General features: G+C 44.0%; 4 protein-coding genes and 1 non-coding gene across 19 annotated transcripts; all 5 read right to left on the reverse strand.

Moving 5' to 3' along the window:
- Positions 1 to 9,892: 9,892 nt before the first annotated feature.
- Positions 9,893 to 24,690, reverse strand: NOC4L (nucleolar complex associated 4 homolog). The gene is made up of 15 exons (XM_068157366.1): positions 24,595 to 24,690; positions 24,337 to 24,457; positions 24,151 to 24,257; positions 23,622 to 23,729; positions 22,944 to 23,093; positions 22,270 to 22,369; positions 21,420 to 21,454; positions 21,263 to 21,313; positions 20,282 to 20,393; positions 19,611 to 19,671; positions 18,333 to 18,443; positions 13,236 to 13,399; positions 12,354 to 12,436; positions 11,341 to 11,454; positions 9,893 to 11,037 (listed from the first exon to the last, which is right to left on the reverse strand). Exons 1-15 carry the CDS (start codon positions 24,688 to 24,690, stop codon positions 10,921 to 10,923), a joined length of 1,530 nt encoding a protein of 509 aa, XP_068013467.1. The 3' UTR covers positions 9,893 to 10,920.
- A 185-nt stretch (positions 24,691 to 24,875) lies between these two features.
- On the reverse strand, positions 24,876 to 79,782 carry EP400 (E1A binding protein p400). 9 transcript variants are annotated; one of them, XM_068157376.1, is made up of 55 exons: positions 79,677 to 79,782; positions 76,324 to 77,677; positions 74,103 to 74,213; positions 70,110 to 70,197; positions 69,570 to 69,677; positions 68,475 to 68,854; positions 67,787 to 68,095; positions 66,851 to 67,036; positions 64,734 to 64,874; positions 64,548 to 64,626; positions 64,179 to 64,231; positions 63,050 to 63,107; positions 62,277 to 62,366; positions 60,980 to 61,087; positions 60,190 to 60,383; positions 59,845 to 60,022; positions 59,045 to 59,181; positions 58,501 to 58,670; positions 57,855 to 58,029; positions 56,905 to 57,041; positions 56,092 to 56,278; positions 54,979 to 55,145; positions 54,016 to 54,170; positions 53,257 to 53,493; positions 52,024 to 52,188; positions 51,065 to 51,232; positions 49,020 to 49,111; positions 47,302 to 47,600; positions 46,369 to 46,571; positions 46,098 to 46,267; positions 45,687 to 45,883; positions 45,104 to 45,215; positions 44,268 to 44,411; positions 43,801 to 43,959; positions 43,460 to 43,543; positions 42,646 to 42,777; positions 42,481 to 42,525; positions 42,220 to 42,373; positions 40,977 to 41,218; positions 40,271 to 40,444; positions 39,913 to 39,960; positions 38,726 to 38,862; positions 37,572 to 37,628; positions 37,366 to 37,444; positions 36,599 to 36,799; positions 35,547 to 35,592; positions 35,350 to 35,459; positions 34,383 to 34,587; positions 33,539 to 33,702; positions 32,962 to 33,168; positions 32,477 to 32,672; positions 31,761 to 31,891; positions 30,308 to 30,469; positions 29,279 to 29,356; positions 24,876 to 27,591 (listed from the first exon to the last, which is right to left on the reverse strand). In XM_068157376.1, the coding sequence occupies exons 2-55, from the start codon at positions 77,644 to 77,646 to the stop codon at positions 27,319 to 27,321; spliced, it is 9,405 nt and encodes a 3,134-aa protein (XP_068013477.1). In that variant the 5' UTR covers positions 77,647 to 77,677; positions 79,677 to 79,782; the 3' UTR covers positions 24,876 to 27,318. The 9 variants fall into 9 exon arrangements, with proteins under 9 accessions (XP_068013477.1, XP_068013473.1, XP_068013471.1 ...); XM_068157372.1 differs by lacking the exon at positions 74,103 to 74,213 and having other exon boundaries at positions 36,665 to 36,799; positions 79,677 to 79,781; XM_068157370.1 differs by lacking the exon at positions 74,103 to 74,213 and having other exon boundaries at positions 32,477 to 32,651; positions 79,677 to 79,781.
- A 211-nt stretch (positions 79,783 to 79,993) lies between these two features.
- LOC137450613 (E1A-binding protein p400-like) lies at positions 79,994 to 108,791 on the reverse strand. 5 transcript variants are annotated; one of them, XM_068157380.1, is made up of 30 exons: positions 108,343 to 108,791; positions 106,872 to 107,042; positions 106,455 to 106,595; positions 105,443 to 105,521; positions 104,633 to 104,971; positions 104,242 to 104,378; positions 103,300 to 103,469; positions 102,977 to 103,142; positions 102,750 to 102,886; positions 100,844 to 101,030; positions 99,659 to 99,822; positions 97,872 to 98,041; positions 96,621 to 96,782; positions 96,358 to 96,419; positions 95,003 to 95,298; positions 94,252 to 94,445; positions 93,991 to 94,163; positions 92,805 to 93,001; positions 91,418 to 91,529; positions 90,882 to 91,028; positions 86,869 to 86,952; positions 86,371 to 86,502; positions 85,382 to 85,426; positions 84,657 to 84,810; positions 83,610 to 83,851; positions 83,285 to 83,446; positions 82,534 to 82,670; positions 82,030 to 82,087; positions 81,260 to 81,379; positions 79,994 to 80,174 (listed from the first exon to the last, which is right to left on the reverse strand). In XM_068157380.1, the coding sequence occupies exons 1-29, from the start codon at positions 108,496 to 108,498 to the stop codon at positions 81,290 to 81,292; spliced, it is 4,464 nt and encodes a 1,487-aa protein (XP_068013481.1). In that variant the 5' UTR covers positions 108,499 to 108,791; the 3' UTR covers positions 79,994 to 80,174; positions 81,260 to 81,289. The 5 variants fall into 5 exon arrangements, with proteins under 5 accessions (XP_068013481.1, XP_068013479.1, XP_068013482.1 ...); XM_068157378.1 differs by having other exon boundaries at positions 86,371 to 86,499; positions 106,857 to 107,042; XM_068157381.1 differs by having other exon boundaries at positions 83,610 to 83,779; positions 106,857 to 107,042.
- On the reverse strand, positions 93,482 to 93,620 carry LOC137450642 (small nucleolar RNA SNORA49). The gene has a single exon (XR_010989613.1). It is a non-coding gene; the product is annotated as a small nucleolar RNA SNORA49 (small nucleolar RNA).
- A 2,122-nt stretch (positions 108,792 to 110,913) lies between the features above and the next one.
- On the reverse strand, positions 110,914 to 119,273 carry PUS1 (pseudouridine synthase 1). Of its 3 annotated transcripts, none has more exons than XM_068157384.1 (6): positions 119,210 to 119,273; positions 118,436 to 118,663; positions 116,921 to 117,058; positions 116,137 to 116,239; positions 115,178 to 115,875; positions 110,914 to 112,795 (listed from the first exon to the last, which is right to left on the reverse strand). In XM_068157384.1, exons 2-6 carry the CDS (start codon positions 118,652 to 118,654, stop codon positions 112,745 to 112,747), a joined length of 1,209 nt encoding a protein of 402 aa, XP_068013485.1. In that variant the 5' UTR covers positions 118,655 to 118,663; positions 119,210 to 119,273; the 3' UTR covers positions 110,914 to 112,744. The 3 variants fall into 3 exon arrangements, with proteins under 3 accessions (XP_068013485.1, XP_068013486.1, XP_068013484.1); XM_068157385.1 differs by lacking the exon at positions 119,210 to 119,273 and adding an exon at positions 119,109 to 119,191; XM_068157383.1 differs by lacking the exon at positions 119,210 to 119,273 and adding an exon at positions 119,027 to 119,164.
- Positions 119,274 to 125,487: the final 6,214 nt, after the last annotated feature.

The following is a 125,487-nucleotide window of genomic DNA, read 5'->3' on the forward strand; positions in this document are numbered from 1 at the left end:
GGGGGATGTGGATGTTCTGCTGAGGAAAAGCATTTGACCACTGTGCATTACCCCCATCTACCTGACCCATGAGACTGATAGACAGCTCTGTCAGTCAGTCTGCCCATCACTGATGCAGGGCTTTTAAGAACAGCCCCAACACCTATCACATCCATCCCAAAGAATCAGTCAGTGCTCTGCAGTGGTGCAAAACAGAGGGGGGAAAAGTTCAACTCGATGACACTCAATGAATCCAAAGCTCTGCCTCTGACATGCCGACAGAGCCCTTCTGGTGGGACAGACTCCTACCTCTGCACAGGTGGAGAAAAGCCCCTTTGTGAGCCAGCACTGTGTAACCTCTCACTGTAGGTAAGAGGTTATTTTTAATACTCAATTAGCAGAGTGATTAATAAAATATTAACAATTTTGTTAATCATAAAAATCCCACAGAAAGTATTAAATCAAACCTATTTACAGGTTCGAGGTGTTGGGTCATGGAACAGATGCCTCATCAGCAGGGACAAGTAACAATTTAACCAATGTGTACAAAAATCCAGAATCAACAAACAGCACTTGAAACTGTAAGGGCACATCGGCAACAGAGCTGGCGATCGCCCACCAAAGGGGGGAACTCCAGAATTCCCTAGGGCAGCAGACCTTCAATAGATGCTTATCAAAATCAGGTGTTGTAATTCCTCACTGATCCTGACACCTCGTGGCACACGTTAGGATTTAAACAAAACCAAAGTTGGCGAGGGGCTTGGAACACAAGCCCTGTGAGGAGAGGCTGAGGGAGCTGGGGCTGCTTAGCCTGGAGAAGAGGAGATTCAGGGGTGACCTTATTGCTGTCTACAACTACCTGAAGGGGGGTTGTAGACAGGCAGAGGTTGGTCTCTTCTCCCAGGCAGCCAGCACCAGAACAAGAGGACACAGTCTCAGGCTGCACCAGGGGAGGTTCAGGCTGGAGGTCAGGAGGAAGTTTTACACAGAGAGAGTGATTGCCCATTGGAATGGACTGCCCGGGGAGGTGGTGGAGTCACCATCACTGGAGGTGTTCAGGAGACTTGACAGGGTGCTTGGTTGCATGGGTTAGTTGATTAGGTGGTGTTGGATGATAGGTTGGACACGATGATCTTGAAGGTCTCTTCCAACCTGGTCTGGTCTATTCTATTCTATTCTATTCTATTCTATTCTATTCTATTCTATTCTATTCTATGGCATCAACCATGTGGAGGCTGCAGGAGCACGGTTTCACTTTCTGTTGGTGTCTGCAGCGTATTGCTGAGGCAGGATTTACTCTCAAAGGATTTGTAGCTGAAAGCTTTGTAGAAAAGAGGTTCCTCTGCTGCAATCCTTCCACAGTGGTGCTCGCTCCTTGCTCCAGTCAAAGGAAACCATCCTGGGGACTCAGCTCCTCTGGGGTTTCGCCTCTCAGCCCAGCAAGACGTGTCTATCTGCTTCTGGGCTTTACACCGCTAAAATAGCGAGGGGTCTTTGCTGTCTTGTCTGGGTAAACTGAAACACAGTTCGGCTTCCAAGTGAAGCTTATGGTTCCTTCCAGAACGTGGAAAATTGCAAGGCAAGGCTCTGTCTCTTTGGGCTGGTACTTAAAGATCTCCTGAAACAATACTGGCCAGTGACAACACAGATCGAGGGAATAAAACCCTGATATTGCAACCTATAGAAAGCCTTCTTTCCAAACGTGGCCAAAAGCACGCCCACCTGGCTCATTGTCTGGTTCAGAGCATTTTTGAGGCTTTTTGTCCCTTTGGGACACACTGCAGGCTCGTCTTCCTTCCCTGCCAACCCTGCTGAGGTCTGCAAAAGTCTCTCTCCTCTACAACTCTCAGGTTTCTGTGCTGGGCCTCAAGGAACATGCAGTGGATACCACTGGAAGGGTTTCATCTTGTAGAGCAAAACCTCCAGCAACAAGAAGACTGCCATGGACCCAGGCTGAGGTGGGTCCCTGGCTGGATCACATTGCTAAATAATTTCTAATTTTTCTTTTAAAAGAAGCCTGCTCCAGCAATCTTCTTCCCCTGCCTACCCCCAAGGCTGCTCCACGAGATGCTCATTGGCAAGGAGGGCACAAGGCTCCGATATCATTGCGGAAACGTTTGAGGGCTTCACAATAGTTTTACAATATCTTGCAGCAAAGTGGCAGATGGGATTCTGGACTGATCAATACACTAAGCAGAGCCAAGTGCCAGATCACAGATCTGCACTGAAAGAATAAACAGTAGATCAAAAGAATACAGAAGTACCATCAGCTCTACAAAGCGAGAAGATCTGTAACTTGTTCTGCCAGCAATTTGGTTTCCAGACTTACAAGCCTGTCCTGTGGGGTCAGCATGATGGAAGGAGAAGTCATTTCCTCCAGCAGCAGATGCTGAGCCCAAGGAGGAACCACAGCCCTGATTATCACAGCCATAGCTCTTGCTTAGGGTAAGGCAACCTGAGCCCAGTGAAGGGCTTGGGCAGCTCTCCTCAGCAGAGGTCCCAACTTTGTGTTCACCTTCCATGGCCTGATTCTGCCCTTCATGAGCCAAACCCACATGATGTTACATGAGAAATGCTGGGTGCAAGCAGCAGCCTAAGTTCCTTGCAGCTGCCTGGTGCCTCACTTCAAAAGCAGCTCCACAGCTTCCTCAGGAAGCAGAACTTGCCAGCAGACACAAAGCAGATTTCTCCAGCAATTAGGAAATGAGGCTGAGATGATTCCCAGCACTCAAGTGCCATCAGAGCCATGAGAAGGCCTCAACCAAAAGCCAAGGGCCACATTGTCATTGCTGGCAGATGGGAACCAGTGGCCAGGAGGCTGATGGAGCCATTAGGCAACTTGCCATCAGGGAAGGAGTGATGGGCTGCCTGGCTGTAAAACCTGCGAGACACAGCTCCATGTGGGGCGGAGGCAGCCAAGGGGAGGCCAGCAGCCTTGGTGTTCAGCACCTAAAGCCCTGGCCACTCAGAGTGCCCTGTGAGCCCCACTTCTATCACCCTTACAGCTACAGTCATAAATCAGGACTTGCAAGGATACCACATTGAAACAATGCAACCAAAGAGCTCCCAGTAGTAGAAAGAATCTGTCCTTCCTGTTTCCCTCCTGTGCTAAGTCAACACCCAGCACCTAAAAAACAATTTACCTTTTTTCCCCCCCACACTATATGGAGATTATAAAAGCCAAGCAAAAGACATGCAACAAATTATGAATTCAAAGGAGATATTTCTAGATGCCAAAATGCAGCTGCATTGTAGTCATAGTTATTACACAGAAGCAGGCATCAAGTTATAATGTGGATCAACACATTTTTATCACAATCATTCAACAAAAGACTGAGTCCAAGCAGCTTAGCTATTGCCCTTCTACAGCTCTGAAAGATTTACCATAGTTTCAGCTTAACCTGGAATTTTATTATGTAGTTAGTTTAATCTCACATTATTTTATCACTGCTTGGAGTCCTGTTAGCAAAGTAAGGTCATGTACAGACACAGCAATGATGAACAGTACTAGAAACAGCTAAAACAGAATCAGAATCCAGCTCTGATTTGCTGCACTCAGGAGAAAATCATCAAGAGAGCCTTTATGATGCATTATAGAGTGATAAAGGAGTAGTTCCTACTGGGTGGCTGGGGTGAGTGTTTAATTGGATGCTTCTCTCCCCTCATTTTTCATCTGTATGAGCATCCCTCACCCATCATCAGACTGAAAACAAGAAGAGACCATGAGTCTGTCTTCTCTGAGCCCAGGACTGAGTATCTGGCACCAGCCTGATTTTCACATATTATGTTCAGGTAGAAGTACAACCCTGCAGCAGAAGATCCCTCTCCCCTCACTTTTCCTGTCACACACACACACAGTAAGGCTGTGACTATTCAGCTGCAGCCAGCGACTCTTGGTGATGATCCTGAGAATATGACTTCCACAAAAGGTAAGAGATTGACAGCATGGAAGACTAACCATACTCTGTGCTTGGAGCTGACCATGTAGGGAAGGTCCCAACATGCCAAAACCAGCCCTGTCCCCAGGGACTGCTCTGGGAACAGAAGAGTGCTCAGGCACATTCTCCCTGCCTTCAAGCACAGCCTCTCCTGCAGGTTTCCTGCATGGTCAGACTGAGTGCTTTGTCTTGCTATAAGGATTTTTGCAGATGGAATTTGTTTAGGCTGAGAGGACCTCTGAGATCAAGCCTGGCACTTGGGGCTGCTGTCTTTGTCCTGTTGGTGTTTCATTCAGACATCTGCTGGATGTTTGCCACCCCGGTTCCTCAGTACAGAATTGAGGGGAGCATTAAAGACAGTCAAGGGCTCCAAGCACAAAAGCACATCTCATCTGCCATGACATGTAAGGCACGTATGTTAATGCCATCATGAATCCTAACGGTTTCCTAAAGGGGGACTGGAAGTCATTAGGACACACTTTAAAGACACAAGGATGAAATGCCACACGTGGCTCCTTCGGGAAGAACCAGGAGAAGGCTGCTCTTGCAGCAGAGTGAAGCAGCATCAGCAAAGCATTTGCTGACACGGGCTCGGTCATTATAACCGGTGACACACGAGCGACTGGGACCAAAGGAGGGATGGAGTGCACCACATCACAGCCTGACACTGCGGTGCTGGGAGGAGAGATAGGCGCTGCTCGTTCCCAGCAGGGTCATCTCTTTCCCTACCGCACACCCCCTGCCGAGGCACCTGTGAGACACCCCCAGCGCCAGACAGGGAGGACACCGCTCCACACCACCAAGATGCAGCTCTCTGAACCCCACCCCCCGCCCCAGCAAAGCGCAGTCCAGCACTCTGTGCCTCCTCTTTCTCCCTTCTCTCTTCAGCATCCTCAGTCCCGCAAAGCCCCTGCACAGCACAGCGGGACCACGGCGGAGCAGTTCCACCACAGGTCCCACCCGCACACACGTCTCTTCAGTTTGCTGGGGGATTTACATATCGCCCACTCCGGCAGTGATGCTCCAGCCCGGGTGGACACTCCGATCCCAGGGGAGCTGCAAGAACCGGGGGCTCCCGCCGCCGTGGACTGCTCTCCCTCCTTCCCCAGCCCCGCACCGCCCGGCCCTGGCCGCGGTCTGAGCGGAGCCGGGCCCGGTCTGCACCGTCCTCTAGTGGCCACCAGCTCCGCTTCACCATCGCGGTCCCGGCCCGCCGAGCAGGGAGATAAGGCAGAGCCCCCGGGCAGCTCGGGCTCAGCCCCTGCGCCCCCGCGGCCCTCTCTTTCTGCTCCCACCGCACCGAGGGGGTCCCTCTCCTCCAAGCCTGGCCTGGCCTCCTGCAGGTCTCACGCCGACCACGCTTAGGGCTCTGGTTTCACGCCTCTTCGGACGCTGCTTCTTCCTCGCTTTTCAAGGCTGAGCTCCACCCCAGCAGCCAGCCAGCCCCGCAGAGCAGGAACGGGGTGCTCAGATCTGGGGGGACCTGTTTGGGAAAAGCCTCTACGACAGCAATGAAGGTCCTGGGCCAGTCCTGAGCATGCTGCTCTGGTCTTTGTGACCTGATAACCTGATAGAGAATCATGGAATGGCTTGGGTTGGAAGGAACCCTAAAGATCACCTAGTCCAACCCCCCTGCAGTGAGCAGGGACACCTTTCATTAGACCAGGTTTCTCAGAGCCCCATCCAACTAGGCCTTGAACACTTAGAGGTTGTGGTTGCCCTATCCCTCCCTGTTCCAGAGCTTCACCATCCTCACAGTAAAGAACTTCCATCTCATCAGATCTACCCCAGGAGGGAGAATCCAGCCTCCCACTCTTGACTGCAGGAAACTGGGAGGATTTTTGCTGGGAAAACAACACCTGCTGCCAAGGATGAAATAAAGAGAAAGTGTGAAGTAATCAGGCCATAAATCTCTTGATAAGCTGGAAGAGAATAAAAGCTGCCATCAATATCCATATTCAGCTCCTTAAAGATAACAGGAGTCCATTTACTAAATATCTTTGATAAATTGAGCCTTTGGGCAGACATGGTCCAGAGAAAACATTCCAGTGAGGCAGGATGCTTCAGGAGTCATCCTAATGAGGAAAAGCTTCACAGGAGAGACCTGGATCTGTGGAAGGAACCATATGCTATACCTTTAGACACCATGCACAGAGTACAGGAAGACGAGCCCTGGGACAGGATGTAAAAGTGGATCTGTTCCAGCTCCTTTTGGCTCCATTGAGGCTTAGAGCCATCCCGTAGAGTGCACGAGGCTGATGAGTATTCAGACACCTTCCAGGCACACATCAGACAAGATCACCACATGCTGGCCCACAGATCTGGCCAAGCACACAGCTAATTGGAGCTGCTCTGCTGGGCTCCAAGGCAGAGCCCCATGGTGCAAACTGGGCTCAGCAGCACCAGCAGACATCCCTGCTGCCTGCCCAGGGCAGGCACAGTGGTAGGGTTTCACTTACTGCCAGCATCCCTCACCCTGTCCTCCCCCTGTAAGGCTACCTGGGTGACACAGCAGCAAAGTTCACCTGCAGCTTCTCTCAAAGCTTACTCAACTCCAAGAGCTATTGCTCAAGTTGCAGGAGGACCTTATCTAGGCAGAGCAGCACACCCAGCAGAGAAACCTGTCTCTTCATCAGCTGATGAGACTGAAGGCCTTCCACTTGGGAACCACAGACAGCTCTTGATCATCAACCCTGTGTTTCCAATACCACAGCACATGGTATCTCCTGTCTCCAGCTGAGATAACAAAAACATAAATCCTCCCTCTCCCAGCCTGCAGGAAACTGATGTAGGCAAAAGGATGTGATGATTCACTTTGCAGCTCAAAGCCCAACACTCTTTCCCCAAGGAGCAGCACAAGAATGCACTTTGCCACCCACCTAAATATTTGATAGAAGTTAAAAACAGCCACCTGTGATTGATCCTGCTCCTCACATAAGCTATCCAGCCCCAGCTTGGGTAATGCATGGCTTTAATAAAGCATCAATTTTCTTTAGAAGGAGCAGGACTGCAGTCTGCTCAGTTTGATAAGGTTTGCTCCATTTGGTTATCAACACAATGGGGATACCAGCAGGCCATGGTGTGTGCAGGTTTAACTCTCTTAGGATGGAACTGAGGTTCACATCCTCCATGTGTGCAGCATCCTGGTTGTTGGGATTAGGAAGGTTGGCACTGCAGCCTGTGAAGAACTAGTGGTGATTGCTGGCAGATATCCTCCAGCTATACAAATGTGGGGTGAGCTCTCTGGGCTCCAGTGGGGTTCTCATGCCTGACTGACAGTGCTCTTGCACCAGCCCAGCAAAGTGGCCAGGGCTCAGGCTTGTTGCTGCTGTGCCCAGACAGCTCATTTTGCTCCTCTCAGGTCCATGCAGGATGGCAGCTTAGAAAATTACAGACCAAAACAGTTATGAAGCTGGCCATACCCTAGCCCTGCCACAGGTGCCTTCCCCCAACTCTGAAGTTTCCCTCTGTTTTTATGTCTTTTGGCTCTAGCCACATGCTCCAGTTCTCTCTTAGAGGTGCAAGCACAGCCCAGGGCAGGGCTGAGACAGTGCAGAAAAGCATTTATTTTTATTAACTTACCTAAGATTTCCTTCATAAACTGCAGTAAGATGGACTCTTGGCTTATTAATAGCAGTAAATCTCCAAGTCCAATAGACTTCAGTTAATGAATATTGATTATGATAGTGCTGGAGAAGGCTGCTGTCAGTTGAATTGAGATCCTGTAGCACTCTTTGCCTGAGCAGGGCTGTAAATTACCTGAGAGCTCACTTGTTTTCTTCTGAACTAGGTAGGGGAAAATGCAAGGGTTATGGCTGCACTGCACCTTTCCCTAGGTCAGGGCTGAGAAACCACCTCAGTGCTAACAGCAGCTGGTCAGTGGGGCTAAGCATTTTTTAACTTGTTTTTCAAGCACTTTGTTGCCTGTGGATATAGTCCCTTTGGAGCTAAGACAGGATGAACCAGCTCACTCAAGTGTCCAGCTTCGGTATGCTGAAAGGAGTTTACACACAGTCCAGAGGAGCAGAGGTGGACTCTAAATTGGTTAAGAGAACAAGCAGGGGATGGTTGTTAGGCACTTCCCAATAACCCCTTGAGATAGCTGAATGCATGCTGTGAAGTGTTAGTTACTCTAAACACAAGTCTCGTTTCTTGGAGGACCGCTGCCAGCCTGCATCCAAGCATTCTGATGCCCCACTGTGGTGGATGAGGATGGGCACTGACTGCCCTGGAGCAGAGATCCCTTTACTTGGGGCATGCCTGCCCCAGGGCTCTCAACAGCATTTGCACTTTTCCTTCTGCTTACGGATGTGAATGTACACTTCCTTCTATCCCTCGAAGAATACCTTAGAAGAAGGATCTAAGCTGATTAACACAAACACCATGGTCACTGGGACCTTTGACTCACAAGATAAATCTCATCATGCTCTTGATGAGCAACTCTATCTTCTACTCTCAGGCTGGGCTGACTTTGAACAGCCTTCAGATGAATGAAAGCAGAGGAAAATGAACCAAGGGCAGTCCGCAGTAACTGGAGACCTTATCACCTATCCTGCAGTGGGGGAATGAGGCAGTGACGGCTGGGGAGGCTGAGGGACTGTGGCCCCATTTCCATAAAACTAGCTTTTATGCTCACTGAAATAACCCAACAACTACAACCACCCCCAGAACAGCCCTCTCCCTGCTCCCCACATCTGATAACAATCAAATAATAACAGGAGTGACTTATGCACTCTCTGCCTGCTACTTCCATCTGGCCTTCCAGTTAATACACACGCTGATTAAAGCATCTATAATCTGTGGTCTGTGGAGACCTGTAGAGCAGGAGCAGGAGCGGCTGTGCAGCCTGATAAGGCTTGTTCACTCAGTGCAGATGAAACTTTTAATATTTATAACTGCTGATTTTTTTTTTTAATAATTTTTTTCCCCTGATGCCTCCTGTTGAGGGGAGGAAGGTGAAAGTTTAAAGATAAAAGCTTGATGAAAAGACCAGGTGGAATCTTTTCCCACGGACAGGCAGAGGCTTAAAGATATCTCGCCACCTAAGAGATGGTTTAGGAACGTTGCTAAGGGAAGCACAGCACCAGAGATGGGGGAGATCAAGTCTCTGGAAGACTTTCAAGGCTGGTCTGAAGTGCATCCACACTCTAAATGCCTCTGAGCTGTCTGTGGTCTGTCTTCTCTGCACCAAGCACAGTGGGGCACCACCACAAAATCCTCCAGTCACACCAGGCCAGCTGCACATACTTAAGTCTGTTGCTAACAGCATTTCCAGCTCAGCACTGAGATACACCCAGAGAGCTGAAAACACACTGCAAGCTTGACCTTCTGTCTAGTGCCAGTGGCAGCTGCAGCAGTCAGCACACAGAACCACAAATATAGATTGCATCTTGCCCCAGTCAAGTCACCATTAATTGCAGTGCAGCACTTAGGATCCATGGAAGATGCTGGTGGCCTCACAGTCCTAGAACAGTTTCATGTTGACAGGAAGACTCTACTTGCCTTCTGGCCAGACAGAATTATCTCCCTCAACACCACGAGACCCTAACTTGCCCCATGTCCAAATGGTTTAATATTTATGCATTAACAGTGAATTCTAACACTCCTGTCAATATTATGAAAGATATGAATGAGGCTGCCCATATCTCAGATATAACTGGGCAAGCCTGAGTAAAGGGAAAAGCTGCAGAGACAGGTATTCAATACATACACATTCAACACTCACCACCCTTCTCTCCACGAGGACCCCCACATCCCTTTGCCCTGAGCTGCTCTCCAGAAGGTCAGTCCCCAGCCTGCACTGGTCCTTGGGGTTGTTCTTCCCCAGATGCAAGATTCTGCACTTATCCTTGTTGGATTCCATTCCATTTCTCCCCACCCAACTCTCACAGACTTGTCTGACAGAAATTTCTTGGCCTCCACTGTGACTGCATTTTCTCCTCCACAAAATATGGTTTCAAAACATGAAGGCAGACTTAAAGTCTAATGAGATAAGTGTTGAAAATGATTAATGGAAAAAAAAGAGTCCTGAGTTTATCTGCATTCCTAATGGGGAGTTTATCTCCAATTTAAAACCTTAGGGGAGGCAAAAAAAACCAACGAAAAAGCCTATCAGAAGGAATTTCTGCATGACTTCTGGAACTACATGAAAAATCCAAATGAACAAAATCACCTGGTGTCACTGAACTAGTTAAAACTTCATCAGCACCTGGGTACACACTGGGCAGAGCTCCCCCAACACTTGCAGGCTGCAAGCAAAACTACATGAAGCTGCTTATCACTCTGGAGCAAAAATCAAGGATTAGACACCTCAGTTGGCCTCCCCGGCTACAGCAGTCGCCAGGATTATGCTGACTGCCAAAGCTCATGAGCATTCTGAATTAAGCAACCTTCCAGCGAGAGAGGGATGTACATGAAGGAACATCAGCAACACTTCACAGATGGAATTGCTGAGAATCACTCTATAAGCTGGTTTTGACAAACCAGAGCTTTCAGTGCCTCAAATGTGGGAGTGTTAAGCACATAGGAAGCTAAACATCCCTTTGAAGATGTGAGTTTCAAAGCAGCTGTGAAAAAAATATAATTAGAATATCATTGTTTACAGCTATGTATTGAAGCCACTAGGTACAAACAGGCTGTCAGCTCAAGTATAAAAGGCACACAACTGAAAAACAAGGACAGTAGCCAGAGATCACAGTTCCCCTCTGTCCCATTGAATGGCAGCAAGACAGTCCGTGGATGCAGTCACCCATCACAGCCAGCACCAGCGGGCTTGGAGAAAAGGCTTGGAATCCCAGCAGTGAACAAGTCCAGAAAACATTGCTCTGAGGAAAAATCCTTCCCAAATATCAGGTGGCAGCATGTGAGCACGAGGAACAAAGGCAAGTCCATCCATGGGCAGTGGCAAGGGTCGCTGAAGAAGGCTGCACCTTCCTCCAGCAGTCCAGCTCTCAGCTGTTTCCAAGAGCAGCCAGTGGTGCAGATGTGTTTGCAAGAGATCACATCAAGCTAAAGTGAAGTGCTCTGCAAAAATATCATTTTTCTTCCCAAATAAACCTCGGACTTGTTCGAATTCCAGGGGCACATCAGTAGCCTTTTTCTTTACTTCTTTATCAAAAAGCTATAAAGGAGGATGGGGAGGGGGAAAAGGAAGATATTAGCAAAACTTGGTCCAAGCTCTTCACCCTGGCTGGCACCACTGCTCCCTCTAGCCTCTGAAAAGATCCGGCAAATAAACTTTTTATGTAAAAGCCACCCCTGCCAGCCTGCTCTGCTATTTAACAGACATTTTCCTGGTTTTCACTGGCTCTGGGTAACCAAGTCAGTCAGCTCCCCCACCCAGCAGCACAGTTGGTGAGCATGACACAGGAACCAGTCTCCTCTCCTTTGGTTCTGACCATTCACAAAGGCACAGCTATGTTACCTCATAAGCTGAGAGCTCCAGGAGCCCTGAGATGTCATCCTCCATTTCAGACAGTGACTGGTTCAGGACAGCAGCTGCCTTAGCCACATCTGGGTGATAATGGTTTTGTAGAGCCTGCAGAAGCAAAACAAGTAGGAGATGGTCTAATAAGTACAGGCTAACACACACCCATCTGGATTCCCACACAGGTATCCGTCCCTCTGATGGTCAGATCTTCAGTAAGCATCCAATTCTGGCAGAGGCAAGTTTGCTGTACTGTGCTACTACAGAGCTTCCAGCAACCCCAATTTCAGCAACATATCAAAGGTCCCTCTCACCTGACTCACAGCCAGCCCAAGACAGACCGACTCCTCCATGGGCAATGCCTACAATGCATAACCCCATTCTATTACCTCACATAGCCCTGATGCCACATCCAAGCTTCTGCTCTGGGCTTCCTGTTTCTGCACAACATTCTTCTTGCTGCTTCAGACCCTTACAGAAAAGCCTTGCAGCGTTTAAATGGAAAGTGATAGTCCTGGCATTAAGGTTTTAAAACCATTAGGAGTAATTTAACCAATTTCAACCTTCATACACCATCCTACAAATGACTCAGGTGAAAGGTGAACCTTACAATCTTCTCCAGCAATTTTAAACCCATTTCTACAGGATGACCTGGCTGTACCCAATTAATTTCCATCAGTGCTCAGCAAGTTCTCTCTCACCTCCAAAGCAAATAAAAGACCTCACACATTTGCAGCTATTTAGTCTGTTTCAGCTGTTAACTGACACTTCTGAGCTGCACGGTCAGATGTGTGCTCACAAGTCACCTACTAATCAGCATGTACGATTTCTCCAGCTCATGGAATCTTTTGCCTCTTATGCTGGGATAGAAAAGGATGCAGAGTAAATGATCAGCCAGAAACTCATCTCATATGTCAGCAGGTTCTTGTAAGTGGGACTGTTCACTGCCAACATGTGCCAAGGATGCAGCAAGGGTGGGAGAAACCCGTGTTCCTTTCTGGTTGACAGACCTGAATCTCCCAGAGACAGCTTTGCAAAGCCCTGCTTTCAGATGGCTCCTCCTCCTCCATAAGATACAGATCTTCTGACATATCTAAAGGAACAGAGATACAAGGCTAATACCCTTTACATGATGTATGTACCCCCAAATGGAAAACAGCACCCAGAACAGCACTGCAGCCAGTTACTCCTTCCGAGGCACTTAGGGTCCAGGAACAAGCTTACTCATCCCACCATGACCAAGTCCCTGTTGGCTGCACTAGAGAATTATATTACTGCTACAAATCACAGGATGTAGGGCACAAAGAACTGGAAGAGGAATCTCAGGAAACTTTGAATGGTCACTACCAATGCCCAACACTGGTCAGTTAAGTCAGAGACAGATAAAGAGAATCAGAGAATTGTTAGGGTTGGAAGGGACCTCAAGGATCATCTAGTTCCAAACCTCCTGCCATGGTCAGGGTCACCTCACACTAGATACCAGGTTGCTCAGAAACACATCCAGCCTGGCCTTAAAAACCTCCAGGGATGGGGCTTCTACCACAACACGGGAGACTGCTGAGGCCCTAATAGGGCCACCTATTCACAAACACTACAGACAGAAATTGAGGTCTTTGATTTATGACTTGGTTTCTTTTTTCTTTACAGTCTTGAGTTGAACAAGAGGAGCCAATTGTGAGGCCAATGTCAGACAGGAGGCAATGCATACAGGTCTTCAGCATTAGAGAACTGGCAGGAGCAGCCTGTTGGCATTCCATAAGTTCGAGGGACAGAGGGATTCTCCTAAACCTCAGGACTGGCACTGAGACCTCCCCTCCTCCTTCATAGGAATCCTCCTCTTCATGTTGTCTAAAGGCACAACACAAAACTGCCCTGCCCACACTCCCTCTTACCCTCTGGCCCATTGGGTCTGTGCACCAGCACCCTGCAGGCAGGGTGCCTCCGGAAGAGATTGCAGATGAAGGGAATGACCATGAGGAGAGCCTCGGGAGGAGCGGTCAGGGCCAGCCGGGCCAGCCGCTTTATGAACGCCGCCACCAGGTATGCAGGCAAGTGACTGTGGGCAAGGAGACAGCAGAAACCAGAGGGTCAAAGTCTAGCAAGTCAGCCAGCAGCCTCACCAAGCCAAACTGCAGCTCAGGATAAACATCAGTGAGGTTTCTTCAGACTGGTTTTCTAGCTAATGCAGTGAAAAGAAGCTGAATGAATCCTGGTTTCAAGCAGCAATATGGGGTTGCTCTCTGGAACAAATCTGGGGGTATTTCCACTCCATGTGTGAATGATCTCAAATCAGCCGGTGAGCTGTGGAATGGCTTGGCTTGGAAGGGACCTCAGAGATCATCTACTCCATCCTCCTCACCAGGGATGCCTCTCATCCACACTCAACTGCTCAAGGCCTCATCCAGCCTGGCCTTGAACACCTCCAGGGAGGAGGCATCTAGGACCATTGTACTGAAGAATGACTTCCTAAGATCCAGTCTAAATCTACTCTCCCTCAGATTAAAACCGTTCCCCCTTGTCCTATTCCTAGACACCCTTATGGAAAAGTCACTCTCCAGCCTTCCTGTAGGATCCCTTCAGCTATTGGAAGGCAGCTCTAAGGTTCCCCCCAAATCTTCTCTTCTCCAGGCTGAACAACCCCAGCTGCCTCAGTGTATCCTCATAGCAGAGGTGCTCCAGCCCCTGGATCATCCTTTTGGCCCTCCTCTGGACCTTTATCCACCAGCTCAGTGTCCTTCTTATAATGGGGACACCAGAACTGGATGCAGTATTCACATCAGGGTTTCATCAGAGTAAAGGGGCAGAATCCCCTGTCTTGCCCTGCTGGCTACACTCCTCTTGATGCAGCCCAGCACATGATTTGCCTTCTGGGCTGCATGAATGCACAGCCAGCTCATGGTGAGCTTCTCATCAATCAATACACCCAAATCTCCTTCTTCAGAGCTATTCTCAACCTCCTCTCAGCACTTTCCCAGCACATCTCTTCTACCTGGTCATTCACACTGCAGCTGTTACTCAGTCCTTTTAGAAACTTCTGAATACTTGGCCAGGCAACCTCAAATATATTCTTCAAGGTTGTTTTGTGGGTTTCATTAATACACAGGCCACGGTGTTAAGATTTATGCCATACCTCCAGGACTAAAGCAAGTACTGCAGCTGTTAATGGGAACATAAAGCTGCTGTAATGTAAATGTGCAGGACAGTTCTGTTTGTTTGTTTGCTTTATGGTAGAAATGCAAATTTCTAACAGCAATCAGCTCATTTAGGCACTTTACCCAGGTCAGAATAGAAGAGAATAGAATAAACCAGGTTGGAAGAGACCTTCAAGATCATCGCATCCAACGTAACATCCAACATCACCCAACCAACTAAACCATGCAACCAAGCACCCTGTCAAGTCTCCACCACCTCCCCGGGCAGCCCATTCCAATGGGCAATCACTCTCTCTGTGTAAAACTTCCTCCTGATCTCCAGCCTGAACCTCCCCTGGCGCAGCCTGAGACTGTGTCCTCTTGTTCTGGTGCTGGTTGCCTGGGAGAAGAGACCAACCCTTCAGGTAGTTGTAGAGAGCAATAAGGTCACCCCTGAGTCTCCTCTTCTCCAGGCTAAGCAACCCCAGCTCCCTCAGCCTCTCCTCATAGGGCTTGTGTTCCAAGCCCCTCACCAACTTTGTTGCTCTTCTCTGGACTTGTTCCAGCAAGTCAACCTCCTTCCTAAACTGAGGGGCCCAGAACTGGACACAGGACTCGAGGCGCAGCCTAACCAGTGCAGTGTACAGGGGCAGAATGACCTCCCTGCTCCTGCTGGCCACACTGTTCCTGATGCAGGCCAGGATGCCATTGGCCCTCCTGGCCACCTGGGCACACTGCAGGCTCATGTTCAGCCTACCATCAACCAGCACCCCCAGGTCCCTTTCTGCCTGACTGCTCTCCAACCACTCTGACCCCAGCCTGTAGCACTGCATGGGGTTGTTGTGGCCAATGTGCAGAACCCGGCACTTGGATGTGTTAATCTCTTGCCCTTGGACTCTGCCCATCTGTCCAGCCTGTCGAGGTCCCTCTGCAGAGCCTCTCTACGCTCCAGCAGATCAACTCCTGCCCCCAGCTTGGTGTCATCCGCAAATTTACTGATGATTGACTCAATGCCCTCATCCAGATCATCAATAAAGATGTTAAAGAGCACAGAGCCCAGCACTGATCCCTGGGGGACCCCAGTAGTGACTGGCCGCCAGCTGGATGTGGCGCCACTCCCCACCACTCTCTGGGCTCGGCCCAGAAGAGCCAGGATGAAAGATGACAATTTTCAGCCACAGCCTTCAGCCCTAGGGCTTGCTACACCTGCAAGGCTCAGCAATGCCACCCCACAGGACACCATCTGTCAGATCCTGTTACTCTCTCCAAAGCACACTGTGAACACGAGGGTTTGATATTTGGTGCCTCGTGGTGAACTGTAAAGCGTTACTCTTGCCTTATTTTATACTGTATGATGGCAACTCTACAAGCAGCTGCTTATCTAGCTCCTTCCCTGTGTACAATGGGTTGGCAGCACCAACACAGGCTGCCAAGCGTTTTATATGTGGCTGTTAGGCACCAGCAAAAGGTCATCAATTTATCAACACTTTTATGAGCTATAAAAAGCCTGCAAATGCTATTTTTCCATATTCATAAAGACAGGGGGGGGGGAAAAAATCACCACTTTCAGCCAGAATGGAATACAGCTCAAACTACAGCCATTAGCACTAATTGCATGGCTTTTTGCTTTCTTAAACTAGATGGCTGGGTGGCAAAGCCTCCAAAAGAGCAAAATGTACATGAAACATGAAATAAAATTCAAGATAAAAAATGAATTAAAAGAAAAATAAAGTAAAACATGGATACAAATTTAAAAATGAATTAAAATAAAAAGTAAAAAATGAATTAAAAAGTAAAACATGAATTAAAAAGTAAAACATGAATTAAAAAGTAAAACATGAATTAAAAAGTAAAACATGAATAAAAATGGAAAGTAAAATATGAGTAAAAATATTACATAAAAATAGACTTTAAATAATATGAATTAAGATTCGAATAAAATAAAATAGGAATTAAAATACAAAGTAAAAAATGAATAAAATAGAAAATAAGCATGAATTTTATAATATTAAATAAAAATAAAATAAAATATGCATTAAAATAAAAATAAAGTAAAAAAAAGAATGAAAATAAAAATTAAAGTATGAATCAAATGTAAAGCAGAATATGAATAAAAATATAAAATAAAATATTAATAAAATATAAAGTTAAAAAGGAATTTAAATAAAAATAAAATATGCATGAAAATAAAGTAAAAAATTAATTAAAATAAAAAGTAAAATATTACTTAAAATATAAAAATATTAATATTAATTATGAATATCAATAAAAATATTAAATAAATATTCGTAAAATATAAAGTAAAAATTAATGAAAATAGAGTAAAATATTACTTAAAATATAAAAATGTTAATATTAATTATGAATATAAATAAAATCTAAAATAAAATATTAATAAATTATGAAGTAAAAAAGTAATTTAAATAAAAATAAAATATGCATTAAAATAAAGTAAAAATTAATTTAAATAAAAAGTATAATATGACTAAAAAGATCAAAAAATTAATGTAAGTAAAAAATAAAGTATTACTCACAATGAAAACAAAATATGCATTAAAATAGAAATAAAGTAAAAAAGTAATTAAAATACAAAGTAAAATCTGAATAAAAATGGAAAGTAAAATATGAATAAAAGATAGAACATACGATGGGGTATATGGGGTATTGATCGACAGCTGCCTGAATATGAGCCAGCAGTATGCCCAGGTGGCCAAGAAGGCCAATGGCATCCTGGCCTGCATTAGGAATAGTGTGGCCAGCAGGAGCAGGGAAGTCATTGTGCCCCTGTACTATGTATTGGTTAGGCCACACCTTGAGTCCTGTGTGCAGTTCTGGGCCCCTCAGTTTAAGAAGGACATCGAAACACTTGAACGTGTCCAGAGAAGGGCAACAAGGCCGGGGAGAGGCCTTGAGCACAGCCCTATGAGGCTGAGGGAGCTGGGATTGTTTAGCCTGGAGAAGAGGAGGCTCAGGGGTGACCTCATTGCCTTCTACAACTACCTGAAAGGCAGTTGTAGCCAGGAAGGGGTTGGCCTCTTCTCCCAGGCAACCAGCACCAGAACAAGAGGACACAGTCTCAAGCTGCGCCAGGGGAGGTTTAGACTCGAGGTGAGGAGAAAGTTCTCCACCAAGCGAGTTGTTCGTCATTGGAATGGGCTGCCCAGGGAGGTGGTTGAGTCATCGACCCTGGAGGCGTTCAAGAGGAGATTGGACGTGGCACTTGGTGCCATGGTTTAGTCCTGAGGTCTGTGTTGATAGGTTGGACTCGATGATCCTTGAGGTCTCTTCCAACCTTAGTGATACTGTGATACTGTAATAAAAATCTTTTAAAATATGACTAAAAATATCAAATTAAAAATTAATTCAACTAAAAAATAAAATATTACTTACAACAAAAATAAAATCTGCATTAAAATGAAAATAAAATTAAAAAGGCATCACAAGTGAAAGTAAAGTATGAATAAAAATGTAAAGTAAAATATTAATCAAAATGTAAAATAAAAAAGGCATTACAAGTAAAATAGGAATAAAAATATCAAGTAAAATATTAATTACAATGTAAAGTGAAGCAGTAATAAAAATGTAAAGTGGAATATGAATAAAAATAAAATAAAATATGCATGAAAATAAAATACAAAGATAACATAACATAAAACAGAAGTCACACACCACTGCAACAACACTCCTGGGTTCAGTGTTCTTGGTCGAAATGAATCTAATGCAGCAGGCCCACTGAATACATTATATATCCAGTCACGTGGGGGACTGTTTAAGAACAGTGTCTGGACAACAGAAAAGGAGGAGGCAAATATGTGAACACATACACACACACACACACACACTGAAGATGCTACTTACGAAGAAGACAGAAAAAGGTCAAGCAAGTGGAAGAAGCGAGCTCGGTACTTCACGTGATATATGGAAGGGTCTAGCAGATTGTACAGCTTTTTGTAGAAGTCAGGGTATTCCCTGTTTAAAAAAAAAAAAGGCGGGGAAAGAAACATCCATTAGTGATCATAGAACTGTTAGGGTTGGAAGGGACCTCAAGAATCATCTAGTTCCAACCCCCCTGCCGTGGGCAGGGATACCTCACACTACACCAGGTTGCTCACAGTCACATCCAATCTGGCCATAAAAATGTCCAGGGATGAGGCTTCCACCTCCCTGAGCAACCTGTGCCAGTGTCTCACCACCCCTCCTGGTGAAGAGTTTCTTCCCAACATCCAATCTGAACCTACCCATTTCTAGTTTTGTTCCATTCCCCCTAGTCCTATCATTACCTGACACTCTAAAAAGTCCCTCACCAGCTTTCTTTAGGCCTTCTCAAGATACTAGAGGGCTGCAATTAGGTCTCCTTGGAGCCTTCTCTTCTCCAGACTGAACAGCCAAACTCCCTCAGTCTGTCTTCATAGAAGTGCTCCAGCCCTCTGCTCATCCTCATGGCCCTTCTCTAGACATGTTCCAGCACCTCCAGATCCTTCCTGTAATAGCGGCTCCAGAACTGGACACAGTACTCCAGGTAGGGTCTCACCAGAGCAGAGTAGAGGGGAAGAATCACATCCCTCAACCAGCTGGCTATGCATCTCTTTCTGGGCTGCAAGTGCATACTGCTGGCTCATGTACATCATAATGATGTACAATGGGACTACTCTGCATCTAAAATGTTTCTATGCTGTTGTTACAGATTAGCTCAGACCACTGCTGTGCTCTGCGTAGCTTTCTTAGGCTTCTCTCTGCAGCCACTGCTCGAAAACAAGCTGTAAGGTGGAATTTATGACTCTTGCAGTGCCCAGCCATTCTCAGGATGTGAAACTATGTCCATTGACTGCAAATGGTACAGGATCCAGCGATAGGCACACCAAAGACTATGACTTCACTATGTAATCAGATCAATGGAAATCGATTTTCAAGCGCTGAGCAACCACAGGCTGGAGAAAAGGATATTTAGGCTCAGCTGAAAAAAGGGTCAGACTATCAAAAAGAGCTCAGCATGCTGAGCCTGCTCTGCAAGAGTTTGTCTTTCCCTGTGGGGAATTTTTAAGTCTGAAGATGTATAGAATCCATTTCACATTGTTTCTATAAAGATATGAATGCAAAAAATCATGTTCCTTTAAGCAAGGTGTTCTCTTCACTTACAGATTGTGTTGATGAATCAGAATAAATAAGCCATTCAAAGCCAGAAGACTGATTGCTCCACCTGTAAGAAAGCAGGCAGGTATCAACACAGTAAGAACATAAATACCAGCTTCAGCTTGTGTCTGTTATAAAACCTTCCCACAAGGAACACAAAACTGAGTGCCTGAGATTAGAGCCAGCACAATGGCTGCAAGGAAACACCACTTCATCTAAAACCATGCAGAGGCTCCTAGGCTCAAGATTAAGCTGTAGTTTAGAAGAACAGGCTTTGAGAGACTTGAGAGATACAAACATGCTTCTCTAATCCCCCAAGAAAGCCATGCTGGGGAGGCAAAGGCCTCCTCAGAAAGGACATTTCTGTAGGTATCTGCACATCCTGCATCCAGATGCAGCACTGCTGCCTGAACTCTGTATTTGAAAGGAATCACTCCAGTATTTCACTCTCCCAAAACCTTCCTCACATACAAGGAGCAAGGACACTTGACAACACAGGTAAAAAGTGTCTCACTTTCAGGGACAATGGAGTTCACAGTAGTTCCTTAGCTTCATCCCAACCACAAATGCATCCATTTCATCACCTGGGTGATGGTGTTGTATCCAGCAGCCTTTCCAAGTCCATCTGTACCATGCTGCAGAGCCTCACAAAGGACAGAAAGCCTGTTCACACTCACCTATGCCATAGGCCACTGTCAAGAAGTCTATCATGAGAGTGGGCTCATTCATGTAAGGCAGGATGGAGTCATGCAGAATGACCAGAACTTTTTTGTAAAGGCCAGTGGGTAGCTGGGAAGAACAAAACAATACAGTAAAACAACCACTGGAAGGAGGACTCCAAGAACAACAGCAATCCATGGCTCGAGAAAAAAACAACACACAAGCAAAAGGGAATGTGCCAGGACAATACCGGATGGCTTGCAGCAACAGGTCCCAAACCTGAGAGCTTCCAAGTGACATCTGACAGTTAAATTCAGGCAATGAAACAGATGTTCACAACTACAAGTGTCATCACAGCTCAGAGGGGAAAGTCATTGGCAGAAAGGCTTGGGAACCTTCAACATGTCCACACCAATACCTGAGGGATCCTACAGGAAGGCTGCAAAGGGGCTTTTCATAAGGGTGTCTAGCAACAGGACAAGGGGGAATGGTTTTAAGCTGAGGGAGAGTAGGTTTAGACTGGCTCTTAGGAAGAAGTTCTTCAGTACGAGGGTGCTGAAACTCTGGAATGAGACTCTGCTGAGAGTCTGGAACCTTGTCCAAGTAGCTTGTGGATGCCTCCCTGGGGATGTTCAAGGCCAGGTTGGATGAGGCCTTGAGCAGCTGAGTCTAGCTGAGGTGTGCCCCTGCTCTTGGCAGAGAGGTTGGAGTAGGTGATCTCTGAGGTACCTTCCATTCTAGGATAACTCAGGCTGTTGTGCCACAGAGCATTCCATGTTTGAGGCAGGAAACAAAAGGCTGAGAGGAAGAAGCAGCAGACCATACACAAGGTCATGTTTACTGGCAGGAGAACAAACCAACAGAAATGGCAACCTGGCTGTTCTCATCTGGCATTGAAAGCACAGTGGGGTCCCACCAAGAGCTGCATGCAAGGACAGAGAGCCTCTAACAATGAGCAACTGGAAAACAACCCAGATCAGCGCAGGAGTCCCACTCACCTTGTGCTTCAAAAAACTGAGCCACATGTTTTGAAACGCCTGCTTGTGAGCCTTCAAAGAGAATTACAAGCAGTGAGTTAAAGATACTGGTGCAGATAAAGCTTCATTTTAAGCAGACACCATTTCAGCTCTGAGCACCAAATGAACAGTCAGTTACCTGCAGCTTTGACACTTTCAATTCCTTCCAGTGATCTAAGAAGAGAAAGAGATATTTAACTTGAAATAGATGTTTAAATAAACCAAGATGACCCTTTGTTTTACTTTAGTCATTTGAAAGCCTTAACATCTGTGCTGAAGTTGTTATCTTGACACAAGACCATGACAGACCCCACTGCAGGCTGAGGAATGTGGATTTTGCAATACTGTGTAGAAAGTCATTGTGCCTTGTACTCAGCACTGGTTAGGCCACACCTTGAGTACTGTGTCCAGTTCTGGGCCCCTCAATTGAAGAAGGACATTGAGACTCTTGAACGTGACCAGAGAAGGGCAACAAGGCTGGGGAGAGGCCTCGAGCACAAGCCTTCTTTACCCTGGAGAAGAGGAGGCTCAGGGGAGACCTCATTGCTCTCTACAACTACCTGAAGGGTGGCTGTAGCCAGGAGGCGGTTGGTCTCTTCTCCCAGGCAACCAGTACCAGAACAAGAGGACACAGTCTCAAGCTGCACCAGGGGAAGTTTAGGCTCAAGGTGAGGAGAAAGTTCTTCACTGAGAGAGTTGTTAGCTGTTGGAATGGGCTGCCCAGGGAGGTCATGGAGTCACCGTCCCTTGAGGTGTTCAAGAAGGGATTGGACATGGCACTTGGTGCCATGGTCTAGTAGTCATGAAGTCTTGGGTGACAGGTTGGACTCAATGATCTTTGAGGTCTTTTCCAACCTTGTTGATGCTATGAATCACCGAGATTACAGAAGCAGGCAGTTTCCAGAAGCAAACGCTAAGAGATTCTTCACACCATTAACATCTGAACTTTGATTTTCTTTGTCAGACACAGTTCAGTGGAGCTTACTAACCTTGCTTCACCATATATTTGACCATGTCAGACTCTTTGTTGGGCATGATCATGGGTGAAATGAGGGAGAACACATTCTGCTGGTAAAACGGCAGCGGCCTCTGAGACAAAAAAACACCCAAACAACATAAGATCAAAGATGAAACAAGTTCCACAACAGATGGCAAGATGCTCGACTTCAACACTGCCCTAGCTCCTAAGCCCTGCATACATGTAAGAGACAAAAAGGAAAAATGCAGACAGCTTAGCTAGGTACTGATAGATTCTCTCTTGCTGCATCACCCTGGAGTATTACTCGTTTGCCTAACACAAAACCTATCTCTGGTTTACCAGAGCTGGTGGATCCAGTAGGGAAAACAGACTTTTCTTTCCCATCAGAGAGAGAACAGTGAAAAGTTCTGTGTGCCACCTGCGCTGCAGAGATTTGGGTAGGATAGAAGCTAGACCCTGGACCACATTTTGTGTCTTGAACTATTTCCAGTTTCAGGATGGAGATGCTCTTTGCTCAAAACATGGCAGTTCTGCTAAGAAAAACACAACTGATGTAATGATGCTGTCAGGTGAGCACACTCACTTCTCTTGCTTCTAAAGTCTTTCCATATACCACTAGTCCCTCCTTGATACACATCTCACAACAATTTACCCATCCCCACCTCAACAGTAACAGCTCCTTACCTCTTTTGTCTTTTGCATGACTTGTGCAATACTCTCAGTGACGGCCTTCATGACGAAGTACCGAACGTCATCATACTCCAGATACTCTTGAAAGCGAGAGATGAGGAGCGAAGCATCCTCACCCAAGGGCAGTAAGCCATCAACAACCACCTAACAAAAGGTTTGTAGAGGAAGGCAACAAGTCAGTCCCGTACAGACCTAGAACAGACAGCAAGCTGAGGGCACCCTCCCGACTCTCACAAAGGCAGCTACCATGGCTGCGTGCTGCTTGCTGGAGAGCATCACTCACGAGACATTTTGACAAGTCCTCCTGACCTCTGAGATGGGCCCCTTCTAGCAAAGACAAAGTCATTTATAAATGAGATGGTAGCTGCACCGAGGGCAGTATCTTTCATCTCATCTCCCAGTCTTTGCAACTGAGGCCAGGGGCTCAAAAACAACCCCCCCAGAACTGGTATCTCATAAGCACTCACTCAGCAATCCAGCTGGAGCCTGTGCACCAGCTCCCATCAACAGGAACAGCAGCTCTAGGTCTTCACACTTGCTTCAGAGATACCACCCTTCCCTTGCACTAAAGACATCCTAACTTCAAATTTTATTCCTAGAGAAGGTGAGCACATGAGGTTATGTGTTCCATCCAGTAACTGACAGGAGGACCTCTTCAGTTCTGCAACTTACCTTAAGAAGTTCACGAGGAAAAGTCAAAGCGCCCTTCCACTCTACTTTGATCAATGGGTAACGTGCCTCCAACTCGACAAACTTCATGAGGGTGCAGAGTGCCAATTCCTTCAATAAAGTAAACACAAAATGCCCACCTCAACAGTGACACCAAGGGTCAGACTGAAAGGAGTCAATTTCTGAAGGAGGCAGAATCCCATACTGGTGAATCCTGGAAGGCTCCTCTAGAGATCACCTAGTTCAATTCCCCTGCTAAAGCAGGTTTGCCTAGCTCAGGTTGCACAGGAACACATCCAGACAGGGTCTGAAAGTCTCCAGAGGAGACTCCACAACCTCTCTGGGCAGAATGAGCTAAGATGTTCCTCACCGAGCAATCTGTGTACTTGCTAAAGGCAGGCTAGCGAGCAGAGGTGAGCCAGAGCACCAGCAGGGTCTTACAGGACTGCCTGCTCTCCCACACCGAACTTCAGAGCGATAGTTCTGCACCAGAGGGACCCTCCGCGCGAACCCGTCTCGGGAGCAGACCTACCTTGACCTGGAAGGAGTCGTGCCCCATCAGCTCGGCCAAGGAATCCACGCAGTCGTTGTAGCGGTGCCTCATCCATATCTTGTACTTGTCCTCGGCGCTGTAGTTATCTGAAACAGACCAGCCGTGAAAGCCACAGGCTCCGGGCCCTGCCTCCCCCGGGACCCCCACCCCCAGCTTTCGACTCACCGGCGAGAGAGGCTTCCTCAGCGGGCAGCTGGCCTACGAACAGCTCCCTCCGCTCCAGCAGTGCCCCGAAGAGCCGGCTGCAGCTCCTGGCAGCGCAGAGGACATCTTCCTCCTCCTGGCCCTGGGGCAGAGCGTGGCTCTGAGCACAGGGAGCGAAGCGCCGTGCGGCGCGGTCCCCGGCCCCCAGCCCCCAGTGCCGACCCGCCAGCCGCCCCACCCCTGTCCCCCGCTCCCCCTCCCTCCCGGCCCGCAGCGCACCGGTAGCAGCTCCAGGATCTCGAAGACGCGGTTGGCATTGCCGCGGCTGCCCAGCACGGCCTCCACAGCCTGGGCGAGCGCGGCGGCCCGAGCCATGCTGCCGGCGGAAGCAGGAGGAGAAGGAGGAGGTGGAGCCGGCGGCTGCTCCGCCCCCAGGGCGGGGTCGGGATGCGGAGCTCAGAGTTTGGAGCCCGGTGCTGCCTGCCAACCCCCAAACCCGCAGGAAAAAATTGCCCGAGCCCCTCCTCCCCGCGCGTTACAAAAGGCACAGCAAGGCGGCGTTATAAAAATGTACACTTTATTACACCTTCAGGTAGGATACATCACTATTCCTTATAATCCTACTGGATCAAGTACAAATGCTTATGTTCAGCAGGTATTTACAGGTTGACTTCCTAACACACTCCGGAAGAAAGACACATCAAAAAAGAAGAAAGAAATGACAAAAAAAAAAGGGGGGGGAGGAAGGGGGGAGGAAAAAATGTTGTATTGTTGTTGTTTTTTTTTAAAGCAGCTGATTTTTACCTTCATTAACTGACCTAAGCAAGAAACAATTGCCTCTTTAAACACCAAATCAGACCAGCACAATGATGCAGTCAACAGCTTTCCCACTGCTGGAAGTGTTACCCCACTCTCCCCCCCCACCCCCCAACACGACTTTCATGCACGTAATAAGAGCTAAACATTTAAAAATAAACCTGGGTCTAACTAAGCAATCTTTTTGGATGAGCAACACTACACTGTACACAGTGTCAGCTCTCCCTTACCAGGGCATTTTAAGCTACACCGCTGACAGCAGTGCCAGCCCGGCAGCTGGTAAGGAAGGTCAGGTAATGGCACCAACGAATGGTTCAGCAGGGTCAGGGGAACACTACTGCATGCACAAACAGCTTTAAAAAAAAGAAAAACAAAACAAACAAACAATGCCCCTGTATTTGCAGACCTGAGGGTCCAAGGTAAAGAGGATGCAGGAGAAAAGAGGTATAAAATACAAAAAAGAACATCAGGAACGCCGCCTGACCCAGTGTTTACATTCGTGACCTTAACAGAACAGGCTGCTCCCGTCCTGCTGAACCAGAGCAGCTGGCTGGGTATTCCTTCTTGTTTAAGCCATGTGGATTGCTAGGTACCAACAGGTGTGAACGTACAGAGAAAAGAACAAAAGGTATGTTCTCCTTGCCTTTAAACAGGCTCCCCTCCTAAAAGAGTAAAAAGGATCACAGAATGGGAAAAGGAAAGTTAAAATGCTCTCAGAAAAGGAATGTTTTCGGTTTGTCTGAATTTTAGACGTCGTGCAGTTTTCTGGCCGAAGTCAAATGAATCCATTCAAGCCACCAAGGGCTTTTTTTGTTTTCCTCAGTGCTGTTTGCAAACAGTCTGTTGTCCGCTTTACACAAGAAAAGTAAAGAAACCCCCCGCAGTTCTATGCAGCTTTTTGCTTCTCTTCTTTTGTTTTGTTTTTTTTTGTTTTTCCTAACAATAAGGCAAACTGATTTGGAGGAAGAGGCCACGCTCTATTCACATCCAAAATACCCACCTGAAGATACATTCATCATTAGCTTTAGTAAAAGAATAGTACAAAAGTTAGATCTTATTCTTTACAGAGTTGAAGAATTAAGTCTTAGATTTCATTTCACTAGTCTTCCCTCCCCCACCCCCTGCTGCCCTCCACCCCCACCCCACCCCCCAAGCTGAAAGCTGAGTAGAAAGTACTGAACATTTAAACATGTTGCAAGAGCAGAACGAAAACAGAGAGATTAAGTTTTAGCAGGTGGAGATTTCCCTTGACAGAAGTCCCTTGAGAAACAGCTACAGACCATTTCTTTAGCTGTATCCACTGGGCAATTCTTTTACCACAAAAGAACAAAGAAAGAAAGAAAGAAAGAAAGAAATGGGCTACACTTTAATACACATCTACTATCAACACAGTATTTACTCAGTTCATGCCTAAAATATTCATTATCTTAAAGTGAAATATGAGAATGAGGGCACAGGTTGGGTGATTCAGTAAACTGTACACAAAACCTACTAACAAACATTTAAAAAGACTTACAAAAATGGAGAATGAATCTTTTTTTTTCTCACCTTTTTTTTTTGTTTGTTTTTTAACCTTTTTAATTACATATACTTACAGGTTTTTCACATTTATTGGCTGAATTTTGCAGGGAGCACTTCAAAGCACGTTAGACCTTTCCAGAGGCGTTTTACCTCTGGAGGAGGACAACACGCAGCTTCTACACAGATGGAAAACACTTTACTGTATTAGCCACACGGGGTTCGTTGAATGGCTTTGTGGTGGATATGGATCACACAGCCAAACCAGAGCAAACAACTGCATATTCCCACGGGAAGTCTGTGGTGTGCTAACACAGATGAGTTTTACTGACATTTATGGCATATTACCATTTACTTTTGTGAAGCTGGGCAGAATCTAAGTGGAAGCAGTGTTTGCTTTATCTGGTTTGAATGAGCAAAGAGAACACTGGCAGAATGCATCTTGTACAGATTTTAAGTGCTAAACAGCTGCTAATACACTGAAGTTACGTGAGAGTTCCCATGTTTAGATGTTCTTCCATGTTTAGATGTTCACCAGCAAAAAAACCTTCTGCTGAAATGAAAAACAAGAGGCAGTTTGTCTTCATTTGGATGCCTGGAGTTGCCTCCCACTTGGCTTAGCAAACAAGCAATGCAATGTTCCCCTGTTATTGCATTTTAATCATTAGTTCAGCTTGGTTTAGTAGGTGCCTTTAATCTGACAGTAGGTGTTCTCATCTGTACTTTTGCTTGCTGATTCTGGGCTTCAGAGGTTGTGGGTGTCTGGGCTGGATTCTGTACACCTGGAGCCTGAATCTGGGGAGATGCTGTTGTCACGACTTGCTGCTGTATCAGCTTCTGCTGGACGACCTGAGCAGTGGCAGTTGTTGCAGGGATCACCTGAACCTGCTGCTGACCTGCTGTTGTCTGAGAAAGCGTCACAGTTTGGGGCTGAGCTTGCACCTAGAAGTTAGGACAAGAAGACAATTACAAAGGAATAGTTTGGGATAAAAATGAGCATGCTCTCCAGAAGGTATCTCACTGATACAGGTGTTTGCTCTCCTGGCTGCCAAGAATCTCTGACAAAGCAGGAAGGCTGGGGGGGCGGCTCTGTGGTTTCATTGAGAAACATTCTGTCACATCTTCTAGAGCCTTATAAATCAGAACTGAGAGCCAAGATGCTGGTACTTAAGATTTCTGCAGTGCCAATCAAAGGAAACTCCCCCAGATCATTTACAGAAAATGGATGAAAGGTAAATAAATCCACTGGATAAACAGGAAAATTCCTGGAGTGCAGGAGAAGAGAAGGAGCGGGAGAAACAACAGAGGGACGGACAAGAGGATCAAAGAAAGAGAAATGCCAACTCTGCACCCATATTGTGACAATAAATGCAGCCACCACAGCTTCCTACCAGTCTCAGAACACAGCTGCCAGGCTCTATTGCCAATTCAGGGTAGAAGAGTTTGAATTCCATCCAGAAATCTAATTTTTGCAGCTCTGCTCAGGGCAAGAGGAAATTTGAATGCCTCCACGTTCAGAGGACAAGGTAATGAAAACTGAGCAGCTTCAGCTGCCTTTGTCAGAGGCATAAGGCAGATGAAGCTTCAAGGGCTTCTCCAGGGGAAAATGAATTCTCGATCCATCCAAGAGGAATCCCCTGGGAAGCACTATAAATGCAGGTAACAAGAATGTCACACAGACATCGAGACCAGAGCTTTAAAAAGCCTTAGCACAGCCTGATCTTACTGCCACCATTGTGACTGGCGTGTGAGGCAAGTTGTTGATTTGTCTTTTTATCATGGAATTCCACAGTCCCAGAGTCATGCCAGCATCAGTGCCTTTGGAAAATCTAGTTTTTAATGTACCTTGTAAAATTATCTAGGAGCTCTAACTGACTCTAGAGGACATCTTGTGTTGACTGATGAGGTTTCTATTCCTTGCTGTCTACCTTGCCCTTGAAGCATTCACATCTGCCGTGGTTATCAGTCATCTTACACCACTTCATCATCATTTTAAGATAACAGTCACAGATTTCATACTGCACTAAAGCACTGCACTATAAACTGTGACAGATTAAGAGCTGATTGACTCAGAGTTCTGTGCACTGAAGGCACTAACTTCATCCACTGTCCTAAGTTAAATCATTCCTGCCAACCAACTGCCTAAGTTATGCTTTTTGCTAATGCTCTGGACAACATTGTTCTAAGTAGTGTAAATAAATTCCCTGGGAGTTAGGGAAGACCAAGCTGTTTGACCTTCTCTTGCCCTAGTCCTGTCTCTTATCAAGCCACACGTAGAAGAGATACCACAGCACTTCTAAGAGCACTTGAGCTTTATGAACTAGAACAAGATAATTTGTTCCAAATGTTACGGAACAAACTCAGATAGCACTCATTATCTGCCATCTTCACTAGGCACCACAACAACCCAATGTTTAAGTTCCTTCAGCTCTAGAAAACATTTTTAAAACCTATTTTGCATCTTATCTGCCTCAAGTTAGAGAGCAGAGGATATACAACAGCTGACCCAGTATTCACATGATTCAATTTTATAGAAGGCACCATGCTGTTATCCTTCAAAGCCACTGCCTATGCCACACATAAGGGGAAAAATACACATACTCCAAATGAGTGAGCTTCCAAAACCTACCTGTTGGGAAACTGAAACCATCTGCTGAATGTTGGCAACAGCAGCCTGTTGCTGGACCACTTGTGGAAGCTTTGCAACCTGTAGTGCCGTGAAATACAGAAACATTTGGTCAAAGGACAAACTGCTAATAGCTGCAACACACCTTGCCTGGCAAAACTGCTACCAAAGTGAAAGCCTTTCCAAAGCCCTGGTCATGCGAAGTTGCAGCTTGGCATTTACAGTGGTGCTGAATGTTTCTAGGGGGAGGGGGAGGGGGAGGGGGAGGGGGAGGGGGAGGGGGAGGGGGAGGGGGAGGGGGAGGGGGAGGGGGAGGGGGAGGGGGAGGGGGAGGGGGAGGGGGAGGGGGAGGGGGAGGGGGAGGGGGAGGGGGGAGGGGGAGGGGGAGGGGGAGGGGGAGGGGGAGGGGGAGGGGGAGAGGGAGGGGGAGAGGGAGAGGGAGAGGGAGAGGGAGAGGGAGAGGGAGAGGGAGAGGGAGAGGGAGAGGGAGAGGGAGAGGGAGAGGGAGAGGGAGAGGGAGAGGGAGCATTCTCTATTTTAGCTGCAATATATATATTTTCTCCTAAATATATTTAAAATTGAAGAAGGCACAGAAGTTCAAATGGCCTAAATAAACTTTTGAAAGAGCAAGGCTTCCAATTCTCTCTCTCTTCCTATATCTTGGTTAGACTGATGTAGTTAACCAGAAAAGAAGGTAACTGCCAGCTGCTCTTGGCTGCCAGAGGTTAGGTAGCTCCAGGAAGCAGGAAGAACTCTAACTGCATTTTCCTCAGCAAATCCCTTGCTTAATAAAAATGAGTGACCATGTATTTCTGTCAAAGAGGAAAGGGGAGCTCATGGCTTAGATAGCTCCTCTGACCTGCTACCAGGCTGCATATTCAGCAGCAATCTTATTGTGAAGTGAGTTTAAACAATTGTGTGACTAGAATGAAAGAGTAGATGCCAAAATGCTACATCACCTGTTACCTTTACAATTCTCCAGTCACTGTAGAGTTTAAATGTGTAAACCTGTGTTACCTGTGTTACCTGTACCTGAATCTGGGCCTGCACTTGCTGGGTTCCACCTGGTTTCTGGGTTTGGGAAATTGGAGTTGTTAAGAACTGTGTTTTAATGGCAGGCTGTGTAGTGTAAGTTACTTTTTGTTGTTGTGACGTCTGCTGTTGGGCTTGGACTGTAACCTGTTGAGCATTTAGCTGCAGAAGAGAATAGAAGCATCAGTAAATACAAAATATAGGGGTGTTTTAAAGAACAAGTACTTAGCTACCAAGATTCATTAAATTCAATTATTGATACAAAATGCTCCCAGGATTAACAACAGCAAAAGGAACATTAGCAGCATGTTTTCATGCACTTACACAAATACTCTGAATCACTTGAAGTATTTACTGAAATGGTTCTCTCAGACACACACACCCCACCCCCCATGCAGTAATACACTTCCAAAATAGCATACTGGTGGCTGCATGACTGCAAAGCCCATGAGAAGATGACATTTCAGGGTAAAGCCTATTTTTCACCATTTATATTGTAAACAGTGAGAATCTTTAGGATTATTCCACATCTGTTTATATTAGAAGTGGCTAAAAAGAACCTTCATTATAGAATAGAATAAGAACAGGATAGAATAAGAACAGGATAGAATAGAATAGAATAGAATAGAATAGAATAGAATAGAATAGAATAGAATAGAATAGAATAGAATAGAATAGAATAGAATAGAATAGAATAGAATAGAATAGACCAGACCAGACCAGACCAGACCAGGTTGGAAAAGACCTTTGAGATCATTGAGTCCAACCTATCACCCAACACCATCTAATCAACTAAACCATGGCACCAAGCACCCCATCCAGTCTCTTCCTGAACACCTCCAGTGATGGTGACTCCTAGGAGTGACTTCTAGGACTTCTAGGAGAATCCTATAATGGCTTAGGTGGGAAGGGATCTCAGAGATCATCACCTACCTGCCATAGGCAGGGACACCTCAACTAGACTCAGCTGCTCAAGGCCTCAGCCAACCTTGCCTTGAACATCCCCAGGGAGGAGGCAGCCACCACTTCCTTGGGCAGCCTATTCCAGAGTCTCAGCACCCTTGTACTAAAGAACTTCTTCCCAAGATCCAGCCTGAACCTACTCTCCCTCAGCTGCAAACCATTCCCCCTTGTCCTGTTGCTAGACACCCTTATGGAAAAGTGCCTTCCTGTAGGATCCCTTCAGGTACTGGAAGGCAGTTATTCAAAACAGGAAAACAACAGAACTCAGTTTGGAACATGAGAAATCAGTGCAAACAAGTCTCATTGAAAAACACTCCTAAGCACTTGACAAGGCACATGAGAAACTGTTCACTCAAGACATACCTAAGATCCATCCCTAGAAATCCTGACTGACCTCCCCCTCCCCAGGAGTGTCCTCAGTAATTCAGAGCTGCAGCTTTGCAACCACAGAGGCATTCCATAACTTAGTGGGACAGGAAACAGCAAGTACCTTCTGCTGCACAGTAGCTTGACCCTGTGCAACCTGAGGCTGGATAGCTTTCTGTTGCTGTGCTGCTTGATGATGCTTGAGTTTCAGAAGCTGCTGGACGTGCAGTGGCTGCGCAACTACCGTCTGGCCCCCTGGAAATTACAAAAATAATTACAGCTCCAAGAGTCTTCATTTTATTGCTTTGTCCCAGTAATCACAGCTTGCAAACACAGACTGTGCTTTTTATAGACCCAGGCATCTGCATAGCTTCAAGCACTAATATCCCACTGATTTTAATGGGAATAAGACATATGATTTTGACAATGGAGGGGGAAAAAAAGCAACATTCTGTTGTTCTAACAATAATCATCCTACAGGAACCATTCTGCCCATGGCACAGGAAACATGTTACAAAATACAACTTTTCCTATTTTCATTTTACATTTTGTTTTAAATGCTATCATTGCTACACCTCTATCTGTAAAATCTGCTCACCTACTCTCATGCACAGATTAAACAAGCACCCACAAACCAAACCAACCACATCTGGCTAAGGAATCATGCACCCCCCCCCCCAGATTAAATGGAATAAGCTCAATTCTCTTACCTCATTTTAGAAATCAGCTGGAATTCAACCTTTATCACTTTAGGGTTTTAAAAGTGCCATTATTTGAAACATCTGACCTTTCAAACAAAGCAGGATTTAACATCTGATCATGGCAAGTCTGCTGACATACCTGCTGCTTTCTGTGGCTGCCCAATGGCAACACTAATGCCTGCAACAGTAACAGGGAGCGTAGTGACTCCTGCAGATGACACAACAGCAGCTGGAACAGACACCACTGGAGGCTTTGCCAAAGCAACCTGGGCTGCTTGTGGAGTTTGGGCCTGGATCTGTCCTTGTGCTTGAAGCTGGGAAGCAGGAACACGAGTCTAAGCAGTAAGGAATGAAGATTACTGTACTGGCACAAAAATATTTGCTGCATATAACAAGTGAGAGTTGTAAGTGTTTCTACACAGAACTGCTCCTTCACAGTAATACAACTCAGAGCTGGTATCAGCAAGTGCAATCTAAAGCTATTTATGTTACAGCTGTATCTTTTGTACTGCCTAAGGAATGCACAGAGCACTTTGTGCTCAAGTGACTGGTATCTAGTTCATTTAAGTCAGTGAAGAGAGCAAGGTGTTGAAGATTGGTTTTGCCAAGTCAAAGACAACTTACAAGACGGGCAACTTGCAGGTTTGTCACAGTAGTGCCTGTGAGAACTGTGCCAGGACGAGGTGCTGTAACAGCAGTGAGTTGTTGAGTTTGCTGTTGCTGTTGCACTTGTACTTGTGCTGTTTGCTGCTGCGCCCCTTGCTGGGTCTGCTGTGCTGCCTGCTGCTGGGGAAGCTGCAGCTTCTGCTTCTGCAACTTGATCAGCTGCTCCTGCACAAATCAAACACTTCCATCATTTCCAGTCTTTTACAGGACTACAGGGATAAAATGGAGATGTATCTGGAGCTCTAAAGAAGAAACATCCTGTGGAAGATTTTAGTTAAGACCAAAGAGCTAACAATGCAAATTTTTTATGCAATGGGTTGCCACTACTTTATGTCTTGACCTACTGTGACAGTGGTCTGTTTGGAATGAATACCACCAGACTAGTGGCCTGCATAACATTTTAGCAGAATCCAATTTAAGAAGGAGCTACATTTCCCTCTAGCCCAAGAAAACAGTGTACAACACACAATGTTAATGATGCTTATAATGAACAGTTAGAGTAACACACTGCACGACTTCAGAAGCATTTCCTTACCTGTGACAATTTCCCCACAGTTTTTATTTGAGCTGGAGACTGGGCTTGTGCCTGAGCCTGGATCTGTGGGACCTGCACCTGAGCAGCCTGCTGCTGCTGCTGCCTCAGAAGCTGGAAGTGAGCAGGGGTGATTGTTTTGCCAGACAGCTGGACTGTTGGTGTAGCTGTGAATAAAGGAAAAAACAAAACATTCTGAAAAATGTTTTTTAACATTCAGTTTGATTCATTGATTTCACCTGGCAAGCCAAGATGTGAAATGAGTGGTATTCTCCTCCAGCACAGTTTGTGGACTAACTACAAATAAGAATAAGCAGAGTAAATAACAAAACACATGGCTCTTTTCTTCACAATGGGTTGGAGTCAAGACAGTCAGTTCTGGTATATATAGATTATTAATAGTCTTTTTTTTAGCTGTAATGCCTAAATGTCAAGTAGCTCTCTACTGCAACCCTTATCCAGAAATACCAGAGAAAAATGTGACCTGAGCACCAGTTAACAAAGCACGTTTAACTGCGCTGCCAACAAACCCAGACTTCTAATGTGCTGGGGCTATGGTGGTCAAGCAACCTGGATGGATGTTAGGAAGAAGTTCTTCACGGAAAGAGTGATTGAGCATTGGAATGGGCTGCCCAGGGAGGTGGTGGAGTCACCATCACTGGAGGTGTTTAAAAAGAGACTGGATGGGGTGCTTGGTGCTATTGTTTAGTTGATTAGATACTGTTGGAGTCAATGATCTCCAAGGTTTTTTCCAACCTGGTTAATTCTATTCTATTCTATTCTACAGAAATTCTGGGGCCTTATACATACCCTCAGAAAAACAAATCCCTAAACACATGATTATTACCTGGTGTAACTTGAGTCACCAAAGACCTGGTCTGGGATTGCACAGGTGTTAAGTTTGTCGTTACTACTGCTGATGCTGTCACCGACGTAACTGCACGAACCCCCTGGGTAGATGCTATGGTCACCAGCTCTGTGGAAGCGGTAGGTGCTGCCGCCGTTCGCTGCTGGGTATGGACCACCTGTGCGGTTGCAGTGCCTCCCGATGTCTGGAAAGAAAGGAACACAGTCATTACTTCTCACAGCTTCCATCCCTCATACAAAGCTATGGAACCTTCTGGAAATGGTCTAAGCAATTGCAGAAACAGAGTAAAAATGCAGAAGCAAAGGAGGTCCAACTCTGGATAAGTCTCAGCATCCAGTTAAATCTCTCTTCAAATGGGCAGATCACCTCACCCTTAACTATATCAGAGTATCAGTCAGGGTTGGAAGGGACCACAAGGATCATCTAGTTCCAACCCCCCTGCCATGGGCAGGGACACCCCACACTAGATCAGCCTGGCCAGAGCCTCATCCAGCCTGGGCTTAAACACCTCCAGGGACAGCGCCCCAACCACCTCCCTGGACAACCCATTCCAGGGCTTCACCACTCTCATGGTGAAGAACTTCCTCCTCACCTCCAGCCTGAATCTCACAGACATTTCATTTTACTGCCTTGCCATTTTTTTGCTTAATCTCCCACAGCCTTAAACTATTAAAATAATAATAAATATCATAATTAACAACAAAAAAAAGGTCTCTGAACTACTTCTAACAGCAGTATCTCTTAGGAAATGTTCTGATAAACTGTTGCAATATCAGATATTTTGGTAAGTGAGAGAGGTTTGATACAAGATCAACATGATGCACACGAAATTTGCAAGAAGCAGAGTTTCTGGTAACATGGAAAGCCAAAGAAGAAAACAGATATGCTGATAAGACACACAACCAAGATCAGTCTAGGCACACAACTAATGACATGATCTACTCACAGTCAGGGTCCCAGGTATAACAGGGGAAGCCAGACGTTTGTTGATGGGCTGAAAGGTAGCAGCAGGAACTCCAGCAACAGTATTCACTATGACATTTCCACTCACTGTAGCTGAAAGCAAGCCAGGATTAAATGTCAGATGCTACAAGTGAAAATTCGAATGTCCTATCATCCCCAATCATTAGAAAGTCTCCTCACCAGTCTGTATGCTTGTCCCAGTGACTGCTGTTTTGATTGCGCCTGCCTGTTTGGAAGACAATTAAGGGAACAGTTCAGAAAAACACTAAAGGAAAACTGAAGATAGCTCTTACTTCACTATGCAACACAAATGCTGTATTCCAGAAGGGACAACATTATAAAAATGCAGTAGAATGCACAGGTACTTCTGCATTTGTTCTACGATGTATATATTAGGATTCTGTCACACTAATGAGCAACTGGAGACCAGTCAAATGTTTGGTAAATAGTGAACATTTGACACCCTTGTTGGCAGAAGGGAGCAGTATCTTACTCTGGCACACCACAGCCACCCACTCACAGATGACCATCACTAAGCAGCAGGTACACAGCAATATTTATGGGTCAGAACCCACCCTCTGCCTCTTCCTGTAACAGCTGAAGTACTCTTGCCCCTCCGCAGGCAAAATCAAATCACCACTGCCTGCAAGCATTAGTATACAAACTGGATTGGCTCTAAAAACAAAATCCTCAGACCTGTCATCAGTTCCACTGCAAGAGACTCTAGATGAAAATTTTGCACAGGTTTGCAATAAACTAACCCCATGGTAGGTCCTGGAGGATGCAACACTTCACTTGCCTCTCAAAGGTTCATAAAGCTTGGGTTTTGAAGTTACTTTAACAGAGCAGCTCTTAGAGCTACATTCTCTTTATTCTCCAAGCCTTCTGTATAAACACTGCTCATTGACTGTGTAAATCTAATTGCTCAGACTTGATTAAATTAATTTAAAAGTCTAAACTGAAAAAGGCCAAAAATATTTGCAAAGGCTATAGTGGTTTTCTGCCTCGGAATGTCAAGACCTATTGCTAGAATGGTACAAACACAGTGTTAATGAGGAAAAAGGAGGATACCCAGCACAGTCAGGAAAAAGAACAAAAAGAAAGGAATAGTTTGAATCTCATCATACTGACCTAAAATTCTCACTTTCCAGAGAAGAAAAGACAGGCAAATATGGTACACACAGAAGAACTGAAGTTACTACATCAGAGGCACCAAGCTCTCCCTTTCTTACCAATACTGCTGTGTTGGCCACAGTAGTTACTGCAGTCTGCACTACTGCCTGAGGCTGCTGAACTACCTGTGCCTGAGCCTGCGGCTGAGGTTGAGCTTGTGCTTGCTGTACAGCTGGTTGCTGAGCTTGCTGCTGGCCAGCTTGCTGCTGCTGAGGCTGTGGACCTGTCTGCTGCTGGGCCCTCTGCTGTTCAGCCAAAGCCTAGGAAATCAAAGTGTAAGCTTCACAGTCTTCAAAACATGGAACAATCAGGATGTATTTGTAAAACAACAAAAGACAAAATCCTTTTATTTCTAGGCACGTGTTATATACATGTGTGCAGAGACAGCAAGACATCTGTCTTCACAGTTAACTCCCTAACTCCCACTTACATGGCCTAATTAGTTTCCAACTACAAGCTGCATTCATGGTTATATGGCTTAGAGCACAGCACAACAAACAATTCGCTATCAACAAGGACAAGCAACTCCTTCTGAATAATATAAGAAAGGAAGCTACAGAATGGCCAAGAATAAAGCAAAATTTTTAGATCTTTTGCATATATTGTCCAAAAAGATGCTTCTAAATGAGCACGAGTGTGACATATAGGTCCAAGGAAAGGTCTCGCTTTGGACCTTGGATATCTAAATCCTAGTACATGAACAATCTGCAGCTGCTCATAACATCTATTGCAGCACCAAACTTCTCCCAGAAGCCAACTTTGCTCTTACTTCCTCTGCTCTCTAATTTTTTAATTACTGCACCCACAGCTGGGATGGAGACCATACCTTCTTCTCTTTTGCAATACGTTCCGCTCGAAGGGATGCTACTTGAATTGGTGGAAGAGGCTTATCATAGTTGATTCCACTAGAAACAATGATAAGACAAAGCACACAACCATCACAAATAAATAACTGGAAGTTAAAATGGGGGGTGGGGGGGGAAAAGGCACTTCTACACAATTTGTCACTCCTTTAAGACAGAGACTGCCCACCTTTCTGCAAGCACTGATGCATGCTTTGGATTCTTCTGGAAAGGATTCATGCCAAGTCTGAAATTGAGCAAAACTCCATTAGTGGAAATAGGGAAAAAACCAACAACTTTAAACCAATTATTTAATTTCACATGTTTGAGCAGGTAGCACTGCAGTTTTGGTTTTTCATTATATTCTGTTCAGTACTGGAGCCTGCATGGAAAAAGACATTTCAGAAAGACTCAGAGTAAATATTACATGAATACAGAAAAGGATTACACTGACAAAACAATGTACTACTAAACAGCACAGACATCAAAATGTTGCCAGTTCAGGCAAATGGAAAGTGTAGTTTACAAAGTACATTAAAAAAAAACACCACAAAACAAACCTAAACAAAAAAAGCAGAGTCCTCTTCTGCTCTTAATCACACAAAACAAACTCATACAGCAAGTACAAGCTAACCCAAACACATGAAATGTGAGGGTGTTCCACTAACACAAACCCAAGATGCAAGGGAAGAGATGAAAAACACAGAACCAAACCAGCAGTTTGCAATGGGGTGTAAAACAACTCTTGGCTCTGCAGGAGAATAGAATAGAATAGAATAGAATAGAATAGAATAGAATAGAATAGAATAGAATAGAATAGAATAGAATAGAATAGAATAGAATAGAATAGAATAGAATATAGAATAGAATAGAGAAAATAGAATAGAATATAGAATAGAATATAGAATAGAATAGAATAGAACAGAACTGAACTTTAAAGATCATCGCGTCCAACCCATCAGCCAATCCAACCCACCAAAACAACTAAACCATGGCACCAAGCACCCCATCAAGTCTCCTCCTGAACACCTCCAGTGATGGTGACTCCACCACCTCCCCAGACAGCCCATTCCAATGAGCAATCACTCTCTCTGTATAGAACCTCTTCCCAACATCCAGCCTAAACCTCCCCTGGCACAGCCTGAGACTGTGTCCTCTTGTTCTGGTGCTGGCTGCCTGGGAGAAGAGACCAACATGCACCTGTCTACAACCCCCCTTAAGGTAGTTGTAGAGAGCAATAAGGTCACCCCGAGGCCCCTCCTCTCCAGGCTAAGCAACCCCAGCTCCCTAGTTGCCAGGGGGTCTGTGATCAGAGAGAGACTGAATGATCCCAGTTGAACTTACAGAGGTTTGCTAGGTGGGCTTCTTTTCCCCGCTATCAGCTTCATCATCTCAAAATGATTGGTGTAAAGCTGCGTGTGGGTCGCGCCTTCGTCCTGAGCGTAGATCTGATTGGTACGAAGCGGGCGACTGTTTTTAGTCTAAGCAAAAAACGAGAACAAAGCAACTTTCAATCGCAAACAAACCCCTGGGGGCCTTCTGTCTACGCAATAAACACACGGTGCACACTTGTAGTTTATTTAAAAACGGCCTCCAACAAATCTACCACAGACTGGCTTCTGCCTCCTGTCATAACTTACTGTTACACAAAACTCTACGGGAAATGTATAAAGTACAAAAAAAAGCGAAAACAAAGGAGCAGTTCTCACGGTCACACTGGCATCAGCACTTGGGGGACATACAAAATGGCAAACTCTAACTTGGAAAAGAATTTTTGCTTTAGTTTAGACTTTGTGAGTTCAATTCAGTACCCAAACCAAAAGCCCATTAGTTTATAGTTATGCCTGGCGCACACATAAAGAACAAAAACCAGCGCTGCACTGCTCTCCCAACAAAGCTATGTTAACATCCAACACACCATGCCACTCTAATGTTTGGCTTCTCCTAAGTAGAAACTACCAGTCAGGGACAAATCTGCTTCTCAGTCAGAGAGTGGGACTACAGCCAGAGGTTCTAGATTCTCTCCCCAGTTCTGTCACTAAATTGCTGTGTGGTTTGGAAGAAGCTCTGTGTGTGATCACGAATTTAGTTGTTTCTGTAGAGTACTAACATCCTCATTTACTAAAAGGTGGCTTCAGACGTTAAATTCACTATGTGATTTGTAATCCACTTAGACTCTAGCATGAAGTGCATTCTTACAGATCTTAAGTACCATCACAAAAAACCAGGGTAAGTTACATGGTGGTTGTTAGGTGGAAAAAGAAAAAACCAAACAAAACAGCCACTACACTTTAAGTGAAATCACAAACTTCTTGCATGTTTTCAAATTTATCTATCAAATCCAAAAGCTGAAGTCTGGTGTCAATCCACTGTATCACCAAAGAAAGGAAAAAACAAATTTGGGATTTGAATTGATGTTTGAGAACTCAAGTAACACTCAACATGGATCTCATAGGAATTATCTGCCCACCTCCATTGCTGCTAAATACCACAGTGTCTAGATTTGATTTTGAAAGAATACCAATGCACACCTTATAAATACTTTTTGTCTTCTTTTTAGGATTAGCTTCGTACATTAGCTGTAAAATAAGAAGGAAAGTTAGATGATCTTTTGTGGAAGATTTTGTTCAGGTGCTTTTTTTTATTTTTTTTTTTTCTTTTCAAAGAAATGACATAAAATAAGTGGAAATCCTGATGAGGATCATTTTATAATCTTTTAAAAGGGTTTGGTTTCTATTTACACTGTCGAAACATTTAACAACATAACAACAACAAAAAAAAAACCAAAACCAAGTGTTTATGGAGATAAGGGAAAACCAAAAAAAAAACCAAACAAACAGCTCTACAAACTTAAGGTAAAAAGAGATGCATCACTCTCTGTGAACTCACCTTTCCTTCTTCCCTTGGAATTATGACATTTTCGTATCTGTTTCGGCACTGTTTGGGCGAGCGATAGACTCTGCTGCAGGAGTTAACAACATCACTAACCAGGTCCCAATTGGGAGTGTGGGCTGGCGATACAACAGCAAGATTTAAAGGAAGCTCCAGCAGCTGCTTCACTGCCTGCAACAGATAAAGGGACAGAGGCTTGAGATGACAAATCACTGCAATCATCCAAACCTACCCTTATCAGTGCGTGTCCACACGCTGTTACCATAACGGTACAGAGAGCTTAGGGCTCAGGCTATGGGTTCACCTAGGTTCACAGAGAATAAACAACCAGAAAATGCTGTTATGTACAAGAAAACACTTGGAGATTGGCATAAGAGGAGCACAGAGCTGCCATTCAAGTGCTGCTCTCTTCACAAAGGTGAGGAGGACCTTAGCTGCATTAGCTGTCCAGCCAGCAAAACTAATCTGGAAGTAAGTGGTCTCTACAACAAAAACAGGGCTTAATTGTGTGTTCTGTAGTTTAATTTTGAATGGATCCTTAGAGGAACACAAATGATAGGCAATCTGTTCTGAGTTGTGTCAGCAAAATGCCAGACTAGCCATTAAGAAATAGAAAGTGATGAAGTGCAGAAAGAGCTACTCCTGAAGCTAGAAGCAAATACACAATTGATAATAACAGCACCAGGTGTTGGTATCATCTGACCTGCAGAAGTGCCCAGTCTTCACTGATCAACCACTCTGGATTATCCTGTCCTGCCTCAGCAGCTGGTTTGACTAGAGTTGGCAAAGGCTTTGCAAACTGTGTTTGTTGCTTCAACAAGATGTTTTTCTTTTGCTCTTTGCCCTCTCGGCGCATTTTCAGCATTCCCGGTGTTGCTCGATCAAAAAGCGAACGAGGTGGAATAACAGCCTCTCCATGCCGCTGCTTTTTCTTCCTACCTGCAGCTAAGGCAAAAAGAAAGAAAAAAAAAAAAGAAAAGAAAAATTTGATCCAGACCATGCTTGGTAAATAGTTCATAAAACCATGGAATGGCTTAGGTTGGAAGGGACCTCAGACATCATCTACTCCAACCTCCCCGCCATGGGCAGCAACACCGCTTGACTAGACTCAGATGCTCAAGGCCTCATCCAACCTGACCTTAAACATCTCCAGGGAGGAGGCATCCACAACCTCTCTGGGCAGCCTATTCCGAAGTCTCATCACCCTCATACTGAAGAGCTTCTTTCTAAGACCTAGTATAAACTTACTCCCCCCTAGCTTAAAACCATTCCCCCTTGTCCTAATGCCAGACACCCTCACAAAAAGTCTCTCTCCAGTCTTCCTGTAGGATCCATTCAGATACTAGAAAGCAGTTATAAGGTGCCATGAGGAGTCTTCTCTAGGAAGAAGCTCCCTCCTTCTGAGGGAGCTGAACAACCCCAGCTCCCTCAGCCTATCATCATAGCAGAGGTGTTCCCACCCTTGGATCATCCTTGTGGCCCTCCACTGCACTCACTCCAACAGCTCTGCATTCTTCTTATGATGGGGACATCAGAACTGGACACAGTATCTCTACCATTCTCTAATTCCTCTGCTACTTATAGCTGCAAAATGCCCCTATAGGCATACAGTGTAGTCCCTCTGCCTCTTAAAACCATATTGCCAGTACCTCAGCAGAATCTAGCATAAAATAAGACCAGCCTTGCCCTAACTCACACAGTAGAGCACTTGTTTTCTAAAATTACCCTTTTTAAAACTCCTGTATACCTAAGTAGAAAGACACAGTGTTGGAACTGGAACTTCCACTGATTCTATTGCTTCAAGACTGTGGTGAGACTAGAATTTTATCTTTTTGGACCTGCAAATTTGATCTTTTTTGGACCAGACACGTAGGAGGTATGGAAACTTCCCTGATTTCTTTACCTTTCAGCAATCAATCTCAGAACAGTCTTGAACAAACACGTACCAGATGGATCTGTTTTGTGGCGCTTACGCTCCTTCCTGACATAGACGGGAGGCAACTTTGATTCTGGAATAGGGGTGGTGTCATACATCAGGCACATAACAGAATCTATGTAGATGTCATTGTCATCCTGAGGTGGAGTGGGAGGTGTCCAGAGCTGCATGAACCAAAATTTGTAGTTACTGCAGTATTAAATCTCCAGTGACCTTTCTGTTTCAAGAAATAAAAAGCCTGCTGAGGCTGCCTGGTGTTACTGTTACTTACCGGCATTATTTCAGTTTGTCCATCTGGACCCTCATAGACATACTCCTACACAACAAAAAGAGAACATAATTCAAATGATCCAACTGAACCCTGAAGGAAAACCTACTCTCAGAATAACTGTTAAGAAAAACACTCTTCAGAAAAAGAAGACTAATCAGGAATTACTTTGTTGTATGCATCCTCCCGAGTGTAGGTTAAAAGTTCCTCTTCATCCTCCCAAAGCATTTTCTGCTCTTTTTCCTTTAACTCCTTCATATGCTGGACTTCCCATGCTTTTTTTGCAGTCTTCACTTCCATCTAGGTGAAAATCAGACTACTTACAAACTTTGCATAGGAAAAGACACCGTATTAAAATTTAGCAGCTTGTATTTTTACAGGCAAACTCCTTGAACTTTGACATTTTTAAGAACTGACATCTTGTAACAATTTCTTAACACAAATGTTTGTACTTGCACAAATATTTAGAATAGATTTTTTGGGCCTTTGTTTGAGGTTTTCTAAATCCTTAAAATAGAGCAAACTCAGAATCTGTTTCATCGATTCATAGAATGGTTTAGGTTGGAATAGACCTTAAAGATTGTCTGGTTCCAGTCTGCCTGCCATGGGCTGGGGCACCCTCCAGTAGACCAGGTCGCTCAAGACAACCAGAACACAGCTCCAAAACAAGCAAGCTCACTGGAATTAATGAAATGTTATCTTCTGCTGCCAATGGAGTAGAATTTTCTGAGCTCTGCTCAGCAATGCTATTCCCACTTTATAAAAAGGAAATTAAGAACTGGCATCTGCTTAAGCTAAGAGACAAAATAAAAAGCTCTCTGCAAGGCATTTCAATGTTCATAAAGTACACCAAGAGAAGATTACAGAATTTCCTACCATATATTCCATGTGATGGGAGAAAGTTCTACCTCACACTGAAAATATAACCCTGCTTGCACATACTGTGACAGAACAAGATGAAAAAGAAGTATTGTTGTTTTACCTCATTCAGCCGTGGCTCATTCTCATCAGCTGAAACGTGGAAGAGCTCTAAATAATTCAAAGCATACTTCTCAATTGGAGTCAGCTAAGAGAAGGTATCAAGCAAAACAAAGTTAGTATTGAGAATAATAGAAGAAATGTTAACTGAAGTAGAGTGTAGCAACGACCTCTTCAAAACTAATCATCCTCTCCTAACATCGTAAGTCAGCAGGAGATTCCCCATCCATTTAATAAAAGTATCAAACCCATTGACAAAGTTGCTTTAAGGCCAAACAGCAAAGAAATTAAGTATTTGAAATAAGCATTACTTTTGAACCACACAGCCAAGGAAAGTCACAGTACCTGATCCACAACAGCAACTAACTCCTGTAGCTGTGAGGGCTCTTCGTTGTATTTTGTCTCGCAGAGCTCTGTGATCAAAGGTTCGATACTTGACTCGGAACCTATTTCTTGTACACAATCATTTGACTCCTCATCCTCTTGCTCAATACTGTTGAGGGCCTTTCAGAAAGATATATTTGAAACATAATGAAGACTTCAAAAGTATGGAAAGAAGCCTCCTAAGAAGTTCACCAAAATTCAACACAAATGTCTGGAATAATTCTCTGCTCGGGCAAGAGAGACAGTCCCCAGAAAGCATACAACTCAACTGTGGGCTTCTGGAAGTATTATTACAAGGGAAATGACAGAACAACATAAAACCGGAAGAAAAAGAGATTGACAGAACTTACCCAAATAAAAAATGATAAGGCAGCTGTTTAATACTGATGTTGCACAGCTGTATTTCTAATTCCTATGTTAATAATTACCTCTATGAACGGTCTTGCAACTTTAGGTGAAATATTTTCTGCGGGAGATGGCTCTTGAGAAAGTACTACGAATTCTTCTGCTTTCACTCTAAACCCAGAATCCTCCATAGGAGAATGAACCTCAAACAATTCCTGAATCGTTTGCTTGTTAAGTAGAAGGAAAAAAAAAAAAGGAAGGGAAAAAAAAAAAGGAAATAAATTGAGCTTTAGGAACCACTCTCCTTTTTCTATAACTTTGAATTAGCTCAGGTTTAAGGTACTTTACAAACCATGGACTGACTTAAGGAAAAATAAACATCTATCATTTCTGGAAAATTGACCATTTTCTCTTCTCTAACTTTCTCCTGTAGCACTGCAGAGTACAATGAAGTATTAGCAATTCATTTATAGTGAAGTCAAAAATGTCATATCCTGCACCACCACACTGGGCATGCCAGAAGGGGATGGACTACCCTTACCAGTGCACTCAATGTCTTCTGCATCTTCAGGGCAGCAAGTGAGAACCCACCTCACCAAATACTCATACTTCCTATTTCACATTTTTGAAGTTGTAGAAAGCTTCATCATTACAAAGCCCTGCAGAATTTTGCAGCAAGGTGCAAGAAAACAGAATATATTATGCCACATAGCTGATGCCTGTGCATCACCACGCAAGTAAGGGAATAAAAGCAGAAAGAATGTGGCCCTAACACCTAGAGTTCAAGCAGTGATGAAATCTAACATGCTTACCTATCAGTTCTAGCCCAAAGAGATTTTTAGCAAGCTGTTATTAAAACACCTGAATTTTTTAAACACTCCAACATAGGTATTTGAAAGTATTTTGAATATTAACTTACCTGTGTTAAAAAGGCCATTGAATAGTCGTTTCCCTGAGCAGCTACTTCTCTGATCAAGTCCTTTGTGCCATTTTTCAAAAGCTTCTCTTCTACAGAATTACCACTGACAAGCCTTAACAAAAAAAAATAAAGGAGAAGTAAGAGGACTCTGATAAGTACCTTCCAAAACAGCTTTCAGAAACAAGAAGAAAAATTGCCCTTAGTGAATACCGTGGAACTCTTAAAATGTGGTGCTTTGTGTTTTGTTTTCAGCTGTTACAGGCCCAGCAGAAAGCCCATACTGCCACCTCTACTTTAAAGCTTCCTTTGTACAATTACTGTAATTTTTTGGTAAAGACTAATCAAACACACCTCACTTAAACAAAAATCCATGGAAATTAGCAGATGAAAACCATGAAGGTATGATGAATTCATTACACTTCAAAAAGACCACATTTTGATATGATAACCTGGCATCTATTTGACTGAAGTGAGATGAAGTTTTCAGCACTGCTTCCACTTTATTTCAGACCACACAGAAGAGTACTATCTGGAGTAACATTAAATGCACATTAAAGAGCAGTCACTGGTCTGTAACCATCACCTGTATATATGAATATCTTTACATCTCCCAATTCTGTCACACCATTCCTGAGCTTTTGCATCCATCACTGGGTTTAGATCATTGTCATAGAACACAACAGTGTCTGCCTCAACAAGATTGACTCCAGTGGAACGACTGTGAGAGGAAAGGATGGCACAGAAAATGCGCTTGTCTCTGTTGAAGATTTTCATCAGCTCCTACAGAAAAGGAATAAAAGCAGAGAGCAAATAAATCATACAGGGCACACTGAAGTACTAAACCAAACTCACCACAGCCCATTTAAAAACCAGACAAAAAACAAGTACTTCAATATGAGTAAGAAACAAGGCAAGTTTCTCTCCCCTGCTGTACATATTAAAGCCTGAGCAGCACATGGTGTTGTACCAGTGGACAACTGTAGGGCAGACTTACCTGCCGTTGTTCATGGTTGGCATATTCATCAATCCTCACAAAGGTGAGGAAATGGAAGTTCAGGAACAATTCCAGTATGTCCAGCATCAGAATCATCTGTGACAGAATCAGCACACGGCGCCCTTCTGATTTCAACTTTTGAAGCAAGACAGCAAGAGCTTCTAATTTTCCTGCATTTCACACAAGAAAACCAGTAATGTTTTTACACAGAAATCCCATTGCTGTGGAACAGGAAATCACTGAAATTCTATCACCAAAAGTCCTCCTTTACCTGAGTCATACTGCACCAGCCGGAGGTCAGGGAACTGTAGCAAGTGAGGAGTTGTAATCTGCTGCAACTGGTGCAAGTGTGGAGCTGCCTTCTGCTTAAGGCTGTGCTTAAGGAGTTTCAATCTGTGACTATATGAAGGGGGAGGATTTGCTACATATAAACATGGGGGAGCAGCGACTGCAGCTGGCAATACAAAGAGAGCCCTGTGAAAAGCACCAAAACATGGGAATACCAGTTTAGAAAGTTCCATACACAATTATCATTTGCAGCAGTTATTTTCTGTCAACCATGTAATTTTATGCTGCTATCTAACCACTTTGTTACAGTGACTCACTAAGTGCTGCACACCTTCAACACATTAATATTCTCTATCTCCCTTTATCTTTTTGAATTGTTTTGTCTGCTTTAATGACAGCTTCTCTTAAGGTGTTTGCACTGTGACCACTGGGGCTCAAACACAAGAAACACCCATCACACTACACTTACTAAAAGCAATTAAAAAATGTTGGGAGCTCTTCTAATTGCATTTAGTGTTTCTGGAAAACTGCAGCTATTGCTCTGCAACACAATCCACTAAAGCCCAGCTTCAGCTAAATGAGCTTGTACCTACAGCTCTGTGTCTTAACCCTCATTGGCTGGCTCCAAGAGCAGCCATCTTACTCAGAAGTAAATCCAAAGGATAGGAATGTAAGTTGAAATACGGTCAGCTGACTTTCAGCTTAAAATAAGGAATCTTTTATTCTAAAGATTCTAAAAGAAACAGAAGCAACTGTTACTTTTACATTCATGCTGCACATAATTTACTGATACATAAATTAGTCTAAACCAAAAAAGCTCCTGAATAGAACCAAGGTTTTAAAGCTTTTCAGAAAAGATGTGTTTAAGAAGCAACTAGAGGTGGTAAAAAGTTAAAAAGGCTGATTCACACATTACCTGTTAACAACATCCTTCAGAGATTCCTGTTGCTGACCCAAAGTCAGGATCATTTCTTGCAATGGACTACTTGGGCCTCCAGAGGCACTTGAAGAAAGGCAACAGTTCACAAAGCCAGCCCACCTCCAACTGTTGCCATGGCTGGAAGACAGCTGTGAGGGCTTTCTTTCACCAGTCAAAGAACAAACACTCAGCAAGTCTTGGCCGTACATGGGGGCCCGTGAACAGCGCCGTTCATTGCCTGAGAAGATTCTGTCCAGGCGCTCCTTCAGAAGCCGGTTCTTCTCTTCATAGGTTTCCTTTACCAAGAGAAGTTGAAAAGAACATTTGCTGCTCATCACAACCACTTAGGAATTCCTTTAGAATGAAACTATCAGGATCAGAGTACTGTATGCTTTACATATCCTTTAGCACCTCAGCCACAAGAACAGGCTGAGGAAGCTGAGTGTGTTCAGCCTGGAATAGAGGAGGCTCCAGGGAGACCTGATAGCAGCCTTCCAGTACCTGAAGGGGGTCTACAGGATGGATGGGGAGAGATTGTTTACAAAGGCCTGCAGTGACAGGGCAAGGAGCAATGACTTCAAACTAGAGAAGGGCAGATTTAGATTGGATATCAGGAAGAATACAATGAGGACGGTGAAACACTGGAACAGGTTGCCCAGGGAGGTGTTTGAGGCCCCTTCACTGGAAATATTCAAGGTGAGGCTCAACGAGGCATTGGGCAACCTGATCTAGTTGGGGATACCCCTGCTGACTGTGGGGAGGTCAAACTAGATGATCTTTGGAGTTTCCTTCCAGCCTGGACCATTCTATGATTCTATGGTATCACCAGCATCCAAGATAACAACTACTTAGACCAACCACAAAAGGTGAAATATGAAGACTACAGCTAAATTCAGTTCATATCAAGCAGTCAATTCTATTTAGTTTAGTATCTTCTTGCCTTAAGCACACAGTTTTTGTAGCACTATGAAAATAAGCCAAAAATGAATCATTTATTATTGGGACACTACAATTAAAAAATTCCTACTGCTAAGGTGCAGGTTTTCACACATTTTAACATATAGTTCTTATTTTCCTATGCCTTAAAGGTTGCTTGAGTATCTTTTCTAAATATTTGTTAAGATTAGAAATCTACTAAAATTTACTCAATTTCCTGTGTGCTCAAAACACACAGAAAGTCTCCATGATTCTTTTATTTATGCATTAATATATCATATGATCACAGAATAGATTCAGTTGGAAGATCATCTACTCCAATCTTTCAACTAGACTCAGCTGCTCAAGGCCTCATCCAACCTGGCCTTGAACACCCCTAGAGAGGAGGTATCCACAACCTCCCTGGGCAGCCTATTCCAGAGTCTTACCATCCTTGTACTGAAGAACTTCTTCATAAGATCCAGTATAACCCTACTCTCCATCTTAAAACCATTCCTCCTTGTCCTGTTACAGTTGTAAGAAGCTGTCTGCTATCAGAGCAGCACAAAGCTGTTAGCTGCTTTTATACACCAGAATTTATTTTAAGCTATGGATTACAGAAACAAAAAGGCATCAGATCTGTAAAGCTGAAACACTGATAGAAGTTAGGTTTTTTAGCTACTCTGCAATCAAAGTTCCTAATTAGTTCCAGCTTTGTAAATGATAGCTTCCAACTATTATATGGACTTAGTAGCAGTCCTGAAAAGCTGTGTTTCCACACAAGAAGAGACATGAAGTACCTGCGACTGTCCATGGGTGGGTGCTGGTTTTAATGCTGCTCCCATGTCGCCAGCTGACAAATTACCAACTGCAGTTCTACCTGGAATACAAACTGAGGATAAACCTTGCGTTTATATATTTGTTTTTCTGGAGACTGGTTTCATTTCATTTTGTCAATAAGTTGTCATTTCATAGCTCTAACACATCATAACTGCAGACAAATGTCTATTCTGCATGTCCTTTGGGTACTGCAAATCTGCACACTGTTACACATCAGCTATCTGACAGATATTTACAGTGTTTTTCCCAAAGACCCAAGGCAGATCAGTGGAATTTTACTTTGCTTTGCATTCATAGCTCACACACAATGTCATGTATAGTGCAATAGGTGTTAACACTTAGAAGCTATACTCTAGGATCAGGAAAAAATGGTTCTAATTTTTACTAAAGAAATCTAGGATTTTTCAGAGAACACATGAATTCAGTGTATCTTGAAACTGATGGAACTCTATAAGGAAATCTCACAGTAGCATTTTTGTGAGTTCAACTAGCAGATGTCTTCCCAGACCATTAACTGAACTGTAAGAACATCACTCACAAGTAAACTAATCAAAACTACAGGAATACCCTTCATGTACCAACAAGGCTACAGACACTGTAGCAGTTATTTTCCTGATAGGATAACTAGGTTTCTGTCTCAGCCAGGATGCAGTGCTTATCAGCACTGATTACTTGTACCAGAAAGGCTGCATGACCCTCCACCAGTCACTGTGAAACTGTGGTTAGTGGCAAGTCAGTACACCCATGAAAAACTGCATTCAAGCTAACAAGCAGGTGCCAGCCTTTGCATTAAGAGGAGACTCCAAGGAGTAGGTTTAAGCTTTTCCTTTCTGCATTTTGATTACAAATGAGCTAAGAGATAGCAGTGTAAATTCACTTTCAGCCCACAGCTGCATGTGAGCTTCACAATTACAGCTCACAATCACCTAAAGCTATGGAATTTATTTGGCAATTTATCCAAAAATTCAGAAAGTCAAAACAGGTATTTTCAATGTGCTCTTGATGAACATCCCAAGAAATGTTTTGTCAGTTGGAAAAAGTATTTTAGTTATTATTGTTCTTAACAGAGCTGCTACTCACGAGAGTAGTAAGATGTGTGAGGTTTTGTAGAAATCCTACATCAATTTTTATTCTGAACTGTGGCCATGAGTACCTGTAATGTAATCAGAGCTGGAGGATGAAACATTTGAGCCACAGATCTCCCAAACTATGACAGAAATCCTCTACCCCCCAAAAACTGGGAGGCTGTTGAAGCTTACTCTCCCCTTTTCATAATGAGATGTTCATTCTTCACAAAGTCAAAATATGAACTCCAAGGGCACATTAATACACCAAAAAGAAGCAGGGAAAAGTATGTTTTATGGGAACAGTTTATATCCAGAGAAAATTACAGCAGATGGCCATTTCCAGGGAAGAAACTCCTAGCATTGAATCTATCATCATTTAACAATGTGCTGGTTTGCTGTAAATGCATCCTAGGCAGCAATTCCTCTATGCTTTTTTGAACAACATCTTGATTGTATTTTTAAATAAGGAACTGATTACATTTGCAGCCAGGCACCAAACACCTAAGCTGCATTTGTAGATACAAAATAGGAACAAAATCTTGATTACACAGAGAAGCAAAGAAAATTAGACAAAAGCAAAAGTAATGTGGAAAAATGCTGTACATTCCATGTCAGCATAAAAATAATCCCTCTGCTCTTTCTCTGAAAAGAAAAAATAACAAAGTATTTAAAATTCATTTCTTCCCAGGAAAATCTGAGCTAAGATTCAACTGGTTAAAAAAACAAAAGCCTATATATTCAACACAGCACAGGCTCTCCCAAGTTTGTACTAAAAACTTAACTGAGACTCCAATACCTGTCTAGCACAAAGGTAGTTAACCTGGCTCCTGAACTCAACCTGCAGAATTACAGTCTAGAAGAACCTGGAGTTCTCTATCAATGTGATTTTAATCATTGACTGTTTAGACAGAGACATTTCTTCAGGCTACAGAACCTACCCTGCTGTGTCACCGCTGTGGAAGTTGGGACACCTGCTTGGTGCTGATTTCCTAAAGCATTCAGAGCGTTCTGAACACTTCCAGCTTGGGAAACCGTCTGCATGACAACTGGGCCCTGAGGTCTCAAATACTGCTGACCAGGTGCTGAAACAATCTGAAGAACACTTCCTGAAATGAAGAATTATAAAAAAATTAGGCTGGATAGAGTGGAAAAGAATAGAGTTGTCTACTATCGTTACAAAGTGATCTTTGCTGTTTCAAACTACCTCAGATGTGTTCAATCTGATGTAAAATTACATACTATCCAATAGAAGGGGAACACTCAAGTCTTTACTGATAAAGAGGAGTTGCATATCACAGAGGTATCATTCTAAATACAGCTACTTTATACAGAATTTGGACAAAATCCAACCCACAAAAACATCTTCACTTAGCATTCCTCCTATTTATTTTGTCGGCCAGAAAGAATCACAATTTCCAGGTTCTCCTGAATTTGGCAACACACGTACCACCAAAGAGAAATTTGAGGGCAAAAGATATTGTAGGTAGAACATCCAGGTTAGGATAAGAGATGGGTCAAAATTCACAAGCACATCAGTCTTGAAGCATTATTTACCCCATGTCAGAACAAACCAAGAATGTCCTCGGTTTCTCCTTACCAGGGAGTTTATCTAAAATAATGCCTCACATTGCTTTAGCTGTACTGCATACACATGAAAACAATCTTGGAACACAACACCCAAAAAGAAAGCACCTGTGCCTTTCATTTGATAGGGATTTATTTTTCAAAACAGAGCTGCCTTCTTATCCCTTTCTCACACAGAAAACAGGTAGAGCAAAACAGTACAAGCAGTGAGGATAGAAAAACCTCCTTGCCATACAGCAAGAAGGGATATGCTGCCCATATCAAAACCCAAGCATTCTGCACACTGGAAGATTTCCTGGTTTAAGTTAAGTACCTTGTAACTGCAAGGGCTGCCCTGCAGTGAGCTGGCGAAGTTGACTGTGTGACAAAGTGAACTTGTTCCCTTGGAACTGCAGTGTTACAGGGGTCTCTGGCTGAGCGATTCTGCCTTGTGCTCCTGCTATAGAAGCCAGCTGGGCTATTTTTACTACCTCACCACCTGTTAAGGAGGAAAGCAAGCATTAAAAAAAAACAAATCACAAGGTGGGAGGCAGGTTGTTCAATATTCACAATTCTAAGTTTTGGTTAGTAAACTGGTGCTGAAGCGCCTTCCATGCATAATTATACTTAGTGCATCAAAAGTGTCATATAGAAGTTAAGCAGGTATTGCTTTCTAGATTTGTTGGACAAACTGGAAAAAAGCTGATTGTTTAAAGGGTAAGAACATCAACATCTTAGAAGTTATCACTTTCATTAGCAAAAAAATTAAGAGCTACCTGAAAACTCATGTGACACTTTGTAACAGAAGGAGTATAGACATTAAAGTGATTTTCACTGCCTTTTCAAGAGCACAAAGGAAGATTTAAGGAAAGACAAAAATATCCATGTGTGACACTGTAAATACACATTGGAAATGGCCTGAAATTTGCTGATGAAACATGATTTAGATTAAGCAATCTGCACTTACACAAACCAAAAAGCTTTTAAGTGACAAGGACCAAGCTTTTTGTGATTTAAATGCAGAAAGGTTAGAGGCACTTAAGCATTCAGTTTTATGATCCTGAGAAAATACTGTTGTGAAAATTTAGCTTTTGTAAAGGCAGTGGCATTACCCCAGATATAAAATTAATACATCAGTGCTCAGTACTCTATACACATGCTAATAGGCAGTGCACATACAACCTTAAAGCAAAGCCTCATCATTTTTCTCTGCCTAACAGTTGCAACGCTCCCCTCTGTGAGAGAGGCCTTTAGCAGATGGATTAGTGTTTAATATGAAAGGAATAATTAGGATAGAGCTAAAACATTTGGTCTGAAGGAAGTCTTGCCAGCAGAAGAAACATGCAGAAATAGGAGATTAAGTTGACACCGCTAATGTATGTCCACAGCAATTCTATTGTTTCTTATCCAATTTTCGATTTTCCTTGGTCACAAGCAACGTACTGAGCAAGGCTAATCAGAAGAGTGAAAAAAAAACAACGATTCTGTACACATTTTAGGGTGCCTAGTAACTTAACCTCGTTGTAGTACAAAGGTGGGAGAAACCTTGAAAGGGGAGGCCACTTACTAGGCAACCGTGCCTGGGCCTGAGAGGTCAGAACGAGCCTCTGAGGCAGCACACTCTGTTGGATGGTGTGCGAGGGGGGCTGTGGCTGGGCCTGGCCTAGCTGGGAGGCCTGCGCAGAGGTCTGGCCCCGCGGTTTCACAGGGTTGGCTGTGCTAGTTGCTGTGGTGAAGGTCGCTGCGGGCTGGTGTCTTGGAGCACTGGTGGAAGCCTGAGTTGTCTGAAACTGTGCTGCTGCGGCTGCAATCAATAAGGGTTGTTTGTGCAAGCTGTTAGAGGTTTTAACTCCACTCTTTTAAACAACCTGCATTAAAAAGAAACCTTCCAACAGGATATTAAAATGGCTACAGGAATGGTTTGTCCTTACAGACTGGGATTTCTATCCACACCTTTTACTCCATCCTATTTTTACAACATTATATATTTGGAGAGCATTGTTTAAAGGTTAAATAAATACACAAAAGCACTGTAAATTCCCATCTTTGACAGAACATTACACCTGATCAGGGTTTAAACACCAACTGTGCCATATTTACTTCATATGCTAACAATTAGGCTACACGAAGCTTAGTTTTGCATTACACTGGCAGATCATACTGTAGAAACTAGTGGGGAAATTCACTGGCAATTAGTCTCTTGGTATTTTTAAGCCATTAGTATTATAGACCATTAAGCTAGAGGGAAAAGGAGTTCTATTAACAGCCTAACTTGAATCCATCTATGCAGAGGTTCAGGTAGCCAACCTAGCACCAGCTCCCTTACCTTGATTTGAAGACACCGTAGCTATGGGTGATCTCCCTCGGACTTGTCCCTGTTGAGTTACCGTCGCTGTGGTCACTGTGCGTTGTACTTGAGTGCTTGGGAAAACTACAGTCCTGCCCTCAGGTTTCTGACCATACTGAACGGGTTGAAACAACCTGAAAAGGATATGAAGTAAAAGCCTACAGGAAGATCACTGTTTGGCTTTTAAATTAAACTCTGTCAGCCAAAGAAAGTATAAAGTGATCACAGTAGACGTTAATCTCTTTCTCGCAGATGGCTGAAGCTGGCAAGACTTCAGCAGACTTCATGTGTGGGCACTTTATAGTCATTTTGCCAAGTCCAAGAAAGTAGGAAACTTTCATTGCCATACATCCACCTTAACGCAGCATGCATCAAAACTACAGCAAACAGCTTACAGAGTCTAGCCTGGTATCTGGAAAAAGAACTGAGCTCTCATATAATTTCCCAGAAGGACAGCAACATGTTGGCAGGTCATCAGGCAGCTTCTTTGCACCAGAAAAAATGGTTCCAGATAATGCTGAAATCACTGCTTCACTAGGAAAGGAATACTCTTTAAAAAGTTCACTGCTATAAAACTTCATATGTCCCTTTATAACACTGCAGCTAACCCTGCAGGCCCAGCTCAGTCTTGAATTATCTCCATGCTAATTTTGCAAATCAATACTCACTTGTCATAAACAAGGGCCTCAGGAATAAAATTCATCTGCCAGTGAAGGAATAACTACAGGCAATCTATAAACACGAGGCATACAGAGAATTGTATGCCTCAAAAACCATTAAAATAGAATCCCTGTTTTCAAGGGTAAACAAGAAAGCAACAATGCGAACTCAAGCCTGAGGTTTCATGTGAATCACAGAGGCAGACAGAAGTCTGTGAACGTAACAACAGAACTTCATTTTCCTCCTGTAATTCCAGCTTAAAAGAAGGGCAGTTGTGCTTACCTGCTTGGTTTGAGCTTCACTGGGTTTGGCCTAGCTGGTGGTGGAGGGGAGCTGTAGATTTCTTCAATTAACTTTCTAGTCACCTTTTGTTTTGGCAATATTTGTGCTTCATAATGAGTCATTTTGTTTTCCATTCCAATGAGATCAAAGAGAGACAGGTCTGATTCCTAGGGATATTGTAAAACAAGGTTGATTTTCTGCGATGACCCAAACAGTTAAATCCTCCTTATGTTCTATGCTGAATTCACTTTCTGTATTTTTAACTTGAAGTAAGTGCTCTGAGTTTAAAAGCAAGACCTTAACTATTAGGCAAAACTGTCTAGAAGCCTTGGAAATTTATCTTAAACTGACAGTCCTGTTTTAAGCATCAGAAGAAAAACAGAATTGAAATAATTAGCCAGTCATGGAAATCAAAGCAAGGTGCATTTACCAATTCTTCATACATCATCATTTCCAAAGAATTAAGCAGCACTCTTAGAAGGTGCCTGTGAACTGTGGAACCCAAATGCCAAACCATGAGGGCATGCATACAATTTAGAAATAGAAAAACAGGAAGAATGGAAAGAAGATCAACCAAAAAGATCATCTCATCTATTCCACTACTCATACTTCCAATGCAGTTATTGTCTTTGATGATTTGGAACAGAGGCATAACTAGTGCCTCCTCAAATGGGCTGACAGAAGTGTACTCCTTCAGTCACTGAACCAAGAGTGTCTTATTTACTGCTCTTAAGAGCCATTCTTGCTTTCCTTGGGCTATTGGAAGCAGAAAGAAAATTACAGAATGTCATAAATAAGCACTGTACTACCCAGAGCTCTTTCAGTGTTGGAGAATTCCTGCAAGCAGAAGTAAGCTGGAAATAAAGCTAGTTTTAATTTGACCAAGTGGTTCATTGATTCAAACATTGATTACAAATCATTTGAAATGCTCAAACTACTACTCCAAAAAAGAGGTGCAGCAAGTACTCACTTAGTAGGAATCATTATGGAATGATTAATTCCTTTTATTTGTAAACTTCTGATATACTTTTGATGTATAAAAACCCCCAAAACTAAGTATGACATTCTACCAGGAGACTAAGGAGGAGGAAAAATAGTTTACTTTTCACTCACCTTCCAAATATCCCTTTCTAGGGCACGCAGTACCAGAGACGCAGTTCTGTATTCCAGTGTTTCTGATACATATGAGGTACTTGAAAGTCTGGGGTTTATCAGGTCAGGATGATTACAAATCCGTTGCAGCTGCATCAGCACGTGCAGGACACTGATGAAGTGTCCACTTTTGAGGGCTTCTTGAGTTCTACCAAATGATTTGCACAGAAATGCATTAATTTAAGCACAGCTTTCATGGAAGTGTCCCTAAAATCAGTGAGCTGAGAATGTGTTATGCAGAGGTCTAAAATAAGCTTCAATTTTACCTAGATCCTTCTAGAGCAAGTAGCGTTGTACCAAGATAAATTTGGAAACATGGAACTTAAGGACTAGTTCTACCTTAGTCAAATATGACCTAAGCAGCTCTCTATCCTCTACCTGCTTTGCTTCTATTTCATTTCTATTCTATTCTATTTCTGTTTCATTCTATTTCATTCCTACACCAATCAAAAACCACTTGATGCCACAGCACAGGTAAATGGCTGAGTATGAGGAGAAACATTCGGGGCTTTAGGAAATGAAGAACCACTCATTAGAAACAAATCTTAAAACAAAATAACAGCAAACCAGACCATCAGAACTTTAGGCTGCAGAGGTAAATGCACTTTTTTCATTAGGCCCACAGCATCACTCGCCTGTCGTTATAGCTTTCAATGTAATCACATTCTATTCACTGGTCATAATGGCAAATTCCAGAAAACCTCTGTAAAACACTTCCTACCATAACAATCATCTTGCTTAAGCACCAGAAGTGATTTAGTTTGGAGTCCTTACCCTGGTTGTAATATGACATCTTCATACATAGCTTTTTGTCGACTAGAAAGACGACACTTGAGCACGTGTTCGTATTTCTTTGTGAGCTGCTTCTCGACGTCCCTCTTTGATCTCCGCAGAATAAATGGCTGAATCATCTGAAACATTTTGTAATTGAGAGGGGGGGAAAGAAAGAAAACATTTTCTCACTTCAAAGACAGTGTTACAACAGGAATCTAAATCTACTCAAACCTAAGACAGCTGATGTGATAAACTTTCTATGCCATATGGCTGTGCAGACAAAGGTATCAGCGTTAGGTTGCTCTTTGATTTCTGCATAGTAGGCTTCAAAATCTGAGCTTGCTATGACTTTTTTTTTTTTAATAAATCCTGCTAATAGAATAGAATAGACCAGCATAGAATAGAATAGAATAGAATAGACCAGAATAGAATAGAATAGAATAGACCAGAATAGAATAGAATAGAATACACGAGACCAGGTTGGACGAGACCTTCAAGATGATCGTGTCCAATCTATCATCCAACACCACCCAACCAACTAAACAATGCAACCAAGCACCCTGTCAAGTCTCCTCCTGAATACCTCCAGTGATGGTAACTCCACCATCTCCTCGGGCAGCCCATTCCAATGGGCAATCACGCTCTCTGTGTAAAACTTTCTCCTAACCTCCAGCCTAAACCTCCCCTGGCACAGCCTGAGACTGTGTTCTCTTGTTCTGGTACTGGTTGCCTGGGAGAAGAGACCAACCTCTGCCTGTCTACAACCCCCCTTCAGGTAGTTGTAGACAGCAATAAGGTCACCCCTGAGTCTCCTCCTACTTTCAAGCAGGATTTTCTATCTGAACTGAACAAAGTGTTAAGAAAGGCCAGAAATCTCAAGCTGAACCACATCTTTTCATTTCTTCCCCCTTCACCAACGGGGAGAACACACAGAAACAATGGCAACATACTCTGTGTAGCCTGATGACCAGTTTATGGCAATAATCCTGGTTCTCCTCATTAGCTGCTTTGACTGGAAAATCCAGGTAAGGTCTGGAAATTCCCGGAATCAGAAAATGTACCATGGTCCACAACTCCATCAATGTGTTATGCAAAGGAGTGTCTATCAGAAGCAAACGATGCTGGCTGTGAACAATGAAAAGAAGATTTATTTTTTTTGACCTGGTAAGACATTGTTGTGAGAAAGACACCAAGGTTCAAACATTGCTTACTGCACTGCTTTAGGTTTCTCAGATACACAGAAGCAGTAAGTAGTGCAAATAAAATTAGATAGAGCATTAATTGTCTTTTAAATCCTGAATATACCACCAAATGAGCTTCCTCACTGCAGAGGATCAGAACATGTAAGGGGATCTGTCTGGGAGCACAGAGTATCATAAAGAATAATTAATTATGGTGTTATGACAATGGCAACTGAAAGATCCCGAGCATGTCACTACATTGCTAATTGTTTTCACCTAAAGGCAATTCTGCAGGTGCATGTTGGCCAGGAATTTGGGCAGACCAACCCAAAAGGTTTTCTATTAAGAAGGTAACAGTGTGACATGAAAAGAGAAAACCTCACTGCCAGCAGGAAAACTATTCTCTGCTCCATACCTGCGGAGACTGAAAAGTGCCTCCCAGTGTTTCTCAGTCATGTTCTTTATTTGTTGCATCTCATCTACTATTAAGTACTTCCATCGCATTTTCATAAATGCTGGGTGGCCTTTGAACAGCTGTTTGTAGGAAGTGATACACACATTGAACCTGTTGGGTTCTGTCCATTCCTACACAAAAGGAAAGAGAAAATGAAACAGGAAAAGTTAAGGCAGAACTCTCAAGTATCTTCGACCCACCTCCTCCTTTCAGTAAGCATACAAAAGATGCCATGACCCAAAGCATTCTAAAGGCAGTCTTGGTCTCTGAATTGTAGTCACATCAGAAAGCAAGTTTAGCATTGTAAGTATAGCTCAATGCCAAGAGTTCCAAAAATACCTTGGAAAATCTGATAACTGTTGGGTCTTTGTAAACAAACCAGCAGTGTTAAAAACTTTTCATATCCCATCAGGATGTAAGGAACACACAGAAAAATGCAGATTGTTAAAGGTCTTGACATCTAAAATGTTAAATACCACAGTGTAAGAGCTGCAAAATACAGTACCTGTCTTTTTGCCCTAAGTTCCCTTTGGCTGCCAAAGTAGAGAAGGATTTTCAACCCTGGGCACCAGCGTTTCAATTCCAGCTCCCATTTCAATATGTTACAGCTCCGCACAACAACAAGGTGAGGGCCCCAGTTACCTACAGCAAGGGAGGCAGAGCAGTTAACAGTAGAAAAAGATTCCTGAAGCTTACGTTCTGTTTGTTTTTAATGCACTGCACTGAATTAATCATTAAAAGTGAGACCAAATAACAACAAAGGTGTTTTAATGACTATTCTTTATGATTTTTCAGACCTCAGGTACCTCTTGTGTACCTAGCATCTATTTTTCCCTCAACCACATAAAATGCTTGAATAAGAGATGCTGCCTCCAAAACAAGCTTTGCCTTACCTATTCTCAGTACAACACCAATATTAGTAATACCTGAGATGATAAAAACATTCTCAGTGCAGCACCACTATTAGTAATAGCTGAGATGATATACAAGACACCCTTGTCCAGTTATTCTTATTTACTCCTTGAATTTAATTATCTGTGGCCACCTGGTCATTAAACTGTTTGCAAAGCTTTTTCATACTGACAAACTATGCTTTGGAAGCTTTTGTCAGTGAGAAGGTAACAGTATATTGATCAAGCTGTGTACTTATAAGAAGGCACCTCTATGTCACACGATCTAGGAAAGTGTTTCTGACACAATCTCACTCCATGCATTAAACTGATGTCTGAGATGGCTCAGCAGAATAAAACTTGCCCTTAGACAATTCACAGTACCTGTCTCGTACTGTTAGGCAAAAGAACTTACCTTCATTACAAGCCAAGTGGGCAAAAAAGGCAATAATTTGCACTGTTTTGCCAAGCCCAGCCTCATCTGCCAGAATGCCATTGAGATTCTTCCTGTACAGCTTTGCTAACCAATCCAGCCCAATCTTTTGATACTCTCTGAGAGGCCCATACAGCAGCGCTGGAGTGTTGTATTTTACCTGCAATGGCAATGATTTTCATTTTTCTGAGTGAAATTCACGGGCTGTGTCATAAAGCACAATCCTTCTATGGTTCAATAACCAGAAAATGTTTGCTAAGTCTGTGAAATCATGACAAAAGCATTTCTCCAAGTCAGCAGATTCAGAGCAAGAACCAGGAGCCTTACCGCTGTCGTTATCCTAGAGCTGCCTTTAGGTAACAGCATTTCTGCTGCAGCAGCGACCTCGGCAATGTCTCGCATGTGCTTCTTTGGGGGACTTGATCTGTCTATACACTTGTACTGATCAATGCTGAGAAGGGAGTCTATGAGGACAACTTCTTTCTGAGGACTTTCCCTATCAGAGACATGGTCTTCCATTTCTATGAGAGAGACAAATGACAATGGTATTTAAAAGAAACTGAAGTAGCAGTTACACAGAGGAACCGAGGTGGCAAGAATTCAGACAGGAGACTTCCAAAAACAATTCTGTGATTTTCAAGCTAGTCAAGCTAAAATGAAAATAACCTAAGCTCAGGATCACATATGTGTTCTGGATATTTATACTGGTTAGGCTATTGTGACCATTAGCTTTTCACAACTTCTACAGAGGTCCCCTCATACTACTTAAAACTCATCCTCAAATACATAATTCTATCACCACGTTAGTACAGAGCAGATGGCAACCGTGTAATAATAGCTAGCTGTGAAGTGTATTGCTTTCTTTGACTCCCTATTATTCCTGAGATCTCATACAGCCTGACTTTAAAACAGGCAAACAATATCCTCTTTTCATAAACTGAGAAATGAAAAACCATTATCTTCTTCACTTAGAAAACAAAAATACATTTTAAATGTGATTCATTCATTACCTGTTTTCCCCTAATCCAAAATGTCTTTTAACAGAGAGCTGAAACACCAAGCAACTTCTTTCACCTTGTACATCTTAACAACAACTTCTAAACGTGAAATAATTTACCTTCTTCACTGCTGTCCTCTTCACTGTCAGGCTTTGGCTGGGGCCAGTGAAAATTTTCTGCAAAGGCACCTTCATACATCTTTAGTAAATCTTCCAGAGGCAATTCAGCTGCAGGTCATTAAAGGATGTTAAGTTTAAAAATACCCAAACTGGTAACAATCAATACCATTGGTTTTAATCTCCCTACATTCTCCAGAGTTATACAAAACCAGATCTCTAATCAGAAGTCAGCTGGAGAGGTAATTATGAGATAGCTGATGGCAGTATTTTTTTAATGACCTTGATTACAGAGAACATTTGGCATTACACCAAGCGGTTTGCTCACCAGCTTGCTTTTTGTTATATCACAAACCCACCACAAAAACGGACAGGAAATTATGGGTTGGGGAACAAAGGGCATCAAATGCAGCCCAGTAGCTGGAAGACAATTCAAGACTTTGAAGTTTCAGAACTGAGCTGTATCTCAACCTTGCTAAACAGTATCTCCACAATCCCTTGTCTGATCTGTTGAAGCAGGAATGTGTCTGCTGGCTGCGACCAATCCATCAGAAACATCCTCGTTAGGAACTTGGCTGACTGGCCAAGAATTATAATCCCTCCAACTGGCCACCTGGCTGCAGTCACTAAGCTCCCAAACAGACCAAACAAATGGACCTGGAAACTGTGTATTAACTGCCAGGCTTAACGGGAAGCTCGCCTCACAAAATCAGCAAGGTTTCTGCCATGAGAAGTGGTCCTTAGAGGATATGTTGCATCCATCAAGCTCAGCATAGCAGTTATTGTCATGTTGATAACAAAAGAGAGTTGCTAGCCAAAGCATTGTTCCAAAAAAGCCCCTCATCTTCAAGTACTTCTACCCCACTTCAAGATCAGGACTTCAGGACCCTTTCAGATGGGTCACAAAACCCTTCTGAGCCACTCAAGACAGTTGATGATAAAATGGTCATGCTCAGTCTGACACACTTTTGGTTTTAAGTATCTATCATGCATTGAGAGTATTTTTGTATGAGGTTTTAAGAAACATATTCTTCAGCAGAGAAATTTTCTCCAGCTACCTTGTGTGATAACTTGTTAAGTATATGGACTGCTTCATAAAGTACAGATGTCCACCACCATCCCATAAAGTAACCACTACAGCTTTCCAAAGAGAAGCAGTAAGTATGGATTACATATGGCCAAACACGTCAAGGCATTCAACTTCTCATCTATAACCCTATTGACAAATACCATAACTGCTGCATGTTTTCCCCTGTTGTTTCAGTGCCCACCACAGAGAAGAATCAAACTAAATGCCTACCTTCTTTGGCTAGATTAGATAATTCAGTTTGATGGTTTATGTTTCCTTCTTTCGCTTCTTGCTCTTCAATTGTGTCTTCCTCATCTTCAACTACGAGAAAAATGGATGCTGATCTTGGCATTCAAATCACACAATAGTTCAGGAAACTTGCAACTGTATGCCCCTGAAGTTTACTAGCACAGACTATTGTAAGCCAGCAGGGTTCAAAAAGCAGGAGATGTGTATGGAAAAACAAGGATATCCAAAAGGAACTATATGTAGAACTGGAAAGGTAAGTGAAAATGAAGGCAGCATTTCTGCCTCAGTACACAAGGCAGTATTGATTGTGAAGTGTTGGCTGGCAGTGGTCACCACTGATAGGTTAACCTCTAGCTTTAAACTGGGGTTTTCTTTGCCAGAAAACATGACTAAGATGTGATTACAGGAAAGATACTAAAGTAGATGGGTTATTCAGTCTAAAATCCTCAAAAGAAGTGTAAAACTACTAGTAAGGCTTGACAAATGAAGGAATGAGGGCAGAAAGAGTTAAAATCCACCAATAACGACGACAGGATGTTTTGAGGGAAAATTGTATTTTCAGTGTTTCTCTGATGCTATTTAAAGGGAAAAATTACTGTCTGGTTGACTGTCTTGGGAAATAGATGAAGGCTGGTGTCCTGCTTGTGAAATGCACTCCATCCATGTAGTAACAGATTAAAAAACTGTAGTTTCAGGGCTTTAATATCCCATTTAGGTCCTGTGCTGCACATGCACAATCTTGAAAAGTGACTTACCTTCCTCATCAGTCAAAGAAGTGCTTGCCTTTCTTTTCCTTCCAGATGATGAAGAACCCTAGCATTAAATAATTAAAATCATAGAAAACAAGTCAGGGAGGGGTTTTGTTTGCCTTTTTAAAGAATGTAAAACGTGCCTTGCAATCACAGCAGCATTTGCTAACAGACATTTCACACCTATTAGCACTTCCCTGGTCGGGCAAAAACAGACTCTCTGCTTCTGTGTTGAAGGCAGCACACAATCAGCCATTTCAAGTGTGTGTGGTTCAAATGACTCAGGTCCAGCCGCAGCACAGAGACACAGTACACTCTTTCCCTTAAAGGCATTATTAAGGCACACCACTTTCACCCAGGTTGGAATCAAGGACCAAGTTTTCACCAGTCAAAAAAGGGATATGGCACAAGGCTACAACTGCTCACCCTCAGCTGCCCTGCATACTCTTTGGCTTGGTTCAGTCTGTGCACATTAACACTCACAGACAATGCTAGGCCTCAGTTTGGCTGGTAACACATGCTAAAGTTTGTTCCTAGCAGGAAATTCAGATGCAGGCTTTCTGCTTGGTGAAAGGAGAGCATTTCCGAGGGTGGACATCAGCTGCGCCATGCCAGATGGCTCAGGGCTTCAGAACAATCCCTCATCCATTTTTTTCCAATTGCACAGATGTAGCCATAGACTCCTAGCATACATTTTGTCAGGAGGGAAAGATATTTCTGCTTCATTCGGTTTGATCCATTTTGCAACATATACCTACATCTCTCAGAAGATAAACCATCATTGAACAGCTGAAAAAAATTCTTTCATGCCCCACCCAGTTTACCCTCAGTTACAACAGGTGAAATTCCTGCCCAAAATGAAGTCAGGTGATTAATCTGTATACTAAAGTATGAATTCTTCCATTAAAAGACATGCATCAACTGCAATCCACCTCCCTGTATAAAGTTGTTGTTTGTAACCAGAAAAATGTGTATTGGTGCTATGGACTGGTTCAGCTGCCAGGAACTACACACAAACCTGCTTATCACTACCAAGTACTTAAGGAAAGCATTCCACCTTTACTAAAACCTTCTCACACAGGTACTCATCTTCAAATTCATTTGATAGGTTTTTGAAAGAAACAGAAACACTTACCAGTTCACTTTCTTTTTCCAACAAAAGGTCTTCTGCAGGTTTTGTATCCTTACCTGGAAAATTATTACACTCGATGTGTGCAACAGTCTCTCAGCCATTTTATGTTTCTTACCTGAACTTTTAAAAGCATTCAACATAAAACATTCAACATAAAACTCCAGCATTCAACATAAAACTCCAGCTACTTTAACAAACTCCAGCATAACAATGCAAATAAATCCCCGAAATCCATAGCTCGGATCTGCTCACAACCTATTATGGCCACCTGACAATTCTGGCACCAAGAAGATTAAACGTCACTGAGTGAAATCATGTAAAAGCATGGATCAGAATCGATGCTGAATTCCTTATGAAATGCCATACAATTACCTCTCCTTGAAATTCTCTTTAAATTCAAAGCTTTCCTCCTTTTCTCTTGAAATTCAATTTGCAGTTTTATTTCAACAACCTGAAACGTAAAACAAGTCTCATAAAGCACTTCCATTTTATAAAGAAATTACTGAAGATGAAGCAAACAGTGTGGCTTGCACAAGCATTCCTCAGTCAGTATTTCACCTGTTCAATGTTAGACCAGAAGTATTCTATTTCTCTAGCAATTGATGCAGCGATTCGCCTCAGTTTGTTTTGTTCTTCCCTTTTAGCTCGCTCTTCGTTGAGTTTCTTTTCTTCATGATAACGAGCCACAGTTCTTACCATCTGAAACACCATGAGAAGCACTGAATTAGGTTCCTATTTTTTAAGATTGTAGTGGTTAGCAGCAGCCAGATGTCAATCAGGGCTCTACATGCATAGCACTTACCTTCAATATTTCTAATTCTTGCCGTGTCAGTAAAACAACAGACATGAATCTCAATGGAAAGGGAAGAGAAAAGGGGAAGAGGGAAGAGAAAAGGGGAAGAGGGAAGAGAAAAGGGGAAGAGGGAAGAGAAAAGGGGAAGAGGGAAGAGAAAAGGGGAAGAGGGAAGAGAAAAGGGGAAGAGGGAAGAGAAAAGGGGAAGAGGGAAGAGAAAAGGGGAAGAGGGAAGAGAAAAGGGGAAGAGGGAAGAGAAAAGGGGAAGAGGGAAGAGAAAAGGGGAAGAGGGAAGAGAAAAGGGGAAGAGGGAAGAGAAAAGGGGAAGAGGGAAGAGAAAAGGGGAAGAGGGAAGAGAAAAGGGGAAGAGGGAAGAGAAAAGGGGAAGAGGGAAGAGAAAAGGGGAAGAGGGAAGAGAAAAGGGGAAGAGGGAAGAGAAAAGGGGAAGAGGGAAGAGAAAAGGGGAAGAGGGAAGAGAAAAGGGGAAGAGGGAAGAGAAAAGGGGAAGAGGGAAGAGAAAAGGGGAAGAGGGAAGAGAGAAAAAAGAAAAGAAGAGAAAAAAAGAAAAGATAAAAAAAAGAAAATAAGAGAAAAAAAGAAAATAAGAGGAAAAAAGAAATACAACTAAACAATCAAGGAAGAAGCTCTTAATTCCTCACTCTGTACAAAAAGTAGAAAAAAAAAATCTACTGAAATTAGCAGCAATCACACAAAATGAAACTTTTTTGTCAGACAATACACATGAGTCACAGAAAACTTCTCCACAAAACGTCAGAGCCCAAATGTAAAATGAGTTCAAACGTGTGTACATACACGAGTGAAACTTCAGTCAATGGCTGTTAAAGATGGACTTGCTTGCAACCTTTAGCTGAGGAGGCCCCTGAAACACTGACCTCCAGAAGTCTGAAGCATACTGCCAGGGAAGGGATCATTTCCTATCTGCCCTTCATCTTTCCCCTATTCTTAAAAACTTATCATGGGTCACAAATGGAGGAAGTGCTTCAAAGCCACATTTCAGTTATACTCAAAGTGCAAATCTCCTTTTTACAAAATGATACACCTGGTTTAATACTTTGCACATAAGGAAGAAAGTTCTGAGTTTCCATCATTTCAGAATACACAAGAGAAAACAAGATGGCAATTTAAACCTTCATTACCCCAGACTAGTCATAAATGCATCAGAAGAAGATGCAGCATTGCTGGAATCTGTAGAAAATTCTTGCTTATTGTAAATAAAGAGATTTTTTTCACAGTTCATCTCACAGCAGCCCAATTTTCGTTCCATCACTGACTTAATCATTCCCACTGTGCTGCTCTCTTCCCCTACAGAAACAGCTCTCTACCATGTTTCCACTGTGATCCTTCCAACACCATGGTTTCTCCTTCACCTTCTTCTGAGTTTAAGAAAGAAGAATTAAACTGACAATGACACCCAAAGGAAGTTACTTACAAGAATCTGCATTTACTCTCAGTTGAGGTGCACAGCTCATGAGCTGTACTTTTCAAAGATGACAGTCAGCATCTTGCCTGTGTCCCTTCAACAAACCATCTGACTTCCAGAGGACTAAAATCCACAAAATCCCAAACTACTCTTTGCATCCACAATCAATACAATTATCTAGTCTGTTTCACATGCTAGAATGTCCAATGCTGGCTACAAGGCTTCTCATTTCAGTTAAAAACTGGTGCCTTACAGAATCATAGAATGTTTGGGTTGGAAGAGGCCTTTAAAAGGTCACCTAGTCCAATCCCTCTGCAGTGATTAGTACATTCCCATCATTTCTATTTGTAGAACAAGATCATTTAAATAGCTTTGCTACCAAGCTGAAGGATACCAAAATCTCATGTTCTGAGTAAGGAAAAAAAGAACCACGTTAAGTACCTTCTTAGCAGTTGCCATTTTCCACCTTCTCTCTTGGGCAAAATCAGTTGCCATCCACTGCATTTCTTCCAGCAAGTAATCCCAATGAGATTTTGGTCTTGGGGCCTCTTGGAGTTTAGGCAGTCGCCTCAAGGACCATAAACCTTCCTTTCTCAGCTCTGCTATTCGCTGATGGATTTGATTTTCCTTAAAAAGAAATACACAGTTAGTCTGAAGCTGCAGAATTCACCTAAACCACCAGCCAAACAGAAGAACAGCAACTCCTCCCCATTCATCAAAATAACTGACAGCAAAAAAATGGTGAACCAGCATGGCCTATGCATTACAGACATCAAGTCTGAACACCACAACAGTGGAAAAAAAATCACCAGACTAAATTCAGTTTCTATGTAAAGAGAATCACAGTACTTCAACCTGTATTGCAAGGGGTATTCTGGTAAATAACAGGTGCACTGGGCAGTACAAAGTCACAAGACATAAAACTACAATCAAATAATGTCACTCCCACCACCAATTGAAATGGCAGATGTATTTATCCACACAGACAAATTTATCTTCGTTATTAGTATCACTTGGTTTTGTGGGGGAAAGAAAACAACCATCAACCAAATTCATTATTATGTTCCTCTTAAATAAGCAAACCAACTCTTCCAGTTAGCCACAACAATAAATAAGGTTGCAGTCACCTCAAAGGAGAAGACAGAATGAGTATCATAGACAAAGAACATAACGGTGTGAAGACCAGCAGTTCTCTGACATCCCAGAAAAGCAAAACTCAGCACATAAAGCAGACCAAAAAAACCACAAACACCCCACTTCACCTATAAAAACAGGCCATGTCCATAACACACACACACACAGATCATTCAAGTTAATTTTTATCTCTGTGTAAACTACTCCCAAGCTTTGTGGAAACCCACCCCCCCAAAATCTCACCAGCTTTACTTGCTCCGCAAGCTTGTCTTGAGAGTTGTCCTGTGGTAATACTGCTGCATTCTGAGCTGGACTTTGTGATTTAGGTGCTGCTGCTGCTGTCACTGCTAAGCCTGGGAGTTTTGATGCAATAGGAGACAGAGACTTGTTAGTTGCTGGAGAGGTCCTGTTTGTTTGTACTGGGTATGTGGAAGGCGGTGTTGTGCCTGAGAGAGTTGCTGGCACAACAGATGAGGTAGGTGGCAGAGTACTTGCTGTAAGACGCTGGGAAGTCTGAGCAGGATCTGCAGGTGGTCGTGTCAGAGTCACAGTCTGCCCAAGAAACAAACACCCTTGTTAGTGATGAGTTTAGGGTTCAACACTCTCTTAGTCTATACTACAGTAGAACATAATCCCTGGAGGCTGGATGTGGCTCTGAGCAACCTCATCAGGTGTGAGGTGCTCCTGCCCATGATAGAGGGGTTGGAACTAGATGATCCTTGAGGTCCATTCCAACTCTAACACTTCTAGGATTATGTGGGTTTCAACTTAATAAAAAATGTACAGCTGCATTTTCATAAGGAAAGGATTTAAATGTCCACTGGAATTAGAAAAATTACAGCATTTTCCATGTATTTTCAGGAAGATCATGTTCTTAGACTATACTGGGCATTGAAACAAACTTATTTTCACCCCAATAAAGACCACATACCTGTTGCTGTATTGTAGCTTGAGGCTGTGACACTTGGCTTGGTGTCTGTCCTTGCACATGGATTGCTGGTGGCACCTGCTGTTGAAGTGGTACTGGAAGCGGAGCAGAAGTCAGGGGAACACTTTGAGGCTGGATCTTCACCTGAATCTGAGGCTGAGCTGGAGATTCCACTATCTGTGGCTGCTGCTGTGAAAGCTGCAGTGCAGTCGGGAGAGATGTCATGGGGGCATTCACAGGCTGCAGTCTCCCTGGCAGCTGCGGTGGAGGTGTATGCAGACTCGCTGCGTTCTGCACGGGAGGGCCTTTAGATGGATCATACTGCTGTTGACTCTGCTTCTGTCCAGTCAGCTGTACAGTCTGAGGAGTGGGAGGCATTCCACCTACAAAGCAAGAGGAAAAACATCCAGATTAAATTAAAACATCCCGTGCTCTTCACTGATGAAAAGAGGAAATCCACTGCACGCAGACTAATTTGTTACTTACTTTGCCACAAGACACCATAACTTGAGAATACCACAGCACAATCACAAAAGAAATCACCATTACAATAAACAACAAAGTATTTCATGCACGGGACTGCAACTAAAATCTGGAGCACATCAACTACCAAAAAAAAAGAAAAAGTCATGTCTTCTGAACTTCTTGTATGGCAAAAAAGGAAAAGAAAAAAACAAATAACTGGGGAGCTAATGGAATTTAACCTCAAATGATGGCATCGAGTCTAAATAATATTTAGGTCTTAACACATCCACTCTAACACATAGTCTAAAGGTTGGCATGACTAATGGATAGAAATTTGTCATGATGTAGCACATTAGGAGGTTTCCTTCTCATAAATCATTGGCTCAGTTCCAGAATCCTCAGATTAGCCATTTTGCATCAGCACCTGTGACGTATTTCCATGCCCACATGCACCTCTGGAGCCCGTCACTCAGCTCCTTAGACAAACCAGGCATTGCATACCAAGTATTAATTTACATGGAGAAGTGTGCGGTGGGACTAGGATCTTGGAAAGCCGGCAGCCCAAGTTTCTAGTCCCATCACTAACATCTCCTTGTTAAATTAATGTGCAATTGGCATGTGGTGACACAGTACCTTGTGCCGTTGGCATTAGCTGTTGAAGAGGAACTCCTGAAGCCACACCCGGGTGCTGAAAGACCATCCCATGACGGCCCACTTCAATTCGGGGTCTCTTAGACGAATCTGTGATATTCAAATTCCATTTATGGCAGGGTACAGTGGAATGGGTTCAGTTTTACAAAGCAAACTACTACACATGATTCCAACGCGAGCTCAGAAAGCTACGACTACGACACATGTGTAGCATTCATGAAGAACATGCTCCAAGGGCAGAGTCCCTCTGACTTAAAGTTGGCCATCTCCAATCTTCTTAGCCAGAGTCAGCAACCTAACAATGTCTCCATGCCTGGTAATCCGCTGCTATGTATTGTGAGCGGAGCGCGCTCTTCGCACAGCACCGTTCACAATAGATAGCCCTAAGAAACTGGCAACTCCCAAGGTGAGGCAAAACTGTATTTCAAGAGTTACAGGACAGTGGGCTCCATGAACTGTTTGGAAATCAAAATAAAGAAAGAAAGAAAAGAACCAAAGTGGAATTCTGTCTGCAGAACCTACCTGCTGGTGCAAGCGCCTGCTGCCTCTTAAAAGCTTCAATTTCTATGGTGTTCACAGTCCCCGCTACTGGAGTCCCTGTATGTGTTTGCTATTGGGAAAAGAAAACAAATCACAAGAGTTCAATCTGTAGTCTTGACACCCAAATTTCATTTACAGATGGATTTAAAGATGCCAGAGCAAAACAAATCCTTCAGAGCAGTTGCACAACGGAGAAAAGGCTCATCCAGCACCTCCCATAGAGTTTCAGATGTCCGTGATGCACAGGTACACCTTGTTGGGTTTAAATTTTAAACCAGCAACTAAACTGTTGGAGTTGGTTATGCAGAATACATGCCTACATTTTCTTATAAAGTGCTATCAAATCCAGGAAAATAGGGCCAAGTAAAAAATAAACTTGCTCAACATTTTTTACTTCTTTCTTTCTTTTCTTACTGAGAATTTTCATTACTGTGTTACCCTTCCTCATTTGCATAATGCTGCAATGAAGTCAAAATGATGCATTCACATGGCATATAGCTGTAATAAAAAGCTGACATGACAAAAATTAAATGGGACTTCATTACAAGGTTAATTAGAAGGGAAATTAGAATGGGGGGTGGGGGGGAAATGTATGCATAAATTCAATCACAACTAACAAGAAACAAAGGTAAGAAATGGGAGTCAATACATTTGTGAAAGCCGATCCTTTTCATTGTGTGAAACATTGCTAGCACACAAATTAGCCCTCGTGCTGAAGACAGTTCAAACTTAAACTTGAGTTTCCATCACTGTCACTCTCAGGATAGAGCTCCACAAGAGTTGGCCTTGAAATATTTCAGGTAAAATTGCCAAGGCTCAGAATGGAATAAAAGAATCTCAGCCAAGTTACACAAGTTCCAGTCCCAGTTTTCCAAGTGCTAGACTCGAATTTGTTTGCAGAGTTGGCAGAATGAGTACCATGAAGAAATCTGATGAGGAGAAACACAATACTGCCATAAATCCCCTGTGACACCAGCGCTCATCAGAAATTACTAGACATTTTGTCTGAAGCTGAACATCTCACAGCTCTGAATTAAGAAGCCTGGAAGGGCAATACTGATATCAAGATGCAAAAGAAATCCCCAGGGTTTGACTCAGCAAATTGGAGTCTAATTTCACTAAGGTTACAGAGTGCATGAAAACTTTTATTCTTAAACTACTAAATTTAATATTGGCAATGACAGAGAATACATCCTAGACAATCCCTTCAGCTTCAAACTCAGATGGCAGACTCAAATATAGGATTACTGAAGCCAACAAGTTTGGGTACACGATGATTTCCATGCTCTCTGGCTGCTCAGCACTACTGGCAAGTACTTACGATGTTCAGCAGTGTTTGGGCAAGCCCAGCTCCTTTCAGTGAGTTTCCAAGTCATATATATATATATCTATTTTAAATTCTCCTCAATATTCAGCCATGCTATATCCAAGTTTCAAGTATGAAATTTATTAGGAGGCAAACAAGGGCTACATCAACAAAGGTCTTTAAAGATTTGATCAGCAAATACAAACATGGGCTTTATGTATGGCAGACATAGAACCAATTTAGCACTTGAGCTCTCCAACTGTTAGTTTTCTGATGCTGAGAGCCTTTGCCATATTGATGTACAGTGAGGGATTGCAAATGTTGTGAAAAAGTATTTAGACAACACAGCAAAGACAGCAATTTCCCTCAAGAACCTTCTGGTTTGTTCACAGGTCTTTTCTTCTCTGATTTTTAATAAAAATTCCACCAATGCACATTTAGTCTGAAGCAGTAAACACCAGTCTATATTGAAATAAGCTGTGGCAGTCACCACCTTGCATCTTCAGTGCTTCATGGAATGGCATTAATGAACATAGCCAGTATCACCTAAAATGCCTGGGTTTCAAACACTCCTTTTTTTTAGCTCCATATATGTCATGCCACTCAGATTCTATCAATAGCTATGAATTAATAACATCTCATCTCTTTGCTGCTCTGCAGGCATTTGTGGCTACTCTAGCGATGCAGCTACAGCCTTAGGATGTGAATTCTGAGTTTAGGAATCTCTGACTCAGATTGACCCCTAACGGTCATGGTTCACTCCATCTCACACTCAATGCTGATCAAGTTGCCAAATGCTTGTCTTTTCCCCAGGCAGACCTGCAGCATATTTCGGGTCCGACAGCCGGTGTCTGGAAGAACATCACACACGTAGGCATTTATAGAACTTCCAAAATGTCACAAACCCTCATCTTGTACAATGCTGCTGCATTAATTAACAAATTTAGCTTAGATCTCTTTTGCATCAAATGCCTCTGGGGCATGAATTCGAGAAAGTACGTTCTCCAAACTTTACTTCAAATGCCATTTATTGCACCTGCACTATTACAGTTTCATGCTGCATCTCTGCTTCATGATTTTTGATTGGCATTTTCTTATGAGCGTGCCTCCCAGCTGTCTGCATTATCACCACATAATGTAGGCCAGACACTTCAAAGAGCAAAGATTTTATGTCTTTATAAATTGCAGTCACATACCACTAATATTAGAGTAAACTTGCCCTAGCTTTAATTAAAACAATGGAGAGTTCTCCGCAGGTCATGATTATGCAGCACACCCACAACAGTCATTCTGAGTGCTGCATTTAGGCACTCCAATTTTAATGGTGATGCTGATGGGGACACATTATTTCTCTACAAACAAAGAGAAAGAGTCATGACAAGAGATGATACTTTTAACAGCTTGTGCTAAAAGTTAGTATCACAATTACACAGAAGAGTTTTGCACAGGTTTAGCATGCCCCTGCTAGTTTGTCTGAAGCAGGTCTGAAATGGTAGAATTACTTTCAAAAGTACTTCATGCCACCTGTAGCTATAGCTTGATGACAACCCTAATCACTGTAATGAATAACCTGCTAAAAGAGTACATATTTTAAACATCTTACATGAAGACTGACCACCTAAGGAGACTTCCAAGACAAGTCAGTGATGGCCATAATGAAGAGCTCTCAATGCAAGCCCCTCTGTATGCAACTCATTTGTAAAATACCACAGTGAATATCCCACTTGCACATGGGAATAAACCCATTTCACAGTTCATTTAACTCTCTTTTTTCCAACACCCAGGTGAAGGCAGTACAACCTGTACAGCTTCCATGGTATAGCAGAGCAATTCACCTTGTTAACATCTGCTAAGCAAAAATAATTGAGCTAAAAGGTAAACATTTTAGTTGCAGAGGAATTGAGGTATGTAAGTTCTCAGGGTAGATAAGCAATGGTGTCTGGGTAACACAGAGCTGAAGGCAGCTGCAATAAACCAAACTAGATGGAATTTAAAAACCTGCATCATCACTGCTCCACGAAAATTTTAACTCTTTATCATATGAATTTCTTTACTTGGTTTGTACTTCCTCATGAAAAATCAAAGTTCAAAGAAAAAAGTGAAGTATGACTCAGACAACAAAGACCAAGCACTTCAGTTTCTTCTTCCCAACATTTATGGTAGAGCTAATGGAAAGCAGTTAGTTATTGAAAACAAAAAGTGTCAGAGGGTTATTACTGTTTAAAACATTTCAGAGAAGGGAAATCCAAAACCTTCTGTAGCCACACTCAAAACCTTTAATAGATAAGGAGATAAAAAAAAACAACAAAAAAAAAAGAAAAGAAAAGAAATCCACAATTACAATGCCACAGACAAAAGAAACCATATTACCACTATGCAAAATGCACAAATGAACCAAATGCATTAGGGAAACAAAAGACAAACAAACCAAAGTGAAAACATTCAAGCTGAAAGTTAATGAAGTAAGCCAGCAACCTGAAGACAAAGATTTAACTTCCTCAAGGTTTCATTAATGCTGATGCATTTGGAGATTGCAAAGGTTTTTTGGGTTTGGTCAGATGATAAGGGATGGGCTCTTGGGAAAATTCTAATTCATCTAAGAAATACCAAATCTGAATGAAGAAAAAAAATCTGGGATGAAACTACATTTTAGAACCATTGAAAAGTACCTGAAATGGTTGCTGCTGGGATGAAAAAGCAGCAGAAACATTTGGAGGAAGCTGGGTTGCTATAGCGACAGGAGTACCAGTCTGCCCATCCTTTCCTGTCACAACCTTTACCTGAGAGAAATATTTGGGGAAAAAAAAAACAAAAAGAAGGGAGAATCATTTTCTTTTTAAAAGTTTTTTCTTCTTTTTTTTTGCTTTGTTTTGTTTTTCTGTGAACTGCTTAACACACTCATTTGGTACTGATGGTACCTCACTGAAGAGGGGATTATAACTTAAACCACCATCAGTGCAGGTTGGTTTGAGCACAGGCTGCTTTAGAAGAGTTCTGTCTCACTTTTACCAGCAGAGCAGAGAACAGCCTTGACTGTTTGTAGTGACTGCATGTCACCAGAAACCTTTTCTCAAAGCCAGTTAACATAAAAGTGTGTTTCAAATTTAATGATTGCTGCTCCTAACAGACAACAAATTAGCATGACAGACAGTCTGAACTTAAGAGAGCTCCAACATTTATTTAAGCAATGAGCACAGCCACCATTCGCTCTCCCCTTGAATTCCCAAAGTGATCAACCTTTCCAGGCAAGGGATGAAGTGCATTGCTTTAGCAGAAAGTGAGAAAGAAGGGGGAGGGGGAAATAAAAGAGAAGACAAAAAAATACAAAGAAAGAACATACTCAAAAGATGTCTTAATCTTTCCAAAGGCTTCATCATTTGAAAACACATAAAGACTTTTGCTGTTGCAAGAGACAAAATTCTCCAGCAGTTAAAACAGACAAGCAGCTTTCACAAACAAAAGACAGGCAGCAAAGTACAGCAAACCCCAAACCCAGAAGAACAAGGGGTAGAGCCTCGACTGATGTAAATTGCAGTGGTGCCACTGACTTCAAGGAACCTACACAATTTACACCCGCTAAAGATCTCTCGAGATGCGCATGAGGAGTACCTGGGATTTCGGCTGACAAACACGCAACTCAACAAGAACACCTAAACAATTTGACAAAATACAGACCGGGTGAACAAAAGAAAATATCCAATATCCATCATCAGTAAATTACAGTAACAGGCTTTCAGCTTGCTATATACATAACAAAGTGATTCCTTCACAATTATCAATAACTATCACAAGCAGAAATCTATTTTTCCTAGTCAAGTTGAGACCACAAAGCAATGAATAAATTAAACTTTAGCTGTTGTATTGCTACCACTGCCCACAAATGCCAACTGAAGATCTGATCATTAACGATTCCACTCCTAAAAGTCACCAGCTTTCACTGCAAATACTAATTTCTAACAGATATTTCAAAGCAGTGTCCCTTTTTTCACGCAGCAAATTTGCTCTGGTTCTTAACAAACTGGCAACTATATTCATGCATGTTTTCGACCTTTTAAAAGGTATTAATGAGTGCCAGGTGATCTACCCTGTTGCAAACACTTCCCTCGCACAGCTTGCAGTCAGGCTCTGCACAGGACCCGCAGAGCTACACGAATGGATACAAACGTGCAGGATAAACTGCATGGCAGCTGCCTGTGGCAAACTTATTATAAGTCCTTTGCAATTAATCAACAGTAAATTCATGCCAGTTAAATAACTTTAACTTCTTAATGTCCAGTCTGTGAGTGCTATTTGTTTAATCATTGAGAGAGCAAAACATGCACAGAGCTCTAAGACAGCTAAGTAACCCAATTCATTACTATGCACCCATATAGATTATGATTCCCATGTTCGCTCTGGCTAATTAGATTAATTCAGGGAGGTTGTTTGCCACATGAACCCTGGACTAACTATGGGAAGAAGTCACACAAGTCCAGCAAGGGTTAATGTCATCAAAGGCTTTTTGCTCACTCTTCTTTTGGTTACTGTAAATCTAGTAAGTGAAAACTAATCTACAATTCCTCATCATACTCATTCTGATAGCTTAAAAGATCTACACCAATGCCATCTTTACTTTTGTGCTGGCTTACACACCAACTACAACAGTGAAAGGTCCTTTCACCTTTCTACTCTTTTCTCTCAAATGCAGACACCTAAGGGCAGGCTCAAACCAACCTCTCAAATCACACTACCCAGAGAACTACCTTCTCTCAGACCAACTACTGAAAGAAAAACTGACAAACTTCATCAGGTAGAAATGATTGTTCAGGTAGTCACATTCTCTAACACTTCACAATCCAGGTGCCACCATCTAAGACTTTATTTCAAAACATTAACCAATAGATTTCTTACCTCATCATTGATGACCTCAGATTGTTCTTCCTCTTCTTCCTCCTCTAGATCCAAGTCATTCTGCCTCAGGTATGCTTGCAGTGGAACACAATGCTTCTTCTTGAAAGCTAAAAAGTCCATCATATTCCCTTGAAGATGTTGTAGGAAAAACAGCTCAATCAAACATTCCTTAAAAGTTTCCTTAAGAATTTCCATCTGCTTGTGGTGATGATCCAAACATTGTTTCCTCATTTGAGCAGTCTCTTGGTTGGCAGGAGGAATCTCCTCCAGTTTTTTGGGTTGTTTTTTCACTGCTGTATTAACTGTAGGAGTAAGAGGAAGACTTGACAGCCCCTGTGGTACAGTGGCCCGCGAAGGACTTGTGGGAGGAGGTGGTGATGTCATTCCAAATGCACTAGGTCCTCCAACTCCTGCTATTAATCCACCAGAAGTCCTGTCATATCCAAGGGGTCTACCCAGCTGCTGTCCTTGAAGCACTTGCTGCTGCTGTTGCATAAGTTGCCCTTGGATAATATTGCTGATTTGGGGTGGCAAGCTGGTCGTCGTAATATGGCCCGGGCTTGTCAAAGACTGCATGTTGGCTCCGCTAGCAACAGGACTTTGAGGACCAAGATGATGAATGGTGCCACCGGACTGTGAATGAGGTTGTGAAAGCCTGCGCTCCCTTACTGTGGCAGGTGTCCCAGAAGATGGAAGCTGTACTTGTGCAGCAGCTCCTTGAGCAATTTGTGCTATTCCTGGTCCTTCCTGATACACAAAGTGTCCACCATTTGAAGGACTCAGGCTGATTTGTCTCACAAGCACGCTAGCATCCACAAACCCTCTAGTAGGGCTCTGGCTGCACATACCCAAGCCAGGGCCCGGAGTGCCTGCCCGAACGCTCGGTAAGGTTTGCACTGGCACAGGGTTGGGCTGTGTAGGGCTTTGAGACTGAACTTGTTGAGGCAGCGGTGATGTAACTTGGATGTAGGACGGGGACCCATGTTCAAAGCGCCTCTGCTGGGGACTGAACTGAAAACTTGGTGATGTTGGGTTGGGAATCGGTAAGGGGGTGAGCGTTATCTGCTGGTTTCCCGAAGCCACCGGTCCAACGTTCTGCAGCGTGATGTTCACATTCTGACCAGCTACTGGACTTCGACTCATTATAAACTGCTGTATTTGGTAACTGGGAGACTGGGGCGCAGATGGACTTGCAGAAGGTGCAAAAGAAGCTGCAGGGGACTGGGGTAAATTTGCCGGTTGCTCTTCTCCCTCACTGCCTGTGAAGGACCTGGACCTTTGGAGCTGGCGCTGTGCATTCTGAGGACCATTACCATGGTGCATTCTCACCGGTTTAGGTTTTAGACAGTACACTCTAAAGAAATAACACAAACACAGAGATTCAGGCAAAATAACAATATTTCCATAATTGAAACTCTCTAGTTGATATTCAAAAGGCTACACTGCAGTGAGAATTCAGTTTAACCTCTCTTTGTAATCACTTCAAATGCTTTACATCCTCAAATTATCCAAAACTCTTGAGTACAAAAGCTCACTTAGATCACTCACACACTTCCCTAGCTAAGTGTTGTTGGACAGTTTTACATAGATGTTCCTCTTTGCTCATAAGAATAACTTCAAATAATGTAACCAAAAAAAAAATCCCTTTCTGTGAAACTTCAAGTCTTCAATATCAAAAGTGTCTGCTCTTATTCATGTTCATTATTTCCAGTGTTTTTAATGCAATGTTCTCAAAACCACACGCTGTTTAAAATGTGCAGCACATTTCTTCAACAATAACTAGAAATATGACTTAAATGGACACAGACTACTTGACCTTATTGTTCTAGCTACTGAAAAAGAAATGCAGCATGAAAAAAAAAAATCTCCCTACCAAATCATCTAGATCTGTGAAAAAGTACTGCAAACGACGCTTAACTCTGCCTTCTCCTTCCTTCAGAACACTAACACCTTAAAGAGATGAAAATTAACCTGTACCTGCATTTCATTTCAAAAACTTTTTGTTGAGCCAAGCTATCTAGAAATCTAAAAAGGTTTGGGTTTGTGTTTAAATCGTTGACAAACAAAACCTCCACTGACAGGCACTGACAGGCAGGGTCAGCGCTGGGTGTCACACAGCAGTCGCAGCAGAAAGAAAACGAAACCTTTACTTTTTTTTCTTCAACACCTTTTGTATTTTGAACATAAAAGTTTCAGTTTTGGTTTGTTTTGTTGGTTTTTTTCCCCTTGCCAAACACACACTCAAATACATCGCTTCTCGTCTTTGTGCCTAACTACAAGTTGGTTCCAAGCGGCAACAGGCAGCAGCACATCAACACGGCAGCACCACCGGGACGGGACCAGCGCAGCGGGACCGTCCCGCTCTGGTCTGCTGCTCGGGCAGGGAAACACCGCACGACCCTGTCCCGGGCTGCCTGCAGCTCAAGCCCCAGGGATGGAGAGGTCCCCTCTTCTTGCCCCCAAGAAGGAGTTGGCTCCCCAGGAAGGTGGGGAAGCAGCGCAGCGCTGTCACACACGTGTTAGCGACCAGAGGCTGCAAAGGAGGGAAAAGGCTGCTCGGGACAGCAGATCTCCGAGCCTGGGCAGGACCACGGAGCGCAGCCTGTACCGGGGCTAAACACAGCTCTGGACAGATCTCCTCCCTCCCGCTCCTCGGAGTCACATCCGAGGGAGATCCCGCAGCAGAGCAGGAAGGGTAAAAAACGCCGCTGCTCACAGGCAGCTTTTCCGAAAGATTTAATAATGCTGCCACACTTCGTGGTATTGTGACTCTTTCACGGCACTGATAGCAAATAATTAAGATTCAAATTATATCACCTATCGCCAGTAACAAGGTCTTATTATTTTAATTACCTATACCTCGCTAACATTTACGGCCCAAGTGAAAACACTTAATTAATTACACAATGATAAGGAAGCGTCGCCAGCGCGCTGCCGGCCTCTGCCCGCCCGGGGAAAAGGGATCGCCTTTTGTGTGCGAAACCTGAACGGAGCGAATGGCCCGCACGCCGGCCCGGGCCCACGGCAAGCCCCGGCCCCGCCGCCCCAACTTCGCGCGGGGCTTCCCCCGCCGAGGCCCCGCCGCCAGGCAGCGCCGCTGCCGCTTCCCCTCCTCTGCCCCCGCCGCGGCGGGACGCGGCCGGCCCTGCCCGCCCCCGGCCACGGCGCCCCCCACCCCAGCGCCGTGCGACGGCGCGAGGAAGGCCCGCTCCTCCGCGGCCGCCCCCGCCGCCAGGACCGGTACCGCCGGGCCTCGGGCCCGAGGCCTGCGGTTCCGGCAAAGGAGGAAAGACGGGGAGAAGTGGGTCCCGACCGCCCCCCGCGGCCCTCCGAGCCCGGCGGGCCCCACTTACCGCGGGCGCCGGGGCCAGACTTTCCATTCGCTCCTCACAGGAAGCGGGGGCGGGGGGCGGCCGGAGCGGCAGCCGCTACCAGCGCCGGCAGGAGACAAACCGCGCCTCCTGCGCCGCGCTCCGCTCCCCGCGCCTGCGCCGCCGCCCCTCCGGACCCAGCGCCCTCTGCGCCTGCGCCGCTGCTGGCGCCTGCGCGGCGCTGTCCCGGCGCCCCAGCGGCCGGCCGAGTTTGGGCTGCGATCGGCGTTGGGCCGCGAGCAGCAGCCTGGCGGCCCGGCTGCCTCTCCCTCAGCACAGGAACGAGACTCAGGGACGGGGCAGGAAATTAACTTTTATTGTAGTGCGGGTCCGAGAGAGCAGTATCCATTCCGGGTGGCGACTGTGCCGAGAAGGGCACAGCGCTTACACTGTCCATCGAAATCGACATCGAACTGTCGCCTGCTCAGAAGAGGAACTGTACGCTGCTTATCTGAGCACGGACCGTGAAAGCTTCAGCCGCTGCGAAGGGAGGAAAAATAAAGTAACTTGGTGCTGCTCTTGATTACAATAAAGCACTGCCAGAAATCCAGGGACTAGTTCAGTAATACAGAACATAAACCATCTGACTCCCCACCCGTAACATTCGCTTCTCACCAAGCAGATGTCACTGCTTTGAACACCAGCTACTGAAGATGGGTCCAGCCCTCCAGGCTGTAGGTAAAAGCTGTGCTTTCCCAAGGCTGGCATACACCTGTCACCTGCCACTGGGGTGGTTCCTGCAAGGATTTCATCTCTCCCAGAGGTCTCGGCTTTGGTCCCTGCAATGGTTTGTGACTAAATCTACAATGACATTTTTGATGAATACTGAGGAACAGCTCAAAGCACAGAGATCAAAACTGTCTCAGATAAAAGCCAAGGGACTACACAAAGATAATTGCTTAAAATTCAGTGTAATTGAACTTAACAGTATGCAAAGAGCCCTGCTTGCTACGGGAGGGTTGGACAAAACGAGCTTTGAGTGTGCCTTCCAACCCAATGCAACGTGTGACTACTGCTCTTTTTTTTGTAAGGAATAAAAGACATAATGAAACCCTTGAAGTGTCATCAAATAGATTGCATTTTTAATATTTACAAGTGTTCTAAAATGAGCACAAAAGGAGGCATGAAGCTTTAATAAGTTCTTCTGACCAGGAAAATCAATACACTGAAAAAAAAGCAGTTATATTTGTATCCCATAAAATTAACAGCTGTTTCAGTCTGTATAGGGAATGCCTTTTTCAGCATTGTAACATCCACTCTCTGATGGTACCCCAAATCCTGTATCTTTAAAGAGCTTCTCTACAATTACTCTTTCAGTGCTACTCTTACACACAAGACTGCATTTTTAAAGGAACGTTTGAGTCCATCGCCTCAGCTCATATAAAATGAAACACTCCTGTTCCTCAGCCTCCCAACGCCCCAGGTATGCTGGCAGTCCTACACACAGCCTCAGCAAAATCAAAACAGAGGCCACAAGGGCCTGCAGATTCCTTCCTGCTGTGCCTACAGCTTCAGGAGTGAAATGAATTCACATCCCACATGGCAGCCATAGTTTTGTTTCTCACCTGCATTTCCACCTGTGCCTGACACTGGGTTTAGATTTGCTCCACTGTTTGTTCCTCTTCTTCCTTCTGTCTAGGCTGTTGCTCTGGCAGTTGTGGAGCTGTTTGATCTTCAATCAATGCCTGTGACAACAGAAATAACTGGAGCAGGGGATGACAGCCACAGGCTTCTTTTTTAATTATTTTGATTGAGTAGATAAAAATCACGACTGCTAGCATGAAGTCATGTAGAGATTTATCCTGAAGTGAACTAATTGTCTATACTAGCAATTACAACAGAAAATTCTGACCTGACAAAAAATTACTATACATCAGCACTGCCTGTTTCTGACACTGCTGAAATGCCAAAAAATGAGACAACCACGTGGGGAAGAAGTTCTTCACCATGAGAGTGGTGAAACCCTGGAATGGGTTGTCCAGGGAGGTGGTTGAGGCCCCATCCCTGGAGGTGTTTAAGAGCAGGCTGGATGAGGCTCTGGCCAGCCTGATCTAGTGTGGGGTGTCCCTGCCCATGGCAGGGGTGTTGGAACTAGATGATCCTTGTGGTCCCTTCCAATCCTGACTGATTCTATGATTCTAAGTGTTAAAAAGAACAGACCCGGAACAGGTATCTGATGCACTGCTAGGGGAATTAGGCAGTCAAAACTCATACTGAACAGTTTTCAGTCATAAGAATTGTTACTTTTCTTTACTGCCCTTGAAACAGATTTTACATGAAAAAGGAATTGGGAGGGGGGAAGAGTGTGGAATTCACCAGGAAAACCTGTGCAGACCTTTTCCTGCATCATTGTAGGCTCTGACACAGGCAGCAGCTTGTCATCAGTCTCTGCACTGAAAAGAAATGGAAGTAGCGTAAGGTGACTGACTTTTGTGCAACTGTTTGAATATTCATGACATTTTAACACAAAGAATTGTAATATTCAGGAAGAAGAATCTGCAGTGACAAGGCTGGGATTAGTGGAGAACACCAGCCAGTTCTTTACCTAGGAATAGGAGAGCAATATTGTCAGAGTTGAAATCCGGGTCTGACCTTCCCAATACTTCACTTAGAGCAATAATGAAGCACTTGAAACTTTACATCAGCACAAGCACAGGTTTGGTTCTTTGGCAGCAAATGCACTAATTTAACTGAAGGCTGGAGGCCACCACAGTGCCTCTGATAAGGGAAATCCCCATGGGAAGCACATTTGTGCTTAAGAGAAAAAATTTCACCCCTCAGGCCACCAAACAGATTAGATGTCAAATCTGGGGGAAATTCTTACTTGCAGTAAACTTACAGAGATCTTTTTGAGGAACTTCTTTTTCTTGCTGTCATTGTCATCAACTCAAAGTGATTCATATAGATTTGAGTACGTTCAGAATCCTGCTCTTTAGCATAGGCTTGTCTAACACGAAGAGGACAACGACCTGAGCTCTGGAACAAACAGAAATTGAAGGCTTAGGTGCCAAAAATAAGTAGTCAGAAGTGTCCTGTCTCAAAAACTGCAGTTTGCAATAGTCTTGCCTCACATCCTGCCACTTAAGTAAAAGCCAAAATTAATAGCTCCCCTTCCTTTATTTTTACTGAGAGTGCAGAGTGATCCATCCAGAGTCATGCCATTGTCACAGCACTGGGGAAATTCATATTCTTAAGTGTATGGAAACTACAACAAATATAACCTGTAATAAATGCAAGCTCTAGTAGCCATACTGACAGAGGAAGGTATTTACCAGCATTTACTTGCATACCAAGCTCTTCAAAATTCTCAGATATAGTTATCACAGTATCACAGTACATTAGAAGTTGGAAGGGACCTCAAGAGATCATTGAGTCCAACCCCCTGCCAAAGCAGGATCACTCAGGGTAGTCTGCACAGGAATGCAACCAGGTGGGTTCAGAAAGTCTCCAGAGAAGGAGACTGTGATTCTGCTTATTAAACATTCATGTAGCCCAATGAGGAATTCAAACCAAACCAACCAAAAAAAAACCCAAACCAACAAAACCCCCCAAGTCTTCCCACTGTAATGCACATTGCAGCTGAAACTCACCTTTCCTTCAAATGCTTTTCTGTAGTGATTTTTGCATTGCTCTGGGGAGCGATAAGCATAGTTGCTAGAGCTAACAACGTCACTGACAAAGTCCCAGTTTGCTGTTTGTGCTGGTGACACAGTGGTGAGGTTTAAACGAAGTGTCTGTACCTGTTTCACCACCTAGGAGGCAGAGAAAAATCACATCAATGTCATGTTCAGTTAAATGCTCTTCTTGTGTGCACAAGCAGGTACAATCCCGTGTTAATCAAGGTCTGCGGTTGCTGTAGTTAAAATTCCACGTAAAAAAGTTTTTCAAGTCAATAAAAACAAAGTGCCAGCTTACTTTTAATAGTGCCAGGTCTTCAGCAATTATCCATGCAGGACTATCTTGCTCAGCAGCAGCAGCTAGCTGGAAAGCTGATGAAGGTCTTGCAAAGTATGTTTTCTGATGTACCCTGAGCAGACTCTTCTGAGCTTTGCTCTTCCGTCGTGTTTTCAGTGTTCTTGGAGTCACTTGCTCAAAAAGGGAAGGTGGAGGAACAACCATCCTTCTGTGGCAATGCTTCTTTCTCTCACCTGAGGCTACTGGGCATGACAAAGTTTTTCTCTCCAGTGAGAGAGGAACTTTGTGCAACAGGGTCATGACAGGAAACTGATTGCTGCAAATAACCTGACTAACGATAAGCCTTTTCTGAATGCAGGTACCTTCAGTTTATGGGGAACCTAAGACAGTATTTGACTTGATCAGTCATTTTGCAATAGCTTCACTGAGAAAATACACTTAAAACCAAATGAAATGGACACAGGATCAGCTAGTTCCAACCCCGCTGCCATGGGCAGGGACACCTCACACTAGATCAGGCTGGCCAGAGCCTCATCCAGCCTGCTCTTAAACACCTCCAGGGATGGGGCCTCAACCACCTCCCTGGACAACCCATTCCAGGGCTTCACCACTCTCATGGTGAAGAACTTCTTCCTCACATCCAGTCTGAATCTCCCCACCTCCAGCTTCATTCCATTCCCCATAGTCCTATCACTACCTGAGATCCTAAGAAGTCCCTCCCCAGCCTTCTTGTAGGCCCCCTTCAGATACTGAAAGGCCACAATAAGTGATTCTGTGACACACAAGAGTCTCACTGCTTTAACTCCTGCTCATTTAATATTTCTATATCTAGCCTGTAAGGACAATAGCAAGCTTCCACACTGCACTCCCTCTGCTCATGCTCTACATTCAATCATCTTGCTCAGTGATCACAATCTTAACAGAGATAACAGTGCAGGCATGCCTGCATTTTTAAACACAAAGAGATTCTTGCAGAAGAGTTTTCACACTGTTCCACACAAAGACATTATCACACAATTCCCCATGCAATTTTGAATCCCAACTTACATGAGAGATCTGGTCTCTGACGCTTACGTGTGCTCCTAACAAACAGAGGTGGAAGCTGAGACTCTGGAATTGGGGTACTGGTATACATCAGACACATAACAGGATCAGTGTAGACATCATCTTGATTCTCAGGTAAAACAGGGGGAGCCCAAAGCTTCAGAACAAAACAAAAAAAATCAGCAACAACAACATCAGAGAAGGGCAACAAGGCTGGTGAGAGGCCTTGAGCACAAGCCCTATGAGGAGAGGCTGAGGGAGCTGGGATTGTTTAGCCTGGAGAAGAGAAGGCTCAGGGGAGACCTCATTGCCCTCTACAACTACCTGAGGGATGGTTGTGGCCGGGAAGGGGTTGGTCTCTTCTCCCAGGCAACCAGCACCAGAACAAGGGGACACAGTCTCAAGCTGCGCCAGGGGAGGTTTAGACTCGAGGTGAGGAGAAAGTTCTTCACTGAGAGAGTCATTCGTCATTGGAACGGGTTGCCCAGGGAGGTGGTGGAGTCACCATCCCTGGAGGCGTTCAAGAGGAGATTGGACGTGGCACTTGGTGCCATGGTCTAGTCATGGGGTCTGTGTTGATAGGTTGGACTCGATGATCCTCGAGGTCCTTTCCAACCTAAGTTATACTGTGATACTGTGATCAAAACCCCCACAACCAAGAGTTGGACAGGAATTGCAGTATTTTAGGTGAGGTTTCCTTCAGATCAAAGAAGAGCTACTTGACTTACAGGCATTATTTCTAGTTCTCCATCTGGTCCTTCGCAGACAAATTCCTGTTGGAGAAACAAAGAATTTTTGATACCTCAATGCACCATCCAGCCCAGTATTCAACATTACAAACACAAGTTTGCTTGTAACACTGTAATTTTCACATTAGCATTGGGGGGGGATAAGTACTTCAAGGAATTACTCTCAAATTTCAGTATTTTTCTCAATCTCTTCTTGCAGTTACACATATATACCTTGATACATAGCTGTGTGTTTCTGCTCCAAGTCAGCCTGCCAACCCACAGTTCTACCAAAACAACAACCTGCTACTCTACAGAGCTAAAACTGTCCACAGAGTGAAAGCTTCAATTGAAAGAGTACAGTAATTGTGCAAAGGCACACCATCAGCACAACACCAACCCAACAGACATTTCAATTTCCGGTTCAGAGTCATGGAATGGCTTAGCTTAGAAGGGACCTTAGAGATCATCCACTCCAGCCTCCTCACCATGGGTAGGGACACCTCTCAGCTAGACTTGGCTGCCCAAGGCCTCATCCTGTCTGACCTAGAACACCCCCAAGGAGGCATCCACAACACCTCTGGGCAATCTATTCCAGAGTTCCACCACCCTCATACTGAAGAACTTCTTCCTAAGACCCAGTCTAAATGTCCTCTCCCTCAGCTTGAAACCATTTCCCCTTGTCCTACTGCTAGACCCCCTTCTCAGAAGTCCTCTCCAGCCTTCCTGTAGGATCCATTCAGGTGTTGGAAGGCAGCTCTAAGGTCCCCCTGGAGTCTTCTCGTCTCTAGGCTGAACCCCAGCTCCCTCAGCCCATCCTCCCAGCAGAGGTGTTCCACCCTTGAATCATCTTTGTGGCCTTCCTCTGGACTCACTCCAGCAGCTCTGTGTCCTTCTTATGAAGGGGACACCAGAACTGGACACAGGATTTGAGGTGGGGGTCACAAAATGCAAATTCTTCAAAGAACAGAGAGATGCCTTCATATTACCATGTTATAAGCATCTTGTCTGGTATATGTCAAGAGATCATCTTGCCCTTCCTGCTGAAATTCTTCTTTTGCCTTTCCCAGCATCTTGGCATGCTGATATTCCCACTTTATGCTTGCAGTCTTGAGCTCCTTCTAGGAAATTTATACACTTTAAATTAGAAACACTCTTCACAAGAAATATGCTAACAGCAGTAAATTGCCACTGATCTGAGTCCCACCTATTATAAGCTAACAGTCACAACAGCATTAGTTAAACCGAATTTTCATTCTTGGGCAAGGCCCTCACACCAGGAAAGAGAAAAGGAAATACATCTACCTGTTAATTTAAGAAACAATGCGATCATTGCATGCAAAATTTCAGTGTTCATAAACAAACAAACAAAAATCCCACATAAACAACAACAAAGAAACAAAACTAAACAAAAAAGCCCTGACAACAGCTGAGGTTTTCTATTTTGCTTTCATTAATTAGTCAGCAAATGAAATCTAGTCACTTACCTTGCTGGCTTTCTGGCTTTTTTGATCATCTGAAGTATGAAACAATTCCATGAAATTCAAGGCATACTTTTCAACTGGCTTCATCTGTACAGAAAAAACATTTTAGAATAGCATAGAATAAACCAGGTTGGAAGAGACCTTCAAGATCATCACATCCAACCCAAGAGCCAACACCATCTCATCAACTAAACCATGGCACCAAGCACCCCATGAAGTCTCCTCCTAAAAACCTCCAGTGATGGTGACTCCACCACCTCCCTGGGCAGTCCATTCCAATGGGCAATCACTCTCTCTATGAAGAATTTCTTCCTAACATCCAGCCTAAACCTCCCCTGGTGCAGCTTGAGACTCTGTCCTCTTGTTCTGGTGCTGGTTGCCTGGGAGAAGAGACCAGCCCCTGCCTGTCTACAACCTCCCTTCAGGTAGTTGTAGAGAGCAATAAAGTCTGCCCTGAACCTCCTCTTCTCCAGGCTAAGCAACCCCAGCTCCCACAGTCTCTCCTCATGGGGCTTGTGCTCCAAACCCCTCCCCAGCTTTGTTGCTCTTCTCTGGACACCTTCCAGCAGATCAACATCTTTCCTAAACTGAGAGGCCCAGAACTGGACACAGAACTCAAGGTGTGGCCTAACCAGTGCAGGGACAGAATGACCTCCCTGCTGGCCACACTGTTCCTTATGCAGGCCTGGATGCTGTTGGCCTTCCTGGCTGCCTGGGCATGCTGCTGGCTCATGTTCAGCCTACTGTCAACCAGTACCCCCAGGTCCCTCTCTGCCTGGCTGCTCTCCAGCCACTGTGACCCCAGCCTGTAGCACTGCCTGGGGTTGCTGTGGCCAATGTGCAGAACCTGGCACTTAGATGTGTTAAATCTCATGCCCTTGGACTCTGGATTTTACCACATTGATTGTTATTTAGCTTTCAAATTGGAAACACGTAACTAGCCAGTGTGGTAAAAACAAGCAGAACCCACACACACCAAACAAAGGTATTTATTTCTTTGCAAATATTGCCACTGCAATTCAAGGGGAAAAGAGATCTAAGGACCAGAAATCTGACATCCTGGTTCCTAATTTGTCTGCTCATTTCTCACCAGTATCACTAGGCATAGGCTCCAACTGTTGGCTTCTATTTTCTTCATGGAAATAAAGAAATAAGATAATGCAGGAAAAAAATTAGAGAGGCAAAAGCCCATTTAGAACTTAGACTGGCCACTGCTGTAAAGGAGAATAAAAGATGTTTCTGTAAATATATTAATGGAAAAAGAAGAGGCAAGGACAACCTCCACTCTTTATTGGATGCAGAGGGGAATATAGTAACAAAAGATGAGGAAAAGGCAGAGGTACTTAATACCGTCTTTGTCTCAGTCTTCAGTAGTGGGACAGGTTGTCTTCAGGACAGGTGGCCTCCTGCACTGGCAGATGGAGCCAGGGACCAGTATAGTCCCCCTGTAATCCAGGGGGAAGCAGTAAGGGACCTGCTGAGACACTTGGGTCCTCACAAGTCCATGGGACCAAATGGGATCCATTCTAGGGTGCTGAGAAAGCTAGCAGATGAGCTGGCCAAGCCTGGCTCACTGGAGAGGTCCCTAATGACTGGAAGCTGGCCAACGTGATGCCCATCCACAAGAAGGGCCAGAAGGAGGAACCAGGGAATTACAGACCTGTCAGCCTGACCTCAGTGCCAGGCAAGACTATGGAGCAGGTCATCTTGAGTGCAATCACACAGCACCTACAGGATGCCCAAGGGATCAGGCCCAGCCAGCATGGATTTAGGAAGGGCAGGTCCTGCCTGACCAACCTGATCTCCTTTTACAATCAGGTTACCTGCCTGGTGAATATGGGGCAGGCTGTGGATGTAGTCTACCTGGACTTCAGCAAGGCCTCTGACACTGTCTACCACAACAAACTCCTGGAGAAGCTGGCACCTCGTGGCTTGGACAGATTCACTCTGAAATGGGTCAAGAATTGGCTGGAGGGCTGTGCCCAGAGAGTGGTGGTGAATGGTGCCACATCCAGCTGGCAGCCAGTCACTAGCAGTGTCTCCCAGGGATCAGTGCTGGGCCCGATCCTGTTCAATAACTTTATTGATGATCTGGACAAGAGGATTGAGTCCATCATCAGTAAGTTTGCAGATGACACCAAGTTAGGAGCAGGTGTCAATCTGTTGGAGGGTAGGAGGGCCCTGCAGAGAGCCCTTGACAGGCTGGATGGGTGGGCAGAGGCCAATGGGATGAGACATAACAAGACTAAGCACAGCATTCTACACTTTGGCCACAACAACCCCAAGCAGCACTACATGCTGGGGACAGAGTGGCTACAGAGCAGCCAGGCAGAAAGGGACCTGGGGGTGCTGGTAGATAGTAAGCTGAACAGTGTGCCCAGGTGGCCAAGAAGGCAAATTGCATCCTGGCCTGTATCAGGAACAGTGTGGCCAGCAGGAGCAGAGAGCTAATTCTTTGCCTATACTCAGCACTGGTCACGCCACACCTTAAGTACTGTGTCCAGTTCTGGGCCACTCAGTTCAAGAGAGATGTTGAGTTGCTGGAACATATCCAGAGAAGGGCAGCAAAGTTGGTAAGGGGTTTGGAGCACAAGCCCTATGAGGAGAGGCTGAGGGAGCTGAGGTTGTTTAGCCTGGAGAAGGCTCAGGGGAGACCTTATCACTCTCTACAACTACCTGAAGGGAGATTGTAGCCAGGTGGGGGTCGGTCTGTTCTCCCAGACAACCAGCACCAGAACAAGAGGACACAGTCTTAAGCTGTGCCAGGGGAGGTTCAGGCTGGATACTAGGAAGAAATTCTTTACAGAGTGATTTGCCATTGGAATGGGCTGCCAGAGAGATGGTGGAGTTGCCATCCCTGGAGATCTTCAAGAAAAGACTGGATGAGGCACTTAAGGCCATGGTCTAGTTGATTGGATAGGGCTGAGTGATAGGTTGGACTGGATGATCTTGGAGGTCTCTTCCAACCTGGTTGATTCTATGATAATCCCATAAAATTAATTATGCACACTCCTGACTGGTTGTTAGTAAGCAGGCTGCTACTGGGGTTCTGCACGAGTAGCCAAAGGGAAAAGGAGACAGAATCACAGAATGTTAGGGGTTGAAAGGAACCTCCAGAGATCACCAAGTCCAACCCCCCTGCCAAAGCAGGATCACCAGGGCAGGCCACACAGGAGCTCACCCAGACTGCTTTTGAAAGTCTCCACAGAAGAAAACTCTGCAACCTGTCTGGACAGCCTGCTCCAATGCTCTGTCACTCTCACCATAAAGAAGGATGTTGTTTGCCCTCTTGGCCACAAGGACACATTGGTGTCCCATTGATAACTTGCTGTCTACTAGGATTCCAAGGCCTTTCTCTGTGGAGCTATTTTCCAGCACGACAACCCCTCATCTGGACTGGTACTTGGTGTTATTCCCCACCAGATGCAGGACTCTGCCCTTGTCCTTACTGAACTTCCTGAGGTTCCCCTCTGCCCTTGGCCTTACTGAACTTCCTGAGGTTCCCCTCTGCCCTTGGCCTTACTTAACTTCCTGAGGTTCCCCTCTGCCCAGCTCTTCAGACTGTCCAGAGTTCGTTGGCTGGCAGCACAGCCTGACTGGGTGTGAGCCAACCCCCCTAGTTTCGTATCATCAGTGAACTTGCTGAGGGTACCCTCAGAATCTGGCAGAACTGAGGGAGTGCTCAGAACAGTCACTTCATGGTTAAGAAAAAACACAAGCATCTGGCAAAGCACAGGACTGTAAAACAATTTTATAACACAAAATACAATTTAATGCAGTGCACTTCACAAGCCTCAGGAGAACATTTGGTCACTTAAATGCTTTAGCAAATGAACAGATCTATCAACAAGCTCAGATGACCTCCCAGGAGTATTTGGATATTTAAGTTTGCACAGAACTGTTTCATGTAAATGGAGTGGAAATATAGTACTTCCTGAAAGCCCTTTGGTTGTCCACAGGGAAGGAAATGTCAAGTATCTCTAAAGTTTTACACATAAGAAGAGAAATCATCATACCTGCTCCACAAAGCTGGCCAGCTGTTCTAACTGGGAAGGAGCCAGAGCAGCTCTTGAAGCAGACCACTCTCTGTCCCTTCTTATTTCAGATAGTGTCACTTCTGGAAGCCTTCTGGAATCCTCATCTCCATTTTCAGAGCAAAGAACCTTACAGAAACATGTTTTCAAGTAAAAAAATGCATGGCATCAAAAGGTTTCTAATCATCCTAAAATTGAGTTGAAAAGTTAGATTACAGACATATTTGACACCTTTTGCTGCAGATGTTGGTTTTGTTTGATTAAACCAATGCCAAAAAATAGTGACAAATTATCATTGGAGCAAACAGGGTTTTCTTTCTAGATGTTTTTATCTTCTGATTTTGGGATATGAGCTAACAACTCAGTTTTCCTGATTTTTAACTCTGATCACATACTCACAAACAAGTATGGAAATACACACAAACCCAGATGATGTTACAAATTCTGCCTCTGATCTAGTAGAGCACTGGTTTTACACAGCAGTACAGAACTGCTAAACATTCTTAATGTGACAGTACCTGAGTTAAAAAGTCTGTTGAACAATCACCTCCCTGAGCAGCCACTTCTTCAGTCAAATGTTTAATACCTTTTTTCAACAGCCTCTCCTCAACTGAATTACCAGTTACAAGCCTGTAAAACAAAGAAACTCATTAAATACTGGTCCCCAGAAAACAGGGACACTTTATGAAACTCAGATGTTTCCTGTCTAATGTTCTTGCCTGCAGCAGTGAGCACCAACACTCATTCAGAGTCCATCAGGTATTTTCACAGGAATTTGTGTCTTTGGGTTTCAGTTTTAGAGGAAAATGTTCTTTTTACATCCCACTTTGTATTTTCAAAACACTGTTCAGTTCTTATTTTAACACTTAACAAACTGTACTGTCTATATTGGCTTCTAGATAGGTGGATTTTTAACAAATCCCTACCCTAGCAGGGCATTTCCTAACGGTGTCTGCACTGGACAGCCAGTGGTGTAAGGGGAGGAAGATCTCCCCTCTGCATGTCCTTCCAGAAGAAACAGCCACTTCAGAAAAGCTTTCAAATACATCTCTGAACTACTCAAACCTCAGCATCTCACCACTAGTGATCTGAAACCAAATGACCCCTCCTCAAATCCTGCATCCAGTTCTGGTGTCCCCATAAGAAGGGCACAAAGCTGTTGGAGCAAGTCCAGAGGAGAGGTCACAAAGATGATCCAAGGGCTGGAACACCTCTGCTATGAGGATAGATTGGGGGAACTGGGGTTGTTCAGACTCCAGGGTGATCTTTGAGTCAAATACCTAAAGGGATCCTACAGGAAGGCCAGAGAGGGACCTTTCATAAGGGTGTCTAGCAGTAGGACAGGGGGAAACTACTTGAAGCTGAGGGAGAGTAGGTTTAGAATGGATCTTGGGAAGAAGGTCGTCAGTATGAAGGCGGTGGAACTCTGAAATAGGTTGCCCAGAGAGGTTGTGGATGCCTCTTCCCAGGGGGTGTTCAAGGTCAGGTTGGATGAGGCCTTGAGCAGCCGAATCTAGCTGAGAGATGTCCCTACCCATGGTATGGAGGTTGGAGTAGATGATCTCTAAGGTCCCTTCCAACCTAAGCCACTCTACAATTCTATGTGTATCAAGGGCAGAAAGCACCCACAGATGTCAATGTTCATTTTGACTGCTTCAACACAGATATCTAGATGGCTTACAAGGTGAAAGTGTAAGGGAAAGACAGGAATAGAAAGGGAAAAAACAAGAGCTTTCATTTTCCCTTTAGCCTGAAGGAAAGGAGTATGCATGACTGATCCAATGTTTAAAGTGATCCTGAAAGACCAAATGACTTAAAATAAATGGATGACCTCAACCAAAACAACTAAGTCCACCTGAAAACCTCTGGGTTTGATTTTACAACACATGTATCATTTCTTAGCACCTGTATATATGAACATCTCTGTCTGTTGCAATTCTATCACACCATTCATTAGCCTTCTTAGCCATCAGGGGATCTAAATCAGTGTCATAGAAGACAACAGTGTTTGCATCCACATGGCTGACACCTGTGGAAGGAGTGTGGGAAGAAAGAATAGCACAGAAGAATCTCTTGTCTTGGTTGAAGTTTTTTATGGCTTCCTAAAATGGAAAGACAAATAACTTCAATGCAAAATGGCATTAATAAAGCATAAATCTCTAAATAAACTCTTTTTTTCTTTGTTTGTTTTTACAGAATGAGAGCATCAGGAAATTTGTTTTCTTATTACTTCCCCAACCTACATTAAGTGTGCAGGCAATCTAAGTGGTCTGCCCACATTACAGATCTACACAACTCAAGACAATTTGTGTACCATTAAAACTATGAATTTATGGTGCAGTCAACCAGATAAAAATCTAAAGACCTATTACAGTGCTCACGTTATGTCCTATGACTAAGCACACCTGACTGGGTTATTGTATTCTGTGCATGCTTCATCATTTTTCTTGCTTATTGACTACATTGAATCCCTTCTGTTGTGCTGCCTGCTGTTGCTTTAAGGCAAAGTTTTCCTTGCATCTGCCAGTAAGCATAACAATGCAATTAGAAATAAAAACTAAGAGTAACTTAGCTATATTGTTCATGTTTGCTCAAATTGTAGGCCCCAGAGGATACTGAGAATCTTACTGGGGAGGGAAGCGAGCATACTTTCGATTTATCCTCAGGCAATGCCAGGGCACTCTACACAAAACAAAAGCCCCTGGAGTAAGGCTGAGGAAGTGCCAACACTAAAACCAGCAACTATGCTTATAACAACCTAGATAGCTACAGATAATGAAAGCAAAAGCAATTAATCAGATTGCTATTGTGAAACAAAACATCTGTATTTCCAGCACAAATTACTCATAAATTGAGGACAACTCCTGGCATCCCTCTTGGAAACACCCTGGGTGCCTCATCAGACAGTAATATGACTGACATATTTCATATATAATTACATATTCTGTGCTACAGCCACAAACATAATTTGCTTAAGTAACTGATGAAATTATGCAAATTAAGGTTGCAAATGTACCAGACTTCCCTTCAGCGTTTTCCCTCCCACTATGAACATCTATTTGCTATCAGCTGGAGTAAGAGGTCTTCTTACCAGATTCTGCCAACTGGGAGCACCACTCTCATGAACTCTTATGTATCTGAGGAAATGAAAGTTCAAGAAAAGCTCCAGAATATCAAGCATTGGGATCATCTGTGTCAAAATCAACACACGATCTCCTCTTGCCTTCAGCTTCCGAAGCAAGACAGCCAGAGCTCCCAGTTTGCCTGCTCAGGAGACAAAAACTGTAAGGTACTGCAGGTAGCATTCAACAAACACAGAGAGACATTCATACAATGGTAGGGGTTTTAATACCTGAATCATGCTGCAGCAGTCTAGGGTCTGGAAACTGCAGAAAACAAGGCCTGACTATCTGCTGCATTGAATGGAAGTAGGGAAGTATCTGTTCCTTTAAGTTAAACTTCAAGACCTTAATTTCATGGGGGTGTGTATTTGATACATGCAAACGAGGAGGAGCAACAGCTACAGCTGGCAAGACACACAGATATCTATAAAACAGATCACAACTTTAATATAGCCATTTTTAACAGCTTGGGCTATTAGCTTCTCAAAAACAGTAATAAAGAAGGTATCTGCATGGAAGCATAAAGGAGCTGGCTAAAGGTAACTGAAACTAAATCAGCAGATGAAGTTTTATGTTTACATTAAGTAAATGCAAAAATACTTAAGATCAGAACAAGACAAGAGGAAATTAACCCCTATCAGTAAAGTTAGTGAAATAAACTGACTTACTCCTACTACTTTTGTAAGTATCCACACAAAAACCCCCACAAGATAAGTTAAAATAAAGTAGCATTGCTATGTAGCTAATGGAAAATGCCATGGAACTGTTAGGAAGTTTAAAAACTTAGAATAGGCTAAAATTATATATTGGGATGCTAATAGATTCTGCATAAAGGGAATTACCTTGCAATAAGGATTAGAAAAGGCAACTCATTTATCAGTTCTGCCATTTTACAGTTCTTGACATAAATATTCTGCTTTAGATGGTAGGACACAAGCACTGCACCTGGGCAAAGACTGCAAATGGATTTGTCTCCATTACCTGGTAACAACATCCTTCAGGGCAATCTGTTGCTGCTTCAATGTCAAAGTGAGTTCTTGCAGTGGATCCCTGAGAACCATTGAAGTACTGGGATATGGCAGGCAATTTTCAAAGCCAGCCCAGTGCCATTTGTTAATCCTGGCTGAATAACACTGAGAGATTTTTCTCTCAGTGATCCAAGAGCAAATTTCCAACAAGTCTCTGCCGTACAGGGGGGCTCTGGAACAACGACGTTCATTCCCCAAATAGATCTTGTCCAGGTGTTCTCTTAGTTGTCTTTTTTCTTCTATGCCACCCTTTAAATTCAAAATTCTTTTCTGAATGCATTTTCACCAGATAAAGCTTATGCAGAAAAGGCAATTTATGCAAAAGAAAGTGGAAAGCAAGGATAATTTAGTTAATGCAAGAATGCTACGAGTGACTATGAAAGGAGAAGTGGAGAAAAGCTGATGATTAGAATGGTGTTAGTGATACAAGGACAGATGCAGCGCTACAGGCTGGGGTCAGAGTGGCTGGAGAGCAGCCAGGCAGAAAGGGACCTGGGGATCCTGGCCTGCATCAGGAATAGTGTGGCCAGCAGGAGTAGGGAAGTCATTCTGCCCTGTGCTCAGCACTGGTTAGGCCACACCCTGAGTCCCGTGTCCAGTTCTGGGCTCCTCAGTTTAAGAAGGACATTGAGAGACTTGAAGGTGTCCAGAGAAGGGCAACAAAGCTGGGGAGGGGTCTGGAGCACAGCTCTGTGAGGAGAGGCTGAGGGAGCTGGGGTTGCTTAGCCTGGAGAAGAGGAGGCTCAGGGGAGACCTTCTTGCTGTCTGCAACTCCCTGAAGGGAGGTTGTAGCCAGGTGGGGGTTGGTCTCTTCTCCCAGGCACCCAGCACCAGAACAAGAGGACACAGTCTCAAGCTGTGCCAGGGGAAGTTTAGACTGGAGGTGAGGAGAAAGTTCTTCACAGCAAGAAAGATTGGCCATTAGAATGTGCTGCCCAGGGAGGTGGTGGAGTCCCCATCCCTGGAGGTGTTCAAGAGGGGACTGGACGTGGGCACTTTGTGCCATGGTTTAGTAGTAGGTTGGACTTGATGATCTTTGAGGTCTTTTCCAACCTTATTGATTCTATGACTCTATGTTAGGTTTGGTATTTTAATGGAAAATGAATCTGCTTTCCTACTCTATGCCTACTGGCAAAAAATACAATAGGATTTCAAAACTACCATTGGAGAGTGCACAGCACAGAGGGGTGAGAGTAGTCAATTACAGTATCCTACGTGCCTTAAATATTAAAGCCTTGACTATTTCAGCTAACAGAGCTGAACTATGCACTGCTCATGATCTTATCATATAAAGAGTTAGCACAGTACCTGAGCTGGACATGAAAGGGTAGACACTGATTTAGATTTAGTACTCAAGTCATCCACTGTCACTTCAGTGAATTCATTTTTCCAGGAAAGCAATAAGACAAGAAAAATATTTTAATGAGAAATATAATTTAATTCCACAGACACCTGATATTAATAATATGAGGATAGTGTAGCTCCCAGGGTACTGGGGTTTGAATAGTTAATATTTTTCCTTTTAAACTTTTTAAAGAGAAAGATATGAATCAAATCCTGTAGCACCTTACCTTGATGTTTCAGAGACTGTCTACCAATAAGAAGACAGAACTGTCTGTAAGACAAAGTAAATGTCTTCCCTCTGAACTGTAACATTACAGGCTTCTCTGGCTCAGCACTTGCCTCTTCTGCTCCAGCTGTGGAAGCCATTGGTCCATGCACTATCTTGCTGGCTGTTAAATGAAGGGGAAAAAAACCCAAAGTACAAGGTTTAAAACAAAGAATTTCCTCACTGTACACCACAGGGTTTGTATGCTTATGCCATGCATATGGTGTGTCCTGTTTCAAGGAAGGGTGATTTTACTCCACACATAACACTTGCGTTGCACTCAACTGCAAACAGTTTAAGTCTCCCTCTAGTGCTCTGTGTTCCTATACTGCACATGAAATGTGCTTCCCCTCAGTACGACTGGCACACCTATTTAAACAAAAGAAAACCAAAACAAAGGATGACTTCCTAGATACAGTTTGACTGGTATTTCACATCTACTTATCTGATCTGACAACGTACAAACTTTGCAAGGGCTTCCAGAGTCTGAACAGGTGTGAGAAAACTAGAATGGAGTGGGGTAGAAGTGGAGTGGGGTAGGAGTGGAATGGGGTAGGAGTGGAGTGGGGTAGGAGTGAGGTAGGAGTGGAGTGGGGTAGGGAGTGAGGTAGGAGTGGAGTGGGGTAGGAGTGAGGTAGGAGTGGAGTGGGGTAGGAGTGGAGTAGAATTAACCAGGTTGGAAAAGACCTTTGAGATCATCGAGTCCACCCTATCATCAAACACTATCTAATCATCTAAACCATGGCACCAAGCACCCCATTCTGTCTCTTCCTAAACACCTCCAGTGAAATAGAAGAGACCTTTTCCTGCACCATTCACTTTTAGCAATCTAGGCAACGAGGCAGTGATGATGCCGAAATCTGCTCAGGCAGTTAAGAATGACAAGCGTGAAGAGCCGTCTCACACGCTCCAGGTGAGGTCTGAAGAGAGTTTCATTCACATGATACACCTGGAGACCAACCCAACTGCACCAAAATTTGCAGTCTTTGCACAACTGAATCAGTCTGTTTATGAAAGACAGACAGACAGATAACAAGGAATTTTGATTTTGTGAGCAAACTCCCATTGGAAAAATTTTAATGTCAAGTTCCATTAGCATGAGTGTAGCACAAACACATTGAGTACAACCTAATTTCTTCCCCAAATTCAAGCAATATTACCAAAAAAAAGACAGCAAACCAGAAAGCTATGGTTTACTGTATGTATAACTCACCTTTCCTATGCTGATTTTCTGAAAATGTGGCAAAATGTTGCTGTCTTTGTGTCTCCTCATGATGATTTGCTGCTAGTGTTGCTGTGTCCTCTGTCTGCTGCAACAGACACCTTGAGAAGTCTCTAGTTCTACCTTCAGGCTTCTGCCCATACAGTACTGGTGTAAATAACCTTAAAAATAACAAATTGCCTTTCTGTGCACACAAAAGGTTGTTAATCCCTTCACTTTAATACAAAAATCAAGTTAAGATGCAAATAGTTATTATTAGTCAGGAATCTGAGCTAGAACAGGTACCCAGCTACATGCAGAAGGATTCTGTTTTACTCAACATGGAGAAGAAAAAAAATGCATATTGTAAAATGCTAGGTCACTAAATGCTCAGAGGCTCCAGGCTTTTCTGATAGATTACATGGAAGGGGACAAACTTGTAGATCTCCCATACTCCTAAGTCATCTCTGGAGTCTGGAGACAGCAAGAATAGAATAGAATAGAATAGAATAGAATAGAATAGAATAGAATAGAATAGAATAGAATAGAATAGAATAGAATAGAATAGAATAGAATAGAATAGAATAGAATAGAATAGAATAGAATAGAATAGAATAGAATAGAATAGAATAGAATAGAATAGAATAGAATAGAATAGAATAGAATAGAATCAGGAACAGGACTGCACCAAGTTGGACTCTGCCCATCTTCCAGCCTGTCAAGGTCCCTCTGCAGAGATCTCCTAACCTCTAACACCTGCCCCCAGCTTGGTGTCATCTGCAAATGTACTGATGATAGACTCAATACCCTCATCCAGATCATCAGTAAAGATATTGAACAGGATGTGGCCCAGCACTGATCCCTAAAAGCTCCCTAAAAGATTCTAACAAGGATCAAACTTCTTAGGAGAGCAAAATGGCTAAGTGCAATCTAAGTACAAAGTGTAGGGGATCTCCACTTCCATGCATCTTCAGGGAGTCTGTCTTTACAAATCTTTTATGAAACTAAAGAAGTCAAGGTGCAAAAGAGTGAGTTTTCTGCTTTACATATATATATTTTGGTTAATGATTCCAATTCTTAAATTTCATTAACTGACAAAGCTCCCTTCTGGCTGAACAGCCTAACAGAACTCCTTGCCACCTGTTACACAAGCTGTCTGGGGCTCCTACAGGTTAATTTATTGTAAGTTTAAGTCTACTTATTTATGATAAGATTAAGTCTACACTGTTGTTCAGCAGAATTGCATGGGCTCCAGGACTCAAAAATTAACCCTTCCAACCTCCCTTCAAAGAGAAGAAGCAATTGCAACCCCAAAAAGGTAAAAATTTAACACAACACCTTTTTAAATCTCACACACACACACCCTTCCCCCCTCAAAAAAAAAAACCCAACATCCCAATTAACAATCAACCAAGATTTCTTCAAGTGCTTTGCAAGCACCTCTTAGACTTAAAATTCACTAGAAGGAGATGATTTAATTGTTCCGCTTCGGAAAGTCTGCTGCAGGACTCACTTCCACTTCCATTTGATCAAAAAGATTACAGATTTAACTCTATTGACTTTGGCAGGAAAGATCACAACTGAGCCTTCATAAATGAAAAGAAATATTAGTGGCAAAAAGCAGTCTGCTTTCCCTCAGAAGGCTGGCATAGAGCCTCTGGCAGTGATCAGTTTGGAAACAAAAGACAGGAAGAAAAAGAGATGCTTCTAAATGAACCCTCTCAACCCTTCACAAATATTACTCATTTTGCCTTTTACTTTAAATAAATTAATTAATCAGTCACTGGTGCACTGCATACCTATTTGGTTTGAGCTTCACTGGCTCCAGTCTGGGTGATGAAGGAGAACAGTAGATCTCTTCAAGAAGCTTCCTAGTTACCTTCAGTTTTGGCAGTATTTGTGCTTCATAGCAGGTAACTTTGTTTTCCAGCCCAATCACATCGAAGAGAGACCAGTCTGCATGCTTAGGAAACAAAAGAAAACAAAACCCAAACTAAAGAAATATTCTATTATCATTCATTTGCAGTAAAAAAAGAAAAGAAAAAACAATAAAGGAAAACAGCAGCAATGATAGCACATTAACTGAGAATGACTAGAAAGCTCACAGCTGACTGCAGAATTAAACCAAACCACAGAGCCAAGCGTCATGTGATTTTGCAGAGAGCAGCTGCTGTTACTTTAAAAGGTTTCAGCTACCCACAGCATGGAAATAGAGCATCCTTCTCATGTTACCAAGAGTCAAAAAGCAGGACAGCACCTTCAATCACAAGCTCTGCAGTTAATTCAGCGCTTGTAATTAAAACCGTGTCTCTGTAGAGTGGGCACTCAAGAGTGATCCATTCTCATTGGGATACATCAACTCTACTGCCCTCACAAGCCTTTCACAGTCACTCTGTCCCCGCTACCCTAAAATGATTTTTCCAACAGGCTTAAAGTAGTAGCTGATTGAATTTGTCAGGACACATGGTGCTACTGTTTTAGCTTTGTCCAGGCAAGATTTCTGAAGCCTCTAATATTACTGAGATCATTACAACCGGAATTCATCCAGGGTTTTTTCTAGTTAAAACTACTACAGTTTAAACTATGGAATCTGATACAGCTTCTCATCTCCAGAGCTGTACATGCTTAACTACACCCTTGCTGCTCCACAGGACAGGACAAGAACAGCACCCTTCCCTTGACTTCAAGACCTATTGGTTTAGGTTAACTGGAAACTTGAAGCTAAACCAGAAAACCCTGCAAAATACTCTGACCTTGTCTGACAAGGACAGCAAACTCCCAGTATACCTACTACATTCAGTGCTACCATAAAGTCACTGCTTATTATTTATAATCCTAGCAGTTGCTTCTAAAACAAAAACATGAATTAGCAATTCAGATTCTGAGATTTAATTGGAACCTAAATTACGTGCAAGAAATTTTATGTCCTAAGCCACCTGTTCTCCCAGTCAAGTCAAGCAGAAGAGATTTGTTTCCCTACTCACCTTCCAAAGATCCCATCCTAATGCATCCAGCACTAAAGAAGCAGTTGTAAACTCCAGTGGGTCCAATATACAGGAAGAACTGGGAAGCCTGGGACATACCAAGTCAGGATGATTGCACACCCTCAGCAGCTGTGTCAGAATAGGGAGGACACTGACAAAGTGCCCACTTCTAAGATGTTCTTGGGTTCTGTAATTTAAAATGAAAATGCAGTTTAAATTACCTTCTTAAAACAGTGCTTTGAGGAGCTGAGGTCTTTCTGCACACTCAGACTGGGTTTCTGAATAAATCTGGTGACATTCAAGTGATCAACAATAGAAAAGCGTGAGTTTAAAAATGTGGGGTTTCCATTCCTCCAGCTCCACTCACATTCACACATGTGTAATAATTTATAGAATATATTCTGACCTTATTGCTCTCTACAACTACCTGAAGGGAGGTTGTAGACAGGTGGAGGTTGGTCTCTTCTCCCAGGCAGCCAGCACCAGAACAAGAGGACACAGTCTCAGGCTGCGCCAGGGGAGGTTTAGACTGGATATTGGGAAGAAATTCTATACAGAGAGAGTGATTGCCCATTGGAAAGGGCTGCCCAGGGAGGTGGTGGAGTCATCATCATTGGAGGTGTTCAGAAGAAGACTTGATGGGGTGCTTGGTGCCATGGGTTAGTTGTTTAGGTGGGTTGGATTGGTTGACGGGTTGGACGCGATGATCTTGAAGATCTCTTCCAACCTGGTCTGGTCTATTCTATTCTATTCTATTCTAATTCTAAAGCTCACACTCTCATAAACCTGAATTTCACACAGACCTGCTCTGTTTCAAGTGGAAATGGCATTGGATAACATACAAAACATGTATCCTCAATAGCCAGGCTTTGGTCTTGTAATGGTTTGAGTGTTAACTGGGAGTTAAAAGCTCAGAAGGGGGCAAGGCTGAGAATCTCTCCCCCGCTCCTCCCTCCTCCCTCCCAAGAGAGAGGGGAAAAAATAAGGGAAGGAGCAAATCCACTGAGCAATAATTTGGAGTCAGCTTGGAAGTAGAGAAGTAAAGAGTTTTCTTTAAACAACATATGAATATGTAACAATAACAGGTAAGGTTCGCAAGGGCAAGGAACAAGGATGGATGGAAGGCAGGAGAAAAAAAAAAGAATACAAAACCAGACTCTCTCTGAAGAGGCACGGAGGCAGCAGGGAGAAGGATTAGGCCTGACCATGTGGCAGAGGAGCAGGAAGGCAGCTGCAGTAGCTCTTGTCCAGGAGAGGCAGGAGCCAAAGAGCGCCCTAATAGCTGCAATGCCCTCCCTTTTATACCGTAGCTGGGCAGGGAGGGGGGAGTGGAACAGACTCAGTTTCCCAGGGCGAAAATGCCCTGCAGGGAGGGCAAAACATTCACAAGCCCTTCCCCACTTTGTTTTGAGGATGGGCATTAACCCACCACAGGTCTTTTAACACTCGAATAAATACCACTTTAAATTATCAAATTCACCAGAAACCACACACCAGTCATATCAGAAAAGCAAGTAACACATGACCTAGGATATCCAGTTCCTAAATAACTGAAGATCTAAATTCAGACAAAACCTGTGGCACATGGTCAATTATCTAAATTATAACCATTTTGTCCCATGTCTAGTTTGCCCCATAATCTGCAAACACAGCTTATTTAGGCTTCTCTTCACTTGGTAAAACAGCTAGATACAAAATAAACACAGGATTAAGAATTGGCTAAATGCCATTACCACTTAGTATAGAACATGATCAGCCTGTGATTATGGCAGTGTGCTTTAATCTTTAGGTTTGCCCACGACTCACGCAGAAATAACACACTTGCAAACAAGCTCTCTTAACATAAGCAGAATGCTTTCTAACTTTAATGATGAATTAACAACCAAGAACCACTCAACAGATGTACCTTGGTTGAGTCAGCATGTCTTGGTACATTGACTTCTGCCTCTCAGAAAGAGTACATGGAAGCACATGCTCATATTTCCTTGGCAACTGCTTCTCAACGTGCGCTTTGGACCTCCGCAAAATGAACGACTGCACTGCCTAAATGAACACAAAACAAGTGTTCCCTGGCTGTCTTTCCTCAGAGAAAGAGATACTAGTATGAAGACACTACCCTTAAGGGAGACATACTCTCTGCAGTCTCACTGAGGTTCTGTGGTAATGCTCTTCATCCCCTTCCACCTTCATAAAATCCAGATAGGACTGGGAAATCCCTGGAATCAGGAAACAGGCAATGGCCCACAGATCTTTAAAGGCAGTAGGCAGAAGCGTATCCATCAAGAGTAAATGATGATGGCTGTGAGCAATGAAGACAGCAATTAAGGCAAGATCTATTCATAAACTACATCACAGCAAGAAAACATTTTAAACCTGCAGTTCTAAAGGTTGAAGTTATTTCAGAAAGTAACCAACAGACAAAGGGAGATAGAAATGTTTGAATGAACACTTCACACCTCTGGAGATTGAATATTGCATCCCAGTGCTTCTCTGTCAGATTGTTACCATTCTGCCTCTCATCTAAAACTAGGTAACTCCATTGCACTTTCATAAATGCTTCATAATCTTTAAAGAATTGATTGCAGGAGGCAATACATACATTAAAGTCGTTGGGGTCAGTCCATTCCTGCAACATAAAAACACAAAAATCTAAAGGCTTTCTTGGTGGCTTTTCAGGGAGAAAATTATTATTTCCTCTTCCTGGGTTAAAACAGATTATCTTGCATTTTATGCTAGTGCAGTTCTTCAGAGCTTTCAAAATCCCCAAGGGTAAGTATCACAGTATCACAGTATAACTAAGGTTGGAAGAGACCTCAAGGATCATCGAGTCCAACCTATCAACACAGACCTCATGACACAGTATCTAAACCATGGCACCAAGTGCCACGTCCAATCTCCGCTTGAACGCCTCCAGGGACGGTGACTCCACCACCTCCCTGGGCAGCCCATTCCCATTCCAGTGCTCAGTTTAATTCTCAGGTTGCCATTCAACACATTTTTTTAACAAAATTCTAGAAATACCACAGTGAGATACAAGTCACTGGAGCAAAGATCTGAGCTTCTCCATACAGAGACTAGATCCTAGTCAGAATATCTGTGCAAAGAGACATTGTGGCAGTTAATGTATACACACCACTTAAAAAGGCTAGCCAGACATTTCTGGTCATGAAAGAAGGGGTTAGTGGGAAATAGCAAACTCTGTTTATGAATTGGCATTCATGAAATGAGGAAACACCTTCACTGTTCTGGTGTGTCACAAAACAAAAGAGGAGAGCCAGGCTGCAGTAGCACTATACTGAAGTGTTTAACCCCAGTGGTGTAACTGACCCGAGGTGTTGTTTCCTCTCTGTGTAATGCTTGTGGAGAACAAGTGGGGATGAAATGATGTTCCACAATACCTGTCTGATTTTAAAAAGCTCTCCTGGGTTCCCAAGATACAGAAGAATTTTCAAAGCAGGACACCAGCATTCCAGTTCAGTCTCCCACTTCAGGACATTAAAGTTTTGTGAAATTACAAGAATAGGGCCCCAGTTACCTATGGAGATAAAAGGCACAGCATGACTGGAAATGACTGCATACCACCTCAGAACTGACAAGCAAAGGCTGCTGTGTCTACACAAACACACACATGAAAGGAACTGGGCATCCTTTTGGATAAAATTTCTTTCAGGTACATTTCTTTCCATTCCTACATATTACAGCAATTATTATTTTGTTTTTCATACTGAAAACACATTTACTAGTGAACTGCAGAAAACACAGATGTATTAAATTAAAGCTATTTCATACCTTCATTACATGCCAGGTGTGCAAAAAAAGCAACAACTTGCACTGTCTTTCCAAGACCAGCTTCATCAGCCAGAATGCCATTGAGATTCATCTTATGCAGCTTTGCCAACCACTCCAGGCCTGCCTGTTGATAATCTCTAAGAGTGCCATGTAATAAGGATGGAGATTCACTTTTTACTACCGTTGTGATTGGAGCAGTGCCCTTGGGTAACAATGCTTCTACGGCAGCAGCAACCTCTGCTAAATCTGCCAGGTGTTTCTCTACAGTAGATGTGAGAAGATCTGGAAGCACCACCTCCTTCTGAAGGCTCTCTTTCTTATTCACAGAGTCTCTTATTTCTGCACAAAATAATAAAAACCATGGTGTTGCCATATCAGAGATGAGTAAGTTGTTAATAGATTTAATGCCATTTACAGCTAATCCAGGATCTAAAGAACACAAGCATTCTACACAATAAGAACAATGTAAGCTTGTCAAACCTGACTAAACCTGAATAAACAAGGGCAAACTGCAGCAGGACACAGGTGCATACACAATAGTTGCAGTGAATTCAGTCTCATGCATAGCTCCCAAGGGCCATAAAACTAATCCCTGACACAAACAAGAGCCCAGCAACAAATAGCCTTTACAGCTCATTTATCAAAGCTTTAGTAAGCTATAGGAAGTTAGCAGGCTAGAGAAAGGAGGTATTTATGATTCAAAACTGAGACCCAAATACCAGATCCTGGTAGTAAGGTGGTGAGCTTATACTAGTACTACCAGCAGGCAAAAGGACAAAAGGTAATAAGAATCTTTTTAACTTTTTTTACCTTTTTTTGAGATGTTATGTGAATTTAATATTTTCTTCCTCCTCTCTTCTAACTCTGCTTGCTGTTTTAAATCTACCACCTAAAATGGAGAGAGAGTGGGAGGGGAGGGGAAGAGCACAAGGAAATGACAAATGTGAATGCACTTAGCTTTAAATACAGCTATCACTTACTTAATGTTTCTGCAACAGCATAACATCAGGCAACGTGTCCAGAGAAGGGTAACAAAGCTGGTGAGGGGGTTTGGAGCACAAGCCCTGTGAGGAGAGGCTGAGGGAGCTGGGGTTGCTCAGCCTGAAGAAAAGTAGGCTCAAGGGAGACCTTATTGCTCTCTACAACTACCTGAAGGGAGGTTGTAGACAGGTGGGGGCTGGTCTCTTCTCCCAGGCAACCAGCACCAGAACAAGAGGACACAGTCTCAAGCTGCACCAGGGGAGGTTCAGGCTGGATACTAGGAAGAAGCTCTTCATAGAGAGAGTGATTGCCCATTGGAATAGGCTGCCTGGGGAGGTGGTGGAATCACCATCACTGGAGGTGCTTAGAAGGAGACTTAATGGGGTGCTTGGTGCCATGGTTTAGTTGATTAGATAGTGTTGGATGACAGGTTGGACTCGATGATCTCAAAGGTCTCTTCCAACCTGGTTTATTCTATTCTAACAGGCATCAGACATGGCTACAATGCAGAGCACTCAAAGCAGCAAACTGTGCACAAAACTGACCATGAACAGAAGTCAGCCACATTGTAAGTGAGAGCCACCCAACAATAACTCACATCAAAATGTCTGCAGCAATCCAGCTGCCCTGACTAGGGTAAGTGAAACATTCTCCTTCATGACATATAAAGCACCTGAAGTTATTCATGCAAGAATAAGATGAAGCTCTCTTTACCAATAGATCACATTTACGATGTGGGCTGAGCAAAGCTCAGCTGTAAGATTCTCACTGTTACGGACTAATAGGTTCTTACTCAGTACCTCTTTAGATTGATTATTTTGTTGTTTTTTTTCATATTTACCTGTTTAATGGTGGTCCAGAAATGTTCAATTTCTCTAGCAGTAAAAGCAGCAACAGCCCTGAGTTTCTTCCCTTCTCTTTTCTTGTATGTTTCCTTATGAAGCATCAAATCCTCATGATAATGAACCACACTTAAAATCAGCTGAATAAAACCATAGAAATTATTTTAAGTTTTTACTCTGTTCTATCCAAAAAAAAGGCATAAAAAATAAAATAAAATCCCTTTAGGAGGAAAAAAAAACCAAACCATAACAATCTCATCAGGACTACAGCCCAAGGTTTACACACAGGCAGTGGGGAGGCAATTCCAAAGTCACACATCCTCACTGATCACATCCTAACCATGAAAATGCTGCCCATTCTTCCCCCCCTTTTCTGCTTGAAAATATCAAATCCACATTACTCTCTTGGCAGTTACCATCTTCCATCTCCTCTCTTGAACAAAGTCAGTTGCCATCCACTGCATTTCTTCCAGAAGATAATCGTGATGAGATTTGTGCCTTGGGGCCTCTTGGAGTTTGGGCAGACGTTTCAGAGACCATAAACCTTCTCTCCTCAGTGCTGATATTCGCTGCAGAATTTCATTCTCCTTCAAGCAAACATAATTAAATTTACATTTCCTACTGCACAACACAAACCCAAGGCAGAGTCAGTGTGAAAAATGTTACTTGAATAACCAATAGCAATTACTATTCAGTTCTTGGAAACATTCTATGCTGTGTGAAGTTGCACTTTATTAAGAGATAATTAATAACACATCATCTTGTGCAGATTTATGCAAAGTCTCTGAGGGACTTTGTGATGCAGCAGAATTATGTGAAATCAGTAGAGAAGCTTGGGATGCACTGTGAGTAGCACACTTGAGAAGCCTTGAGAACTGGATTTTTTTTCCTTCCTGTAGCTGTCATCAGAAGAGAGGGGTTGATTCAGTGAGAGTTTCCACAGAACTGAAACGCTCTGCCAGATGGCAGATGGACAGAATTCTCCACAAAGTTCCTATAAAAATACATTTCCTTTATGACACTTTTATTAACACATGTAAGCATTCTGTAGCTGCTGGCAAGGAAGCACATGCAGCACAAATTTGCATTGTGCTTCCAAATATGCTGCATAAAAAGTTAAAATAATCGATTATCTTTAATTAAATCTCCTTCCAGGACTTCATTACGAGAACAAATTCTACTCCCCTAGAGAATCTGGCTGCTTCCTTCTCATTCCCATTCTCTCTTCAAAAGGAATCATATGGCATGTGTGCACCACTAATTAAAACCAAAAGAGAGATACAGCTATCTTCAGAGCATTCTCAATTTAAATGAACACGAAGTTTTATTGTAAAGGAAGCTTTACACCCAGCTGTGCCACACAATGGCTATCTGATGCAAATTATTAGTGCTTGGAAAAGTCTTCTGCAAAAACTACTTGCTCCTTTCTCCCCAGGCTGGAGTAATAAATTCTGGCATCCACAAAGTCTCAACACAAAACACAAAGGACAGCTGTGCCAGGACTGGGGCTGACACACAGTTTCCTCTTGCTGCACCGTGGAATTTACTTACCTGCAACCTTCCACAGGTGTCTGAAATTTACTTTGAAGCCTGAAGTAATTTGCCTCAATGACAATGAAAATCCAGCTCAGGAATATTGGGCAGTTGGGCAGACCTTGTCAATGACATAAATGAACAGACAGGCTCTTCACAGAACTAAAATTTCAAGGGAAAGTAGCAGTGAAGAGCCAAAAACTAATCTTATCTTTCTTAATGAGTGCTCTGTGGTTATTGTCTTCCCAGTACTCACACTATTTAATGGTGCAGAATAGGAAACAGCAATTAAAACCCACAAAAAAAACCCCAGCTGTTCAAAGCCACATACAATATAATATGCAAATCTGTTACCTGTTGCTGTACAGGAACTGGAGTTGAGACCAAAATCACATGCTCCTTATCACAGTCTGCTGGCAAGGAACAATGCAAACTTGACAAGTTTGGTCCATTTTGCTGTTGGTTTTGCTCCTGGTTGATCTGTTGAGCCACCTGAGGAACAGGAGGCATTCTACCTGCAGGGAAACTTTCTTAAAAGTGCAATTTCAGTAACTAAAATATTGGAGTATCAGAAATAATCAAAGAAAGTGGCAATACAGACCATCAGCTAGTTAGTCAAATCAACTTTCTACCACAGCACAGTAAAACTGCATACAAGCTATGGAGGTGCAGATCAACCAGCATGCTAGTCCAGAATGTATTTATCCACCAAGATCTTTCTAACAACATCCTGCAGAAAGGTGATAACTAAGCAACTAATCTCTACCAGGATATCAAATGACCAGAATGGGAAAATGTCATGCAACAACATCAATTAAAGAAAACAACAAATTAGGCACAGAGGGTATAAATTTAAACCCAGTGCATGGAAAATGAGATGTGCAGCCCTCACTGAGATTTCAAAGATTCTCTCCAGAGGGTTTTTAAACCCTCTAATAGTAATTGGCATTAGATATAATGTTACAATTACGGAAAATCTCATTAAAGCAATTATCTATAATTACAAAGCTTAAAACTTAGATTTGATCATGAATACTTTACCATAAGTCATTAATATACATACTAGGTGTATCAGCACTATTCTAAAGGCTATGACCCTTTTTTTTGTTTAAACTGTTAATAAAACTAATGATTAGTCTTTATGTGAAGAACTATTTTGAAAGTAAAATAAATTTAACCTAATAAAGCAGCTCATTATCAATAAAACGGTCTACCACTTCCAAACCTCTATCCACATTTACCTTTGGTTTAACTGTTAAATTCTCTTTATTTTGCTGTAAAATGATTTTTCACGGTCACAGAATTGCTTGCTGCCCAACCTAGGAACAGTTCATCTCAGTAGTCATTGACCTTTTAACTCAATTTTAACACTTCAATTCTTTTTCACTCCAGTGGATTTATGCAGTGACTTTACTCCTAGCAGCCAGACGCAGAGGACTCCTGCAGCACACACTGAAGAGTCCTGGCTGGATACATTTGAAGATGATAGAGGACAGTCAAGAAGCACTCCTGGATCTCTCCAGATTACGATGGCCAAGGCCACAGGCAGCGTGGACAGGGGGAGGGCTCGGTGCTCTGGCACACGGAGATGGCGAGGGGTCGGTGCTCTGGCACACGGAGATGGGGAGGGCTCGGTGCTCGGGCACACGGAGATGGGGAGGGCTCGGTGCTCTGGCACACGGAGATGGGGAGGGGTCGGTGCTCTGGCACACGGAGATGGCGAGGGGTCAGTGCTCGGGCACACGGAGATGGGGAGGGCTCGGTGCTCTGGCACACGGAGATGGGGAGGGCTCGGTGCTCGGGCACACGGCTATGCCCTGGGAGTGATGGAAGCTCGAACAAGGCGTGATGCCCGGCCTCACTCCTGCGATCCCACATCTCTTGCTCCATCAAGCGTTGCCGCCTGAGGCGCTGAATGATTTATCCTGCACGTGTGCCACGGCCACGCACGGCATTAACACAAACCCACGCGGGGTTTAAAGGCTTCGAAACGCAGTAACGCACTGCTGGCCGGGCTGTGAAGAAGCTTTAGTGCAGACACAGAGTTATCCTAACGCACAAAGGCAAGGCACTATCAAATCTCCTCCGCTGCAAGGCACGGCAGGAGCACCGCTCCTGTCAGGACTTCCCAAGCGCTGGAACGCCCGCGCCCGCTCGGCTCCTGACCCCGCGCCCGGACACGGAGGGGCCGCGGGACCCGAGGTGGGAAAGAGGCAGCTCCTCCAGCATCCTCCACCTTCCAGGAGAGAGCACAGGTACTAATCCCAGATTAGCACCCCTGGAACCGCACCTGGGTGCGCAGACAGCGGCGGAGATCCCGCCCACAGTCGCCTCAGAGTCCCTGCGCAGCCCGAACTCCCCATCGCCCCCAGCCCTGCTCCGCCGCCCACCGCACCCGGTACCCCACTCCGGCACACACCTGCGCCACCGGCACACAACTGGGCCACCGGCCCCCAGCTCCGACACCACCCCTTTCCCCTCGCCGCTCGGGCACACACCTGGGCCGCCGGCCCCGGCTCTGACGCTCGGGCAGCGCTCGGAGAGCCGGCGAGCCCGGCGCATGCGCGCAGGCACCTCCCCCGCGGCTGCGGCCAGTCGAGCACGGGCAGCGGGCAGCAGCGGCGCTCAGCCTCTCTTCAATGCAGCCTTGCTCCACGGGCCGCTCGCCGAGCCGCGGCTCGGAGTCCCAGGCAGGGTCACCGGTGGGCAAGACCCAAACGCAGGCACCTGACAGGCTCTGGCCGGCCCCAGGGGTCAACCGGGCCTACTCTGAGGACGGGCACTGGCCTTTGTCTTCTGCTTCAGCCTTTAAACCACTTCTGTATTCGTTTAATTAATATTTTTATTCATCTCTTCTACTGAAACCAGAGCTGAAATACCAGATCAATAACCCCCATAAAATAAAAGAGCAGACATACCCACAAATAAGAAATACCAGGTTTTTAATTCTTGTTTTGTTGTCTCCAAAGGCTATAAATACTAGCTTTGATTTCTACCAAGATACATGTCAGTTCAGGGACCTTTAGTATCAGCAAATAAAGGTTGGGAGGTTTCTCAGATTGAAAGGGATAGAAAGAGTTTTGGACAGAAGACTAACGCAGATAAGGTCAAGAGTATGAACCAGCAAGGGATCTAAACTAAAATCTAGGTATAAGTCTCTCTACAGAATGACTTCCACACTTGCTCCCATAAAATAGAGCAAGGTCTTCACAATAAAATAAAAGGTTTTAATTAAAACCTGGATAAACAAGAAAATTCCTTTCTGAAGGATAGCTGTGCTCCAGCAAATTAAATAAATTAATTTCAGAAGGAACTATAAAATTAGAGGCTTTGGCCAGAAACCACTGAATGAAGGCGCAAAGAGACTCCTCATTTTCAGTAACTACTGTGTTACAAAGCAAGGCTCCACACAAACCCAGCTAGGGAAGTGTATCAAGCACTTGTATTAGTACTCAAATACTTGGAGATTTCATTCCAGCCCTTCCAAAAGCAGTCTAACAGGCAGGGAGGACAGGAGGACTGCTACCTTTGTTTTTTCTTCCATCACCTCCAAGGATGGTTGGAAACAAGAACCAGAGGTCAAACAAGTCAGGGAAAGAAGAGCAAGAACTCCAGAGTATGCAGATCCCCACAACACAGAAACTCTAAATCAATTCACAAAGGAAGACAGTCCCCAGACATGTGCCTCCCAGTGCAAACATCTCCCTGTTCTAAGCAGCTTGGTAGGAATTAAGAGTTCACACACAAAGTGAATGCGAAAGCCCAGAGGAAGTCAGCACCGTTTCTTTCACACATACAATACACTGATTCAACTCCAAACTGAGCAGATGGCTAAATAATTTCCACTAAACCAGCAGCAACACATTTAGTGATCCACCACAGCAAATGCTAAACGTTCATGGCTGCACACTTTGATCTGTAGTCCTAACAATTAATTTACATCATCTCCTATAGTCTCAACTGCAGGTGTGTGGAAAGACACCTCAGGCAGAAAAGACTCAATTACACACAAAGCTGCAGGTCGATGTTCTCAAGTCTGCCCAAGCACGTGGGTAATACTGGGAGGATGAAGAAGAAGAGGTCTCATCTTGAAATGTATGGTTTGGTCCACATTCCAAAATTAAGACCTCTCACTGAGTAAGGAATCTAAATTTTTAGACTTGCAGAGCTTTTGAAATAAAAACCACAGAAGATTTGTTTCAATACCAAAAGAATTCACAGCAGTCAGTGTGATACTGAATTGCTAACCCATGAGTGTTATTCCACAGGAGTGAAATGGAAAATAAAAGCCTAATGGTGTTTAAAGGTCAGGTTAAGTAAAGGTGAAGAAAACAATATCAAAAGTTCACGAAGTCACAGCTTCATAATAGTAATAATAAAAGTATTAAAATGTTCTGCCCCATCTTTCTGTAGAGATTGTACATAGTTAAAATACTATTTTCCAGGTAAACACATAATAAAAACATTATTCAAAAAAGCAATTAAGATATCCTGCATTACAAGATTCTTTTATGAGGCTTCTCTATGTTCAAGTACACCACTCAGGTGAATCAGTCAGTGGTATGAAAAAGCTTCTTGCACTCTTTCTACTGCACTCTTTCCCGCCCAGTCTCTCCTGGGAACCCATCCGGTTCTTGTTCTGCAAGCACACCAGCTCCTGCTTTCCTGGATTCTTGGATTTAGAAAGGCCACTTTTTTTCTTGTAGACAAAGGGAACTGCAAGCAGTCAAGGTCTCATGTCCAGCCATTTGCTGGCTTAGTCGGAATCATCACCACAACCATCGCTGCCTTCGAGATCACTGCTGTTCTGTAAAGTAAAATGGAAAACAGTTTGTCAGTGTTTCACTTACATCTAGAGAGCAACCTAAATCAAAGACATTGTCTTGAAACTTCTGCAGAAGTATAAGAAAACGGGGCTGGAACCCAACTTTGTGTCTTAGACTCATCTACTGCAACAAACCTGTGATGGTCAATGATGCTTCTTGCAGCACAAAACTTGTACATTGGATTACATTCCCCAGCAGAAGAAATGTCTTTTCATTTACTACTGCATGATTACAGCCTACAGTATGTGGGAAACCTGAATGTGGGAGAATAGCATGAAATGCTGATGTTTAAGATAAATAAGGGTGAGCCAAGTTAACCAGTGTCTTTCCCATGCAAGTCCCTCAAAAGTTAAGTTTGTTACGTTGTCTAAAGCCAGATCTGAGAATTTTGTTTTCTGCTGCAGAGAATGTATGCCCAAACTGTAGCAGAGAGATGCAAGGCCTCACTAATACCTGTTTAAAAATGAAGGCAGTTGTACAAAGTAGTATTAAGGAAATACTACAAATGTTAGCAACTTGCAAGGAAACTGAAGTCTGAATTCTTAACTGGGTGCCACTCCTTCAGGAGCGAGTCAGTGTGATAAATTTAGGGGAGTTACTTAATTTTTTGAAGCAAGTATTTTGACTGACATGATTGGCACCAAAGGGTTATATAAAGAAAGGCTGACATGATAACACATCTGTAGTTATTCCTTTTATTCCTCATTTCCCCTTGCTGAATACACACAAACCTCCAAATCGCTGGAATTTAACACTGACAATTTAACATCCTATGACAAAACACATTCTGAGACACTCAGACAGTTGTCTTCATAACAGCAAGCACAGCTCATGAAGTGCAAACAACCTGCAGAATCTCAAAGGAGTCTCTCATATCATCCCTTATTTATCTTTCTCCAGACAGCTTGTGCTAACTGTGATGCCAAAACTGTATGTGGTTGAGTTTATCTAAAGCAAGCAGGCCTGCCTCCTGCTAGCAATTCATCTGTGAATTTCAACCTGTCAGCAGTACATCCTGTCAGCATTATCATCAAGACCCTTGATCCAGGTAAGAACTCTGCACCACATGGTCTCATTGGGTCCCATTTAACCACACTAATGTGGCATTTGTCATAACCTTCTGTCACAAATGTCCTCCTACAGCACTATCTTCAGAAAAAAAAAACCCAAACCCACACAAAAACAGTTAGCCTGAGTACAAAAATAACCCTGAGAAATTTCTGGTATCTTGCTTACACTATTCAATGAGGCTATAAATCTTATTTGATGTGTTGACTCTTTCCCATGCTCAAAAAATGGCAGAGATGGGAGTAAACCTAACATTCTTCAGAGTGAGATCATTATCTACACAAAGTAAAGCTAATTTAAGGACATCATTAAGTGAAGAAAAGGTCATTATTTTCTCCTGAGCTACATTACACTGAAGTCCTAGCCCTGCCCTTCATTTGTCCCTCAAGCATTTACCAACCCTCTGACCAAGAAAATGTGAATTTCATACAGAACTGTAAGGTATCTTTAGGTCACCACATCCAACACCCCACTGAAGCAGGGCTTGCTGCAGTTTGATCAGGGACTTGCCAAATCAAACACCACAGTATTTTAACTCACTCCAGCACCTGTCCATTTCAAGAGATGCTCTGGGAATTTGACTAGTTTCCTCATGTGCTTTCTAACCTACCTCTAGCATGCCCCATCTTTCCACTCTATTCTGGCAAGGCTTATTCTACATCTCAAGCAGAAAAAACCCCTCTTTAACCCAAACTCTAATTTTCTTTTGGTTAGAAATGTACTCTACACCTTTGTTTTACTGCAATGTATAGCAATTTCTGCCTGCACTATCCTCTTTCACTCACTAGTTGTTCTGATGACCCATCCTGAGCTCATGGCAGATTTACTTTAAGAAGTTGGTCCTAAATTCCCCTGATTTCAAACCTTATCTAGTGAGCAGGGCATTACATAAACTGTGAATTAGCCCCAAATCAGAGAATACAAAGAGCCAGCAGTTATTTAAAGAGGAGAAACTGTCAAGCTGGAAACCAGTCTCTCAGACAACTTCACAACAGCAAAAGCTGGTAAAGTGTCCACAAGTTCTGCTGCCTGTTTTCCATTCTGCAAACTGGCCTGTGCTTTAAAGAATTCCTACCCCCGCCCCTCAGCTGCCCCATGCAAAGCCCTGCAAAAATAACACCTTGTGTAGTTCATTCCACTATCATCAAGTGCACAAAGATGGAAAATGCAGAATTCACACTGCAGACGACTGTCATCTTCCACGGCATAATTCACAGAACAACAAAAATGTTTCCAAGGAAAGAGCCACTCCACCTTGACAGCTTGTTAGATAAAACAACCATTTCAATCATTACCTTGGAATTTTTGTGGTTAACTTGCATTTCCACAGCAGATGAGTTGAAGTCATGAATGGAGAGGGTGTTTAGCCAGTTTGCCATGGATTTCTCCTCCCTTTCTGTGTTGATAATGGTAGGATAAATATACTGCTCTTTGAAAACAGCAATCTTCTCCTCCTCCTGCGTCCACTCCAGCGGCTCATGCAGCCCATCGTTCCCAAAACGCCTGTTGTACTTTTCAAAGTGTACTCTTTCCAACACCAGCCCAAGTCCAGGGGCCTTGGGGACATCCACCTTCTCCTCACCCCAGCTGCGCTCTAGGATGGACTCCGCAGCATAGCCTTTCACAATCGCTATCACCAGCCCAATCATCTTCCTTATCTGGTGCATCATGAAACTCTGACCTTTCACTTTGATCACTGCAAATTCAATGCGCTCCCTCACGAAGGGCTCTCCGCAGTACATCTCCATGATGTACCGCTTGGCGCTGGGGTCCCTGGGTCCCTTCTGGGACGTGAAGTTGTGGAAGTTGTGTGTTCCTTTATAGCATGCAAGCAGTTTATTGACTTTTTCGAGGGTCTCTCTGTCCAGTCTGTAAGCCTCTTCTTGCACATCCTGGTCTTTATGGGCAAAGGCAAACGTTGGCAGCATGTAAGAGTAGGTTCTGGCGTCGCATTTGTTCTTGGAGTTGAATCCCCCAGTGACTCTCTTCAGACCTTGTTTTAAAAATGACATTAGGTTTTTGAATCAGTAGGTTACAACCTGCTTGTGCTCTCACTCCTACCAACAGGAATAAGTAAAGCACATCAGAAGACAAATTAGTTTTGTGGGACTCTACTTTCAAACTAACAGAAACATCTAGATTTATGGTAAAACAAAACTGCTTATGAGTAAAATCAGAATGGTAAGGGAAAGACCTCCTGCAGAAGAAAGCTTCTGTTTGAAAACATTTTCTCTGCCCATTCCAGTATCCTTACCCAGAATTCTGATGTGAGAAGGAAGATGGTTATTGATCTTTTCTAAGATGTCATCTATAAGCCTGACCTTTAGCGACACAATCTGTCCAGCTGCAGACACACCCTATAAAAACCACAGAACACACAAACACATAATTATGTACCTTGGAAGCTCTGGGATAGCACTTGCAGAATTGAAATAGCTGAAGAACAACTTTATTCCTTTTTCACACTGGTCATTTCAGGCTGAAGCGAGGCAAAGGCAAGGCCACAGGCAGAAATCCAAGGCAGAGTACTCCTGGGAGACCTGCTGGTGCTGTATAGCCATAGCACACCTTGGCAACCTTAGAGAGCAGAACATGACACTCCCTTCCACCACATCTCACTGCATTTGACTGCTCTTAAGTAAAGCACTGATAGATATTATTTATATGCAAGATTAGCTATGAACTCAGTCCAGACATAGACCCCTGCTGCAGCAGGCTTGAAAGCAACTGGGATGCAGCACATCAACCAGGCAGCAACAGTGAGGAGCAGGAGCAGCAGGTTAGCAGGATGAAACAGAGGAATGTGACAGAAACACAACATTTAGGTATGAAGCACCAGCTCTGCAAACACCATCTCATCAATATCCTGCACTTCCTAAATATTTGCTTGTACTTAACAGTGAAGGAAAGGAGAAGTTACAAGCAACATTCTCTGTATCTGCTAGGGGATCTCACTCTAGACAATGCTTTCCAGTCAATCCCAGCAGCACTGGCAGGGGTACAATAGCTTATGAGAGCACAGGCACTAACTGAGGTACCTTATCTGTTCGAGCACACCGCTGAAAAGACATTTTCTTCATATCTTCCCCATGGTTTTCTGGAATGCAGCCTGACTGAACAAGGGCTGAAACTAAGTCATCTTCAATTGTCTTGAACTGTGAGGATCCCACATTCCTCTAAAAGGAGGTATAGAGTAAAAATAAGAAACAGAACAAACAGCAATAATTGGATAACTCAAGGGGGTAAACATTTTGTTAATCAAACATTGCTCTGAAATGTTTTAAAAGTCTTCCCTTCACAGCCATAAAAGCATTGCATTCTCTAACAAAACTAACTATTCTTTAACAGGGTGTGAACAAAGCTTTTACATTACAATTTACCTTTGGCTGTAACTGCAACTAAAGGATAATTTCTAATTTCACTTCTGCATTGGAGCGTTTTGATGATTCCTTCACCTGCACCAAGCAGCACTGAAGAAATACCAAAGCCTGCAAGTTAACAGTGGCTGCTCCACACCCAGCTTCCACAAATTCTCTTTCTGGAATTAGCCTGGGTTGCTATGCTCACTTCACCTGAGCTGTTGTATATTGCAGACAATGGGTTTCTCCAGTGACTCCTGCACAACTCCATCTGTGTGTAAGGCTGCAGAACACATACTCCACACACACCACTCCATTAAAGGAGCAGTAAAGTTGGCAGGCATTGACATAAATGTACCCACAAACATCAGGTTTACTGCTGTTGAACAGATCTACTTTGCTGCACAAGCATTAAAGACTCCCTTTCCTGTCTGTGTGTAATGTTAGCTTTCAAAGTACCCCTCAAGAGCGTGCATGCAGCTTGCAGTACGCCGAGAGGAGCAGCAGATGGAGCAACGCCATCCTCTTGCTGCCAGTACTGGGTGCCGCAAGCAGGTCTGCTGCTGGAGCACTGCTCAACTGCTGCTGCTGTAACAAGGCAACATCCCTTCCCTTCCACATGCAAACACAGGAATCTTGCAAGAGTTTTCCCGTTTTTAAGCTGCTACAAGCCACCCCATTAGAACCCACCAGACAAAGAAGAATTTAAAACGTCTTCAAGTACAGACACCCTTTTTATAGGGTCAGTAACACTTGAAATAAATTTGTTTCATTCAAATACACAGCTCATTCTCTGGAATCTGCATGCAATGAGACAATTTGAGGCCTAATCTACAAGAAACTTAGCCAAATGCTTTAAAATGTAAAGCTGCAACCAGAAGCTGAAGCACTGGCCAGAAGGAGATCACTAGACAGCATCTCAGATTTTGACAGAACCACAGTGCCCACGTCTCAGTCTCAAGAGCCTGGTCTGCAGCAGCTTTAGAAGGACCATCTTCTAATGCTCTGTATTAAAGACAGACTAACTAGAATCATCAAATATCTGAAATGTACCACTGACTATTTTCATCCAAGTTACTGTCAAGCCATTTGAATGCAGACACGCACTTCTTCCCTACTTATTCATTGAGACTACAGTTATACCTCTAAAAGAAATAAATAAAACAGGCCACGTTGTTTTGCCAAGCCACATACTTGCATCCCATGGTAGCCTTTCCCTGAGTATGCCATCAACAACACAATCTTCCTTTTCGGTGACTTTTTATTCTGGTCCTCTGCATCTTCCTCATCTGCACCTGTCTTCAATCTTTTGTTTTGATGCCCATTTTCCTCCAGCCTTTCAACCACCTCACTGCTGCTGCTGTTCAGTCTCTTTGTCTGGCTGGCAACCGCTGTTCTCAGATCCTCAGCCATTGTGAAAACCTGCGAGGGACAGGCAGGACTCAGCAATGAGTGAGGCAAAAAGTGACAGCTCCACCCTTGGGGCAGCGGAGGGGTCATCTCGGGGTGTTCAACTGGAAGCAGGAACGGCGTCCCCGCCTGCTCCCTTCTAGGCCATATCACATCTCCTAAGGCTGCCGCCGTTCGCTGGAGAACAAGGGTAGCAGGGCCGGCACAGCCTGGGGCACAGCCTGGGGCACACTGCAGCCCTAAGCCAGGAGCTCGGTGCGCCCGCCGGGAAAACGGCTAGGGCGAGGAGGGGGCGAGCCGAGGCGCTTCCCCCCGCGCCCTGCCGAGCTTCTCCCACCTCCCCAACGCGAGCGGCAGGGCCCAGCGTGTACGCACTCTGCGCAGCCGGCTCCAGGGCCCGCCGCATGCCACGCTCCCCGGGATGGAGAGGCCGCAGCTCACAACCCTCAGCCCCCACCGTAGCCGCAGCATCGTCCCCGAAGGTCCTCCGGGCAGACCGGAGCAGGCCGCAGCCACCTCAGCGCCAGCCCCGGCCCCACGCCACCCGCCGCCACTTACAAGGGCGCTGCGGAGCGATGCCAACGCGCGGGCGCGCCGCCGGAGAGACACGTGCTACCCTACGGCAGCCGCGCAGGGACACGGCGGGGACGTGCTGGGGGGGCGGGGCTGTGCTGTGGGGCGGGGCCGTGCTGTGGGACGGGGCCGTGCTGTTGGGGCGGGGCCGTGCTGTGGGGCGGGGCCGTGCTGTTGGGGCGGGGCCGTGCTGTTGGGGCGGGGCCGTGCTGTGGGGCGGGGCTGTGCTGTGGGGCGGGGCCGTGCTGAGGGGTGTCTCTGAGAGGCGGGCCGTGCGGGCTGAGGCGGAGTGTTGCCTTACGTCCAGGACTTGCTGGGGTTCCTGGTGTGCTTCTCTGCGCAAGGGCGGAGATCCCTGCCGTAGGGCGTTCAAAGGGCCAGGGATCAGGCAGTGCATTCCCATAATGGTAGAAGGAAGCCTGTCCGCGTCAGTATCACAGGCGGGTCCTCTGGTCCCCGGCCGTGGAGCAGGACAGGCCCTTCCCGGGACATGCGGCTAGGCAGCAAAGCGCTGTGAGCTGTAGAAAGGGGTGGCACGGTGATCCGGGCTTTCCCAGCCGACGGCAGGAACGGAAGCTCTGCGGCCCGGGCTGCCCGTGGGTGTGCAGGGACAGGGCGCAGGGACGCTGCCTGCCCAGAGCACCCGCTGCGCACCGGCCCGCGGCAGCCAGCCCACGCCGAAAGCCTCTCACGTTATTAAATGAAGCGGGAGCAGGGAGGAGGCTAACTAAGGAATGCATCGCTGTGCTAAACACTAGCTATGTAACTAAAGCTGCCTGCTCTCGCCGTACAAAGACTGGCACTGCCGACAGCACTGCCGTCACAGCGAGAGGAGGATAGGTGGGAGGACACACTCGGCAGCGCAGGTCTGTCGTTTAAAGCTCATGGTTCCCTTCATGGAAGGAAGTGACATTGGTCCCTGTCACCTCCTTGTGCCATTATCAAGCAGAGGCACCTGCGGTTTGGTGTTCCCGTCAGGTTTTCCTCCAGCCGGCTTTTGCAAGCAGCAGTTGCGCTCACGTCTTCTGCAAAGAGTTCTTTCTGCTACGACGCACTTCACGGGAAAGCTGAGCACAATAGGCAACCTTATCAGGCAACAGCATGCACCTCCCAAGAAGCCAAATGCACCTGGAAACTTCTTTGTTAATGCTATGAGCTTCGGTGCTGTATAGGATGGAGCTATCCAGACAGGGCACGGGTCCCTGGCATGCTGTGAGATTAGAGTAAGAGAGCTGCATTTATTCATTCAGATGGAAAATGGAAGGGTTGACTTTTCCAAACAAGCCAGATTATCAAGCACAGCCTTGTTATTGCTGCTAATAAGGGGAAGAAATGCAGCACGTCCTTTTTTGAACTGACACTTTGGAGTTATTTCAGTAGAGCAGTGGGGCAAGGGGAAGATTTATCACCCAGTCCCAGCTGCACTTTGTTTAGAGAAGTGATAAAGGGTCACCTGTCACAGAGCAGCACTGCTGCCAAGGGAAACAGGAATACAAATTTCTCTATCGCTCCAGCCAGGGTGTCTGGATCTTTTGGGGTTTTTTTTTGCTTTATTTCCATGGGAAGTGAAGAACGTCTAGTCACGCTGCCTGTCTGTCCAACACCAACTCTTCCACCTCCCTTCCTGCTGTGATTTCTGAATTTGGCTCATTTCAGCTAAATCTGAGCGAGTGAAGAAGCCCCCAGTTGATACAGGAAAACAGTGGTGGGATGAGATAAAGACTTAACATGGATATCCCACAAGGGAAAAGCCTTCAGCATCCCAGTCCTGCAGCCCTTCCAACAGCAGAAAGGGAGCTTCAAAACAGGCAGCACAAACTGCTCTCAACCTGCCATGGCACATGCTGACTCTTTCTTTTTAATTTTAGCTTCAAACAGGTAGCTACCAAAGGCAAGGAGAAATTGAAGTGACTTGTCAGGGTTGCTGCTGTCAGTCAGGTTTGTGGGAGTTAGCCCTGGTGAGGCAGATCCTCAGGACTGTCTATCTGAAGCAAAAAGACACCAGAGACATGGCTGCAGGTTCTACTGTGGAGCAGAATGTGCAACTGCAGATCTGCAAATCCTTGCTTGGACTGGATTTGCAATGCATAGTGAGCACCCAACATCTTCAGGAGCTAGACTAACCAGGGTGTCACTCCTCTCACACAGAGCCAGGACGAGATCACACAGTTGCCTGCTCTTTGTGTGCAGAGCAGAACATTTCACACGTGTTTGATAGGGCTGGTAAAATGATGCTGACTGGTGCATCTGCTTGGCCTAAGTGAGAGGACTGCCATCAAGTTTGCTCAGCAGTAAAATTGGCCTTGGAAAAGCTCTCTAGGTATGAGTGCAGCTGGGGAGCAGAAGAGCTACAGGATGGGGCTTCTGGCACCTTCTGAAGCATAGTAATTTTGTTTTCCTAATGACATAGGTATCAATCCTTGCTCAAAACTAGTTCATAAGAGCTTCAAAGGTTCTCTGGGGCAATTTCTGGGTGCTCTAGGTCTGCAATGTGTTGCTTTGTGCACTGCAGACTCTCCTTGCACCACATCTTAGGATCTGAGCCACATTGTGGATGCATCCAGTCACATTAAGCAATACAAGAGGTGTCCAGCTCCCAATAGTAGCATCTGGGTCTTAGTGAGGGCTCATGAAGAACAGCCATGAATATGTGGATGCTCACCCTCTGTGCACAGTAAGGGTACAACCTGCGTTTGACATGACTTGCTCAAGCTCACTCTTAGAAATACATCATTTAATTTGTTTTCTGAAAGCATCCAAGTCCCTTGCCAGGTTTCAGCTCCCAGGAGGGGCATTGGTTCTGACTCTATTGTCCCTAAAAATGCTTTGTTTAGAGCAGAAACGTCCCAGGGAAGCTTGTGTCCCTGCACTACGTGCCATTCCTCAGCCAGGGAATGGCACCCACCAGCAGCACTACATTTATGGGAACAAATTTAAATAAACCCAGCTGCTAGGATTTGTCTGGAGAGCCTTAGCTTCTGCCTGGAAACATCATCTCCCTGCCACGAAGCCCTTCCCCCTCCTCCAGCAAAACCCCTTGGGCTATCACAGCTTCCACTGCTCACCTGCTCAGGTGAGCAGGACCATCACCCAGGACACAGGAGTGTGCTGCCACCCTGCACAATGCGCTGCTGCTGCAGGAGGGGAAGGCAGCATCAGGTGCAAGAGTGCAGAGCTAAAATACGCTGTGAAGGAGTTAACTCCTTGTGAAATGAAGCTTCCCCAGAGCTGGTAAACCAGAAATGGAATGTCTGATCCTTGTACTGCACCCACCCATTTCTACTTCCTTGATGTCACTAAGCCACCTCTGATCTTTCAGGGTTGAATGAACATGCTTTTGCTGACGTACTTGCCAACAACTAAATATACACACTGTGGAAAGGAAGCCAAACGCCCTGGAAGAATTGCTTGGGTTTGTGTTCTCCTAGAATCAACATCAGGATAACCTCACAGCCAACATCTAGAAAGTTGTGCAATTTTCACTGGTGCTTTTGAACTGTTCAGGCCTCATGGTTTAGTGCTTTTAGAAGAGGCTGTTTATTTCTGTTGTTGTTGGCATCTTCCCAGCTAGGACTTTCCCCCTTTGCTGTGCTGCCTGAGTCCCACGGGTTCAGCTGAGTGTTCTCTTACCCACATGGGCATGGGACACACTGGGGTTCATCTTTGCTTTGCTACAGGTTTTCCATCTGAGCCTTTAAACTTATTCACAGGCAACTTCAAACAAAACCCTTCCCCTCAGCATCTGAAACTTGTATGTTCTTTACCACAATCCCATGTCACAGGGAGCAAACACATGAGATTTTTCCTCAAAAGGGGGCTTTACATATTAAAACCCACCAAAAAAACCCTGCCCCAAAACATCCCACAAAAAAACCAACCACCCTCCCAGGAATGAAGATCCAAATATACTGAGCTGCCAGCCTTCATACCAGCATTTAGACTGATGTAGCTCTGACCAGCTGTCCAAAGGCTGCCACAGGCTCTTGCTTAGGTTTTGTACCACCATGATGTTTTCACTGCTTTTAATTTAAGGGCAACTACTTTTAAGAGAAATAAAGCTGGTGAAAGGTCTCTGGAGAACAGGTCTTATGAGGAGCAGCCAAGGGGACTGGGGTTGTTTAGTCTGGAGAAAAAAAGAAGCTGAGGGGAGACCTCATTACTCTCTACAAGTCCCTGAAAAGAGATTGGAGCCAGGCAGGGGTCAGTCTCATCTGTAGTAACAAGTGATAGGAGAAGGGGAAATGGTCTACAAGTTGCACCAGGGGTGGTTAGGTTGGATAACAGAACCTTTCCCCCTGAAAGGGTTCTCAGACACTGGAACAGGCTTGCCAGGGAGGTGGTTGAATTCCTATCCCTAGAGATGTCTAAAAGATGCAGAGAGGTGGTGCTGAGGGCCATGGTTTAGCACCAGATTTCCCTAGAGAAAGGTTGGACTCCATCATCTTAAAGCTCTTTTCCAACTAAAAAGATTCTGTTCTCAGTGTTGTCCCCAACAGTGACGGCACTGCTGTGGGGCAGCTCTGCAGGGAGAGGGAAGTGAGTCTCCTTGTGCCTGAGTCAGTGCAAATGACAAATGAGCAGAGCCTAGCGTTTCCAGGCAGGACCGTTCTCACGGAGCACACACGTGGTGGCCAGTTCCCTGTGGTGGGAAAAGCAGGGGGTCCAGGAAACAGAAATTATAAATAGGGTTGAGCAAGAAGAAACAACAATTCCAGCTCACGGTAAGCTCACATCTTGCCACAGGCTCTTTTCCTACTAAGCCACAATAGAGGCCCAGAGCTGTGTGGGGCAGTGCTGAGTCACACAGGGGCTGGCTGGCTGGCAGGCAGCGCTATCCCCAGGGATGCTCCTGGCCAACACCACCACACACAGTCCAGCAAGTGGAGTTTTGGGAAACATTTGGTGGAAGGGTGGTATTCAGCTTCTGAAAGCTAACACCTCTGTTACTGAAGCTGCTGTAAGAGTAGGACTGGACAAAGTAATTCAGGACAATTCTCAACATCCTAGACGCAGACCCTTGCTCTCTCTCCAAGGGTGTTCTGATCCAGCAGAGCATGGACTACAAAGGTTTTGCAACCAAAATCATGACAAATAGGAAGGCTGGGAAGGGCTGCTTAGAGGGGCTTGTAGTGATAAGGCCAAGGGGCAATGGTTTTAAACTAGAGCAGGGTAGATTTAGGTTGGACAGCAGGAGAAAGTTCTTCACAGTGAGAGTAGTGAAATACTGGAACTGGTTGCCCAGAGAAGTAGTGGAGGGCCCATCCCTAGAGACATTCAAGGTGTAACTTGATGGGGCCCTGAGTAACCTGTTAAAGATGTCCCTGCTGACTGCAGGGGCGTTGGAGGTGACTGTCAAGGGTGCCTTCCAGCCCAATGAATTCTGTGACTCTATGAGACTTGTAGTTTCTGCCACGCTCAGTGAGTTTGTGTAGCAAAAGCAGGCCAGAGAAAGCAAAGCCATCTGCCGTGCTGGTCCAATTACAATTGCAGGTGTGCCAGGAAAATATTTGATCTTCATTAAAAACACCCAAATCCTACGATGCTAGCCATGCTTCACCTTGAAGTATCTGTCTTGCAGAGTAACAAAGTTTCCTGATGCTATTGGCAAAACCAAGAGGAAGTTTAAAATAATGCATGATTAAGTCTCACCAAAGCACAACTATGAACCTACACCCAGACCACATGTCCATCAGACACCCCTGCTGCAGCTCCTTTGGGTGGAGAGCCAAAGAATGCACAGCTCCAACAGGTTGATCTTGCAAACACTGAAACATGAAGAAAGTTCAAGAGTCCAACTAGTTGGAAGGGAAATGTCTGCCATCAACTGGCTCTTTTAATAGCACAAGAGGAGAGCATAGCCAGGTGTCATTGGGAAAGTTTCCTGATCGGAGCTGTCCCTAATTCAGAAGCTTCATCCATGGATTTAGGGCTTCACCCTCTGTGAAGAGGGATTAAGAGCATTTTGTCACCTGAAAAGTTAAAGCTGGCAGAACCAAACACATTCAGTCTCTTACTTGGATACTGTACTTTTAGGCAGTGCATGGAGAGATGCATGGGAGATTCAGGCTGGATGTGAGGAGGAAGTTCTTCACCATGAGAGTAGTGAAGCCCTGAAATGGGTTGTCCAAGGAGGTGGTTGGGGCCCTGTCCCTGGAGGTGTTGAAGACCAGGCTGGACGAGGCTCTGGCCAGCCTAATCTAGTGTGGGGTGTCCCTGCCCATGGCAAGGCGGTTTGAACTAGATGATCCTTGTTGTCACTTCCA

Source organism: Melanerpes formicivorus, unplaced genomic scaffold (genome assembly GCF_026170545.1).
Source record: "Melanerpes formicivorus ecotype bairdi unplaced genomic scaffold, bMelFor1.0.p_v2 SCAF_36, whole genome shotgun sequence".
Taxonomy (NCBI): Eukaryota; Metazoa; Chordata; class Aves; order Piciformes; family Picidae; genus Melanerpes; species Melanerpes formicivorus.

Coding starts and splice junctions, on each gene's coding strand:
- EP400 (XM_068157376.1), bottom strand. CDS start 77,646: ATGCACCATGGTAATGGTCCTCAGAATGCACAGCGCCAGCTCCAAAGG. Junction 61,088..62,276: donor ATCTAATCTAGCCAAAGAAG/GTAGGCATTTAG, acceptor AATGACCTGCAG/CTGAATTGCCTCTGGAAGAT. Junction 45,216..45,686: donor AAAGATATTCATATATACAG/GTGATGGTTACA, acceptor TTTTTTGTTAAG/GCTTGTCAGTGGTAATTCTG.
- PUS1 (XM_068157383.1), bottom strand. CDS start 119,122: ATGCTGCGGCTACGGTGGGGGCTGAGGGTTGTGAGCTGCGGCCTCTCC. Junction 118,664..119,026: donor CCTGGAGCCGGCTGCGCAGA/GTGCGTACACGC, acceptor TGTCCCTCGCAG/GTTTTCACAATGGCTGAGGA. Junction 115,876..116,136: donor TTCTCACATCAGAATTCTGG/GTAAGGATACTG, acceptor TTTTAAAACAAG/GTCTGAAGAGAGTCACTGGG.
- LOC137450613 (XM_068157377.1), bottom strand. CDS start 108,498: ATGCCTCCTGTTCCTCAGGTGGCTCAACAGATCAACCAGGAGCAAAAC. Junction 99,823..100,843: donor TAGGATGGGATCTTTGGAAG/GTGAGTAGGGAA, acceptor TTGTTTCCTAAG/CATGCAGACTGGTCTCTCTT. Junction 93,002..93,990: donor CTCCCAGTTGGCAGAATCTG/GTAAGAAGACCT, acceptor TTTCCATTTTAG/GAAGCCATAAAAAACTTCAA.
- NOC4L (XM_068157366.1), bottom strand. CDS start 24,690: ATGGCTCGGGCCGCCGCGCTCGCCCAGGCTGTGGAGGCCGTGCTGGGC. Junction 24,458..24,594: donor AGATCCTGGAGCTGCTACCG/GTGCGCTGCGGG, acceptor GCTCTGCCCCAG/GGCCAGGAGGAGGAAGATGT. Junction 18,444..19,610: donor CTGATTCATCAACACAATCT/GTAAGTGAAGAG, acceptor TTTTTTAAACAG/GGAATACCCTGACTTCTACA.